The sequence below is a fragment of the Odontesthes bonariensis genome, chromosome 23 (assembly GCF_027942865.1).
Source record: "Odontesthes bonariensis isolate fOdoBon6 chromosome 23, fOdoBon6.hap1, whole genome shotgun sequence".
NCBI classification, from domain to species: Eukaryota; Metazoa; Chordata; class Actinopteri; order Atheriniformes; family Atherinopsidae; genus Odontesthes; species Odontesthes bonariensis.
Window position 1 is genome coordinate 17,430,112 of NC_134528.1, and position 141,072 is coordinate 17,571,183.

General features: G+C 40.7%; 9 protein-coding genes and 1 long non-coding RNA gene across 17 annotated transcripts; 7 read left to right on the plus strand and 3 right to left on the minus strand.

Annotated features, from left to right (window-relative positions):
* Positions 1-6,783: 6,783 nt before the first annotated feature.
* aldoab (aldolase a, fructose-bisphosphate, b) lies at positions 6,784-10,820 on the minus strand. The gene is made up of 7 exons (XM_075457121.1): positions 10,712-10,820; positions 9,414-9,530; positions 8,431-8,697; positions 8,174-8,334; positions 7,607-7,865; positions 7,328-7,527; positions 6,784-7,218 (listed from the first exon to the last, which is right to left on the minus strand). Exons 2-7 carry the CDS (start codon positions 9,523-9,525, stop codon positions 7,126-7,128), a joined length of 1,092 nt encoding a protein of 363 aa, XP_075313236.1. The 5' UTR covers positions 9,526-9,530; positions 10,712-10,820; the 3' UTR covers positions 6,784-7,125.
* A 1,912-nt stretch (positions 10,821-12,732) lies between these two features.
* Positions 12,733-27,267, plus strand: LOC142373843 (integrin alpha-D-like). 2 transcript variants are annotated; one of them, XM_075457283.1, is made up of 31 exons: positions 12,733-12,918; positions 13,988-14,090; positions 14,278-14,375; positions 14,610-14,680; positions 14,797-14,911; positions 16,287-16,414; positions 16,662-16,804; positions 18,507-18,657; positions 19,644-19,794; positions 20,064-20,137; positions 20,273-20,384; positions 20,605-20,741; positions 20,834-20,974; positions 21,077-21,289; positions 21,377-21,510; positions 21,671-21,813; positions 21,902-22,056; positions 22,162-22,287; positions 22,525-22,598; positions 22,808-22,949; positions 23,035-23,133; positions 23,223-23,302; positions 23,382-23,468; positions 23,576-23,645; positions 23,764-23,862; positions 23,972-24,052; positions 24,156-24,266; positions 24,373-24,486; positions 24,570-24,680; positions 24,875-24,981; positions 26,861-27,267. In XM_075457283.1, the coding sequence occupies exons 1-30, from the start codon at positions 12,882-12,884 to the stop codon at positions 24,971-24,973; spliced, it is 3,399 nt and encodes a 1,132-aa protein (XP_075313398.1). In that variant the 5' UTR covers positions 12,733-12,881; the 3' UTR covers positions 24,974-24,981; positions 26,861-27,267. The 2 variants fall into 2 exon arrangements, with proteins under 2 accessions (XP_075313398.1, XP_075313397.1); XM_075457282.1 differs by lacking the exon at positions 26,861-27,267 and having other exon boundaries at positions 24,875-25,607.
* Positions 27,268-28,164: 897 nt separating this feature from the next.
* On the plus strand, positions 28,165-41,896 carry LOC142373484 (integrin alpha-D-like). 2 transcript variants are annotated; one of them, XM_075456754.1, is made up of 31 exons: positions 28,165-28,453; positions 29,506-29,608; positions 29,796-29,893; positions 30,129-30,199; positions 30,316-30,430; positions 31,116-31,243; positions 31,488-31,630; positions 33,134-33,284; positions 34,274-34,424; positions 34,694-34,767; positions 34,903-35,014; positions 35,235-35,371; positions 35,464-35,604; positions 35,707-35,919; positions 36,007-36,140; positions 36,301-36,443; positions 36,532-36,686; positions 36,792-36,917; positions 37,155-37,228; positions 37,438-37,579; positions 37,665-37,763; positions 37,853-37,932; positions 38,012-38,098; positions 38,206-38,275; positions 38,394-38,492; positions 38,602-38,682; positions 38,786-38,896; positions 39,003-39,116; positions 39,200-39,310; positions 39,505-39,611; positions 41,490-41,896. In XM_075456754.1, the coding sequence occupies exons 1-30, from the start codon at positions 28,417-28,419 to the stop codon at positions 39,601-39,603; spliced, it is 3,399 nt and encodes a 1,132-aa protein (XP_075312869.1). In that variant the 5' UTR covers positions 28,165-28,416; the 3' UTR covers positions 39,604-39,611; positions 41,490-41,896. The 2 variants fall into 2 exon arrangements, with proteins under 2 accessions (XP_075312869.1, XP_075312868.1); XM_075456753.1 differs by having other exon boundaries at positions 39,505-41,896.
* An 897-nt stretch (positions 41,897-42,793) lies between these two features.
* Positions 42,794-54,683, plus strand: LOC142373485 (integrin alpha-M-like). Of its 2 annotated transcripts, XM_075456755.1 has the most exons (30): positions 42,794-43,082; positions 44,135-44,237; positions 44,425-44,522; positions 44,740-44,810; positions 44,927-45,041; positions 45,734-45,861; positions 46,106-46,248; positions 47,693-47,843; positions 48,572-48,722; positions 48,992-49,065; positions 49,201-49,312; positions 49,533-49,669; positions 49,762-49,902; positions 50,005-50,217; positions 50,305-50,438; positions 50,599-50,741; positions 50,830-50,984; positions 51,090-51,215; positions 51,453-51,526; positions 51,736-51,877; positions 51,963-52,061; positions 52,151-52,230; positions 52,310-52,396; positions 52,504-52,573; positions 52,692-52,790; positions 52,900-52,980; positions 53,084-53,194; positions 53,301-53,414; positions 53,499-53,609; positions 53,775-54,683. In XM_075456755.1, the coding sequence occupies exons 1-30, from the start codon at positions 43,046-43,048 to the stop codon at positions 53,871-53,873; spliced, it is 3,399 nt and encodes a 1,132-aa protein (XP_075312870.1). In that variant the 5' UTR covers positions 42,794-43,045; the 3' UTR covers positions 53,874-54,683. The 2 variants fall into 2 exon arrangements, with proteins under 2 accessions (XP_075312870.1, XP_075312871.1); XM_075456756.1 differs by lacking the exon at positions 44,425-44,522.
* On the minus strand, positions 54,240-75,679 carry LOC142374525 (transmembrane protease serine 9-like). Its single transcript, XM_075458245.1, has 17 exons — positions 75,330-75,679; positions 75,001-75,113; positions 74,735-74,811; positions 73,974-74,245; positions 73,438-73,598; positions 73,022-73,268; positions 70,463-70,628; positions 58,846-58,928; positions 58,328-58,348; positions 58,051-58,237; positions 56,886-57,151; positions 56,651-56,796; positions 56,287-56,563; positions 55,936-56,107; positions 55,588-55,853; positions 55,345-55,442; positions 54,240-55,243 (listed from the first exon to the last, which is right to left on the minus strand). Exons 1-17 carry the CDS (start codon positions 75,376-75,378, stop codon positions 55,073-55,075), a joined length of 2,772 nt encoding a protein of 923 aa, XP_075314360.1. The 5' UTR covers positions 75,379-75,679; the 3' UTR covers positions 54,240-55,072.
* vkorc1 (vitamin K epoxide reductase complex, subunit 1) lies at positions 62,589-65,559 on the minus strand. Its single transcript, XM_075456761.1, has 3 exons — positions 63,965-65,559; positions 63,394-63,503; positions 62,589-63,248 (listed from the first exon to the last, which is right to left on the minus strand). Exons 1-3 carry the CDS (start codon positions 64,144-64,146, stop codon positions 63,037-63,039), a joined length of 504 nt encoding a protein of 167 aa, XP_075312876.1. The 5' UTR covers positions 64,147-65,559; the 3' UTR covers positions 62,589-63,036.
* On the plus strand, positions 65,269-72,710 carry mapk7 (mitogen-activated protein kinase 7). 4 transcript variants are annotated; one of them, XM_075456757.1, is made up of 7 exons: positions 65,269-65,616; positions 67,065-67,342; positions 67,469-67,634; positions 68,168-69,717; positions 69,811-70,892; positions 71,001-71,131; positions 72,280-72,710. In XM_075456757.1, exons 2-7 carry the CDS (start codon positions 67,069-67,071, stop codon positions 72,425-72,427), a joined length of 3,351 nt encoding a protein of 1,116 aa, XP_075312872.1. In that variant the 5' UTR covers positions 65,269-65,616; positions 67,065-67,068; the 3' UTR covers positions 72,428-72,710. The 4 variants fall into 4 exon arrangements, with proteins under 4 accessions (XP_075312872.1, XP_075312874.1, XP_075312873.1 ...); XM_075456759.1 differs by having other exon boundaries at positions 65,269-65,534; XM_075456758.1 differs by having other exon boundaries at positions 65,269-65,495.
* Positions 75,680-84,517: 8,838 nt separating the features above from the next.
* Positions 84,518-90,441, plus strand: pax10 (paired box 10). The gene is made up of 8 exons (XM_075456988.1): positions 84,518-84,600; positions 85,346-85,554; positions 85,743-85,937; positions 87,629-87,711; positions 87,834-87,993; positions 88,406-88,479; positions 89,950-90,082; positions 90,223-90,441. Exons 2-8 carry the CDS (start codon positions 85,449-85,451, stop codon positions 90,321-90,323), a joined length of 852 nt encoding a protein of 283 aa, XP_075313103.1. The 5' UTR covers positions 84,518-84,600; positions 85,346-85,448; the 3' UTR covers positions 90,324-90,441.
* Positions 90,442-98,283: 7,842 nt separating this feature from the next.
* Positions 98,284-105,829, plus strand: mmp25b (matrix metallopeptidase 25b). Of its 2 annotated transcripts, XM_075456986.1 has the most exons (11): positions 98,284-98,448; positions 98,571-98,662; positions 100,035-100,167; positions 100,269-100,413; positions 100,788-101,092; positions 101,297-101,476; positions 102,209-102,293; positions 102,480-102,562; positions 102,794-102,946; positions 103,271-103,564; positions 104,932-105,829. In XM_075456986.1, the coding sequence occupies exons 2-11, from the start codon at positions 98,579-98,581 to the stop codon at positions 105,198-105,200; spliced, it is 1,731 nt and encodes a 576-aa protein (XP_075313101.1). In that variant the 5' UTR covers positions 98,284-98,448; positions 98,571-98,578; the 3' UTR covers positions 105,201-105,829. The 2 variants fall into 2 exon arrangements, with proteins under 2 accessions (XP_075313101.1, XP_075313102.1); XM_075456987.1 differs by lacking the exon at positions 98,284-98,448 and having other exon boundaries at positions 98,455-98,662.
* A 28,557-nt stretch (positions 105,830-134,386) lies between these two features.
* Positions 134,387-140,150, plus strand: LOC142374541 (uncharacterized). The gene is made up of 3 exons (XR_012768739.1): positions 134,387-134,492; positions 139,642-139,860; positions 139,990-140,150. It is a non-coding gene; the product is annotated as an uncharacterized LOC142374541 (long non-coding RNA).
* Positions 140,151-141,072: the final 922 nt, after the last annotated feature.

Consider the following 141,072-nt stretch of genomic DNA (forward strand, 5'->3'; position numbering starts at 1 on the left):
ACAGCAGGGGGGAGCGCTGTCAGACGCTGACCAATCAAAAAATGAGAAGGAGTTAGTGGGACAGGTTCTTCACTGCTTGTGTGAGTAAAAGTGATGGGACGAGAATTAACCACAGCTTCCACTTCAGTCAGAATGGTTTCAATTTCTTCATAATGCAATGATGCCTTACCAATCACTTTACGTAAGCAGGTTTTCACAGAGCGAACCAGTCTCTCCCACATTCCGCCCCACCAAGCGGCTCTTTCCATTATGAACTTCCAGGAGATGCGCTTTCCTGCAAAGAATTCCTGGACTTCTTTAGATGACAGAGAATCCCATAGCAGACTTAGTTCCACATTAGCTCTTTTAAAAGTCTTTGCATTGTCTGAATATATTGTTTTACAAAGTCCTCTTCGTGACACAAAACGTCTAAAAGCTAATAGGAATTTTTCTGTTGTCATATCAGACACTAACTCCAAATGAATAGCACGAGTTACTGCACAGGTGAAAAGAGCAATATAAACTTTGTCTTGTGACTTACAGTACAGGGGTCCGGCAAAATCCACACCTGTGTTCTCAAAGGGAGGAGCTTCTTTAATGCGAGACTCAGGTAAAGGAGCGTAAATCTGTTGGGCAGATTTCACTTTATGTTTAACTCTGTATTTCTCGAACTCGATTTTCCACAAAGGGTTTCCACTGTTTAGCAGAACTCTTGATCCAATGCAAAGTTATCATTGAGTCAGTCCACAGATTCACTTGGCTCTTGTCCATATCCAAGTGTGTGATGATATAGTTACTAAGTCTAGCTCCAATGAGAGCGCCAAGTAACTCAAGTCTGGGTAACGTAACTTTTTTAAGTGGTGATACTCTTGTTTTGGAAGTTATAAGGGTTACAATGCACTCACCATCTTCTGGAATGATGCGTAGATAGGCAGCTGCACAATAAGCACTTTCACTGGCATCACTGAAGACATGCACTTCTAGATTCACAGGTGCATCCTGCTTCAAAAGCGCTGCATGATAACATCTGACGATTTTAATATTTGAGATGTCGGGCAGCTCCTCGCACCATTTATGCCATAGCTTTTCCAGATCTTCAGGCAGCTCATTGTCCCATTCAAGTCCACGTTCCCACATTTTTTGAAAAAGACATTTCACTCGGATGGTAAAAGGGGAAAGAAATCCCACCGGATCAAATATGCGGGATGCTGCTTGTAACACTCCTCTTTTAGTATCACACTTATCCTTTAAAAAAATCAATCAGATTTCTTAAATCAAAGATGAAGTCGTCTTGTTCAGTTCTCCATGTTAATCCAAGAACTTTTAGCATAGTGTTTTTCACTTCAACATTTCCACTTACTGTGTCTTCCATTTTTTCCTTCCACAGGGTTTTCAGTTCTTCAGAGTTTGAGCTCCATTTGCAAAGATTCATGTGAGCATCTTTTAAGATAGCTTTGGCTTGCATTGACACACTGATTGCTTCCTCTTCGCTCGGTACACTGCAAATCAGGTCATCCACATACAGACACTTGTCGAGAATAGATATGACCTCAGGATATGCTTGTTGGTATTTTTTCACATGATGCCTTATGGTTGCAGCTAATAGAAAAGGACTGGGTGAAGCTCCAAATGGGACTCTGGTGATTCGCATAATACTGATGTTTAGTTTTTCATGTGTTTTAGGTAAGCTATCAGTCCAAAGAAATCTTAATACATCTCTATCTTGCTCTCTGATGGAGATCTGCAAAAAAGCTTTCGTAATGTCAGCCATAAATGCTACTCTATGGAGCCGGAACTTTAACAGGATACTCAGTAACTCAGGATTCAAATTAGGGCCAGATATTAAGCAGTTATTTAACGATAAACAGCCTGTGGCATGGGAGGATGCGTCAAAGACTACTCGCAGTTTAGTGGTTAAACGCTCCTCATTAATGACGGCCCTGTGTGGAAGATAATAGACAGGATTGTCAGAAACAATGTTCTCCACACATTCTACAATGCCTTGGTTTACATAATCTTGAATTACTCCTTGATATTTATCGAAAAGTGGCACATCATTTTGAAATTTCTTAATGAGCTGATCAAATCGTCTTTTGGCTACATCATAATTGGAAGGTAAGTTATCATTTCCATTTTTCCAAGGTAAGCTCACCTGGTATCTTCCTTCAGTGAACTGAACAGACTTTTCAAACCACTGCATCGTGTCCTCATCACATTTCTTTATTTCTCGTTCTGTTGCAATCCCGATGGATTCAGTTTCCCAGAAGGAGCGCAGTGTGTGATTGATTTGTTCTTCCAGCCCAACACTCACATGCAGTGTTTCAATGTCTGTGATGTTTTGATCAGAAGTTACGTTCAGCATGGATACTGTACCTTGGATAAGCCAGCCAAATTTGCTTTCTAATGCAACTAGTTGTTCAGAGAGGCGTTCTAATTTTCCAGAAACAACTTTCCAATAATGATCACCTCCAATCAACACTCCAAGTTCCTGTGTTTCCATTCCACTTACAGCTGTGTCAGCAAGTTGCATGCCTTTGCACTCCAGATCTCTGCGTAATTCTTCTGTCGCAACTTTCATGATAGAAGTGCACAAACGAGGTGTTTCTAGGACATCTATTTCTAAACGTTGGCCATTTCGTATGTTACTCAATGTTAGCTTTACTTTATTACAAGTTACATGCTTTGGTTCACTAGAGCCAAACGTGTGTAATCTAAGAGTCTCTTCACCTATTTTAGGAAGATTAAGTGCTCGAGAGATATCTTGGCGCACAAAGCTGCGCTGACTCCCTCCGTCCAAAAGGCAGCGGGTCAGTTGTCTTTTCACTAGGGTCTCTATCCAAACAGTTGCAGTTTGGAGTAAAACTGTCTCTCGCTTTGATTCAGAGGGTGAAACAGAAATCACAGTATCAGTTGTCTCAATTTTGTTTGTCATTTCATTTCCATAATAGGAGCAAAGAGCTTTGTGGTGACGTCTATGGCAATTTTCACAAGAAATACCTTTAGTGCGACAGTCCTTGGCAACATGTCGAGTTCCAAAACACACAAAGCATCTGCCTTGTTTCCTCAGCTTTTCTCTTTTTTCAGGCACAGACATTTCATTACAACGTTTAGACATATGATCCGACTTTTCACAAAAGAAACAAATTTGTCTGTCTTGACTTGAAGCATAAAGAGCAGAAGCTGTCATCATATTTGGCTTTTTGCGCATTTCCCAGGTACTGTAACTCTCCTTTTCTTGTTCCTTACCGGTTTGCTGTTTTGCACTCTGGGTCATGTTAGCTGTGCGCTCCCGGCTGTCCACTTCTTTTTGAATGAAATCCATCAGTTCCTCAACCTTCCAGACATCATCCTCATCTTTTTTTCGGCTAAACTCCAGCGTCATTTGCTCTGGTATCAGTTTCATCAGAATGGGGCACAGTAAACTGCCATAGGTGTCAGAAACAACTCCAATAGCAGCCAAACTACGTATCTGTATTTCACAGTTATCGTACAAATATCGAAGTGCTTTTATATCACTAGCATTTTTCACAGGATTAAGATTAAGAAGCTTTGTCATGTGTGCATTGATAACAAGATCTTTTCGGCCAAACCTTTTTTGTAGCAGTTGTATGGCGTTATCATAATTGGCTTCGGTCAGTGGCAGTCCTGCGACCACATTAGCAGCTGCTCCTGTAAGATATGACCGCAGGTAACTGAACTTGTCCATCTTTGTCAAACTGGGATTGTGATGCACAGCCGTCTCAAACTGTCCCCAAAAATACTGCCAGAGGCTACTATCCCCTGAATATTTTTCAATAACAAGTTTGGGCAGTTTTACGTTTTGCCGCATAACACCTGCTTCAGAAAAAGTCATAGATACTGCATCTCCTTGTACTCTCCTGAGCGCTCTCCTTAATTTTGTTTTCCTCCGAGTTATGTGTTCCTTATATTCCATGGCTTTTGTAACTTCATCCTCCAAGTCATCCGTCTTTGTTCCCTCTTCAATTTCTTCATCAAGTTTATCCAAACATTCCTCTTTCATCAACAACTTACTGAGTTCATCATCTACCTTGCTGATGATCTTGGTTGTGGACGCACGGACTGAAGTTCTTTTCTTCTTTAGACGGTCAGCCATTCTTCTTTACTTTTGTCTTTCTTGTCATACATCTCTTTGAGACTTTTCATCTCTTCATTCCCCTTTGTCCCGGGTTTCGGCACCAAAATGTTGCATGACATAAGTTGGATTTCAAGAAACACAAACAGGTTTTCTTTTTCCTGAGTTTTTACTTTGCTTTCACCGAGAGACATCAAAACACAACTGACAAACATTTGTAAAATTAGCCTCGCCCCCATCAGCAATCAGTTCATGCAGAACTGCTGGGGATGCTGGAGAGGTGCGCTTGGTTTAAACACCAAGAGCTGCAACAGCCTGTAGGCATGCTGTCAATTATTCAATCAGAGGAGTGGCAGTATAAAAGGAGCCCTCCCTCCTGCTTTCCCTGTCTGCTTCCATTGAATTGTCTGCTACCGGGTTAGGGGTCATTTTCTCGACAAGTTGTGGCCGTTATGCATCCCTGGCTCCAGTGGCTCTCGGGGTGCTGTCTCCCCTCGCGGTGTTAACAGGTGGACTGCCGCCTGGGTCGTCCTCCTCTCCTCCTCCGGAGCGTGTGTCGGTGCGTGTCATCATAAGATGCCGTTGTAATTCTGGTCGCACTGACCGGTAGGCTGGAGACACTGCTGCTCTGCACGGAGCTTTTATCCTGCTGCTCTGCACGGAGCTTTTGATCCTGCTTTACTGACTGACAGTTCGTCCAACCTGCTCGGGGTTTTTATCTATCGCCGATAAGTATTGCCTGAAAAAGGTCTTGCTTGGGATTCCCTGTTTTAATGTTGTAATCGCCTAGTGCTTCAGCCTTAACGGCTGCGCCCGGCGCCGACGGACGGCGGTCTGAGCGCTGTGCCTGACGCACAGAGGGTCTCTGGCAGTTTTAATTGATTTTGAGGTTACACTCCCTTAGTCTCTGTTTTGTTTTCTTTGTTAGTTTCCGTTAGCTACTTTAAGATAATTTGTATATTGTTTTCTTTTGGAGTACATTTGTATTTTGGTTTTGTTTATTTCTTTTTCAGTTACTAAATTGACCATTACTAAGATTTGTTTCTCCTTCTCAGTGCTGGCGTCTGGTGGCTGGGTGCTGGTGGTCCGGGTGGTGGTCTTCCCCCTTTCTTTTTGCTGTGTTCCTTTGGGATTTGAGTTCTCACATTTTGGTGCCTTTAAGTTGGTTTGTTGTTTCTTTATATATTTTAGTTAGGATTCTGCCCCCCTTCTCACTAGCCCCTGTTTCCCCAGTCACGCTCAGCACTGTTTAGGTCTTCTTTCATTTTTCTGTATGAATGTTTTTAAATCATATTATAAAAAGACAACGATTATAATAAAAACTATATCTTTTTGTATAAACATCGAACTACGTCTTCTCATTCATTGTATATTGAACCTGTGTGTCCTTGAACCTAAACTTAATAATTCTCTGGGTGAAATTCCTGGAGTGGCGTTGTTGGATCACACTGAAAACCATTTGAGCTTAACTTAGTCTGCTCGGCTGCCACAGTAACTCCAATCTTCAATAAAAGTAATAGTCGCGAAAACTCATCGAGCCGGTCGTTTTGATATATATATATTGTTGGGATGTGCGGGCCCGCATTAATGTGGACGGAAGAATAAATATAGCTTATAAATAAACTAGAAAATTTCTGAAGAAATTTAGAAGGGGCCTGCCAAAGTGTGCGTATCGCTCAACCAATCACGGCTGCTCAGGAATGGTTCGCAAGGCCTAGAGAAGAAGCATTCAAGCCTAAACGGCATCAAAGGATGACATGGATGCTTCTTCTTAAAGTGGCGAACTGTCTCTTTAAAGAGGCGAACTGTCCCTTTAAAGCGGCGAACTGTCCCTTTAAAGACACGAACTGTCCCTTTAAAGCGGCGAACTGTCCCTTTAAAGAGGCGAACTGTCCCTTTAAAGCGGCGAACTGTCCCTTTAAATCAGAAATGGACCGGCTGGGCCACTAATAGCCTTGTTTCTATGGTAATTAATCTCCCTCATTTAACTGACAGTTAAGGTGCCCCAGCTGGCTACACTAATTATATGAGACTCGGGCTTCTCAGAGCCAAAAAACCTCTACGAACAGATGCTTCCCATTTGGAAACTGTAAGAGCTACGGAAAAAATTCTCGCAGAATGAGCGAGGGACGCCTTTGGACTTCAATATTCCCGCGTTTCAGATCTGTAGCACATTCACAGTGAAAGCACGGATGAGAGAAAGAAGGGCTGCAGGAGCTGCTGAGATTCCGAGAATTGGATTAATTAAAATGGGGATTTGAGGTCTTTGAGCCCCGACATCACTTTGCTCTGAGGGGCTCTGAGAGCAAACGGTCAGCCCTAGATGAAATATGAAAACATTTTATGAATCCCAACATGCGTGCCTATATTATGACAGTACATAATGGCATTGGAGCGATATTTGTAGGCGTGAGGGCGATTCGAAAATGAATCTGAGGTCAGAACTCTTGGAGGTACACCAAAAAAACTTTAAAAAGTTACCACAACAGAAACCCTATATTTTGGATACTATCTATATCTTTAGCTTTCATATTAAGTCCTGTAACAATTAAATAATTTTGCCTTTAATAAAACTATGGAACTCCTATTGTTTCTTTTATTTATGTATTTACTGATAATGTTTCTATTTGAAAACCGTAGTTTCATGTGACCTTAAAATATGTAATAAGAACTAAAGTACAAAGTAACACCACAAAGGAAGTAAAACTGCATTTTTGGGTAAACACTTTATTCCATGGTACTAGTGTAGCTTTTATACTGCACTTGGTGGAAACAGACCAAGGAAAATAGTTTAAGTTGCGTAAAAACAGAGTGGGAATCTTCACCTTTAAAAAACAGTGTTTAAACATAAATGTCATGGGAATGGAGGCAGAACATTTTTCGGCAACCACTGGAAGCAAAGTTTTTCTTATCTTTCACTTTTGCTTTCTGCTAAGGTGTTGTAAAAGTTGTTAATGCTGTTTTTGTTACTTGTAGACACTGCCTTAGAGGACATGCTCTTTTCCATTGTGGTGCAGTAATGGTGAGTAGAAGGTGGGGAAGGGTATCCATACTTAATAAGCATGATTAGCCACAAACAGGGACTCTCCACCAGCACCGCTGCTTCCGGAAGAAACATATTTGCCCACGCAGGCCTGACTGTTGGCCTATAAGAGGAGAAAAGGATAACATTACTGAATGCACGATGGGGCACTGTTATTGAAAAGTTTAAAATTTCACTTCTAATAATGACATTTCATTAACATTCAAATGTACCAGAGCTCTCTTGATGAACTCTTCCTGGGCTGCCTTTCCATTCTCCTTCTTGCCGCCCCAGGCTTTCAGGGCGGAGGCCTGCAGGGCACGACCATATGAGAAGGTCACGGCCCAGGGCCTCTTCAGAGGGCACTGGTTCATGGCATTCAGGTTGATGGAGGCCTCCTCCTCACTCTGGCCACCAGACAGGAAGGTGATTCCTGCACAGGAAATAAGCTTAATGTAGACAATTCAGGAAAGATTTCAATGTGTATAGAGAAACGTGTACATTCAACTTACCAGGGACTGCGGGAGGCACAGTGCGGCGCAGGGCAGTAACAGTTGACATGGCAATCTCCTGGTTGCTGTATTTGTGTGAGCAGGAGTGTCCAGCAGTAACCATGTTGGGTTTGAGCAGGGTTCCCTCCAGGTATACATGGTGGTCAGACAGGGCCTTGTACATGGCAGCGAGGACCTTCTCAGTAACGTACTGAGTACGCTTCAGGTCGTGGTCACCATCAGGAAGAATCTCAGGCTCCACAATGGGGACGATGCCATGCTGAATAAGACGGGGACAAGAAAGGCAGGCTTATAACATGAACAAATTTGTAGGAGTGGCTGTGGAGATGTAAATATTATGTCTTAATTTCTTAGCATTTTAGTGGTGTAACTGAACACACTTACTTTGATAGTTTTGTATTTTTTAAGTCACAACAGAGACTTTATAGGTCTAAACATTATAATTATCTTAGTTTAGTCCTAATTGTAAGGCCAGTGTGTAACTTATATACATATGAATCTTTTAAAACTCTGGTAAAATCTGTAAAGATTGCAAATTGATTTCAGGATTTAACTGTTGTGTCTCACCATCTGGCAGATGCTGGCATAGCGAGCCAGGACATTGGCGTTCTCGATGATGGCCAGACGTGAGGGAGTGGTGGGGGTGATCTTCAGAACACAACGCCACTTGGCGAAATCAGCACCATCTTTCTTGTACTGGGCACAACGCTCATACAGTCCATCAAGACCTGTTATAGGAATGAGACATACTAGATTAGCCAACAAAGGCTGAAACAGTTGCTGGTGCTTTCATCCCAATGGGTCAAAATTTGTTCTTTGCTGACCCTGGGTAGTTGTCTCGCCATTGGTTCCGGCCAGGGGGACGACACCTTTGTCGACCTTGATGCCCACCACCATGCCTCTTTCTTTGAGGTACTGTGGGAAGGTCTTTCCATCATCAGTCTTCTGGTACATGGTCTCATGGAAGAGGATGACGCCACCAATACAAGGTGTTATGCGGTCGTCAGCGGTGAAGAGGAGCTGGCGGTACAGCCTCCTGTTCTCCTCAGTGTTCTCAGCATTGATGCTCTGGAAGCGCTTGGCCACACTGCCTGTGGGACATGAAAACATTGGACCAATGAAAACACTGCATCATGCCTTCAACAGTACTGGTGTTGCAGGGAGATTTCTGAAGAATGTACATTTAAAGATGGCATATCTTAATCTAAGTGTCTATGATTTTCTTTCCGCTAGAACAGGATTACATACTCAGACGTTTAAAAACAGAGAAAAATTTTTTTTTTCTTATACTGTATATTGTTGAAGCATCTGTTGTCATCTTCCTTCTGAAACACTGTTTTTGCTCCTGTTTCTATAGTGTCCTCCTTCTCAAAGGCCCAGTTTTCTGATACTGGTCAGCTGACTGGTCAAAAAGAGGTGGAGTGTAAGACAGCTGCTCAACCACCCTTTTCACACAGCAGTTGGACCATATCGCCACAAGAAGACATCATGATTAAGCTCAATACCACATTACAATGTGGTCAACAGCACAAACAGCAATACATTGTCATAGAATCACCTGAGTGACCACAGTGCCACTTTACTTCCTGGGCTGCCTCTGCTGCTAGATCAAAGGCCTATCAGCTGTGGATCAACTTTTACCCCCTATTCCATCTCTGTGGATGCCAATGAGTAACAAATACACATTGGTCCTGTCTTAGATATATATAATAGCCCTGTGTTATAAATGTTTTGTAGACAGTAGTACAAGTTTGACATTGAATTTTCCTTTCAGAAGGGCGTCGACTTTCCTGAATGACAAACTTACCAGTGGACTCATCTGCAGCAAGGATTCCCTTGCCGGGAGCAACAATCTTCAGAGCAATATCACTGAGCTCCTTCTTCTGCTCAGGAGTGAGGAAGGGGTATGCGTGAGGCATCCTGACTGGGAAGTACAAGACAACAGTTGCTCTCAGAAAACATGTAGGGCTCAACTTTCACAGAAGCAAAAGAAAAAAGTTCAGCTGAATTGCAAAGGTGCGGTGTTTAACTTATGAGGCTGTGGTTCTACTTGTGAATGTATGAGAAAGTTTTTGATGAAAGCATGACAGAACATTAGGTTGAATGTGTAACGGAAGTGGTGAAAAAGAGAGTAAGGCTCAATCGATTTCCTGCCTGTCTGCTGTCTGATAAAAAAAAATCGGACTTTCTGACATGCTGAACGTGAAACTGCAGCTGTTGCAGCTATAATTGCAGCAGTTCTTTATATGTTGGTGGTACATCTTAGCAACAATATGTTATGGCTCTCGTGTCTAGTGTCTGTGTTTTTTTGGCTCTCCTCTGCTCCACCCTCCGTGTATCTGACCACACATGAGAAGTCATGACAAGCATGTGGATGACCTATCCATTTTCTAGCCTCTTATCTGTGACATTTCCACTGCCAACTCACTGCCCCCTTCCTTCACACCCCACTCCCACTCTCTTCATGTCTGCGCCTACACTATCAATAGGTTGTACTAAATATACACTGTGTACATGTGCTTTGCATGAGGCCTCTCAACAAGAATGACTGAAAAGCACCCAACTGTTCAGGACCCATTACACTCTGCAGGGTGATTAACAAGCAGACAGCCCAGACAAGCTCAGACACTTTAGATTAGAGTTTAGTCAAACTACTGTTTCCTCATCAACCACACTGCTGCTAACCCTAGAAAATCTCTATGGTCCTGTGATGCACAGTGGCATCTCAATTAGTGAGTAGCATAAGAAAATGATGAACTCATGAAGCACAGAGGGAGCATTTCAATGAAATTGAAGCAATTCATTAATAATTAGTGGATGCATTTTGAAAACATTTAAATGTTGCTTCAGTATATGAGCACAGCAAGAACTCACAATCATCGATGAGCCTCTGGGTTACTTGTGGCATTCACATTTCGTGATAGTCTCACATACAACTAACCACACCTGTTAAAGCTATGCTAAAGCTATTTGTGAACTTTTACCTCTACTCAGTCATGCACCTCATGCCTTTCTATGAACAAAATGTTCAGCAAGCAGTCAAAAAGTCAATTTAAAGTGTTGCAGTTGTATCAAAGTTGTCCATTAAGATTGATGTTATTTTACCTTTTGAGGTTAAGAGGAGAGCTGAGAAGTGAGAGAGAGGGGGAGATGATCCAGCCTTCGTCTGCGACACCCCTCCAGCCTGCTGGCCCTTGTATTTATCCTCCCATTGTGACCCCTCACATTTCAGCTGCCCGGCTATAAAAAGAACAGGACGCAACCAGAGATGGCTTGTGACATTCAGCAGGGCTTGGGCTGGAGTAACATATTAGTGAGCAGCCAGTGAAAGGGCAAAGAGTTGTTCAGTGAATGGCAAAAAATGTGACACAGTGGGACAGTTGGGTTGGGATGTATATAGAGGGTAAAACAGGTAGAATTGGTGCATAAGTTATAGTTGAACCTAATGGATGGATGAGCTAAAGATGTTGTCTAGAATGAGTACAGAGACCCCTAAATTAACCTCACTTTGATGTCAGCGTCCCCCTTATTGACCTTAAACAAAATGAATGACCTTTTAAACGTGCACCTCTGAACCCTTACACACAAGTTTAAGGTATTTTGATGATGCTGTAATGAAATGTGAAGATTTCACAACTGCAACCAGTTTCAAATTTGCTCCATCAAACAAGAGCATCTTGTCACATAGAGCTAATTTTAAAGGCAATGTGTTGGAATAAAACTGTGTTATATGGAGTATGCACGAATAGCACACACACATACACTTGCACAGGGGCTTTGAGAGCATGTGACAACATTGCAAACCTGCCCGTAGAAATCCAAGCCAGATACAGCAACACAGTGCATTGATCCCTGACCTTTTCTTGACCTTTCTCGATCGTCGTTGCTTGGAAGGAAGGGGGTTAACCACCATGCTTGGCAAAGATTGCACTTGCACATAGCCAAGTTGTTCATTTTATATCTGTGTCATACTGTCACTCAGATAGGTCGCGACAGAGCATTAAACACACATTTGAGATGTGAAACTGCAGCAAAGACGTGACTATAGCATTTGGTGTAGTTTTGTGCTATCACTGGCGAACACACTATCACTGAGCAGCAGCAAGAGAGGAGCTTCACTTCCTGTGCAGACTGGGCGGAATTAGTCAGTAGGCATAGATGCTTCAAACAAAGCCGGTCTGTCATTTGCTATCATTTTACATGATCAAAGTACTGCTGCAGACAGGTTTTTTTCTGTCTTGCGTTGCAAGAGACCACTGATTACGTGTTAAGACTGAACACTCTTGCCGCTCTTGACACAGTCATATCACATATAGATCCAATCGGCTATTAGCACTGAAAAAGGAAGGCTAAACAACACACCATATTCATTAACTTCCACAGAGCAAGTGCAGTGTCTCTTATTCATCAAAATCATGTAAATACAGTCAATGTACCATGTTAACCACAATGAGCAAGAAGAGAAAAAGTATGCAGATATTGAATCCAGTGTTAATTTCTCAAATCATACTACCTTCTTCGAACAAAGGTTACGTTTTATCAAATTTTGTGAATCAGAGATGGGATGAGAGAGATTAGAAGTCAGTAATGCATAAAGGAGAAATGAGCCTTTGTATTTCAAGTTGTCCTTTCAGTAAGAAGTTGGATTGAGTCGTGTTTGGTCTTTGAGACAGATGGCCAATTCAGATATTTCCGCATGGTAAAATTTAGCTGTCTTTCTCCACCTCGTCTATGTGAAAGGAGGCAAAAGCTAACAACATAATTTTGGACAAAAAGGATCCGCATTGTAAGGCTTCATGAAAAAGCTATGTTTGTCTGATATTCTCATTATGTGTATAATGACGATAAGCCTCACTCCTGCAGTGGATCATATCTACCATTTAAAGTGTGAATTAAAATGTATGGTTCACAAAACTTTCTTATGATTACTTCCCTTCTCACAGCAAAACTTCAGCTGCGCAGCAAGAGCTGAGGTTAAATGAGGGCCTTTACTTTTCTATTTTAATTGTTATTGTTGCTCAATGAGCCCATCTCAGCAGCCCAGAAAACCAAAGTACTTTTTGTGTTGTAACTCCGCCTACACCAGAGTTCCTCTGAATGACTGCGTTACCTTTAAGCACCCCTCTTAGGATTTCTGCATTGTGCTTTCAATAGCTCTCTCTTGACACTTTAACCAGTAGATATTATCTGCCTCCCACAGTTTCTAGATACATTTGTTTGAGCTCAGAAAGTAGGCTACATCACACTTTCAGTTACGTTTCATGGGAGTAAAACAATGGACTGGACAGTTACAGCTATTCTTTTACTATCAGGTAAGACAAGCTTCTGCACAAATTTGATAGTTTCATTTCAACGAATACATGTTGTCAGATGTGAACTGCAAAAGAGAGTAGCAAACAATAATTAGTGATATAAGAGCTGTGTGAATCAATCTACTAGATATAATAGATCTAATAGATATGTCAATGACTAAATGAGGTTCCAACTTTTTTATTGTAGAAATGTTTTGAGTAGATATTTTAAATCATTAAATGCAACAGTAATGTGGAAACCAAACAAAATAATTAATCTCTGGTTTACAAAAAACGGCGGCATTGGATGAAAGTGTATTTAGTGACTCAATAAGACAAGACATGGAACTTACTAGAAATTAATTCATACATATTTTCTGACACTGCTGAAGTTAAAAATCTATCTTAACCTACTGTGGGTGTGTCTGTGACAAAACAAAGAACAGGGCGAGGGGATGTTTCACTATGATGAAATATTTTATTCTCATTCTTAATCATTTATTCACTGGAAACCATGACAAAACAGGATTTCACATGATGTCAAACACTTTGAAATACACAAGGAGACTAAATTCCTCAATATCCAGCTGATCTATAAGCAGACAAAAGCTAAACGTATGCAAGGTCAAATTAGCTGATGATGAGAAAATATTTCTAATCATTTTGAATATCTTTATATAACTTCATGCATGACATTTTATTTCTGCCCCCCCAAAAATCACTTATCATAAGGAAATAAAGGAAATTGCTCATATTTGTATTGTATGTGTGTCTTTAGAATACTATTTTTAAGGATAAATATTGCAGTTGATCAAAACCAAAGAACAACGGACGAGAGGAAATCTGACTTCAGCCTGCAGAATGTTTTTCAGGCGCCGTTCTCTGAATCACAAAAGTTCTGACTTTAGTGCTCTCTAGTGGTATTAAAAGTAATGACACACATCATTTCACCCCGAGACACCCAAAACAACATGTGCAGTAAACTTTTTACACTCATTTTACATCTGAGATTATTTCAGTTAAATTGTTTTGATCAAAATTTGGCTTTAGATGAGATTAATGCTGTGGATTTTACTTCTTCACTCCCCAGTGTTAAAAGCTGCACTTTGTTTCAATATTGAACCTCTGGCTTGGAAGTCCCTGAAGGATGCTGCTGCAGGTTTTGGCTACCAGGTGGTGCAAAGAAAATCAGAGTGAGTCAGATCATGCATTATAGAGCTTAATGTAGGTGACTGCTGTCATATAATTTGCTCCTGTGATAACTTTAATATGCATATCTCACAACAACAAGGCTATAATCACGTGTCTTAATTAAAAACACAAGAGTCTCAACTTACCAGCCTGCCCCTCTCAAATGTTTGTGTGGTTTTATTTCTTTAGCTTGCTCGTCAGTGCCCCTTTTAAACAGTATTCAGGAAATCAAAGGGGGCAAATATTTAAGTGCACCACTGATCAATGTCAAAGTCTGCAACTTCAAGGTTGGAAACATTTAATTTTCAAAATTTTAACAGAATCTTCTGAAATTTTGTGAAACTGAATTATGTTTTGCATTCCAGTCTTGATAAAATGTATTGTTTGTTACTATTTACATTCTTACGCAGGGAGTATTTAAACCTGTGGTAGCTGTAGTTTTAGTTGTCACTTTAGTGTTTTTTTCACTGTCACATAGTTTCTTGACTGTGTGCTTTAAGAATTGTTGAACGTTTCTACAGTTCCAAAGTCTGTAGTCAACATGTCCCTTGGTTTGGCAATGACAAGTAACCCCAACACAGAAACCACAGTGGTGAGTAGGTGACTTGCAGAAAAATGTTAACTTTTTCATGCTGCTTGAAATGTATTGCTTAAAGGACAGTAGAATCATCAACCTATTGAACAAACCTGACCCTGTGTCTTTTACAGGCGTGTGGTCCAACCATTCCGAAAGACTGCAAAAGTATCACCATGTACAACGGTCTTTGTATTGAGATAGACAAATATAACAGTCTTAAAAAAACTGTCCCGTCTGCAATTGAAGGTAAATGACTTTTAAATGCAGGATCACCACATTTACTCACCACACAGTAGAGCATGCATATCACCAGAAACACAACTAAACAACCTATACAACCTAAAAAATATGAAATCATTACTATTGAAGGTTTTGGGTTCAGTTTATTTTGCAGGACAATATAAAATAAATCTCAAATATGACACAAAAGTATTCATTTAGAAGAAGCAGAGGAAAGAATTATGGAATCACTTTTAAATTTGCTTTTCTAGAACAGATATGTGCACATGTAAAACAGGTAAAAGAGAGTTCTTCCTCACCTTAGTGTGCTGAGGCGCTGGCTGATTGGCAGGAAACATGGCAACGAGAGACACATCAGTGGAAACAATTGGAAGGATAAAACTTCTACAAGAAAGAAACTGTTGAGATTTAAATTGGATCAGGACTGGATCAGTGCTCTGTACAGTGTACTGAGTGAGCCCAGAGCATAAGATCTGGTAGTTATAGTGATTATGTAACTGCACTCTCTCAGATTGTGCAATAAGATGTTAATTATTCCCAGACAGCTCTGTCCAAAATTTGGAGGAAGTAAAAACTAAATGGATAGGTTGGGAAACATACAGGTCTACTAATAAAGACATCAAAGTGTCAACAGAAAATTTAAAGCAATATATAAATGAAAAACAAAGGGGCAGAAACAAGAGTCAGTTGTGTGGCCAAACTGCAAGGAATCAGCTGAAGAACATGGCATCTATGTCCAGAGAATCAAATGTAAACTTTCACTGAAACATGATTACAGTAGGCGAAGCAGTTATGGACTGTGGATGATTGGATTAAAGGGATTTCCAGTAATGAATCACCAATCTGGATTGGCCCAGAAGGTGATGCTGAAACATTTGTCTGGTGCAAGTCCAATGAAACATATAAAGATGACTGCCTGAAGAAAACAGTTTCAACAATCAATGGTATTATGTGGTTGATGTTAGGTAAAGGACCAGGGAAGTTGTTAGTGTTGCTGTGTTATGAACTGAATGTAACTCAGAAGTGAAAAAAAATTACATAAATTGGCCTAAACTCACAATACACAAAGAGCCATGGCTGACAACTCTGTGCATAGCTGTCTTGAAATCTATCATTACAGCTAGAAAAGGTGCAACAAAGTACTAAATGTGACTTCTTTGTTCATGATTCATTTCAAAGAATCACCGAATCATGATTCCATCATTTTGTCCTCATGATTCAGGGATTCTATAAATTCTTCCTTTACATGATCTGAGAAAAACTGCGTTTATTTCAACATTGCTGCAATTAACTCCAATGACTGAAAGTAATAACAAGCTCACTTGATGGGAAACTGTGCAGAGAACTGTTGAGACATGGATCCATCTCTTCTTTTTAACAGAGTGTCAAACCCAAGCTGACGTTGCATTTCTGTTGGATGGCTCAGGCAGTGTTGATTCTGCTGATTTTAACAGAATGAAGATTTTTGTGAGAAAACTGATTGCGTCTCTCTTAGGAAAAGATACACAAGTAAGACTGCTTTTGTGTTTTTCCATTAAAAATCAGCAAAAATAAAATGAGATGCTAAATCAACATATGTCAAATAAAAGCTAAACAGTTAAACGTCCTCTTCATACTCCCATGTCTTTTTTTAATCTATATTTGGCACATTCCCCTAATCGCCCCAACAGCCAAAATGCTTTATTTTTACTGGATATTTTATGCATAGCAAGTAAATATTTCCAGCTCATATTCATATGTTTTCTTTCTTTTTCAGTTTGCCATTGTCCAGTTCTCCACACACCCCAGGATCCATTATTATTTCAATACATTTAGAACCAACAATTGGGAAACACAAATTCAACAAATTCAGCAGTCTCGTGGATGGACTTTCACTGCGAGGGCCATTAAACACCTTGTGTAAGTGTCATTCTGACCCTATATGGTGATGTATGTGTGGCATGAGGGAAGGGGGGCGGGGGGTGGGAAGGCACTAATGACAAAGGGAATTTGATGTTCTCTTGAAGCTACAATGGTACTGTTAAAGATAGTCCGACAATGCCACCTGGAGGTTATGTTTCCACCCCCAAGAAATCTAAGATAGCAAAGCACCCAGGTTCGAAGCACACCCACAGATGTGATTCCAGTGTAAAGTCTTCATTTAAATAAAATCTTTTATTTTTACTGTTCTTTAAAAGTGGTAGTTCACTGTAATAAAATGCAAAAAGTAGTTACAAAATTTGATGCAAGGCCATCATCCAAAGCATAGGTCGCTACCCCTCCACCAACGCCAGCTAAATGAACATGTGGTCAGAAGCAGATAATTAAAACAGCACAAGTCCTGAATTGGGTTAAAACATAAATAAATCTAAACATGCAACAGATTCTCAGAATAAAATTAAACAAATAAACCCAAATACAAGTGAACACTGATTCAGATTGTCAGTACTGGGCAATCCAAGCAAAAGCTCCTCAAATCCTGTTCATAGCATTTGGTTAGGTGTTAGACATGGAGCAACTTGAATGGGTTGCCTGGACAAAAAAGCCATATTTCAAGTCGTAAAGAAACAACAGCAGCTGGGACCACCAGTGCCACAACACGCCTGGGAAGTGAGGCACAGCTTCCCCATGCAGGCGAAGAAGGTAAAGCAGTGAGCCACGTCCCTACCACTCAGAAGGTGAAGCTGCACAGAAACGCTCCGACCCAAGTGCCACAGTCAACACATTCTGGGATTCAAATGGAAAGAGGAGTCAACACAAAGCATGCACGAGCCACACTGCTGGAGCCCACCACACCAGCACCTGGAGATCAGGGTCTAGCCAGGGACAAAGGCACACTGACAAATTCCAACACCTGCTCATATATGTGCAGGGCCACAGCCTACAATCAGAGCTACACCTGGTGTGTGTTTATTAAGGAGGAGGAGATTCCATCCTGCCACATATGGCATAACCTCTTGCTTCCATTTGCCAGTTCGTCCGTGGTACCAACCAGGTTTTCCTCTGCCAGTTTTTCTTCAACCTATTCGCCTGCCTGTTTCTTTGTTCTTTTGGCTTTGGTAAACATCTCCCTGTTTGGTACCTTCTCTCCTCTCCACCATCCTATATGTGACCAGGGAATTGATTTAAGTGAAATATTTTGAGTTTTGAGTGAAACATGTCTTGGTTTCCTAAGAAGGAGAGAAGAGTGACTAGAGGAGAAGTTTGCAAGATGTGCGAGTGAGGAACAAGGAATATCCTTTGTGAATGTAATTTTCGACATCTGTCACTTATAAAATGGGTGTGACACATTATCCTGCTGTGTAAATTGAATTAAAAGTTAATATATAGATTGGCGGAACACTGATGCTCCGTCAGATAAAACGTTAGACTGTAACTTAACAATAGACAGATGAAGCAGTTATTCCTTGTCTCATGTCAAAAACACAATTCACGCAATTCTGTTAGTGTTGAAAACAATATCTTCACTTATCTTATCGGAACTATTGTATGGATAGTAAAATGACACGATGACATGATGATAATTGTTTTCTTATATTTGACATTGTTTTTTTTTTTATTTGGTGAATGTAGCACTGTACAAAAACATAAATTAAAAGTTAAAAATCTTTTTTTTTGCCAGGAACAATGTCTTCTCACCTGCAGGAGGTTCCAGGTCGGAGGTGAAGAAGATTTTGATCGTCATTACAGATGGAAAATCTAACGACCCCGGGGACTTAAATGGAGCAATACAACTAGCTGCAAATAAAAACATTGTTCGCTTTGCCATTGGAGTAAGTTCTATCTATTTATACCTTATGTAGCTACAAAAATGAGACGGTTGAGTCTGTTATGTGTGTGGAGGTACTTCATCTCTGTTTTTTCTGCACGCAGGACACGTTATGAATGTTGTTTACTTATGGAACTAAATCCAAGATGAAGACATAAGCTTTTTTGTTTTTACATATGATTTGTAACTCGTGTCAACGTATAAATTCTGAATGTGTGAAAACAAGTCAAAGTACAAATCAAATCTCCAAGTGCAATGATTAATTCTGCATGTACAAAGCCTTTTACAGACCCAGCTGAATACCTGATGGAGATGTTCAGTTCCACTCACCAAGCAGACTCGTCTCATCCCTAATCAATGACCCCTGTGTCTGCAACCAAAATTTAGACTATGTGAAAAATATTGCTACAGCTCAGGGTCAGACAGTGATTGGTTGGTGAAGTCAAACTGAACATCTCCATTGGGTATTCATTTTGGTTTGTGAAAGGTTTCTTCTTGCTAAGCTAATTTACATATTCAGACTTGCTTAATTGATCCATCCATCCATCCATGTTTTATAGCAGCTTAATCCAACTCAGGGTCGCGGGGGGAATGGAGCCTATCCCAGCTGTCAGTGGGCGAGAGTTGGGTACACCCTGGACAGGTCCACATAGAGACAAATGAGATACAAAAAAAGGCCGTACTCACTCCGAGGAACAATTGAGTGACATGCCCGATATGCATGTTTGTGGACGGTGGGAGTACCCAGAGAGAACCTTAAATGATCCTTACTTGTATATTTTGTTCTTGTTTTAAAACATAATGACACAAGCTCTAAAATATATGTACAAGTTACAAAACATATGTCTCAGCTGCAAATTTACTCCCTATGATTTGAAGCAGAATCTTTATTACATTTGATTTACATTTTATTTCAAATCATTGATTACCTTTTCTTTTACTGGAATCTATGAAGTACATGACAACAAATATATTTGATGTAATCCTCAGGTCGGGAGTGCATTTGGAGATTCTTCAGCAACAAATGAACTGAACACTATTGCTTCTCATCCTTCGGGGGACCATGTGTTTAAAGTGGATGGCTTTGAAGCGCTTGAGAGAATACGGCAGAATTTGCAAGATAAAATTTTCTCTATTGAAGGTACTGGTATTACCTTAACAAAACAGATTTGCAGCAGTGTCCTATTGTCAGATAAAATTGATCTTGATGTAAGGCGTCATCAGTAAATACTGTTCACATGTGTCTCATTTCAACAGTTATTCAGTTACTCCTCTGAGCCTTGATTCATAAACCTTTTAAGCCTAAATAAGCGCATTGCATAAAAGCCTTTATGAAACACTGAATTCAATTCATATGCAGACTATAGTTGCATTAAGAAACTTCGGCTCTTGTTTATTTTGCGATAACAGGATCTCAAACCAGTGGAGACACGCTGACTCTGGAAATGTCCCAAGAAGGGTTTAAAGCAGCTTATGTGCCAGAGGTAATGAAAATCACTTGATAATAATTAGATAGTATAATCTTATAAAGTTAAAAATAACCAGGATTTTGAATTAATGATGGATTTCGACATATTTAGATTTAGATCTTGCCAAATACATTTTCCTCTACATTGCAGGGAATTCAGATGTCCATTGTTGGTGCTAATCAGTGGAGAGGAGGCTACAAGAAACACACATCCAGGACAGTGTCATATGAGCCCAGGGACATAGACCCTGACAGTTATCTTGGTAAGAATATTACGATAGAGCAAGATAACACCTGGTTGTGGTGCACAACTCTACATCTATATTACTGAAGGAATATGTTGATCGGAATCCATCCACATGTAGTAATATGTAGAGGATGACCAACACATGAAAAACCTGCCAAGTATATCCACTTTGTTTCCACTGCCTAAACTAGAATATTTACACCGATGCCTTTGACTACTCGACTATTAAATTCTAGGTTATTCCATGGCAGTGGCTACAGTTTCAGCTGGCTCACTGACAATTATTGGTGCTCCAAGATATCAACACAAAGGAGTTGTGAGGACTGTCCAAAACGAGATAACAAAGCAAACTATTGTCCCAAATCAATGGCAGGTAGATATTTACCACTTATATAGATGGTCCTGAAATACCTGAAACATATCAATGTGTCTACTGAATGAAAACTGTATTTTTGTCTGTTTCAGAGTGGTGAATACTTTGGGGCGGAGGTTTGTGCCATGAACGTGGATGCTGACCACTACACTGATCTAATCCTCATATCTTCTCCAATGTACAAAGACTCTGATAGAGAAGGACGAGTTTATGTTTGCACACTAACCTCTTTGGTACCTGACAGCTGCATCAACTGCTTTTCAGTCGATTCTTTTGTTAAATTTTCACATTTTTAATAAGCATGAAACACTTTCTCATCTTTACATTTTCACCAGAATGTCGAGTGTCACTTCAATTCTCCATTAGTACTAAGAGGGGATGCATCCGACAAAGGAAGGTTTGGGTCTTCTCTTGCCGTTCTGCCCGATTTGAACAAAGACGGTTTCAATGATTTGGCAGTTGGAGCACCTTTGGAGAATGACGGTCAAGGCAGCCTCTACATGTTTCACAGTGAAGGAAGCAAAAGAATCAATCCTATTTACTCACAGGTGAACAAACTTAAAGAAAGCACAAGACAGCGGATAAAATCTTTTCTGTTTTCTGCTTGATTCATTCAAATATTTTCCATTCCACAGAGAATCGCTGCCTCTGAAGTCCAGTCAGGACTGAAGTTCTTTGGCATGTCAATCAGTCAGTCGTCTTTTGATCAGAGTGGGGACGGTCTGCCTGACTTAGCGGTGGGTTCAAAGGGCACAGTTGTCTTACTCAGGTAAGTCGTACGTAGTTTAGATACGCATAATTATGGTCATTTAAACTTTTTTTTACTAGTTTGTAGCCTGAATGTGTACATCGAACAGAAAAGTTTTTAGTAGGTCTAAACTTACATTCAATGGTTGTTGGCATGTGTCTTTCTATTGTATCTTTTCCAGATCAAAGCCTATAGCAATGGTTGAAGTAACTGTAACATTCAGCCCAAATGAAATCCCAACTCAAAATGTAACTTGTTCCAAACCATTGGAGAACACAGCTAAAATCTGCTTTACCATGCACAGTCAGTCTGCAGTGAACACAGGTTTCTCATTCTCTTCATTTTCATCCACTCAGTTACATACTTGTATGTGCGTACATTTTTGTATAAATGAAACTCTGGTCTGTTTCAGCTGAAGCACAGATTAATTACACTTTGACCCTGGATGCCACTCGGAAGATGCCGAACAACCGAGCTTACATCAGCGACAAACGACGAGATGAGACCGGAACATTTACTGTTGACTTAAGTGGTCAAAAGTGCAGCAGTGTGAATTTTTATATTGAGGTAGAATCCAATAACATTGAAATAACCCATAGGAGATTAAATATAATACAAAGACCTTTATTCTGAAACTTACCTTTTGATGAGGATTTCCTTGTTTTGTTGAAGGCTTGTCAAGAAGATATTCTCAATCCACTTAGGAATGAGCTCACATTCACTTTTGATGGTGTCCCTTCTATCACAAATCTTAAACCCAGCCTCTCCCAGCTGGCCCAGAAAACAACATTTCACTCAGTGAGTAACCTTTAAACACATTTCATTCACTGAGCACCATCTTTCTAAAAGCTCTACTGTCACCACGGCTTATTATGAATTCAGTTCATGCTAGCTGCATTGAAAATTGATCATTTAATGTGAAACATTTTAAGTACTCTGCATTGCTATGAGATGTCCCAAAACAATGACAAATCCTTAACAGTGGTGCCGTTCCCCTTTATAACCATGAGCCTTACATCTTATTGTCTTCTGCAGTTAGGGTTTGAGATCAACTGTGGTGCCGACAACAACTGTGTAGACAACCTGAAAGTGGATTTCAACTTCACCAAGTAAGGACAAGTAACAGAAGGAAAGTTTTATTTTAGTGAGTCTAATAGTTCCTCTTTAAGTAGAAAAAGCTAAAACATTCAACGGGCTCTTCTCTTGCTTTTATTTGTGGCTTTATTAAAGCTATCAGAAGTTCATATAAAAGAAATGCTGTGTTGACTGCAGTCTTGATCTACTCATTTCCTTCTTCTCGTTCCTCATTAACTGTCAGATCCTTAGAGGTTCGAGTCGGCATTGATGAGCTTTTGGATGTAACTGTGTCAGTGGAGAACAGAGAAGAAAACTCATACAACAGCCATGTTACTCTCACTTACCCAGTTGGGCTCTCCTACAGGAAGTTTACAGCCCTACAGGTAAGGCATCGGGATCTAGTCTGGTTGGGTTAATCTCTGATCAGCTGCTGCCCAAATCACAAAGATGTTGTGCCTTTTAATGCAGGGAAGGATTGAGTGCAATTCCTTGGACAGTGAAGATGGTGTAACTAGAGGAAAGACAGACTGCAGTATTGACAAACCTATTTTCAAAAGCAAATCCAAGGTCAGTTAGCTGCACTGCTGCTTCTCACTGCTGTACAGACTGTCCAGCCTAAAGAGGCCAAGTGACCTCTCTCATTCACCTCATTTTAGGCAGTCTTCATTGTCTCCTATGGAATCGGAACCAACAGTGGACTTGACAAGAGGATCTTTGTCACTGCAAATGCCACCAGGTCCTGGTCACCTGCTGCAGATAGAGCTCTAATACGCAATATTCCCATTTTTATTAATATTCCCATCTTTATCTTTTAGTGGGAATCAGCAGCACTCCCCCTCAAGTGAGCTCTCTATGAAGAGAGAGATCAATGTGAAGTCCAGCATCTTTGTTTCAGTCGAAAGGTCTGCGTTTTGCAATTTGAATTGAAAAATAAATATGTATATATTCAAATAGATAACAATGTTCTCCTTTATCTAATATTTATTGAATGTTTCCAATTTCTCTGCAGCTCCCTCAGCTACAGTAATTTCACTTTTGGGAAAAATAATTTGCAGAAACCAGTCCAACAATCAATCAAGGTGACAGATTGCTTCATCCATTAGTATTCCTACTGTTAACACATTCATTGCCTTGACACACAGCTTAATTTAATGTTTAGTTTTTCTCTAAAACCTTTGATTTCTCCCTTTCTCTCAGGTTACAAATCATATCAGGGTGCTGAATTTCACAGTGGTGATCAAGGTTCCTGTAAAGCTTGGCAACAAAGACATCTGGGTGGATTTCAACACTCTGCAGGTAAAATATGTCATCAGCTGCTTCCTTTTAAAAAGGCTAACATGTAACTGTAGAATAAAATGATTTAGGGAAAATAGTCAAAGTGACATAAATCACTCCTTTTTCTTAGATTGCAGACTGTCAAACACAAAAAGATCAAGAACCTGTCATCACTGATGTTGTTGCTCAGATAAAGGAAAATAAGTTAGTGGTGAGTATGCCTTTGCAGTCTAACTGTTGAATCACATATGTTAAGAGGTGCACATTATATCGTACTGCAGATTTCATACTTGATTTGCATTTGTCCACCACAGGACTGCTCTGTAGCCAGGTGCAGAGTCTTCAAGTGCACTAAGTTGATGGGAAGGTTGGAAAGTGTGACGTACACGATCTCTGCCAATCTTAGTTCAGGATGGATAGAGCAGGTAATTGATGTGAAGTTTATGTAGTTAATGCAGCTAGTCCATATTGTCAAATAAATTGAATATTTCTTCAGATGTAAATTTAACAACATTCAACACTTTCTCTCAGATTGGACTTCCATCTGCCAAATTCCTCTTGACCAGCACGGCCAGTCTGGAGTACGATAGAGACCAGTACGTCTTCTTCTCAACAGCGACTAATAACACCCCCCCTGTTCGCAAGGTTTGCAAGATTACACATTACTCTTAATTATTATTTCAGGGAGCTTGAATTTGAACTTGAAACAATTTCATGTTGCTGTTCAGATTGAAACAGAGGTAGAAGTGTATCCTGAACCAGATTTCACCAAAGAGATTGTCGGAGGATCTCTGGGAGCGTTAGCTTTTCTAGCTTTACTCACTGCTGTCCTGTATAAGGTGAGACACCAATTCTTTTCAGTAAATGACACAGATTTCCAAAGTGAGATAAATTGCTAAACGTGTTTAGTGATGACAGTGTTTTCTTTCCAAAGTTCATTCTTTCATCTGGTTTGATCATTTCAATATATCATGGAATGAAAATACAGACTTGCTGTGTTTTTTTCAACTTTTTTTTCTCATTTTACTCATAGGCTGGGTTTTTTAAGAGCAAATACAGTGAAATGGTGAATCCAAATGATGAAGGAGCAGCAGATGCAGGGGCTGATGGAGGTGCGCCCACAGAAGAATAAAAATACAAGTAATTCTACTTCCCAAAGACACCAGCTGTTTCACTCGTCCATTACCATACACTTGTATTATTAGCCTGCTTACTTAAGCAGCTTATTACAAAACCATCTCACAATTTTCAGGAAGTTACAATGACAGGAACTTCCACACTACCTCTTTTATTCAGTGACATGTGATCTCTAACGGCATGTATTTTCAAAGTAGCTTTCAAAACAGACTCTGCATGTCTTATCCCACATTCTAAGCTGAACAGCCTTTTGCTGGTCTCCACATGAATTATTCCTTTTTTCATGTAACGCCAAAAATTGTGTTGTAATTGTCGCAGATTAGTTTGTTGTTGTGAAAGCGCAATTCTCACCTTGTAATGTAACATTAGGAGATGTGCTTAAAGGTACTTACAACCATCAGTATTTGAAAATGTAAATTGCTTTGCTTCAGAGTAAATTATATATAACAGCTCTGTTCCGAATTGAAATAAAATGGACATTTAGTTTAAGCCTCATATTTGTTTTAAATGATGTCCCATTGTCTTAGCAATTTAAGATAAAGTAACAACTGCATGTCAAACAAAAGCCCATGGGGGGGGGGATCAGTTGAACACATTTTTGAAAATAAAGTTTAACATTTACGACGCAATTTTTGATAAATATTGACCAATAATGTGCATTGAATACTACACTGACTATGTATCTTCTTTTTGGAGCGGCAGAGACACCTTTAATACTGCTCTAAATCGTGACAACTATACCTTGTCCTCCTTTTTACTTAAACATGCCAGTAGTCCAGCTTACCTTCAGATCTATATCTTTCAACAAAGCATACAATATTACTTATCTGTTCCCAGATTTACACCTGTTGTCCCAAACACCCCATCTGTAGAAGATGTCATTCTGCAACCCTGTTTATTGTGCTTTGAGCCAGAAGACTATTGTAAAATATGAATTAATTGATTAAAATGTTAATCTAAATAAAACTTTTTCTGGTTAAAACCATATAAAATGACAAAAAAGGTGTGTGTTTGTGTTGAAAAAACAAACAGATTTCAACCAAACATTTTATTATTAAATGTCATCATGGAAAATGTAAAACAAGCCTTAATAAAGAAGTTCTTTTACTGCTCTTTATACTGTTTGGTAGTTTAATCTTCAACAATGAACTGTATTTGATCAAATTAAAGAGTTTGGACACTGTAGAAATGTGCTGACCTCCCTGACAACAACAACAGAGAAACAATTCAGTATCACAGCTGCAAAGTCATGCTGAAAAAATGGCAACATGTGTTGCTTTGAATGAATGCTGTGGAGAACACACACACTTCTGCTCTCTGCAATGTTGAAATGCTTGCTGACTGTGACTCAAGTGACAAAACTTTACATGCCATTTCTTTGTTAGAAGAGAAATTATCCTCTATACTGACAGGAACTTATGCTCACTTAGTATCTGAGGCTTACAAAGCTTTTCCCAACTTTCAGTTAATAGTTTTGGGAAAACAGGTTACTTTCATGGTAGATTCTGGTGCCACATCATCTGTTGTAAAAGTAGGGGGATTTTTAACTCCTCCTAACCTGTGGGAATCATGCCTACTATGTGTCTGCATCAGGTCAGGTGGTAAAGGAGAAAATTATCACCCCCATTGCATGTGTCACTCCCGATGGGTTCTCCTTCAAACATTCATTTTTGTTGTCAGAACTGTGTCCCATTAATCTCATGGGCTTTGACTTCATGTGTAAGTTAGGCATTATTCTCATTTCAACTACAGAAGGTGTTAGAGTCACGTCACAGTCTGAGTCATCAGCTCCCACAAATGCTTATGAGTGGAAACTCCATTCTCCATTTTCACAGCAGCTTGTTCAGAAGGCTAAACCTCACCCTCTTCTGATTTCATGCAGCCTGCTGGTTTGCACTGCACGTCTCACATTTCACTGGGGCCTGACAATAACTATGAGAGGAAATGGCTCTGCACTCCTTTTGAAAAGTTTTCTACATCCACTTTGTTTTGGAACTCACAAAGTGCTTCATTGGCTGTGTCCCTCACCCCTATGCAGCTGCAACCTTTTGCTGTTCCTGGTTCTTGTCCCCACATCTCACTGGCCAAAGCTAAACATTGCCACTGGAGGATGTGGGTTGGTTTGTTTCTACATGCTATTCTTATTAATTCTTATTAATTGTGGTTAGATTGTTATGTTAGATATTTTTGATTTAGTCAGGATAATATAGTTATAGATAGTTGTTAGATACTTCCTCATTCTACAGGTGTTCAGTGATGATGGTGTATTTGGCTGTGTAATGCCAATAAAAAAGCATGTCTCCAAAGAAAGCAGTTTCATGATTTTCTTTGTTGCAAGTCTCCACCTGAGCTCGCCACAATATTATGCACATATGTTTGAAATATTATAGAGAGAAATAACTTATGATGTAACTATGGGTCACTGAAGTGGAGACTTGTGGCTCACAGAATGAGAAACTAGTTGTCACCTTGAGGTTGAATGCCTTTTGTTGATATTTATATCCATAATTGTTCAGAATTATATAATACAGCTTTTATATACAGTAAAAGCTTTGACTAGTTTCCCTATTTAACATCTGACCAAATGTAAAACATGCTCTCAATCTCCCGGTCTGTTTCAAATGTTTAAATAAGTGTATTTTCTTTTCAATGGAAAATGTCATCAAATCAAGAAGAAGGCAGAAAATATATTACAGGATGGTGTGTTGACTTCACATTTTTCAGTACAATAAGATAATAACATTCTAATATGTCTCCCTGCTCGGTTTAAAAATTCATATTTGGAGAGAAAAAAAAACAGGAAATGACAAATGAGGGGCATGGTTTAGTTTTTGGGTGCCTGTGTATTTTTGCATGTATATCATATAAAGCATTCATCAATATGACAATGTGAGCTATTATTAATTCTGATGAAACACATTTGTCTAACATGTGTTTGCGAGACAACATCAGTTTTTATCAGTGATGACCTATAACATGCAGATGATGTTTAGATGATGACTCCTCCCTGTGAATTGGGCACGCTTTGCCCTGCGTCCCGGGGGTGGGGGGCGACTTTTTGCATTTACAGCATAGTTCCTCAAATAGACTTCCACTTCAAGCACTTCTCTCAAAGTTTTGCTTTCAACATCTTCCTCTTGGCACTTTGACCAGTATAAATTAGCTGCCTCCCACAATTTCCAGGTACATTTGTTTGAGCTCAGACGGTATACCAAAGTACTTTTTGTGTTGTAACTCCGCCCACACCAGAGTTCCTCTGAATGACTGCGTTACCTTTAAGCACCCCTCTTAGGATTTCTGCATTGTGCTTTCAACATCTCTCTCTTGGCACTTTAACCAGTAGATATTAGCTGCCTCCCACAGTTTCTAGATACATTTGTTTGAGCTCAGAAAGTAGGCTACATCACACTTTCAGTTACGTTTCATGGGAGTAAAACAATGGACTGGACAGTTACAGCTATTCTTTTACTATCAGGTAAGACAAGCTTCTGCACAAATTTGATAGTTTCATTTCAACGAATACATGTTGTCAGATGTAAGCTGCAAAAGAGAGTAGCAAACAATAATTTGTGATATAAGAGCCAAAAAATAGTTTGAAATGATGGCTTACATATGCCATTCATATCTCATTCTGTGTGAATCAATCTACTAGATATAATAGATCTAATAGATATTTGAATGAGGTCCTGAATGTTTTTTTTCTTTTATTGTAGAAAAACTTAGAGTGAAAAGATATTTCCCATCATAATTTTCTGTCACTGCTGAAGTTAAAAATCTATCTTAACCTACTGTGGGTGTGTCTGTGACAAAACAAAGAACAGGGCGAGGGGATGTTTCACTATGATGAAATATTTTATTCTCATTCTTAATCATTTATTCACTGGAAACCATGACAAAACAGGATTTCACATGATGTCAAACACTTTGAAATACACAAGGAGACAAAATTCCTCGATATCCAGCTGATCTATAAGCAGACAAAAGCTAAACGTATGCAAGCCTAAATTAGCAGATGATGAGAAAATATTTCTAATCATTTTGAGTATCTTTATATAACTTCACGTCTAAAATTTTATTCCTGCCCCCCAAAAAAAATTACTTTTAAGGATATAAAGGAAATTGTTCATATTTGTATTGTATGTGTGTCTTTAGAATACTATTATTTTTAAATGTACATTTTAATGTACAAAAACTTATTTTCTATTTTGATAATTTGAAGAAATATCACAGTTGATCAAAACCAAAGAACAACGGACGAGAGGAAATCTGACTTCAGTCTGAATGTTTTTCACATTATAATGGTTTTAAGGCGCCGTTCTCTGAATCACAAAAGTTCTGACTTTAGTGCTCTCTAGTGGTATTAAAAGTAATGACACACATCATTTCACCCTGAGACACCCAAAACAACATGTGCAGTAAACTTTTTACACTCATTTTACATCTGAGATTATTTCAGTTAAATTGTTTCGATCAAAATTTGGCTTTAGATGAGATTAATGCTGTGGATTTTACTTCTTCACTCCCCAGTGTTAAAAGCTGCACTTTGTTTCAATATTGAACCTCTGGCTTGGAAGTCCCTGAAGGATGCTGCTGCAGGTTTTGGCTACCAGGTGGTGCAAAGAAAATCAGAGTGAGTCAGATCATGCATTATAGAGCTTAATGTAGGTGACTGCTGTCATATAATTTGCTCCTGTGATAACTTTAATATGCATATCTCACAACAACAAGGCTATAATCACGTGTCTTAATTAAAAACACAAGGGTCTCAACTTACCAGCCTGCCCCTCTCAAATGTTTGTGTGGTTTTATTTCTTTAGCTTGCTCGTCAGTGCCCCTTTTAAACAGTATTCAGAAAATCAAAGGGGGCAAATATTTAAGTGCACCACTGATCAATGTCAAAGTCTGCAACTTCAAGGTAGGAAACATTTCATTTTCAAAATTTTAACAGAATCTTCTGAAATTTTGTGAAACTGAATTATGTTTTGCATTCCAGTCTTTGATAAAATTTATTGTTTGCTACTATTTACATTCTTACACAGGGAGTATTTAAACCTGTGGTAGCTGTAGTTTTAGTTGTCACTTTAGTGTTTTTTTCACTGTCACATAGTTTCTTGACTGTGTGCTTTAAGAATTGTTGAACGTTTCTACAGTTCCAAAGTCTGTAGTCAACATGTCCCTTGGTTTGGCAATGACAAGTAACCCCAACACAGAAACCACAGTGGTGAGTAGGTGACTTGCAGAAAAATGTTAACTTTTTCATGCTGCTTGAAATGTATTGCTTAAAGGACAGTAGAATCATCAACCTATTGAACAAACCTGACCCTGTGTCTTTTACAGGCGTGTGGTCCAACCATTCCGAAAGACTGCAAAAGTATCACCATGTACAACGGTCTTTGTATTGAGATAGACAAATATGACAGTCTTAAAAAAACTGTCCCGTCTGCAATTGAAGGTAAATATGACTTTTAAATGCAGGATCACCACATTTACTCACCACACAGTCGAGCATGCATATCACAAGAAACACAACTAAACAACCTATACAACCTAAAAAATATGAAATCATTACTATTGAGGGTTTTTTTTTCGTTCAGCTGGTTTATTTTGTAGGAAAATATTAAACAAATCTCAAATATGACACAAAAGTATTCATTTAGAAGAAGCAGAGGAAAGAATTATGGAATCACTTTTAAATTTGCATTTCTAGAACAGATATGTGCACATGAGTCTGCAGGTAAAAGTGAGCTCTTCCTCACCTTAGTGTGCTGAGGCGCTGGCTGATTGGCAGGAAACATGGCAACGAGAGACACATCAGTGGAAACAATGGAAAGGATAAAACTTCTGTTGGGATTTAAATTGGATCAGGACTGGATATTACCTTATGAACGCTGTCATTAAAGCCAGAGGAGGTGCAACAAAGTACTAAATGTGACTTCTTTGTTCATTTTTCCATTTTTTCCTCATTATTCAGTGATTCTGACAAATTTTCCTGATCTGAGATAATGTTCCTTTTTTTTCAACATTGCTATAAATAGCCCAGAAGTTTGAATGAAAGAACATGTTGACAAACAAGCTCACTTGATGGGAAACTGTGCAGAGAACTGTTGAGACATGGATCCATCTCTTCTTTTTAACAGAGTGTCAAACCCAAGCTGACGTTGCATTTCTGTTGGATGGCTCAGGCAGTGTACATTTTGAAGATTTTAACAGAATGAAGACTTTTGTTACAAAACTGATTGCATCTCTCTTGGGAAAAGATACACAAGTAAGACTGCTTTTGTGTTTTTCCATTAAAAATCAGCAAAAATAAAATGAGATGCTAAATCAACATATGTCAAATTAAAGTTAAACAGTTAAACGTCCTCTTCATACTCCCATGTCTTTTTTTAATCTATATTTGGCACATTCCCCTAATCGCCCCAACAGCCAACATGCTTTTTTTACTGGACATTTTTGCATGTCTAATACATATTTCCAGCTTATATTCATATGTTTTCTTTCTTTTGCAGTTTGCCATTGTCCAGTTCTCCACACAACCCACAATCCATTATTACTTCAATACATTTAGAACCAACAATTGGGAAACACAAATTCAACAAATCAGGCAGTCTGGTGGATGGACTTTCACTGCGAGGGCCATTAAACACCTTGTGTAAGTGTCATTATGACCCTATATGGTGATGTATGGCATAACCTCTTGCTTCCATTTGCCAGTTTGTCCATGGTACCAACCAGGTTTTCCTCTGCCAGTCCTCTACTTCAACCCATTCACCTGCCTGTTTCTTTGTTCTTTTGGTTTTGGTAGACTTCTGTCTTTTTGGCACCTTCTCTCCTCCCCACCATCCTATATGTGACCTTGGAACTGATTTAAGTCAAACTTCTTGAAGGATGTCTTGGATTCCTAAGAAGGAGAGATGAGTGACTAAAGAGAAACGTTTGCAAGATGTGCTTTGTGAGGGTGCAAGGAATGTCTTTTGCTCAAGTTGTTTTCACTTATAAAATGGGTGACACATTATCCCACAGATTAAATTGATTTAAAAGTAAATATTTGGATTGGTGGAAACACAGACGCTCTGACAGAGACCCTGAAATACAACATTAGATTGTAACAACAATACACAAATGAAGCACTCATACCACCTCACTGAGCTCATGATATACGTAATAATGACACACAGATTGCTGTCATTACGACGCATTTTCTATTTTTCTTTGTGACTTCCTTTAAAGGCTTAACACCTTACCCTGTACTTTTTCCCTAGCTGTGCCCCTCATCTAAATGATGTAAAAACAAATATGAAAAGCTTAAAATGTGTATAAATGACACTTAAAACGTGACAGGAATGACATGCCAGCCATGCATTGGTGAACATGTTGGAGCCCCACATCTTTTTTTATCGACAATGATTTAAGATGTCAGCACAGAAGCAGTGAGTTCCCATTTTTTGATAATCTTTAGTTGTATTGTTTCTTGTGTCTTTTGCTCACCGCCTTTGCTTGAATCCCAGATAGGAGGGACAAAGACTTGAGAGGAGTGTACAAACTGAGAATGGAGAGGAAAAGCATGTTTGAATGTTCTCTGTTTATTCTGGATTTTGACTTTAATTTTCTGCCCTCTTCCTGGAGTTTTTTTGCCCTGTCTGCTCTCCAAAAACAGTAATACGATTCTGGTAGTGTTGAGAAAGACATTTCTGTCAATGAATATTGCCAAACTTTTACAAGTGAAGTATCTGCAGTTTATCTCACAGTTCTAATTTTTATGTTGTGTTTCTCTGCAAATTTTTATTCTGGGAAACATTCAAGCTAAGTCTGGGCCTTCATATCTTACACTGGCAGCAAGACCAGCCTTTTAGCAGCATCAATAGAAATTAGCCAGAGAAATTTTTAATAATTGGCCTAGATTAAAGTGAATTTTAGTTTCATGTTTTCACTGTAGTGAAAAGCATTATTTCAACATATTTCCATGTTACTCAGGAATCTTTGAGAATCATAAAATTCTAACTATTCAAAATGACATTTAATTTTAGGATTCAAACAAACCAGCCCTTTAGTTTGTTTTCTTATATTTGACAATTGGTTTATATATTTTTTTATATAGTGAATGTAGCACTGTACAAAAACATTAATCAAAAGTTAAAAATCTTTCTTTTACCAGGAACGATGTCTTTTCACCTGAAAGAGGTTCTAGATCAAAGGTGAAGAAGATTTTGATCGTCATTACAGACGGAAAATCTAACGACCCCGGGGACTTAAATGGAGCAATACAACTAGCTGCAAATAAAAACATTGTTCGCTTTGCCATTGGAGTAAGTTCTATCTATTTATACCTTATGTAGCTACAAAAATGAGACGGTTGAGTCTGTTATGTGTGTAGAGGTACTTCATCTCTGTTTTTTCTGCACGCAGGACACGTTATGAATGTTGTTTACTTATGGAACTAAATCCAAGATGGAGACATAAGCTTTTTTGTTTTTACATATGTTTTGTAATTCGTGTCAACGTATAAACCCTGAATGTGTGAAAACAAGTCAAAGTACAAATCAAATCTTCAAGTGCAATGATTAATTCTGCATGTACAAAGCCTTTTACAGACCCAGCTGAATACCTGATGGAGATGTTCAGTTCCACTCACCAAGCAGACTCGTCTCATCCCTAATCAATGTCAGAGGGGAAAAATATTGAAAAATATTGCTACAGCCCAGGGTCAGACAGTGATTGGTTGGTGAAGTCAAACTGAACATCTCCATTGGGTATTCATTTAGGTTTGTGAAAGGTTTCTTCTTGCTAAGCTAATTTACATATTCAGACTTGCTTAATTGATCCATCCATCCATCCATGTTTTATAGCAGCTTAATCCAACTCAGGGTCGCGGGGGGAATGGAGCCTATCCCAGCTGTCAGTGGGCGAGAGTTAGGTACACCCTGGACAGGTCGCCAGTCCATCACAGGTCCACATAGAGAATAATGAGATACAAAAAAACGTCCATACTCACTCCGAGGAACAATTGAGTGACATGCCCGATATGCATGTTTGTGGACGGTGGGAGTACCCAGAGAGAACCTTAAATGATCCTTACTTGTATATTTTGTTCTTGTTTTAAAACATAATGACACAAGCTCTAAAATATATGTACAAGTTACAAAACACATGTCTCAGCTGCAAATTTACTCCCTATGATTTGAAGCAGAATCTTTATTACATTTGATTTACATTTTATTTCAAATCATTGATTACCTTTGCTTTTACTGGAATCTATGAAGTACATGACAACAAAAATATTTGATGTAATCCTCAGGTCGGGAGTGCATTTGGAGATTCTTCAGCAACAAATGAACTGAACACTATTGCTTCTCATCCTTCGGGGGACCATGTGTTTAAAGTGGATGGCTTTGAAGCGCTTGAGAGAATACGGCAGAATTTACAAGATAAAATTTTCTCTATTGAAGGTACTGGTATTACCTTAACAAAACAGATTTGCAGCAGTGTCCTATTGTCAGATAAAATTGATCTTGATGTAAGGCGTCATCAGTAAATACTGTTCACATGTGTCTCATTTCAACAGTTATTCAGTTACTCCTCTGAGCCTTGATTCATAAACCTTTTAAGCATAAATAAGCGCATTGCATAAAAGCCTTTATGAAACACTGAATTCAATTCATATGCAGACTATAGTTGCATTAAGAAACTTCGGCTCTTGTTTATTTTGCGATCACAGGATCTCAAACCAGTGGAGACACGCTGACTCTGGAAATGTCCCAAGAAGGGTTTAAAGCAGCTTATGTGCCAGAGGTAATGAAAATCACTTGATAATAATTAGATAGTATAATCTTATAAAGTTAAAAATAACCAGGATTTTGAATTAATGATGGATTTCGACATATTTAGATTTAGATCTTGCCAAATACATTTTCCTCTACATTGCAGGGAATTCAGATGTCCATTGTTGGTGCTAATCAGTGGAGAGGAGGCTACAAGAAACACACATCCAGGACAGTGTCATATGAGCCCAGGGACATAGACCCTGACAGTTATCTTGGTAAGAATATTACGATAGAGCAAGATAACACCTGGTTGTGGTGCACAACTCTACATCTATATTACTGAAGGAATATGTTGACCAGAATCCATCCACATGTAGTAATATGTATAGGATGACCAACACATGAAAAACCTGCCAAGTATATCCACTTTGTTTCCACTGCCTAAACTAGAATATTTACACCGATGCCTTTGACTACTCGACTATTAAATTCTAGGTTATTCCATGGCAGTGGCTACAGTTTCAGCTGGCTCACTGACAATTATTGGTGCTCCAAGATATCAACACAAAGGAGTTGTGAGGACTGTCCAAAACGAGATAACAAAGCAAACTATTGTCCCAAATCAATGGCAGGTAGATATTTACCACTTATACAGATGGTCCTGAAATACCTGAAACATATCAATGTATCTACTGAATGAAAACTGTATTTTTGTCTGTTTCAGAGTGGTGAATACTTTGGGGCGGAAGTTTGTGCCATGAACGTGGATGCTGACCACTACACTGATCTAATCCTCATATCTTCTCCAATGTACAAAGACTCTGATAGAGAAGGACGAGTTTATGTTTGCACACTAACCTCTTTGGTACCTGACAGCTGCATCAACTGCTTTTCAGTCGATTCTTTTGTTAAATTTTCACATTTTTAATAAGCATGAAACACTTTCTCATCTTTACATTTTCACCAGAATGTCGAGTGTCACTTCAATTCTCCATTAGTACTAAGAGGGGATGCATCCGACAAAGGAAGGTTTGGGTCTTCTCTTGCCGTTCTGCCCGATTTGAACAAAGACGGTTTCAATGATTTGGCAGTTGGAGCACCTTTGGAGAATGACGGTCAAGGCAGCCTCTACATGTTTCACAGTGAAGGAAGCAAAAGAATCAATCCTATTTACTCACAGGTGAACAAACTTAAAGAAAGCACAAGACAGCGGATAAAATCTTTTCTGTTTTCTGCTTGATTCATTCAAATATTTTCCATTCCACAGAGAATCGCTGCCTCTGAAGTCCAGTCAGGACTGAAGTTCTTTGGCATGTCAATCAGTCAGTCGTCTTTTGATCAGAGTGGGGACGGTCTGCCTGACTTAGCGGTGGGTTCAAAGGGCACAGTTGTCTTACTCAGGTAAGTCGTACGTAGTTTAGATACGCATAATTATGGTCATTTAAACTTTTTTTTACTAGTTTGTAGCCTGAATGTGTACATCGAACAGAAAAGTTTTTAGTAGGTCTAAACTTACATTCAATGGTTGTTGGCATGTGTCTTTCTATTGTATCTTTTCCAGATCAAAGCCTATAGTAATGGTTGAAGTAACTGTAACATTCAGCCCAAACGAAATCCCAACTCAAAATGTAACTTGTTCCAAACCATTGGAGAGCACAGCTAAAATCTGCTTTACCATGCACAGTCAGTCAGCAGTGAACACAGGTTTCTCATTCTCTTCATTTTCATCCACTCAGTTACATACTTGTATGTGCGTACATTTTTGTATAAATGAAACTCTGGTCTGTTTCAGCTGAAGCACAGATTAATTACACTTTGACCCTGGATGCCACTCGGAAGATGCCGAACAACCGAGCTTACATCAGCGACAAACGACGAGATGAGACCGGAACATTTACTGTTGACTTAAGTGGTCAAAAGTGCAGCAGTGTGAATTTTTATATTGAGGTAGAATCCAATAACATTGAAATAACCCATAGGAGATTAAATATAACACAAAGACCTTTATTCTGAAACTTACCTTTTGATGTGGATTTCCTTGTTTTGTTGAAGGCTTGTCAAGAAGATATTCTCAATCCACTTAGGAATGAGCTCACATTCACTTTTGATGGTGTCCCTTCTATCACAAATCTTAAACCCAGCCTCTCCCAGCTGGCCCAGAAAACAACATTTCACTCAGTGAGTAACCTTTAAACACATTTCATTCACTGAGCACCATCTTTCTAAAAGCTCTACTGTCACCACGGCTTATTATGAATTCAGTTCATGCTAGCTGCATTGAAAATTGATCATTTAATGTGAAACATTTTAAGTACTCTGCATTGCTATGAGATGTCCCAAAACAATGACAAATCCTTAACAGTGGTGCCGTTCCCCTTTATAACCATGAGCCTTACATCTTATTGTCTTCTGCAGTTAGGGTTTGAGATCAACTGTGGTGCCGACAACAACTGTGTAGACAACCTGAAAGTGGATTTCAACTTCACCAAGTAAGGACAAGTAACAGAAGGAAAGTTTTATTTTAGTGAGTCTAATAGTTCCTCTTTAAGTAGAAAAAGCTAAAACATTCAACGGGCTCTTCTCTTGCTTTTATTTGTGGCTTTATTAAAGCTATCAGAAGTTCATATAAAAGAAATGCTGTGTTGACTGCAGTCTTGATCTACTCATTTCCTTCTTCTCGTTCCTCATTAACTGTCAGATCCTTAGAGGTTCAAGTCGGCATTGATGAGCTTTTGGATGTAACTGTGTCAGTGGAGAACAGAGAAGAAAACTCATACAACAGCCATGTTACTCTCACTTACCCAGTTGGGCTCTCCTACAGGAAGTTTACAGCCCTACAGGTAAGGCATCGGGATCTAGTCTGGTTGGGTTAATCTCTGATCAGCTGCTGCCCAAATCACAAAGATGTTGTGCCTTTTAATGCAGGGAAGGATTGAGTGCAACTCCTTGGACAGTGAAGATGGTGTAACTAGAGGAAAGACAGACTGCAGTATTGACAAACCTATTTTCAAAAGCAAATCCAAGGTCAGTTAGCTGCACTGCTGCTTCTCACTGCTGTACAGACTGTCCAGCCTAAAGAGGCCAAGTGACCTCTCTCATTCACCTCATTTTAGGCAGTCTTCATTGTCTCCTATGGAATCGGAACCAACAGTGGACTTGACAAGAGGATCTTTGTCACTGCAAATGCCACCAGGTCCTGGTCACCTGCTGCAGATAGAGCTCTAATACGCAATATTCCCATTTTTATTAATATTCCCATCTTTATCTTTTAGTGGGAATCAGCAGCACTCCCCTTCAAGTGAGCTCTCTATGAAGAGAGAGATCAATGTGAAGTCCAGCATCTTTGTTTCAGTCGAAAGGTCTGCGTTTTGCAACTTGAATTGAAAAATAAATATGTATATATTCAAATAGATAACAATGTTCTCCTTTATCTAATATTTATTGAATGTTTCCCATTTCTCTGCAGCTCCCTCAGCTACAGTAATTTCACTTTTGGGAAAAATAATTTGCAGAAACCAGTCCAACAATCAATCAAGGTGACAGATTGCTTCATCCATTAGTATTCCTACTGTTAACACATTCATTGCCTTGACACACAGCTTAATTTAATGTTTAGTTTTTCTCTAAAACCTTCGATTTCTCTCTTTCTCTCAGGTTACAAATCATATCAGGGTGCTGAATTTCACGGTGGTGATCAAGGTTCCTGTAAAGCTTGGCAACAAAGACATCTGGGTGGATTTCAACACTCTGCAGGTAAAATATGTCATCAGCTGCTTACTTTTAAAAAGGCTAACATGTAACTGTAGAATAAAATGATTTACGGAAAATAGTCAAAGTGACATAAATCACTCCTTTTTCTTAGATTGCAGACTGTCAAACACAAAAAGATCAAGAACCTGTCATCACTGATTTTGTTGCTCAGATAAAGGAAAATAAGTTAGTGGTGAGTATGCCTTTGCAGTCTAACTGTTGAATCACATATGTTAAGAGGTGCACATTATATCGTACTGCAGATTTCATACTTGATTTGCATTTGTCCACCACAGGACTGCTCTGTAGCCAGGTGCAGAGTCTTCAAGTGCACTAAGTTGATGGGAAGGTTGGAAAGTGTGACGTACACGATCTCTGCCAATCTTAGTTCAGGATGGATAGAGCAGGTAATTGATGTGAAGTTTATGTAGTTAATGCAGCTAGTCCATACTGTCAAATAAATTGAATATTTCTTCAGATGTAAATTTAACAACATTCAACACTTTCTCTCAGATTGGACTTCCATCTGCCAAATTCCTCTTGACCAGCACGGCCAGTCTGGAGTACAATAGAGACCAGTACGTCTTCTTCTCAACAGCGACTAATAACACCCCCCCTGTTCGCAAGGTTTGCAAGATTACACATTACTCTTAATTATTATTTCAGGGAGCTTGAATTTGAACTTGAATCAATTTCTTGTTGCTGTTCAGATTGAAACAGAGGTAGAAGTGTATCCTGAACTAGATTTCACCAAAGAGATTGTCGGAGGATCTCTGGGAGCGTTAGCTTTTCTAGCTTTACTCACTGCTGTCCTGTATAAGGTGAGACACCAATTCTTTTCAGTAAATGACACAGATTTCCAAAGTGAGATAAATTGCTAAACGTGTTTAGTGATGACAGTGTTTTCTTTCCAAAGTTCATTCTTTCATCTGGTTTGATCATTTCAATATATCATGGAATGAAAATACAGACTTGCTGTGTTTTTTTCAACATTTTTTTCTCATTTTACTCATAGGCTGGGTTTTTTAAGAGCAAATACAGTGAAATGGTGAATCCAAATGATGAAGGAGCAGCAGATGCAGGGGCTGATGGAGGTGCGCCCACAGAAGAATAAAAATACAAGTAATTCTACTTCCCAAAGACACCAGCTGTTTCACTCTCCATTACCATACACTTGTATTATTAGCCTGCTTACTTAAGCAGCTTATTACAAAACCATCTCACAATTTTCAGGAAGTTACAATGACAGGAACTTCCACACTACTGCTTTTATGCAGTGACATGTGATCTCTAACGGCATGTATTTTCAAAGTAGCTTTCAAAACAGACTCTGTATGTCTTATCCCACATTCTAAGCTGAACAGCCTTTTGCTGGTCTCCACATGAATTATTCCTTTTTTCATGTAACGCCAAAAATTGTGTTGTAATTGTCGCAGATTAGTTTGTTGTTGTGAAAGCGCAATTCTCACCTTGTAATGTAACATTAGGAGATGTGCTTAAAGGTGCTTACAACCATCAGTATTTGAAAATGTAAATTGCTTTGTTTCAGAGTAAATGATATATAACAGCTCTGTTCCGAATTGAAATAAAATGGACATTTAGTTTAAGCCTCATATTTGTTTTAAACGATGTCCCATTGTCTTAGCAATTTAAGATAAAGAAACAACTGCATGTCAAACAAAAGCCCATGGGGGGGGGGATCAGTTGAACACATTTTTGAAAACAAAGTTTAACATTTACGACGCAATTTTTGATAAATATTGACCAATAATGTGCATTGAATACTACAATGACTATGTATCTTCTTTTTGGAGCGGCAGAGACACCTTTAATACTGCTCTAAATCGTGACAACTATACCTTGTCCTCCTTTTTACTTAAACATGCCAGTAGTCCAGCTTACCTTCAGATCTATATCTTTCAACAAAGCATACGATATTACTTATCTGTTCCCAGATTTACTCCTATTGTCCCAAACACCCCATCTGTAGAAGATGTCATTCTGCAACCCTGTTTATTGTGCTTTGAGCCAGAAGACTATTGTAAAATATGAATTAATTGATTAAAATGTTAATCTAAATAAAACTTTTTCTGGTTAAAACCATATAAAATGACAAAAAAGGTGTGTGTTTGTGTTGAAAAAACAAACAGATTTCAACCAAACATTTTATTATTAAATGTCATCATGGAAAATGTAAAACAAGCCTTAATAAAGAAGTTCTTTTACTGCTCTTTATACTGTTTGGTAGTTTAATCTTCAACAATGAACTGTATTTGATCAAATTAAAGAGTTTGGACACTGTAGAAATGTGCTGACCTCCCTGACAACAACAACAGAGAAACAATTCAGTATCACAGCTGCAAAGTCATGCTGAAAAAATGGCAACATGTGTTGCTTTGAATGAATGCTGTGGAGAACACACACACTTCTGCTCTCTGCAATGTTGAAATGCTTGCTGACTGTGACTCAAGTGACAAAACTTTACATGCCATTTCTTTGTTAGAAGAGAAATTATCCTCTATACTGACAGGAACTTATGCTCACTTAGTATCTGAGGCTTACAAAGCTTTTCCCAACTTTCAGTTAATAGTTTTGGGAAAACAGGTTACTTTCATGGTAGATTCTGGTGCCACATCATCTGTTGTAAAAGTAGGGGGATTTTTAACTCCTCCTAACCTGTGGGAATCATGCCTACTATGTGTCTGCATCAGGTCAGGTGGTAAAGGAGAAAATTATCACCCCCATTGCATGTGTCACTCCCGATGGGTTCTCCTTCAAACATTCATTTTTGTTGTCAGAACTGTGTCCCATTAATCTCATGGGCTTTGACTTCATGTGTAAGTTAGGCATTATTCTCATTTCAACTACAGAAGGTGTTAGAGTCACGTCACAGTCTGAGTCATCAGCTCCCACAAATGCTTATGAGTGGAAACTCCATTCTCCATTTTCACAGCAGCTAGTTCAGAAGGCTAAACCTCACCCTCTTCTGATTTCATGCAGCCTGCTGATTTGCACTGCACGTCTCACATTTCACTGGGGCCTGACAATAACTATGAGAGGAAATGGCTCTGCACTCCTTTTGAAAAGTTTTCTACATCCACTTTGTTTTGGAACTCACAAAGTGCTTCATTGGCTGTGTCCCTCACCCCCATGCAGCTGCAACCTTTTGCTGTTCCTGGTTCTTGTCCCCACATCTCACTGGCCAAAGCTAAACATTGCCACTGGAGGATGTGGGTTGGTTTGTTTCTACATGCTATTCTTATTAATTCTTATTAATTGTGGTTAGATTGTTATGTTAGATATTTTTGATTTAGTCAGGATAATATAGTTATAGATAGTTGTTAGATACTTCCTCATTCTACAGGTGTTCAGTGATGATGGTGTATTTGGCTGTGTAATGCCAATAAAAAAGCATGTCTCCAAAGAAAGCAGTTTCATGATTTTCTTTGTTGCAAGTCTCCACCTGAGCTCGCCACAATATTATGCACATATGTTTGAAATATTATAGAGAGAAATAACTTATGATGTAACTATGGGTCACTGAAGTGGAGACTTGTGGCTCACAGAATGAGAAACTAGTTGTCACCTTGAGGTTGAATGCCTTTTGTTGATATTTATATCCATAATTGTTCAGAATTATATAATACAGCTTTTATATACAGTAAAAGCTTTGACTGGTTTCCCTATTTAACATCTGACCAAATGTAAAACATGCTCTCAATCTCCCGGTCTGTTTCAAATGTTTAAATAAGTGTATTTTCTTTTCAATGGAAAATGTCATCAAATCAAGAAGAAGGCAGAAAATATATTACAGGATGGTGTGTTGACTTCACATTTTTCAGTACAATAAGATAATAACATTCTAAAATGTCTCCCTGCTCGGTTTAAAAATTCATATTTGGAGAGAAAAAAAAACAGGAAATGACAAATGAGGGGCATGGTTTAGTTTTTGGGTGCCTGTGTATTTTTGCATGTATATCATATAAAGCATTCATCAATATGACAATGTGAGCTATTATTAATTCTGATGAAACACATTTGTCTAACATGTGTTTGCGAGACAACATCAGTTTTTATCAGTGATGACCTATAACATGCAGATGATGTTTAGATGATGACTCCTCCCTGTGAATTGGGCACGCTTTGCCCTGCGTCCCGGGGGTGGGGGGCGACTTTTTGCATTTACAGCATAGTTCCTCAAATAGACTTCCACTTCAAGCACTTCTCTCAAAGTTTTGCTTTCAACATCTTCCTCTTGGCACTTTGACCAGTATAAATTAGCTGCCTCCCACAATTTCCAGGTACATTTGTTTGAGCTCAGACGGTATACCAAAGTACTTTTTGTGTTGTAACTCCGCCCACACCAGAGTTCCTCTGAATGACTGCGTTACCTTTAAGCACCCCTCTTAGGATTTCTGCATTGTGCTTTCAACATCTCTCTCTTGGCACTTTAACCAGTAGATATTAGCTGCCTCCCACAGTTTCTAGATACATTTGTTTGAGCTCAGAAAGTAGGCTACATCACACTTTCAGTTACGTTTCATGGGAGTAAAACAATGGACTGGACAGTTACAGCTATTCTTTTACTATCAGGTAAGACAAGCTTCTGCACAAATTTGATAGTTTCATTTCAACAAATACATGTTGTCAGATGTAAGCTGCAAAAGAGAGTAGCAAACAATAATTTGTGATATAAGAGCCAAAAAATAGTTTGAAATGATGGCTTACATATGCCATTCATATCTCATTCTGTGTGAATCAATCTACTAGATATAATAGATCTAATAGATATTTGAATGAGGTCCTGAATGTTTTTTTTCTTTTATTGTAGAAAAACTTAGAGTGAAAAGATATTTCCCATCATAATTTTCTGTCACTGCTGAAGTTAAAAATCTATCTTAACCTACTGTGGGTGTGTCTGTGACAAAACAAAGAACAGGGCGAGGGGATGTTTCACTATGATGAAATATTTTATTCTCATTCTTAATCATTTATTCACTGGAAACCATGACAAAACAGGATTTCACATGATGTCAAACACTTTGAAATACACAAGGAGACAAAATTCCTCGATATCCAGCTGATCTATAAGCAGACAAAAGCTAAACGTATGCAAGCCTAAATTAGCAGATGATGAGAAAATATTTCTAATCATTTTGAGTATCTTTATATAACTTCACGTCTAAAATTTTATTCCTGCCCCCCAAAAAAAATTACTTTTAAGGATATAAAGGAAATTGTTCATATTTGTATTGTATGTGTGTCTTTAGAATACTATTATATTTAAATGTACATTTTAATGTACAAAAACTTATTTTCTATTTTGATAATTTGAAGAAATATCACAGTTGATCAAAACCAAAGAACAACGGACGAGAGGAAATCTGACTTCAGTCTGAATGTTTTTCACATTATAATGGTTTTAAGGCGCCGTTCTCTGAATCACAAAAGTTCTGACTTTAGTGCTCTCTAGTGGTATTAAAAGTAATGACACACATCATTTCACCCTGAGACACCCAAAACAACATGTGCAGTAAACTTTTTACACTCATTTTACATCTGAGATTATTTCAGTTAAATTGTTTCGATCAAAATTTGGCTTTAGATGAGATTAATGCTGTGGATTTTACTTCTTCACTCCCCAGTGTTAAAAGCTGCACTTTGTTTCAATATTGAGCCTCTGGCTTGGAAGTCCCTGAAGGATGCTGCTGCAGGTTTTGGCTACCAGGTGGTGCAAAGAAAATCAGAGTGAGTCAGATCATGCATTATAGAGCTTAATGTAGGTGACTGCTGTCATATAATTTGCTCCTGTGATAACTTTAATATGCATATCTCACAACAACAAGGCTATAATCACGTGTCTTAATTAAAAACACAAGGGTCTCAACTTACCAGCCTGCCCCTCTCAAATGTTTGTGTGGTTTTATTTCTTTAGCTTGCTCGTCAGTGCCCCTTTTAAACAGTATTCAGGAAATCAAAGGGGGCAAATATTTAAGTGCACCAATGATCAATGTCAAAGTCTGCAACTTCAAGGTAGGAAACATTTAATTTTCAAAATTTTAACAGAATCCTCTGAAATTTTGTGAAACTGAATTATGTTTTGCATTCCAGTCTTTGATAAAATTTATTTTTCATTGCTATTTACATTCTTACGCAGGGAGTATTTAAACCTGTGGTAGCTGTAGTTTTAGTTTCACTGTCACATAGTTTCTTGACTGTGTGCTTTAAGAATTGTTGAACGTTTCTACAGTTCCAAAGTCTGTAGTCAACATGTCCCTTGGTTTGGCAATGACAAGTAACCCCAACACAGAAACCACAGTGGTGAGTAGGTGACTTGCAGAAAAATGTTAACTTTTTCATGCTGCTTGAAATGTATTGCTTAAAGGACAGTAGAATCATCAACCTATTGAACAAACCTGACCCTGTGTCTTTTACAGGCGTGTGGTCCAACCATTCCGAAAGACTGCAAAAGTATCACCATGTACAACGGTCTTTGTATTGAGATAGACAAATATAACAGTCTTAAAAAAACTGTCCCGTCTGCAATTGAAGGTAAATATGACTTTTAAATGCAGGATCACCACATTTACTCACCACACAGTCGAGCATGCATATCACAAGAAACACAACTACACAACCTAACTAACACAAAAAATATGAAATCATTACTCTTGAATGTTTTTTTTTTTCCGTTCAGCTGGTTTATTTTGTAGGAAAATATTAAACAAATCTCAAATATAACACAAAAGTATTCATTTAGAAGAAGCAGAGGAAAGAATTATGGAATCACTTTTAAATTTGCATTTCTAGAACAGATATGTGCACATGAGTCTGCAGGTAAAAGAGAGTTCTTCCACACCTTAGTGTGCTGAGGCGCTGGCTGATTGGCAGGAAACATGGCAACGACAGACACATCAGTGGAAACAATGGAAAGGATAAAACTTCTGTTGGGATTTAAATTGGATCAGGACTGGATATTACCTTATGAACGCTGTCATTAAAGCCAGAGGAGGTGCAACAAAGTACTAAATGTGTCTTCTTTGTTCATGATTCCATCATTTTTTCCTCATTATTCAGTGATTCTGACAAATTTTCCTGATCTGAGATAATGTTCCTTTTTTTTCCAACATTGCTATAAATAGCCCAGAAGTTTGAATTAAAGAACATGTTGACAAACAAGCTCACTTGATGGGAAACTGTGCAGAGAACTGTTGAGACATGGATCCATCTCTTCTTTTTAACAGAGTGTCAAACCCAAGCTGACGTTGCATTTCTGTTGGATGGCTCAAGCAGTGTAGCTTCTGCTGATTTTGACAGAATGAAGACTTTTGTGACAAAATTGATTGCGTCTCTCTTGGGAAAAGATACACAAGTAAGACTGCTTTTGTGTTTTTCCATTAAAAATCAGCAAAAATAAAATGAGATGCTAAATCAACATATGTCAAATAAAAGCTAAACAGTTAAACGTCCTCTTCATACTCCCATGTCTTTTTTTAATCTATATTTGGCACATTCCCCTAATCGCCCCAACAGCCAAAATGCTTTATTTTTACTGGATATTTTTGCATGTCTAATACATATTTCCAGTTTATATTCATGTTTTCTTTCTTTTGCAGTTTGCCATTGTCCAGTTTGCCTCACAACCCACAATCCATTATTACTTCAATACATTTAGAACCAACAATTGGGAAACACAAATTCAACAAATCAGGCAGTCTGGTGGAGGGACTTACACTGCGAGGGCCATTAAACACCTTGTGTAAGTGTCATTATGACCCTATATGGTGATGTATGGCATAACCTCTTGCTTCCATTTGCCAGTTTGTCCATGGTACCAACCAGGTTTTCCTCTGCCAGTCCTCTACTTCAACCCATTCTACTGCCTGTTTCTTTGTTCTTTTGGTTTTGGTAGACTTCTGTCTTTTTGGCACCTTCTCTCCTCCCCACCATCCTATATGTGACCTTGGAACTGATTTAAGTAAAACTTCTTGAAAGATGTCTTGGATTCCTAAGAAGGAGAGATGAGTGACTAGAGAGAAACGTTTGCAAGATGTGCTTTGTGAGGGTGCAAGGAATATCTTTTGCTCAAGTTTTTTTCACTTATAAAATGGGTGACACATTATCCCACAGATTAAATTGATTTAAAAGTAAATATTTGGATTGGTGGAAACACAGACGCTCTGACAGAGACCCTGAAATACAACATTAGACTGTAATACACAAATGAAGCACTCATACCACCTCACTGAGCTCATGATATACGTAATAATGACACACAGATTGCTGTCATTACGATGCATTTTATATTTTTCTTTGTGACTTCCTTTAAAGGCTTAACACCTTACCCTGTACTTTTACCCTAGCTGTGTACCCCTCATTTTAATGATGTAAAAGCAAATACGAAAAGCTTAAAATGTGTATAAATGACACAGAAAACGTGACAGGAATGACATGCCAGCCATGCATTGGGAACACGTTGTCAGCACAGAAGCAGTGATTTCCCATTTTTTGATAATCTTTAGTTGTATTGTTTCTTGTGTCTTTTGCTCACCGCCTTTGCTTGAATCCCAGATAGGAGGGACAAAGACTTGAGAGGAAGCTAAGAGTGTACAAACTGAGAAAGGAGAGGAAGAGCATGTTTGAATGTTCTCTGTTTATTCTGGACTTTGATTTTCTGCCCTCTTCCTGGAGTTTTTTTGCCTTGCCTGCTCGCCAAAAACAGTAATACGATTCTGGTAGTGTTAAGAAAAACATTTCTGTCAATGAATATTGCCAAACTTTTACAAGTGGAGTATCTGCAGTTTATCTCACAGTTCTAGTTTTTATGTTGTGTTTCTCTGCAAATTTTTATTCTGGGAAACATTCAAATTAAGTCTGGGCCTTCATGTCTTACACTGGCAGCAAGACCAGCCTTTTAGCAGCATCAATAGAAATTAGCCAGAGAAATTTTTAGTATTTTGCTTAGATTAAAGTGAAATTTAGTTTCATGTTTTTTTGAAAAAAAATATTTCAACATATTTCCATGTTACTCAGGAATCTTTGAGAATCATAAAATTCTAACTATTTTATGGATAGTAAAAAGACATTTCATTTTAGGATTCAATCAAACCAGCCCTTTAGTTTGTTTTCTTAATTTTTTTATATAGTGAATGTAGCACTGTACAAAAACAATAATCAAAAGTTAAAAATCTTTCTTTTACCAGGAACAATGTCTTTTCACCTACAAGAGGTTCTAGATCAAAGGTGAAGAAGATTTTGATCGTCATTACAGACGGAGAATCTAACGACTCCAAATACTTAAATGGAGCAATACAACTAGCTGCAAATGAAAACATTGTTCGCTTTGCCATTGGAGTAAGTTCTATCTATTTATACCTTATGTAGCTACAAAAATTAGATGTTTGAGTCTGTTATGTGTGTGGAGGTATTTCATCTCTGTTTTAATCCCTAATAAATGTCAGAAAGAGGGGGGGTTGATACTTGGGTCTGCAACCAAAATTTAGATTAGGTGAAAAATTCCATAGGGTATTCATTTAGGTTTGTGGAAGGTTTCTTCTTGCTAAGCTAACTGACATATTCAGACTTAATTCATTGATCCATCCATCCATTCATCCATCTTCTATAGCGACTTAATCCAACTCAGGGTCCGCCGGGGGGCTGGAGCCTATCCCAGCTGTCAGTGGGCGGGAGTTGGGTACACCCTGGACAGGTCGCCAGTCCATCACAGGTCCACATAGAGAAATTTAAACAAACAGGCATTCATACTCACATTCACTCCTAGGGACTATTTAGTCATCAGTTAACCTGATATGCATGTTTGTGGACGGTGGGAGTACCCGGAGAGAACCTTAAATGATCCTTACTTGTATATTTTGTTCTTGTTTTAAAACATAATGACACAAGCTCTAAAATATATGTATAAGTTACAAAACACATGTCTCAGCTGCAAATTTACTCCCTATGATTTGAAGCAGAATCTTTATTACATTGGATTTACATTTTGTTTCAAATCATTGATTACCTTTGCTTTTACTGGAATCTATGAAGTACATGACAACAAAAATATTTGATGTAATCCTCAGGTCGGGAGAGCATTTGGAAAATCTTCAGCAACAAATGAACTGAACACCATTGCTTCTCATCCTTCGGGGGACCATGTGTTTAAAGTGGATGGCTTTGAAGCGCTTGAGAGAATACGGCAGAATTTACAAGATAAAATTTTCTCTATTGAAGGTACTGGTATTACCTTAACAAAACAGATTTGCAGCAGTGTCCTATTGTCAGATAAAATTGATCTTGATGTAAGGCGTCATCAGTAAATACTGTTCACATGTGTCTCATTTCAACAGTTATTCAGTTACTCCTCTGAGCCTTGACTCATAAACCTTTTAAGCCTAAATAAGCTCATTGCATAAAAGCCTTTATGAAACACTGAATTCAATTCATATGCAGACTATAGTTGCATTAAGAAACTTCGGCTCTTGTTTATTTTGCGATCACAGGATCTCAAACCAGTGGAGACACTCTGACTCTGGAAATGTCCCAAGAAGGGTTTAAAGCAGCTTATGTGCCAGAGGTAATGAAAATCACTTGATAATAATTAGATAGTATAATCTTATAAAGTTAAAAATAACCAAGATTTTGAATTAATGATGGATTTTGACATATTTAGATTTAGATCTTGCCAAATACATTTTCCTCTACATTGCAGGGAATTCAGATGTCCATTGTTGGTGCTAATCAGTGGAGAGGAGGCTACAAGAAACACACATCCAGGACAGTGTCATATGAGCCCAGGGACATAGACCCTGACAGTTATCTTGGTAAGAATATTACGATAGAGCAAGATAACACCTGGTTGTGGTGCACAACTCTACATCTATATTACTGAAGGAATATGTTGACCAGAATCCATCCACATGTAGTAATATGTAGAGGATGACCAACACATAAAAAACTTGCCAAGTATATCCACTTTGTTTCCACTGCCTAACCTAGAATATTTACACCGATGCCTTTGACTACTCCACTATTAAATTCTAGGTTATTCCATGGCAGTGGCTACAGTTTCAGCTGGCTCACTGACAATTATTGGTGCTCCAAGATATCAACACAAAGGAGTTGTGAGGACTGTCCAAAATGAGATAACAAAGCAAACTATTGTCCCAAATCAATGGCAGGTAGATATTTACCATTTATATAGATGGTCCTGAAATACCTGAAACATATCAATGTATCTACTGAATGAAAACTGTATTTTTGTCTGTTTCAGAGTGGTGAATACTTTGGGGCGGAGGTTTGTGCCATGAACGTGGATGCTGACCGCTACACTGATCTAATCCTCATATCTTCTCCAATGTACAAAGACTCTGATAGAGAAGGACGAGTTTATGTTTGCACACTAACCTCTTTGGTACCTGACAGCTGCATCAACTGCTTTTCAGTCGATTCTTTTGTTAAATTTTCACATTTTTAATAAGCATGAAACACTTTCTCATCTTCACATTTTCACCAGAATGTCGAGTGTCACTTCAATTCTCCATTAGTACTAAGAGGGGATGCATCGGACAAAGGAAGGTTTGGGTCTTCTCTTGCCGTTCTGCCCGATTTGAACAAAGACGGTTTCAATGATTTGGCAGTTGGAGCACCTTTGGAGAATGACGGTCAAGGCAGCCTCTACATGTTTCACAGTGAAGGAAGCAAAAGAATCAATCCTATTTACTCACAGGTGAACAAACTTAAAGAAAGCACAAAACAGCGGATAAAATCTTTTCTGTTTTCTGCTTGATTCATTCAAATATTTTCCATTCCACAGAGAATCGCTGCCTCTGAAGTCCAGTCAGGACTGAAGTTCTTTGGCATGTCAATCAGTCAGTCGTCTTTTGATCAGAGTGGGGACGGTCTGCCTGACTTAGCGGTGGGTTCAAAGGGCACAGTTGTCTTACTCAGGTAAGTCGTACGTAGTTTAGATATGCATAATTATGGTCATTTAAACTTTTTTTTACTAGTTTGTAGCCTGAATGTGTACATCGAACAGAAAAGTTTTTAGTAGGTCTAAACTTACATTCAATGGTTGTTGGCATGTGTCTTTCTATTGTATCTTTTCCAGATCAAAGCCTATAGTAATGGTTGAAGTAACTGTAACATTCAGCCCAAACGAAATCCCAACTCAAAATGTAACTTGTTCCAAACCATTGGAGAACACAGCTAAAATCTGCTTTACCATGCACAGTCAGTCTGCAGTGAACACAGGTTTCTCATTCTCTTCATTTTCATCCACTCAGTTACATACTTGTATGTGCGTACATTTTTGTATAAATGAAACTCTGGTCTGTTTCAGCTGAAGCACAGATTAATTACACTTTGACCCTGGATGCCACTCGGAAGACGCCGAACAACCGAGCTTACATCAGCGACAAACGACGAGATGAGACCGGAACATTTACTGTTGACTTAAGTGGTCAAAAGTGCAGCAGTGTGAATTTTTATATTGAGGTAGAATCCAATAACATTGAAATAACCCATAGGAGATTAAATATAACACAAAGACCTTTATTCTGAAACTTACCTTTTGATGTGGATTTCCTTGTTTTGTTGAAGGCTTGTCAAGAAGATATTCTCAATCCACTTAGGAATGAGCTCACATTCACTTTTGATGGTGTCCCTTCTATCACAAATCTTAAACCCAGCCTCTCCCAGCTGGCCCAGAAAACAACATTTCACTCAGTGAGTAACCTTTAAACACATTTCATTCACTGAGCACCATCTTTCTAAAAGCTCTACTGTCACCACGGCTTATTATGAATTCAGTTCATGCTAGCTGCATTGAAAATTGATCATTTAATGTGAAACATTTTAAGTACTCTGCATTGCTATGAGATGTCCCAAAACAATGACAAATCCTTAACAGTGGTGCCGTTCCCCTTTATAACCATGAGCCTAACATCTTATTGTCTTCTGCAGTTAGGGTTTGAGATCAACTGTGGTGCCGACAACAACTGTGTAGACAACCTGAAAGTGGATTTCAACTTCTCCAAGTAAGGACAAGTAACAGAAGGAAAGTTTTATTTTAGTGAGTCTAATAGTTCCTCTTTAAGTAGAAAAAGCTAAAACATTCAACGGGCTCTTCTCTTGCTTTTATTTGTGGCTTTATTAAAGCTATCAGAAGTTCATATAAAAGAAATGCTGTGTTGACTGCAGTCTTGATCTACTCATTTCCTTCTTCTCGTTCCTCATTAACTGTCAGATCCTTAGAGGTTCAAGTCGGCATTGATGAGCTTTTGGATGTAACTGTGTCAGTGGAGAACAGAGAAGAAAACTCATACAACAGCCATGTTACTCTCACTTACCCAGTTGGGCTCTCCTACAGGAAGTTTACAGCCCTACAGGTAAGGCATCGGGATCTAGTCTGGTTGGGTTAATCTCTGATCAGCTGCTGCCCAAATCACAAAGATGTTGTGCCTTTTAATGCAGGGAAGGATTGAGTGCAACTCCTTGGACAGTGAAGATGGTGTAACTAGAGGAAAGACAGACTGCAGTATTGACAAACCTATTTTCAAAAGCAAATCCAAGGTCAGTTAGCTGCACTGCTGCTTCTCACTGCTGTACAGACTGTCCAGCCTAAAGAGGCCAAGTGACCTCTCTCATTCACCTCATTTTAGGCAGTCTTCATTGTCTCCTATGGAATCGGAACCAACAGTGGACTTGACAAGAGGATCTTTGTCACTGCAAATGCCACCAGGTCCTGGTCACCTGCTGCAGATAGAGCTCTAATACGCAATATTCCAATTTTTATTAATATTCCCATCTTTATCTTTTAGTGGGAATCAGCAGCACTCCCCCTCAAGTGAGCTCTCTATGAAGAGAGAGATCAATGTGAAATCCAGCATCTTTGTTTCAGTCGAAAGGTCTGCATTTTGCAACTTGAATTGAAAAATAAATATGTATATATTCAAATAGATAACAATGTTCTCCTTTATCTAATATTTATTGAATGTTTCCAATTTCTCTGCAGCTCCCTCAGCTACAGTAATTTCACTTTTGGGAAAAATAATTTGCAGGAACCAGTCCAACAATCAATGAAGGTGACAGATTGCTTCATCCATTAGTATTCCTACTGTTAACACATTCATTGCCTTGACACACAGCTTAATTTAATGTTTAGTTTTTCTCTAAAACCTTTGATTTCTCTCTTTCTCTCAGGTTACAAATCATATCAGGGTGCTGAATTTCACGGTGGTGATCAAGGTTCCTGTAAAGCTTGGCGGCAAAGACATCTGGGTGGATTTCAACACTCTGCAGGTAAAATATGTCATCAGCTGCTTCCTTTTAAAAAGGCTAACATGTAACTGTAGAATAAAATGATTTAGGGAAAATAGTCAAAGTGACATAAATCACTCCTTTTTCTTAGATTGCAGACTGTCAAACACAAAAAGATCAAGAACCTGTCATCACTGATTTTGTTGCTCAGATAAAGGAAAATAAGTTAGTGGTGAGTATGCCTTTGCAGTCTAACTGTTGAATCACATATGTTAAGAGGTGCACATTATATCGTACTGCAGATTTCATACTTGATTTGCATTTGTCCACCACAGGACTGCTCTGTAGCCAGGTGCAGAGTCTTCAAGTGCACTAAGTTGATGGGAAGGTTGGAAAGTGTGACGTACACAATCTCTGCCAATCTTAGTTCAGGATGGATAGAGCAGGTAATTGATGTGAAGTTTATGTAGTTAATGCAGCTAGTCCATATTGTCAAATAAATTGAATATTTCTTCAGATGTAAATTTAACAACATTCAACACTTTCTCTCAGATTGGACTTCCATCTGCCAAATTCCTCTTGACCAGCACGGCCAGTTTGGAGTACGATAGAGACCAGTACGTCTTCTTCTCAACAGCGACTAATAACACCCCCCCTGTTCGCAAGGTTTGCAAGATTACACATTACTCTTAATTATTATTTCAGGGAGCTTGAATTTGAACTTGAATCAAATGTCATGTTGCTGTTCAGATTGAAACAGAGGTAGAAGTGTATCCTGAACCAGATTTCACCAAAGAGATTGTCGGAGGATCTCTGGGAGCGTTAGCTTTTCTAGCTTTACTCACTGCTGTCCTGTATAAGGTGAGACACCAATTCTTTTCAGTAAATGACACTGATTTCCAAAGTGAGATAAATTGATTTCATTCCACAGTTCATTCTTTCATCTGGTTGATATTTTCTATATATCATGGCATGAAAATACAGGCTTGCTGTCTTTTTTTTACAACTTTCTCATTTTACTCATAGGCTGGGTTTTTTAAGAGCAAATACAGTGAAATGGTGAATCCAAATGATGAAGGAGCAGCAGATGCAGGGGCTGATGGAGGTGCGCCCCCAGAAGAATAAAAGTACAAGTAATTCTACTTCCCACACCTGTTTCACATGTCCAGTTCTATACATTCATATTATTAGCCTGCTTATTTCAGCTGATTACAAAAATCTTACAACTTTCAGGAAGTTACAATGACAGGAACGTCCAAACCACCGCTTTTATTCAGTGAAACGAACAAACAGACTGTGTTTAAGAAATTGCTCCCTGACAGCAAACAACTGCTAACATGGCTACATAAAGTATTGCTAGCATTATTGTGAGTTTCCAATTTCGTGTACTTCAGGAGTACTTCAGTGAGTACTTGTAGTACAGAGTAAATACTATTAATACCTTTTCAGGAGACGAAAAAAACATTTTTTAATTGAAGAGTCTGAGCAGTCATGTTAAAACAGTCAACAGTAATTTCAGATATTACATCGATCGTTATATTTACACTGAAAGTTTGGATGGTCAAATAAAAATATTACTGGATACAAATGTCGTGTACTATCAAGCACACATGGAGCGTTTGAGAGACATGATCTGTAATGGAATTTTGTTTTAAAGTAGCTTATCCCACATTCTAAGCTGAACAGCCTTTTGCTGGTCTACACATGAATTATTCCTGTTTTCATAGAACGCCAAACATTGTGTTTTAATTTTCGCAGATTATTTTGTCGTTGTAAAAACGCGACACTGTATCATGAGTAATTTTGAGATGTGCTTAAGACTGCTTACATGCTTACAATCTGTATCTGAAAATATGAATTGATTTGTTTCAGAGTACATTATGAAATGTAACTGAGCTCTGTTCTGAATTGAAATAAAATGGACATTTAGTTCAAGCCTCACTAGTATTCATTAGTTTTGGGTAAAAATGTCCACATGTGGCACAAAATCCAGTTATTTTGCAGTTTGTCTTTTATTTATGGTGATCGGTAAAACACATTTTTAAGAATACAATTTACTGGATGATAAATTCACAGAAAGGTATGCGATAAAATACAATTTCTTGTCACAAAAATTATAAACGTCTTAGGAGTGATTCTTGCAAAGATTACCCCCAGTTTCACATGGTGGGTCTTGTTAAGAATGTCAGAATCATTTTTCAGTGCAGTAATGAGCAGCTTAAGCTGCCCCATTAATGGATTACAACAACAGGAACACTGACGTTAATGGGGAGAGTGAAAGACATGAAAACGAAAGATGAGAAACTTGGTGAGTTTCCTGTTCTTTAAGGAAATGGTATATTGGTAACTGTCTCCTTTAAAAATGACCCAAATCTTGAAAGTTTGACAAAGACCTGAACATCTGCAGGAACAGATGTGCTGTCATTCATCGTCATGATAGCTACCTGGAACCACGAAGAGTCTGATTTGCACATCAGAGGTCCACCTTGGTCCACCTGTGGATGTCAAAACAAGATTCATCATCAAGATCCTGAAGCAAATGGTTTGAAAACTACTACCACAAACATTTTTATAAAGCTGGTAGATTTTTTTTCACCTGTTTATGGTCCATGGAGTAAGTGCAAATGTTGTCCAAATCTCCAACATGTCCACATTTTAACACCTGAGTTTCAAGGCTCCGAAGACCTAAGCCAGCTTTAATGCCCACAATAATCATATTTATTCACATGAATTCAGGTTTTGTGAATTATCTGTCTAAGATGAAGCAAATAGTGAGCATCTATTATGCAGTCACTTGAGAAAATTTAGCAAAGAATACAGAGTCTTGATAAACCCTTACCTGTGCCTTTGATTTCGTTTTCCCAGCTTGCCACCCAACATTGACTACCAACAGGGAGGGATCTTTCATTGTTTATGTCCACACACACAGGCTGGATGTATTCTCTGTAGGTATCTGGATCAGCCAGGTGCAAAAGGGCAATATTGGAGCCATTCGTGTTGCTAACTGTAATGTTTGCAACTCCGAGAGATATCTCAAACTTTTCCATTCCTTTCACAAGATGCTGGCGTGGAAACACAGTCCATTCACTAGCATTTGGAAAAGATCTGTCAGCGGGATGTAAGGAGTGTTTAGAGATACATCTCCTATTTAATTAAAGAAATTCAATCAAACTGCTTGTATACTTACGTAGAGAAGCATTTAGCAGAAGTTAGAACAAAATTGTCGGAGATTAAGGTCCCTCCGCATGTATGGACCCCATTCTTGTGGAGGCTTACCATCCAAGGCAACGTTCCTCCAGGAACAATACTGCTGTCACTCAGAGAACCATTGTTCATTGGCGCTTTGCCACAAACCGGTACTAAATGACAGAAAGGTTTTTAAAACACAAAAACAAAGGCATCCATGAGCTAAAATAGGAAAGACAGACTCTGAAGGAGTTTTTCTTAGTTTCTCTCATCCAGGTCATGCTAATCCTAAGTGAAAAGAAGACAGCTGGACTTCATATGATGGCTCTTAGGCACTCGTGATTGCACATACTTGAAGGTGTAGTGACACTTGTAGTTCTCAGTCTCGTTTGTAAAGATGGAAGATTTGGACAGGTGTAGCTGCTATCAGGATCTGCTCCACTGGAAGTGAACTGGACAAAGCCAAGCTTATCAGAGCTGATGTGGGAGTTGATCCAGGACTGGTAACAGGACACTCTGGAGTAGACTCCTGGCAGATTGGGCCGCGCACAGCCAAAACCAAAACTAACAATTCCAGACTGGACCCAGATGGAGCCCTGCTTACTCACCATTGGTCCCCCAGAGTCCCCCTGAAAAGATAAAGAGGACAGCCTGTAAATTCAGAAAGTCCCAACCACGTTTACCATCAAAGTGACGAATGAAATTAAGCAGACGACCTGGCATGAGTCTTTGCCTCCAGTGAGAACACCGGCACAGATCATGTTGTATGTGATTCTTCTAACTCCATTCAGACAGCTACACTGTCGGTTTCCAATAACTGGCACCTCCACCTCTTGAAGAGTTTGAGGGAATGGTAAGGGCACTTTGAGGAAAAAAAATATACTGGAGACAGTTCCCTCATAAACATACAGAAAACAGGACACTAGAACACTGAACTCAACCAATACTAACCAAACTCTCTGACCGAACCCCAGCCAGTGACCCAGCTGTCAGTGCCATTGATGAACACGCTGCCACTCGCTGCCAGACACACAGGTCTGATGTAGTCTGTGAACTCGACTGGTGAGGAGAGTCTGAGCAAAGCGATGTCATTGTTGTAGGCAACTTTATAGTCTGGGTGCATAACGATTGTGGCAACAGTCCTGGACACTTCATTGGGGTTTTCACCCTGCTGGTTCTGACGACCAAGAGAAACCTGCCATTCAACTGTGCTGGCTCTGAAAATAAGATAGAAGTCATAAACCTTACGAACACACCATTTCCTTCTGCAACCCATCTGGATGATTCACATAATTTAATCTGGCTATATTCACGTTAATTTAGTTATAAATTATAATGCCAATTCACAACTGAAGTCATTTCAGGGCACATTGAGGAGGATGTAAACAAGTTTACTTCAAGTCCAATTAGAAACTGTGACGGCCTGAGGGTTGGCCTTCGGTATATTCTGCCTTCCTCTTTGCTGTTTCTGTTTTCTTGTTGCAGGTAGCTGTGGGTGGAGCTTTACCTGAGTGAGCTTGTCAGGCTGGGCTCAGGAGGTGTTAAAAGCTGAGCTGCACTCTCTCCCCTGACCTGCAGACAGGCTTAATCTTTGTTTATTTGATTAAATTATATTGTAAATTATTGCAGACTATGTGTGGTCTCCCTCTTTTGTCACACACTTTTGAGCCAGGTTGTGGCAAAACTAATATAATCCAGTTCAGTCCAGTTCATTACTATGGTAATGCTATATTACCAATTTATAAGAAAAAGTAGCCTGAGAAAAGTAAACCAACTGATTGCTCCGAATCTTCAGTTTGATTAAATTCCTTCTCCTCAGCATGAAGACGGCAAACATGGAGATTAAAACTCCTTCTCCACAAAAGGCATTTACTTTTGTTCAGTTCACATGGCAATACAAACCCTTTGGGTCTCACCTGAAAGTTAAATATGATATGAAACGGTTATAGGCCGGAGCCAGTATATCTATATTTGTGTGTGAAGCATCTCAGAAATGTCAGCAATTTCAGTGTTAAGCACAGCATCTAATATTTGCCATCTTAGACAAACATTTGTCAAACTCCAGTCCTGACTCACTCGCTCACAGTAAAAACTGTACTGAGTTCTGTTTTCTCACCCATAGAGGCAGTGGGCAGCAGTCAACACCCACTCTTTGTTGATTAGGGAACCACCACAAAAATGCCTGCCATTTCTCTGTAGGCTGGCCTGCCAGGGCCAACTTCCAGGTACAGCATCTTCACCTCCAACTATCCTGGGCTTTAGTGGAGCGGTGCCGCAAAGTGAAGCAGAAATCAGTTTGGTCACTGGAGAGAGGAATAGGTTTGACAAATCATTTCATTAAACAGCAGCAATGGAATCCCCTCAGACAAAAGTAATGATTTAATCAGACCTACCATCAACCTTTACTTGATATTCTAGGAGAGAGACAAATCAGTTTGATCAATTTTGGTAAGACATTTCTGGAGAAAAAAAACTCCACAAAATCAGGAGAGTAGCGTGCAGGCCTCAGATTTTCTGAATATATGATATGATACACTTTTGGTTTGTTTGCCAACATGTTCAATAATGATGAGTTTTCAAACTGTAAAAGAACTGAATTGACAGTACTTCTATTATGGATAAGTCATTAGGCTGTTTAAGGTGGCGATGTTGTGAAATAATAACATTTCTCATATTGCAGTAAGCCACCGACAGTAACAGTTATATTAGTTAGCAATAATTGATGATAACAAGGATTAAAAAGGAATCCTTAATCAGAACAGTCCCAATTGTAAATTGATTGACACAAATGCATGCTAGTGCTGATATACTGTGTTCCGTGTGGTCCTCCAAACAAAGCTATGCACTAGATTCAGTTGAAAACAACAAGTAAAATATTCTATCTGCATTTGCATAACCTGAAGACACATACCTGCAAGCAGAAGGTTCACAAGAGTCAGTACGAGCATCAGTTTCATCAAAGCCATCGTGTGACTGCCCAATCCGTGTGTCAGTCTTTATATACTTGATTTTACCAGTCACCTGCCCCCATATGCCCCTCCCATACGATCCTTCACAGGCAAGCTGCTCAACAAGTTCCTCATTCCAAGATGTAAGCTTAAATATCCATAGCCTAGCGATGTTGATGATTTTTGATATAGATTCAAACAGACTTTGTGTATAGCTCAGTAACCAAGATTAAAGCGTGACACCAGACCCATGCGTGCACTTCTTCCTGGAGTGTGGTCAAACGTTCTGAGAAGAGCGATTCATTTATCATCATGGGTAGTCATTGCTGTATGTTTGGCAGACGATGTGCAGCAGAAAAATGAGAAATGGACTAACCGACACACTTCTTGCTTAAGATAGCTACTGAGCTTTTCATACTGTCGCATCTTTGTTTGTCAAATGGAAAAAGAGTCTGACAATTAATCAGATATTGTCTATGTTTTCTAATAATTTTCAATCACACAATATTACTTTAAAGCCAAATTAGGGACAGCGAGTTCATGTGTCTCATCTGTGCTGCCTGGTTTCAAAAGAGATGGTTCAAAGACTGAAATTGAAAAATGCTCAGAGTTCAATTTGATCAATTTGAGATCAGCTGCGTGTTACCAAAAAGTTGTGACAGAGGCGACAGAAGACTGGAAGAGTTGTGTAATGCTACAAAAAAAGACCTATTGGAACATCTCAGAGCTGACTGGGTCAGTTACATGTTTAGGTTGGAAAAGAGCAGAGGTGGAAGAATTGAGCTTCCTGTGAAACACTGTAAACTGACATAAGCAAATATTCAAACAACACCCAGCATTAGATTTGAAAAGATTTAGGGAATTCGTCGTCTCAATGATACAAAGTAAAATCAAAAGATTTAGAGAACCTGTGAAATCTCTGTGCAAAAGATCCAGCATCCATGACTGATGATTGAAATTAGTTTGCATGGGATGTATAACTCACATCTGTGCAAGCACCATCAATGCTGAACAATATATGAGGGTTTTTGAGCAACTTATACCGCCATCAAGAAGATGTATTTTTAAAGGGAAGGTCCTTTTTCAACAAAACAATATCAAACCTTATTCTGCACTTTCCACAGTTGGTGTGCAGAAATGTTTAGGTGGGTGACAAGTTTCAGAGTAACATTCGTGTCCAGGCTGGGATGCAGGTTTTTCCCTGCCTGTTTACAACCCTGCGTTATAACAACACGAGCTCAGTTTACCTCTCAGCGGTAGCATGGGTCTGTAGGTACCTGCTGCGCCCACTGGTAGGTTTATCAGGGTGTTGTCACCAATTAATATCGTCATCAGTGTTTTAACTCAAACTGTAATAGTTTCTGTACTCCAACTAAGTTTCCTTTCCAAAGCCAAGCAGTTTAAGTGCATAAAGCTAACCAGGAAACTCTAACTAAGGAGCTATAATGATGTAAACAGCGAATGAACCAGAAAGAGTTCAGTTAAAAAAGGGAAAGTGAAAATTAGTTGCTGTGGTATCAGACTGGATTCTCTCAAATGAAACAGCTAGCACCCCCTTTCTCTTGCCAAAGACAACTGTTTGTTGTGGTTTGTTCAAGTGCAGACTTTTGGATTACTTGAAATGATAGAACTACGTGTAAAGGCAATCAGATGAATTTGCAGTAATAACTCAAATTAAGAACAACACTAAGTCCATCATCAAATGCATGAGATAGTGTGTAATAGTAAGATTTTTTTCCTGCTTACAGAGCTTTCCTACAGCATTTCTTTGTGCCATCTTTGAAAAAATACAGGGTTTTATCTATTTTTTACTTCATCACATTTGGTTTTGTTTACATTTTACGCATAGTGGAAACAATGTTGCTTCACTGCTTGAATATGCAAGCTGCAACCTTCATAGTTTCCCCCTCCATCGTGATAGGCAGACATATGACACAGTAGAGTCAATTGCAGCTTTCTTTAGTCATCTACATCCTTTTTACAGGAAAAACAGCTTTGTCATAGTGACTAGTATCAAGAATCCAGAGCATTAAATAGGAAACTTTAACATAGTTAAAGTACGAAGTAAAATGTTGGTGGTTGATGAGAGAATAAAGTAAGGATGAGGATATGAAATCTTCAACTTACAATTCTTTTAGCATAAAGTGGGATGAAGTTGGACATTGTATGTGACTTTTGACCTGTAGGTCTTCCTACTGCAGTTGAATTTTTTGTTGAGTTTTGCACCTAAATTTAATTGTTGGCACATTTTTGGTTCTTCACGTTTGTCTTTTGCAACTTGATTGTATGACATCTTTGATCTCTTGTAAACTTTTTAAAAATCATCATTTTTCATCATTGGGCTTGGTGAAAATTCTTTAAATACTAAGTATTCAAAGAATAAAAAGACCCACGAGTCACTGGTGTTAATGTCCACGTCGAGCTGCAGAGGTTCAAAATAAGACTAGGTGTTGTCTTTTATGTTAATTTAGATAGATAAATTCTCTGCATCTTTGTCACTTACAAAACAACGAATTATGACATGTGTGTCATAAGTGTTTTGTTGAGTCACACGAAAGTGCTCTTAATAAATTCAGATAAAACAGTTTTATGGACAATGGACCTTAAAACAATGCGATCACCAGAAGCTTTGATGAAGTCAGACATTTCGATCTCCTGATCAGCTGAATCGAATTCAACAAGCATCCAAAGTACCCAACATGATGCAAAACTACAGGCCCACCATTGTACACAGGAAATGTTGTCCCCACTCAACCAACACCACTAATAGATACCAAGACCACCAGCGGAAATGGCTAAGACACGTCAGTGGGCAACGTCACCACATCTGCAAATGTGACACCATTTATAAATAGTGTAACAAGTACAGCAGATGTGTTAGGCTTAAGAGTGTCAACATCTCTGTACTTTTTTTTTAGCTCTGGTGTAAACCTGCAAGAAGAGGTGTTAAAAGAAGCGTTGTTCTATCTGTACTTCTCTATGTTAGTATAAGCTATGCACTTTGTCCTGCAAGACTGTTGCTCTGTAGTTACTTTAAAAGTGCGTATGAAGCTGCAGTCGATCATTTTCCCACTGTCACGGCTTCACTTCTTGCTTTTGAAATTAGATATGGCAGGAGTCTCTTTTTCCCCACAGAGAAGCATCTGTTACACTGAACAACATACTGATGAGCAGTTTCCATGTTAGGAGAAATTATTTTGAATTTCCTCCAAAAGTAAAGGAAGAGCCTAATTATTCTGTGAAGGTTATACAGAGAGATCTAAGTTTGTTATGCATAATGTAAATACTGCCATCTATAAATGTTCTTAAAATAGAAAACTAAACTAAACAGTGAGTATCATATTTGATACAGACATTTCTGAGACCTATTGCATCACCATATGTTAAAAACTTTGCTCAAAACCCAGTTGTATACAATCTGACGCTCGTCTTCTGCCCCCTGGTGGATGCCTTCTGCGCAACAATAATTCCGTTATATCACACCGCACGTTCCAAAATGGCTGAATCCCATTAGCCCCCATCTGGTTTTGTCCAGTAGAGACATTGTTGAAGCAACTTAAATTAACTTTGTTTTTTGCATTTTAGATTAAGGTAAAAAGGTGCAGAAAATATTTGTATCAAATTTGATACAAACCAAAAAAAAACAAAACATATGCAAGTTATTTTTGTTCACATTTTGTTAAAGGGCCAAATAAAGAAAGAAACATTGACATTTTCTGTCCATTATTTCTTGGATCAGGCATTATAGGGTTTTAACTTGTGTCCACTGTCAGTAGGAAATACATGCAAAAAATAATAAACTCACTGGGAAGTGAAACTGAGTATTTGCATGACTCAGCTGCGTGACTGCACTGTCCTCACTTAAAAGATTTTTGATAACAAGACAGAATTAAATCACATCAAACAAGAGGTAGTGTTCAGAGATATGTAATCAAGATCACAAATGCACAATGTTTTACAAAAATATCTGCCGTCTTTATCTCTAATTTCTGTACTGAAATAATCTAATTGATCTTTTGACATGAATCTCCAGTTGCTTTTCTCTGACGAATGTTAAAGATAACTGAGGGAGAGAGTCTGCTTTTTCAGATCCAGTGTAGCCGCAGGCTAGCTTTGGAAAAAAGAACGTGTTGAATTTTACAGGTAGCATTTTTCTACCCAGTCTTTTCCTTCAGTCCTTCAATTGCCGTCTTCCGTTTCAGGTTGGTAAAGAGCAGTACAAAATTGACAATGTATGTTGACACACAAACCATGCAGAAATCTCCCAGAACAAAGGCCAGAATGGATGCAAGATAAAGTGAGCCAGCCACGGACACCCAGGAGGAGAGGACCAAGGCCAAGGCTGCCTTTTTAGACAAAGAGAGTCCTGCAATAATGACAAACACATGATCTCAGTCCCTCTGTATGTTTAAACACAACAATATATAATTTTAAATAACTGAAATGCAGTCAAACTATGTCAAACTGAGCAGTTTTAGCCTGAGCACTGTAATTTTCAATCACAGACTAACCAAGGCCCATTTGCAGAGTGTAAAATAAGATGCCAAGCACACTGTTGGGCTGGTTCAGAAGACTATCTTTGGCCACGAAGAACTGGACCAAACCAAATCCCCGTCCCCATCTGCCAAAGAGGGATAAAAGAAGTAGTAACAGTCAGGTCAACACATTCTTGAAAATACACACACACACACACACATATATATATGTGTGTGTGTGTGTGTATTTTTACTGTAATTTCCCCATGAGAATAATAAAGTATATCTGAATCTATTATATATATATAATAATATATAATATAAGTGTGTATAAATGATCAGGTTGGCAGATTCTTGGAACAAGAAATATAATAGGCCAACCCATATGAAATATCAGAGAATTTCTGTGTTCTCACCGTGTACAGAAGCCCTTGAAGTGAGGTATTTCCAGAGGAATTTGTTTACACGTGGCAATGAATGAGGCTTGGAAATACCATAAAATATGCCAAAGCTTCAGCTTGCAAGAAAATGTTTGGGTCAGACATGCATCAGTTGTCGCTTGAGGTCGTGAATTGAGCAGTACACAAAATGAGGAATGAAATCATACCTGGATATAAAAACTTTGGAGCAGCTCACAGACTCCCCCAGGTCGCACATCGCCCTGTAATCTGGGTCTCTCTCTCTGGACAGCTCGACATGGAGGGCATAAACAGACAAAACCAAACCGAAAAGGCACAAAACAATGCGCATTTTTCTCTCCCATCCCGGCACACCCTGAGCCGCAGCCATTTGGACACTTCCGGGTGGACTTGTAGCACGTTATAGGCACCGAAATGAATGCTTAATCGCCAATATGTGATTAGTCTTTCAAATTTCACTCAAGTGTCCCCTGCTCAAAGCGACGTGTTACGCCATAGATTCTCACTTCTGATTGGTCCGCACAAGTTTTGTACGTCCCTGTCATTGGGCGGTCGGCTCCAGATGTTGGGTCAGCCAGGTGGGCGTTTTTTGTTTGTTTGTTTGTTTTCTGCATATTTACTGTGAACTTCAGTCTGTTTCGTCCTTTGGGGAAAATGTAAATAACCTCCCACACGGTTCATGGACGCCATAGCAGCGATCTACTGCTGGAATCCCTTAAATATACCCTCAAAAATAGCAATGCCATAAGTACAAATCCAGCATCCAAAATGACAGCGAAGCATTGCTGTTTTCTAAAGAAAAGTGCATAAAGCAAAAAAGAAAATGTCCAAAGTCAACATTTCTGGAATAATTTGTGGCATTTCAATGGTGTTTGATACGATAATACTCTCAGGGTCGGGTTCGCCATAGTTTATTGTTTAATTATCAGTGCTTATGTTTCAAGAATGTGCACCAAAACAATAAAATATCCGGTGTTATAATAAAATATGAGACTTTTTGAAGATAGCGTCTGTATTATTTTCTTTTTAATGCCCAAATGACCGTTTTCCAAATGAAAATACACAATAGATAATCTTAAATACAATTCTAATTTGATTGTCTTCAAATATTTTTAAATGAACGAATTGTGATGTAGGTAAAATAATCCCAGGTGTCCAACTTTATATCTCTTTTCGGGTTTTTTTTTTGTTTCTTTCTTTTTAGCCATTCTATTAGCCTATAGCTTACTATCGCAGTATCGCCACCATTCAAAGTGGTCACAGTAGTCTCGGGATTGTTTGGCACAAATATAGCAGCCAATATATGGGGGCAGGTAATTTTGCCCTAATGTGGCCCCTTCCAGAAATCAACTACGCTGCCTAAAACGACGTCACCACTCAAAAATAAATAAATAAAATCACAGAGACCTTTACTCTTTACCGTAAAGCTCCGCCTCTCACCTACGAAATCCTATTGGACGGTCGCTCCAAAGCACCCCTCTTCCAATTGGTCTGCGACCTGGCACTCAAATCCATACACGGAACTGTATGAGGAAGCGGCAGACAAAACAACAAAAAGTCGTGCTAGTTCGGGATTAAAAACATCAAGACAGATGCTGTGGTTGGCTCTCACGTTTAAAGTATATTACGCTGTTTGCAAACACGTACTTGTGTAGTGCAGGTTCGTTAAAAAACCAAGGAAGACATGGCATAACGGCTTGTAGAGAGCCAGAGCTTCAGGTAACGTTAGATAGCCTACGCCCCTGCGTCAAGAAGTGGGTAAGGCTTTACGTTTATCATGTACTTAGCTCTTTGTCACCACGTTGAGGGAACGCCAACATGACTTTTTCGCCACCTTCTTGTAAGTTTGTCTCTAGCTATTCTCTTGAAGACGTCTGAATGAGAGCTACAGGTTATGTCCACTTCAGGCCTAGCGGTGTGAAGTTACTTAACAGACCTCTGGTCTCGCCTCATCTTCTTTAGTAGTTCACTCTCACGATGCAACTATGCCAGTATTCCAGAGGGAAAATACATAGTTTTCAATCTAGAGACCTGAAAAGTTGCATCCTTATTATTGTTATTTCAAATCTGTAACAACTTTGCCTGTTATATCTTAATTACTGACTGAGTCTCAGGGAAAGGTGTGAATTGGCACCTTGGGGCTGCAGGAAATGATCATTGAACTGAGGCTACGGCTACACGGAAACGAAACAAGGTTTTTTTTAAAAACGGGTACGAAAATTCTTGCAACCACACGGCAACGCTGCTGTATGAGGTAACAGGTCCAGACGAAAACGATGAAACGATGCAGTACACACACCACTGTGTCACGCCACGCTGTGAGACAATAGAGAAGTCTCACAGCGTCAACGTGTGACTGACGCAAAAACGTTTTAGCTGTAACAATGGAAACGAAACGAGGCCGTTTTCAAACTTTCCCACTCTGGAACCCGTTTTCAAAAACTATCGTTTTGGGGTAGTGGGAACGCCGGCTCCGTGTGGCCGCGACAGCGAAACGATAAGAAAAAGTATCGTTCACAGTGAAAAACGTTTTCGTGTAGCCGCAGCCTAATACTGAAATAACCAATTCAAGGGATAATTTTAGCCATCTTAATTGCTACTCGTGTAATAGACTAGATCAATAAACGTCATGATATATATGATTTAAATTAACGCTGCTTCTACTTAGGCAGCATTTCAGGCTGTCCTGATTTCCTATAAACATTATCATTAAAACCATTGATACAACAGAGTCAAATGCATAACACTCAACATGCCTTCAATAGTATTACATATCTGCCATATACAGGTTTTACTTTTAAAATTTTAAACCATTTTAAAGCATTTTTCAGAACCCAGCTGAAATGTTAATGTATATTCGCAGAATATCACTTTCCATCTGTTTTAACTTAACTTGGCTCTCCACTAACTGAACGTCCTTTTGTCTGAAAAGGGAGGAGAGCTGTGCAACAGTCCGTTTACATTTTGACTGACTTGGATTTAGGCTCATGCTCGTCTGCACCTCTTTGTGTGCCTCAAAGCATGGCCCTGTTCAGACTCAGGGGTCCTCGGATCGTGCACATAAGCCAAACCCTCAAATGGAGTAAGCGTGAGCCATAGAGACAACATGAAACAGATTAAGGCTTTTATATAGGATTTGTGAGACCAGTATTCATGGTGTGCTGATAGGCCACACACTGAACAAGCACTACGGTAATATAATCACATGCAGTGCATTGAAGAACTTGTCAGAAGATAGCACTGAATGCCTGTCTCTTAGCTTTTTTTTTTTGTTTGTATTCTTTGCAGAAAAATGTCAACTAAAGAAGTTGGGGATGGGAAAAATGGTCAAGTTGTGGCTTCTTCTGACAGAATGGCCACTGATAAAAGCAGAATAAACCAGAATCAGCGTGGGATTGAGCCAACAGGCAGCACCACAGACACCAGCACAGCAGCAAAAAACTTGGCTTTGCTTAAAGCACACTCTCTCGATGTGAAGTTCGACGTTGGAGAGGAATACGATGTCATAGAGACCATTGGCACTGGGGCTTATGGCGTTGTTTCATCTGCCAGAAGAAGGGACAATGGTAAAGAGAAAACAGAAAGTATACCCTCTGTTTACTATAAGTCGTAATTAATATGGAAGTTCATTATCAGCAGAGGCTACCCCTCCAACACTGTTTCAATCTCTGTTCTGCATTGGCTTTTCACAGGCCAGCAGGTGGCAATAAAGAAGATCTCCAATGCTTTTGAAGTGGTGACAAATGCCAAACGCACACTAAGAGAACTAAAGATTCTCAAGCACTTCAAACATGACAATATTATCGCCATCAAGGACATCCTGCAGCCAAACCTTCCTCACTCTGCCTTCAAGTCTGTGTATGTACCTTTTATTTTTACTGTAACGTGGACAGCAGATAACATATGCAACACCTCAGGCCAGAAAAGCCATTAAACTCCTTAGATATAAAAAAAGTAACTGAAATTTTTCTCACACATTGACAAAAATGTATACTATTCCATTATGTCACTTTTTAACTAGTTGAAGTTGTAAGTAAAATATCATAGCAAGCAGTCTTTGTTTGGATCATACTGTCACTAGTTATCACTTAAGAATAAATCAAATATATTTACCTGAAAAGATTATGAATTACTGTATGAGATTGTGCTCAGAAGTCCTGATTATGACTTCACTGATTAAACCATTGTTTAATACATGAAGGATGTTCGTTCAAAGGACTCATAACTACAAAACGAATTGGCTTCTTTCAACTTCTGTGCATCACAACCACAACCTTTCTTTCCTATGGCCACTCGTTTTATGTCAATAAATTGAAATAACTCCCGTCATATTATTATCAAGTAAGCGGCAAGTGTTGCTCATCTCATCTCTCCACTTCCTGTGTGTGCAGGTATGTAGTTTTGGACCTCATGGAGAGTGACCTGCACCAGATCATACACTCCGCCCAGACACTAACCCCAGAGCACACACGCTACTTTCTGTACCAGCTGCTCCGAGGCCTCAAGTATGTGCACTCTGCCAACGTCATCCACCGTGACCTCAAACCCTCTAACCTGCTGGTGAATGAAAACTGTGAGCTAAAAATTGGTGACTTTGGCATGGCAAGGGGTCTGAGTTCACGCCCCGAGGAGTCTTATTCATTCATGACTGAGTATGTGGCGACTCGGTGGTACCGTGCTCCTGAACTCCTGCTGTCTTTGAATCATTACAGTTTGGCCATTGACTTGTGGTCTGTAGGCTGCATCTTTGCTGAAATGTTGGGGCGTAAGCAGCTATTTCCTGGGAAGCACTACGTACACCAGCTCCAGCTCATTTTGAGTGTGTTAGGCACACCCCCTGAGGGTTTAATCGGTGCTATTAGGGCTGACAGGGTGCGCTCCTATGTTCAGAGCCTTCCGTCAAGGACAGCTGTGCCTTTGGCCAAACTGTATCCACAAGCTGAACCACAAGCTTTAGACCTGCTGGGGGCCATGTTGCGCTTTGATCCACGAGAACGAATCAGTGTCACGGAGGCGCTGGAGCATCCTTACCTGGGCAAGTACCACGACCCAGATGATGAGCCAATTTGTGTGCCAGCTTTTGACTTTGAGTTCGACAAACTTCCAATGAATAAGGAGCAAATTAAAGAGGCGATTTTGATGGAAATCCAGGACTTTCATAGAAAAAAACAGGTTTGTCGTCAAAGGCTGCAGTTCAGGCCTTTGCCGAGGGTGAACTGTGGAGCTGCTGCACAAGGCGGCAACCAGTACAATGCTCGGCCTGTAACTGTCAAGCTGACTAAATCAACGTTGGTTCCAATGGCACAACACCCACAAACACAACAGATACGGCAACAGCAAATGAGAGATGCAAAGTCTCAGCAGCAACAAGACCTCGCACCAGCAGAAGTGAACCATGCATTTACAAATCAAATGAAAACCTTTGATAAGCCAGCAGCCCTTTTAGAGGTTGTCCCGCCTCGTGTGACCCATAATTTGCCTCTCCTCAGTAAGAATGAAAGTGGTCCAGTTGATGTGGACATGCCCAGTGCCAACTCTGACAGCGGTCAGCCAGAGACCATAGACTTAACGACACCAGTGTCTAGTCAGGATGCTCCATCAGAAACAATGAGAGACAGTGAGGCACAGGAACAGCTAACAAGCAGTCAGGCTCCTCAGGCTCAAAGTACCCAGAGCCAGTCCATGGCCCAGCCTGCCACCTCCATCACTGCAGCACCAGCACAGACCATGACACCCCTACCCACCACTGTACCTTCCCTTTCTCTTTCGGTGGCACAGGCCCAGTCACTTTCTCAGTCTCTTTCACAATCCCTATCCAAGAATGCGAGGCCTCCTACTTGTGCAGCAGAGGGAACTAAAAAAGAAGGTGCCATTTCAGAGATAACTAAAACTGCACTAAAAGTTTTATTGAAATCGGCAATCAGACATAGAGCCAGGAGTGGTAAGTTCGTGTTTTTTTCCCCACATCTCCTTCTCTTACTGACGTCTCGTCTTTGAAACCTCCTTTAAAAAGAGTTTGATATCTTCATTGCAGATGGAAGTGGCTCGGCCCTGGGAATTGACACTGGCTCCGGAGGAGGTGTATCGTCCTCCCTGTCTTCTGTTCCAGAGTCGCGTCGGCCTGTCACAGCCCAGGAGCGTCAACGAGAAAGGGAGGAGAAAAGAAGGAAGAGGCAGGAACGAGCACGAGAGAGGGAGAGAAAAATGAAGGAAAAGGAAAAAAGAGAGGGAAAACAAGGGGACTCGCTGCGTGGGGTTCTGCTGAGTGACAATGACAAAAGCCTGTTGCAGCGCTGGACAAAGATGATAGATAGCTGCAATGAAAAATCTCAAACTGCTAATAATGATGGATTAAAGAATAAGGATTGTAATGTAAACTCGCAACGAGGTCTAGTTACCTGTGATAACACTCAAGGAGCTTTGAACAATAAAACACACAAAGAGCTGAGGAAGATTCACTCTCATGAGCAGTTAATCTCTCAAGTAAAACCTAACCAGCCAGCAATGTTTCAGCCTTCCAGCACCCAGCAACCACCATTACCTTTCTCCATGAGCCAAAGGAAGCCTCCAGCGGATATAGTTGTTGCTGTAAGTGGAGAGATGGATATAATGGCTGTCACAAGTGGATTTGTTAAAAATAACACGCTCCGATCTCACTCTGAGAGCAATGGGCAAAGTGGATTCACCTGTCTAGGGAACTGGAGCGGCCAGCATTTGGAGACAAGGCCGCCACAACAACCAAACAGGACATCACAGCCGCCGTCAAGCTTTCTTCAGCCCCAGAGTCAAACCCAACCTGACCCTCAGCCTCAGCTGCTCCCGCTGGAGAGGTTTTTGCCCAAAACTCCAACACTGAGCAACAGCGAGACGAACGGGAATGTGGATATCAGAAGTCAGAATAACCTCAACTCCTTGCCTGCGAGTTCAGGATCGATGGAGAAGCTTTGTCCCACCGGAGGAGAGAAAACTGCAGCACAGAGCACAAACCCTCTCTGTGGGAGGTTAGGAGTCCCCTCTCAGCCTCACCCCAGCCTAGGATTTACAGATACTGGGCAACAAGGACCCTCCATTGCCCCTGACATCCATACAGTGACACTGCAGCTCTCAAAGTCCCAGGTCTGCATTGTGATTTATTGTTGTTTTAATCAGGCAGTACTTGCTTGAACCAACCTAAAGGATTCAAAGTTCAGCTGACCCAATGTTTTTTCACCTTTCCTCTGTCAGGTAGAGGACGTCTTGCCTCCTGTGTTCTCAGTCACCCCTAAGGGCAGCGGAGCAGGGTACGGTGTGGGCTTTGATCTGGATGACCTTCTCAACCAGTCTCTGACAGACCTGCAACACTGTGACAGGGACAGGTGAGGTCTGATACGGCTGGTTTGGTTTTTTTTTTTAAAGAAAGGCTTTCTGCCAGAGTTTTACCTATTCACCTCAGACTGTTAGTGGTCTCCAACAGCCACTGTCATTTATATTTCTTTAACCAGCTCAGAATTGCATTAAAACTTGCAGATTTGGTCTTACGTTAATATCTAATTTAGGATTTTTACAAAAAGCTTTTTGCTACTGTTTTACTGTTGTTGACTATGTAAGCTATAACATAATCCAATGTGCTGTTGTGTTTAAGCAAATGGCTTAATTTATTTACATAATCTCTACAATCTTGTCAAAGTATCTTCTAATTAATGAGATCCAATAATATCTGAGCATTAGTAACATCTGCTTAAGGGCCAAAGTAGTCCTGTAGTAAAACTGATGAATATTCATCTCTTTATGTAGAAACTACGAACAGATGAGAAACTGAAGAGACTGAAAACTTGGTTTTTGGTGGTAGTGGAGATGTTAGGACCCCATTAGGTCACCATTTTTCCAAACGGTACATGTTGAGTTGGGTTGAGATCTGATGACTGTTGCAGGACACAGCACGATTTACATCATTTTCCTACACAAATTATTAAGCAACTCTATTTGAGGCTTATGGGCAGAGACCCCATCATTCTAGAGGTGACCACTCATCAGGATGAAATGTTCACTTTGAACAACTTTGACCTCATGTGCAGCAACCATTCCCTCTTTGAGGAAACAGTCCATGGCAGCAAAATGCACCCACAGCGAAACACGGCTGCTGGATCCCTTCACTGTGGTCAAAGGCTAAGGCGTTTCCTTTATTTTCACTCATCTGTGCCTTAGAAAGAGCAGAGCCGGGGAGTTGAGGGTGGATGATACGGTCAAACAACAGACCTCCCCGTCATTTCAAGGGAATATTTTAGCCTACTTGTAGTTTGGTAAATGATTTGGCTAATGTCTTCTGTGTCTTCCTTATAAGCACAAAGTAAAATTGCTATGGGAGGAAGTTTGAAACCATTTTTCATGAACTTTGACCAGCCGAGTTAAATTTGAACCCGTTTTTTGCATTGCAGGACAGATAACTACCGTTATCCAGGACAGTTTTAACTCTGAGGGTTAGTACTTTCTTTCAATGTTTCTGCATGTCTGTCATCTCCATCAGTTACGACTCGGCCCCTCTCTCCGCCTCCCTCTTATCCGACTGGAGTGAGGTTCATCGTATGACTCCAGCTGATCTGGAATCGCTGCAGCAGGAGTTACAGCTCGGCTCTCCCATGATTCTCTCGGATAGCATTCCCCCTGACGCCTGACATACAACTCCTCAAAGACAACACTTGGATGTGTGTATGTTGTTGTTTTTTTTAACCATGCTATGCTTGCTTTATAATAAAACAAAATAATTGTCATCAACCCTCTCTGATCCTGGATATTTAATAAACTTGGAAGAAGCCCATATTTGGTCATTTTATGTTGATTTTATTTAAGCAGAACAACTAGAATGGGAACATTTGGGTTGTGCACTAAAAAAAAAAAAAAATCTCCCCTAACAAGTTTGAAGAGCTTTGGAAAAAGCAAATGTAGATTAAATGCAAATCTAACATTACAGAAACCTGGTAGTCAGAGGCTGAACAGAGCAGAGAGCTGACTTTAAGAATCAAATTAACAATTTATTTCAAATCCAAAATACATAATTTATCTCAATTCAGATTTAATGTACAAAACTATCAAAACTACTTTAAATCAAAGCTCATTATACAGTCATAAGTCTAAAAATGTAAGATGCATTCAAAGTTCAGTATGGCTTTGTGTGCATTTCAAATAAAAGTAGCCATCTTGACTACTTGGGGCCACTCAGTGAGACTTTTATTGATCACTTCCTTTATATTCTGCCCCAGTTCATCCCTAAAGCAGCATCAGTGCTGTGAACAGACAGACGACCAACACAACATTTCTCCCATACCAGCTCCGATGAGCTCGGCCGTACAGTCGGATGTCTGGTATTGTATTGACGATGAAGTCTGAGTAGCTGGTCAGCCTGGCATACACACCTGGCTTGTTTCGGTTAGCACAGCCCAGTCCAAAACTCACCACCCCAGCCTGCACCCAGGTCCCATTTATCATGCGGCAGACTAGAGGCCCTCCTGAATCACCCTTGGGAGACAGCACAAACATACACGCTTATTCAGATTATTCCCCCCGGGAGGTATCCAGGTTCTCAAACAGAAGATGTAACAAACTAGTGGATGACTGCAGCAAAATAAGGGGTCAAAGTTCTGAGAAAGTAAAGACAGCAGCACACAAACAGCTGATTCAACAGTACCTGGCAGGAGTCTTTGCCACCCTCCTGGTATCCAGCACAGATCATGTCATACAGGATGTCCACCTGCTCCGTCGGGTCCGTTTGATACATCTCCTGACATGAACTCTGGGAGATGATTGGCACCTGCACTTCCTGCAGAGTCCCGAGTCCTAACAGAGGGACTGACGGGGATACGGACAAATGATGTCGAAGAACATTTTTTTTTCTTTCTTTTTTTACAGTTAGTAAAAGGAAAGTAGTACGCATTTGTGCCCGCTTGATAACAATCGCAAAGTAACCGTAACTCTTTCAAACTTTACTAATTTCTGCAGTATACTTTCAGAGGCTCGGATTACACATGTAATCACAGTTTATGCGCAAAAGTAACACAAAGTGTAAAATAAAGCGCTATTTTCTTTAACAATTAGTCTTTAATGTAAATGGAGAAATGTTATTTGTTCACATCTACTTCATCAAAGCTGCTTTTTGGCATTTGGTAAAAAAAAAAAAATAATAATCAAACGCGCACATAATTGAATGAAATTGTCAAGCTTTACCGTTTTCCCGGATGTTCCCCCAGCCAGTGACGTAGCACGTCATGTCAGCTGGGAATAGGGTGCCAGAGGCCGGCAAGCACACAGGCAGGACGTGATCAGACCAGGTTATCGGACTGGACAGCTGCAGTAGAGCCAGATCTTTGCCAGTGTGAGGCTCGTCGTAACCGGATGGGATCACCACTCGGCTCACATAATGAGTTGACTGGTATGGGTTAAAGCCATTCAGCTGGTGCCGACCAACGTAGATAACGTAAGAACTCAGGTCATACGGACTGAAAGGGGACAGATGGACACCGATTTAAACCTGCTAAACTGGAAATTCAAAGGGAGCTGAAATGTGAAACCTGTACAATTTAGAGTGACTAAGGGCCAGGTATAAGATGTTTTATGTTGTGCAGGTGTTCTCTGAAAGGGACGCGGTTATATTCTGAGTATAACTGTTACCCAAGAAATACAATGAACCGCATGAATGAGCAGCTGTTTGTCTGCTGTATTCTTTAAACATATTGTGTAAAATTAAAAAGTGTTACCAAAAATGTATACAGCGTTTATCAGCTGGACAGAGCAAACATTGAATACTGTCTTTTTAACATTTCAGCTTGAAAAAAAGCTTCTTCTTTTTTTTTTTTTTAAATGACCTAAACAAGTAATACTGTTTGCCGAAAATGATGTCGAAGAAGAGAGCCAGAAGGCAGGAGCTCAGCCTCGAGTTTTACCTGCTGATTTTTTATTTTTTTTTAATCTCAGGAGAGCTTTCTTACTTGGGAAAACAATGTGCAGCTGACAGGACCCAGTTTTTGTTGATGATGGAGCCTCCGCAGATATGACCATCAGACGTCTTGAGGCCGAGGGGAGAAAAACAATGAGTCACGTCAGCATCAGACGCATAATCCCTTTCTCAGCAGGTCAGTTTGATCATCAAAACACAGACTAAACCACACACAAAGCTGCAGGCTAAGCCTACACAAAATGAGCTTATACCCAGTGGATGAAAGTGTGAAAAGAAAGTGGTGTCAGGGTGATCTACCTGTATGTCCACCTGCCACGGCCAAGACCCATCTGGTGCGTTCATCCCACCCACAATCCTGTTCTCCATTAACGGTGGACGGCCACATTCTTCGGCGGAACGGCCCCTAATACCTAAATAAACACATTAACAGTATTTTCTATCCACCCAGAATAAGGCACGTGAGTTTTTGTTGTTAACTGTCCAACACAAATTCAGACTGATATAAGCTAAGACTAGCCTACAAAGCATTTGTTTTTCAGGCGAACAACAACAATAAAAAAAAAAAACCAGTTATGGCGAGAGAGGAGGAGGGGGAGGGGAAGGGGGGCACGGAGCTCGATACTCACCTGATAAGCACCAAAAAATGGCAGGGAACAAATATAGCTTTCTCGACATCTTGAGACGTTTCACGGTGCAATTGCAAATTAAACCGTCTTCTGATGTGGCTGAAGCCCAATAACTCTTTCATGAAAATCTGATTTATTTGCCCCCCCTACCTCTATCTAATGGTCCAAACTCAAGCAGAACCTTGACTTCAGAAAGTTGAATTTCCTTTGTTGAATTAATTTCTTGACGTGTATTTCCACCGAGAAAAAAATCATTAAGAATCCCTTTATGGTTCGAGGTTTTAGGTAGTAACCCGCGTTGTCGACTGAATGCTAAGTTAATGCCTCGATTCAGTGACTGATCACCTGTGTGCTGCAGCCAATCAAAAGTCTTCTCCCGCCTCAGTTTTCCACCTGAGCCAATGAAACTCAAGGACTGACAATTCACGTACACCTCTCTCTGAGCTTACAGGTTGCCTCTTCAAGATAAAAATGTCCTTCTCCCTCACTTTAAGAAACGAATTTTTGTGTGTGAACCAACTGGTTGGACCATCAATCGGCTGGATTGAACACTTTAATTGAACTGCTACCATACGAAATCGAGCTTCTCGGGACCAAGACAACACACCCAGATGATGCATTTGGGTGCCAAGTCACTCATGTTGGTGCTTATCTATTCTCAGATCTCCAAAAGTTCTGTCATTTTGCATTTTTTTGTAAAATGAGTGTCTGTCAAAATTCCCAATAAAGCTCTAAATCCCATGTTTTTCGGTTTCTTTTGTCAGACGGTTAAACATATCAGAAATTGTGATTGAAAGTCAGCACACTGAGACAACGTGTCAACACAAAGTTGATGACAGCACTTCCAAACTGCCACTCTGCTATGACAAAATCCTGTTCCTATAATCAAAGCTTCATCTGATAAAGTCACCACTTAAGTAATTTAAAGACATGTGGGCAGTGAATTCGGCAATGCGTACATGATTTCCCACAAAGAAAGAAGTGTCAAAATGTCTTGAGCATTTCCTCACATCGTCCACAGTGGAACTCAGTTTTAGTCTTGAGCATGTAGACTTGGACAAGAACTGTGGTCCAGTTAAAAGGCAAAGTTGAAGTGTAGCTCGACTCAACTGTGCATGTAATTGTGCTTTAAAGAAAAATGTTTTAAGAGACAGAAGTCACGAACATAATTTAAAAGACAGGAAAAGTCATACGGGCAATATATAGGGATATTTTTGTACGTTAGTGAGTTTACATATAACAACACGTGTATTTTGTGCATTCATAAATTCTTATTCCTCGAAGCACTTTGCAAGGTAGTGTCAATCCAGTTAAAAGGGTGATGAGGAAGAAAAAGCATGGTAACGTCAAAGAATTGGACCTTCTCAAAGCACAATCTTTTCACTTTCCCATTTCACTGCTGCAGGTTGGTGGGTAGATAAAATGCAGTTAAAGATTAACTGCATGTTAGCTTAATCTGCCCATTTACTTCATTAACGTTAAATGCAGCTTTTTGAATATTTATCATGCAAACATTTTGCTATTTGAGCCATAAAACCTGATTTCCAGAAAGGTTGTGTTTTTAAGTTCTCTAATTTGTACGAAAGGAGCATCCACCAAAGAATTTGTCTTCACAAACCAAACTTGTCAACTCTGTGCAGAAGTGCCACAGAGTTCTATGAGCACAAGCTCATCTGAGATGGACAGAAGGGCCGTAAACATGGGTTCTGCAGTCAGATGTGTCCGCATTTTGGCGGCTTTCTGGAAAAAAAGTGACTTCTTGCTCTACATGCCACAGGTGAAAAAGAACATCCAGGCTGTGTATCAACAAAAAGTGCAAAAGTCTGTGTCTGTAATAGTGTTGGGATGCATCATTTGCACATGTGTGAAGGTATCACTGATGCCGACAATCACATTCATATTTCTGAAGAGACACATGCTACTATTAAGGTGACATCTTTTCTGTGAAGTCTGTAGTTATTCCAGCAGGACAATGCATCATTTTGTCGATCTTACAACAGAGTGACTTCACAGACACAGATTGTGTGCTTGAGTGGCCCGTCTGCAGTTCATATCTGTCTCCCCCTGATTGTGTGTGAAGGATCTGAGAGAAAAGAACCAGACAACAACGACCCCAAACTGTAGAGCTGCTAAAATCTTCTTTTCACATCTTCTATGGACACAGATTTCTTTGCATTTCTCAGACAATTAGCATCCTCGGTTCCCAAATGTGTTAAAAGTGTAGTTAATAAGAAGGATGACATGAAGGATGATGTAACACAATGGTAACCGTGGACCTGACTATTTATATTTTTATTTTTTTGTATTTTGCTGGCATTAATTCATACTTTTCTTTATATTTTTTAAATTCAGAGAAGTTGGTTAGTGGGTACACTGGAAACCATTCCACTTTTGTGTCTGTTAAGTCAAGTTTACCAAATAATGTAGCCTATTTAAGATTTTCTTGCTTTTTACCAAGTCACTTACCAACTTTTCTGGAAGTGGAGTTTGTACTTTTGATATCAAATTAAGTCATACTGTTACGCTGGAAAGCTAGAATAAAAACAGAAGAATCAGATACAAACGCAAAAAAATAGAAATTAAACTAATTTGGATTTCTAAATCTCTGCTCCTGCTTTAAGTTGCATTGTTTTTACTCCAATCCATTCTATTTTTTTCTTTTTAAACAAATTTACAGATGGATGTGGTGGGCAGGTAAAAGATTTGTTAAACCTTTTCTTTAAGGTATTTGCAAGAGGATCAGAGACTCTTTGCCTGTTGACTCGTTTATTTTCATTGCTATAAGAGCAAGCTGAAAAGCACACCCTGAATACAACAGGCCAACATGTAAAATAAGAGCATACACAGTTACTGCATACATGGAAAATAAATCAACTGATAAGTAAAGCTTATCAGCATGAAAAAAAACACCCACATGCATTCATGCCGCTTCATGTCACCTTTATCCATTTTTAAAAACTTTCTCTCGTCTTTCCATCTGTGTGGAGTTCAGTATTTCTAAACCAGTCTCTCAATCTTCATACTTACACAGTAATTTTGAATTACTAAATAGTCATGCAGGCAAGGTCAGTTCAACTTAACCATAGCTCACAACTCATTTATCATATCCAGGAACTTTTTAGTCCAGCTGTAAGAGGCCCCGTGTTAGTTTGTGGCGCTGAATACCTTTAGCTCTGAGATTGCATCGGTGCTCAGTGTTAAGAGGGGAAAAGAGGAGATGTGGATACCTGTTTAACAGGTGTCTGAATGCGAGGAGCCAACAAACACAGCACAAGATAAACAGCATCCTAATGTGATACACTGACTGACAGACAGACAACCAGGTCAAGGGTCAAACACTGCTCTAAATAGGCTGAATGTGTATTTCTGTTGTTTTAAGATGCATTATTAGAGTGTTACATTAGACTGTAAACACTGATGTGATTGGATTTCAAAGGGTGCCACACATCTGGGCAATGGCGATCCTCTTTCTCTTACATGTCACCAAATGCTTTTTCCTTCTGTCTGTCTATGAAGCTGTCTGTCTCTCTTTTTTTTTCCACTCTTCCCTCCCTGCATCTCTCCTTCCCTGCCTCCCCCCCGTCCCCCCACCCTCCTGCCCCAGGCAGTGTGTCTAGTTTCACAGAGCAATTGAAGGTGACAGGGACAGAGAGCGAGGGAGAGGGAGGGAGGGAGGGAGGGAGGGAGGGAGGGAGGGAGGGAGGGAGGGAGGGACAGAGGGAGGACACATCACAGTATCGCCTGAGGCCACACAACAGTACAGGAAGAGCGAGAGATGGAGGGACAAAGAGAAAAGAGACGAGAGACTCACGAAAGTACTCACAGGAAATTCCACAAGCAGGTAACGGGAAAATAAAGTTACCCAAAAAGAGCTGAAATGTGCCTTAATATGTGTGTGTGTAACACATGTGTTCATCTGGAGGTCAACAGATATTTGCTTTTTATCACCAGCAGCATTTCTGTGAGTGTGGGCCCAACCACTTGGCTCCTCTCACTCATAATATATGAACATATTATTGGATCCAGTCAGAAAGAGCAATTATAATGCACTCCAGTTTGTTTTTATTTTAACGACTTGATGAATATTTGTCGTGGCATTGTAACCATGGTGACTGCCTCCACCGCCACCGCCTCCCCCATCGCCTCCCCTCCCAGTCCTCGTCCACCTCCCCTTCCCCATCCCCCCTTCAGCGCTGAAAAAGCAAGGGATGGCGGGAGGAGAGGGAGAGAGAGGTGACAGGAATGAACTAACAAGATGCACTAAAAAAAATGCATGTCCTGGAGCTACATGAATCTTTGCAGTGAAGCACACGCCGTCCCACACACACACGCATGCTCACACACACAATATTCACATTGGGATCACATGGGTTAAACCACATTCCAACAACTGGAACACAATAAGATGCAACCGTGATTTCTAAAAAAAACAAAAGGTTAGCGGCTTGAAAACAATAGGTTGGGGGCTGTGTGCTGGGTTTAAACAATATTTTTTAAGTCTTAGTTGTGCATTATTCAAACAATTTTGGTACCCAACCTTCCCATATTTAACCCCCAACTTTAAATTAAAAGTACATTTGCTCAGGTACTTAACATTTGGGTTGTTGAGCATGAGTGTTTGCTATTTTTGCCACTTTATTCTTCTACTACAAACAGTTCAGACATGAATGTAAGTATGTCTGTTTGCATGAGCAAGAAAGGGGCATTCACCAAGGAGGTGTCTCACTATGGCTAAAATGGATGCAGCCTTGTATTTTTGACTTGCAATTTAGAATTTTTAGAAAATGCTCCCTAACATCAGCCAACAGCATCACGGGTCTGTAATTTACACTTTCGGTAAGGAGAGAGCAAAAACATGTCTTTATTTCCGGAGCTTTAAAAAATAAATAAATCGCACTCTTGTACTTTTTAGCAGAATTCTTTCAGGTGTCTTTTATCACAGAGCCCAAAGCTTTTACATTTGGACTCAAAGTTGTGGAACAGTTGCCAGCTTTTTTCCATTTCAGTTTTAGAGAACAGCCGCAGGGTGAAGAGGATGACCTACCCAACAGCACGGAAAGTAGCTTGACTGTGTTTGCGTTCAACCAGTTGTAACATCAAAGCACTACTAATATGTTTATGTGTCAGTATTGATCATGATAATGTAACACATTAAAATTAGAGCATGGTGTTAGTTCGCTCATCACAAATCTAACACTTTTACAAGCTGCTGAATGTAGGACTTCTACTTTTAATCATGTCTTGCCATTCCTTTTCTTAAGTGAGGTGTCTACATGCATCTTCCACCACTGTTCTTACTAGTTTTTACCTTTGAACTTGTCAAGTCCTTTCCTTTCTCCAAGGCGCGTCTTGGAGGGAAGTAACATAGAAAGGGAGGGGGAGTGGTTTGGGGGGTGCAATGGGGGCAGCAGAGAAAGAATAGCAGAGTATGAAAGAGAGAGGGAGCGACAGAGAGAAAGGGAGCGCAAAGTCTTGTCAACCGGAAATAAAACAAGCTGGCACCCTCCCCATCCCCAAGCCCCTACACCCACCCCAAAGTCACATACTTCCTCCTCACTCTCTCTTTCTCTCCCTTCTGCCTCCCCGCTTCCATCTCCCATCTCTCCCTTCCACTGCAAAGAGATATATTTAAACCCTAATTCTACGCTGCAGTTGCTCTTTGACTCTACCATACATACCGTCATACCTGCGTCAGTACTTACACCTCACATCAGACCTCATGTGCTCATCGCCAAGGGTTTCTGTGTGGGTTTCCTGTAACCTGCTCAGGGCCTAACAATGCCTTTGTTTATTGTCTCATTGCTTTAGGCATAAGTGTGTTACAGTGGGAGAACAATGCCTCCATAGTCATAGCATAATACCTGTTCGGTCTCAGAAAGGCTGCATCTGCATCTTTACAGGTCTAAAACACTGGTGCAAGAATCTTACAGTTCAATTCACAAAAGCACAATATCACATAGTTGCTGAAGGTAAGCAGCTCATCTCAATGCAAAGGTGAGCCAACTAATTAGATGATCAACTGAGAACCAAACCAGCAACATTTCGAGAACAGATCAATTATTTCTCAAATGTTAAGTAACAAACATTGTTCCTCAAATCTGAAATCTCAATTTTTTTGTTGTCCTAAAATGTTTCTGAATCAAGTGTCTTTAGGTTTTGGACCTTTCGGATCGTCATTTATCACAATTTTCTGGCACTTTTATGAACCACATGATCAGTTGATCAAACAAAAATGTCCAACAATTTCTAACTGTTAGTGACATTTTTCAGAATGATATGTAGCTTAGAAACACATGCATGCAGGTTTTGATGAAAAAGCACATTCAGTCAACACAGCCCATAACACTTATTTATTATGATTTATAAATAAATAAGTATAATTTATTTATTGCCATTTTTTTTCAAACCTATGCAAAATGTATCATAATTATTGTCATTATTATCATTATCTGTATGATGATGGTGCCAAGTGACAGACCCTATTCCATTTTAGAGAGTAGAATTATTGTCTAAAATACTGATGTGCTGAAGTTTCAGGATTTTCAACCAACAACTTATTGATAAATAGTTGAAAATTATTTTAAAAAATGTTTTAATGTCCTTTCAATCCATCATGATTAATGATAAAATTATTTGTATTCTTTCTTCAATCTAATGTCTAAAATAGATTGCAATCAGTATATTCTCTGATGTTTTTTTGTCCCAATATCAAATTTTTGATGAAACTGTCTCTTGGCAAATCATTTACAGTGATTTACAAGTTGAAGGATGCGGGGAGAAAGTTTGTAACTATCACTATAAAACAATGGAAGTTACAAGGCAACCAGACGAACTGATGAACAAAAGATCCACGAGGCCAAACATCTCCCAAATCAAACAACACAGGATTGTCACATATGTATTATATAGCATAATAGTTATATTCCTTGTCTGATCACACAAGATGTCTCACTGAATTTGAGCATATGACAGAGTGGGTGAAAAGAAACTAAAGAGATGTGGGCTAAGGAGACAGAGCAGCTCATCCACTAACTGGAAGGCTGATGGTTCGATCACACATATGGTTTGTGTGAGACTTTTGATTAAAAAAAAAAGAAAAATGCTATGTTAGTATAGTCCACCTAAAATCACTAATGTTATCATCAGTATCGGAATATCATGACACCCCCTTACTAATGCTTATTATCATCTAGAAGTCCCAAAAAACACCTGCTTTATTTAGCCATTGTTTACAGGGACTTTTTCTTATGCCACGTTTTAAATCAATTTTCAATGTATTACCAGTTCAATTCTAAAGTACCCAAGACCTTCGTCTTAAACCTTGGTTTCCAAGTCTAGGTAGCACATATTGCTCTAAAAGGTCTTGATAATCTTCTGATTTTCATCATTCATTGATGTGTTCAATATATCAAGAGCCAGAGGCAGCAGTGCAGCCCTGAAGGCGATAGGAGCTTCACTCTTTTATTGTAGGTTCTCCTTTCACAATCCATAGAACCATATCCCAGAAATAAAATGGCTTAGATGCTGCAAACATTTATAGCAACAGCTTTTTTTTTTTATGCTTTGACATTGTGAAAACAAACATGTAACAAAAAACAAAACAAAAATGTAAACTGGCAAAATTCAGCTATTTCATGCACTAAGATGCAAAACTTATATATAAGCTAGATATACACATAGTACCTCTTCCCCAATAGGGTCTAGTTTGAAACATGAAATACAGCCTTTCAAACAAACATACAGAGAGACACACACTGTTTAAATCAAAGAAATATCCAGACGTAAACAATATTCCAATAAAAAATTGGTACATATGATTGCACATTATACTACATGGAGGAACATCAGTGTATAAGACAGGGTAAATTATTAAGGGGTGTGCATGGAAAGGACAGGACAAACAGTTCTGCTTTAAGCCATGCTGGCGTTAAAAAGTCTGACAGCAGTCGGGATGAAGTACATACAATCGTGTTCCTTCTTGCATTGTGGGTGCAGCATTCTGCAGCCCAAAGAGCTGATGAAGGCAGTGTAAGGGATGAGAGGTGTTGACCATGATGGATTTTAGCTTTGCTAACATTCTACTCTCCTCCACTTCCTGTATGAAGTCCACAGGACAATCCAGGACCAAGCTGGCCCTTCCTGACCAGTTTGATTGACTGAGTCTTTTCCTGTCCCTACAGTAAATTCAGGTCCTCAGAGCACTTTATTTTATTTTGCTTGAAGAGCTGATTACAAATTGATTTAACAGCTGTGTCAATTGTGTCTGCGGCACTTTATTTGTTTTTATTTTGTTTATTGAAATTAAAAGTCCTGTTTAATTTGTACTGCTGTTGCTCCATAAATGTAGGCATTTCTTTTTAGAAGATTCTGAATAAACAAAATTGGCTGATTTGCATTTAAGATTTTGAAAAATGATGTCCCGATACGCACCAATAATTCTGATCAAGACTGTAAAATCCAAATGCCAATCTTTAACTCTCATTTATGTATTTATACGATTATGAATCTTCTTTTTTTTTCCACTGTGACATGTATGACATATGTTTTAAAAAGATAAGAGAAATCAATACAACCCAGGTTAATGCTTCTAAAATTTTTCTAAGCTTGCAGCTTTATACAGTAGACACAGTAGAAGTACAAGTAGAAGAGCAGGTGTGTGGATATGTCAAAGCTTTGTCAAACTTTTAAAGATGAGATCTTTTAAACATACATGAAAGTATAATTCAAAACTAGCCCTTACCCGCGTGAGCCAATTTATTCATGTGTGGTTGTAAGACACTCGTCCACCAATTTGACTCAATATTTATGTGTAATTTATGGCTAAAACTGAACTCCATCATCTATTTATCATCCACTATCTTTCCATTATCTGTGCTTTATGCTCCACTCTGTTGGCCTCCCCTCCTCCTCTCGCTGGCATTAAGTTCAAACTTGACACTGATGTTGACTCGCTTTGTCACCCCTCCGTGGCTGCCTCTCCCTTCCTCTCTTTCTCTCTCTCCCTCTCTCCCCATCGCTCGGAGGACACGAGTGCCCACAGACGCATTTCTCTCCAGAGCCCCCCACCACCACCACCGCACACCTCCCCACCGCCTTCCTCTTTCACTCTATCTCACCCTGTCTAACTCTCTTCATTTCTTTCCTTCTCTCTACTTTACACTCACACAGTATTGTCAACAAAGCTAGAGAACGAGGGACGTTGGGGGAATAAAGGTCCACAGAGGAGGAGAGTAACACACAGGACCCCCGCATCATTTCACCTGCACATGTGGTAAGTTTGCAAAAATGTATCTTTGGAGTGCATTCATGTGTCTTATTTCAGCGCAGATATTTAAGACGGACTTCGGTGTAAGGCTTTTTGGATCAATCTTGCCAACTACGGTGTTCACATTTTTTTGGAATTTATTAGAAAAACTGATTAATCGTTCAGTCTGCCTCGTCCAAATCAGTACAGTTTGACCTTTGACATTGTGCCGCTATCATTATTTCTATACATTTCCTCACTTTAGTGTCTCACAGAGTAATTTATATCCAAAATTACGTTTGATAGACAAGACTTAGGAAAAATTTTATTTTGGCAAATAATAATGATCAAGTGTTTGTTTTGCACTTTATGCTGAAGCTTATACAGCATATTTCTATGCAAAATTTTGCATGCAGCCACTTTGAGTGTGTGAGCGTGAGTAACGCCAGTTTGTGGCTACATATAAATTTTTTGGTTTTTGTGCATATGTGTGTGTGCATGCACGCTTGGGTTTACCAGCAAGAACTGAGCTAAAAGCAAATCAAATGTCACGGCTTTCAGAGTGGGTTCTAATGTATCTTTTCTCCCCATGGTCTACTAGCATAGCAATGTATAACACACACACATTACGACAGCGAGCATGTAACTAACTCCATTTATGTCTGTCATCATGAGGCTAATTCACCCCAATGCCAACCATGTGTGAACTCATGCGACATGAACCCCCTCCTTCTTCTTTTTCCTTTTGCTCCTGCCTCTAAACGGATTGGAGGTTTCAAGGAGGCAGAGAGGAGTCGAAGTGACAGTAAACAGGGGCAAACACACACAGGACTGGACTTATTTTTTCTCTTCATGGTGGTTTGGACACTCATAGTATGTATGAGAAGTTAACCATGCTGAACCTGCAGAGTGGCTCAAACTGGAGCGGGCCTAACAACTGGTACCATGACCCCACTGGCGTTCAGACACAACACAGCACAGGTGAGATGGCATTTTTAACACAATGGAAACAGATGAGCAGGTAAATGTCACCAAATTTAAACCGCAAACAAATTAAAAGCAGCGTGACACAGCGTAAATCTCGCATTCTGTTCTTGAAATTTGCTGCTCGATTGTGGGAATTTTCTTGACACTCATTCATCTTTTTTTGTCACCTTCCTTGCTGCCAGTGTCTGAGGGCTGTCTGCTGGACACAGAGGGCAGCATGGGGGGTGAGGCAGGGGGAGGAGGTTCAGGCAGGGGAGGAGGAGTTCCCGTGGAGCGGGACGAGGGCGAGGAGTCTCAGCTGAGGCTGCAGCTCAAGAGGAAGCTGCAGAGGAACAGGACCAGCTTCACACAGGAGCAGATCGAGGCTCTGGAGAAAGGTCAGGCCATACGAGCACGCACAGCTCCCTCCTTTGCTTTTCAGCCAATCACTGCCCTCCGTGGGCACAATCCAACCAGCAGTGTGTCATGACGCAGCTTGTCCTGCTGCTTTTTCCCCCTGCCAACACCTTTATTCACATATTTTAGTCCTTACACCTTGTTTACAGCTATTTTTAAAACACAAACAAAAGATGACGCTAAAAACAAAATCAGGCCTAGCATATTTTGGCCGCACGGGATCTTTATCAGTCCCTTCAGGAGAAACTAAGCATTGCCACGATCACTTCCAGATGCAGATTATCCACCATCTTAACTCCACAAATATTCCTGATGTGCTCCAAAAAGCCTCTGGCAACATGCACAGCAGTGTTTTGATAATGCATCATTACTGTGGTTGTATTATGCAGTGGAATCTAACTCTCGTAACCTCGTATCCACCGAGAGGGATCAGAGAGCCACCCTTGACTGGATGTGGCTGCAGAGGGCCCTTGAGCTAAATAAGAACGCAATGTCCACTGTGCAGCCAAGTGGAAACGTATCAGTGTGGTCACTCTGTGCAAATGACATTAATGAGGTACACTGACCTCAGTGCACGGCCAAGGCACAATAACAATCATGTGTTGACACAGACGCCAATTATAACCAAGCCAATTATAATAATTTGCGAGACAGGCTTTATTTACAGAGCCATCTTTATCTTTTTTTTAACCACGTGTTCCCAATGTAGACCTTTGACTTAGTTACTTACAGAAATGGCAAACTTTTACAACCATATTTACACAAGTTACCTTGTTGCCTTTTTATATGTAACCAATTTCAATTTGACCAATTAACTAACACAAGAGTTTTGGTTGGGATTAAAGTTAATAATCACAAGAGCAGACCGTTCAGTGTGTAAAGGAGCTTCTAATACAAGACCTGAAACCTCAGAGTTCATGAGGATGACTCAGAGTGCCACTTACAAGATGAGGCATGTTCACATTTCAACTTGTCAACAACAAAAATGTCAGCGGTTTGTCAACTTTAAATTAACTGCCATCATGAGAAATGATTATCTGAAAGAGAAAGTCTCGTTGATGTGAACACTCTGCAGCTCAGCCAATGTCAGGGTGAGAAGTGTGTTTATATTGAGCCACTGATTCTGTAATTCAGTAGGCAAGTGGGCAATAATCATACTCGAGGCAAAACCTTTTTGCTCTTAAGTGAGACAAAAAAAAACATGTTTTGTTTAAAAAGAGATTAAAAGAATAACCTTTAACCTGTGAGGAGTCCTTTTCAATTCAGTTTTTGCCAACCCTCTTTGAAGCAAAGTGCTTAGGCAGCTTCTCAACTTGAATCCTTTCAATTTAACTTTCTGCGTGTTCCATAATGATAAATAATTTATACAAAGTGCAACAAATAAATATTTCAAAAAGGGTTGTGAGGATACAGCTCAGCTTCCTGGATTTATATGTTCCAAGGAAAGATAATTAGTCATGCTGACATTAACCAGTAATAAACCAATATACAGGTTAATGTCTGCCATGATTTGTCAGTAGAAATCCATTTTTTATTAATTCTATGCAGAAATTAATCCAAAATATGTAAGCACATGCTGCGAGTTCTGTCGGGCAATATGCTGTCTAGTAGTCCTGTCATCTTCAATTAGAAATGACATTGTGAGTTTGACATGAGGTAATGTGTTTCACAGAGTTTGAAAGGACACATTACCCAGATGTTTTTGCAAGAGAGAGATTGGCAAACAAGATTGATTTACCTGAGGCCAGGATACAGGTAAGGAGGCTCACATTTATTTTGGTTTCGGCCTGATACGTAACCTTTGATAATATGAAAAGGGTTGGATCTCTGAATTACAATATGATGAAATGAGGGCCTGACAGGACTCTGATTGACAGGTGTGGTTTTCGAACCGAAGAGCTAAGTGGAGGAGGGAGGAGAAGCTGCGCAATCAAAGAAGGTCAGGTGGCGTGACTTCCTGTTCACAGAGCCAAGCCCCTCTGAGCACTTCCTTTAACACGTCTGTCTATCATCATCAGCAGCATGGCAGCAGTTCAGGTAAACACAGTCCCTACAAGCTGTTCACACCGAGTCATAATCACCCTCTGTAATTACAGTATATGCGCTCATTAGCCTGCTCAACCAGCACATCAGAGATACTAGAAGCAAGAGTTTACATTTGATCTCTATGATTTATACATTTGATGACAGGAATATTTTAGTAGTTTATAATTACAAACCTAAGAGCATGCCTGCTTGACTTTTGCAGGAAGGCAAACCATTAGAGTTTCTCCATTAGAGCGCATCTATATTAAACATTTCCACCTTGAGATGCTCTCAACACAGGTTGGCATGTGTGTGTGTGTGTGTGTGTGTGTGTGTGTGTGTGTGTGTGTGTGTGTGTGTGTGTGTGTGTGTGTGTGTGTGTGTGTGTGCTCATCGTCTTGCTGCACTGTGTATCTCTCTCCAGGGTCCATGTTGAGTCAGGCAGAGTCATCCCTGCCCAGCTACAGCTCGCTGTCTGTTTTCTCATCCGGAGTCCAGGTTGGACATTCATCATTCATCCTCACCTTTCAAACTATACCAAAGCCAGTCATCACTACCGAGCAGAATCTGTGTGTGATCACACAGGTTCTACTTCTAATTTCACAAATAAAACTGTTAAAAGTAATGCATTATTTATTGATATCATCGCTGTCTAATTCAAATTACTACAAACTTACAACTACAACCTATTATGCATCATACTTGTTATGGTTATCGCCATAATGATCATTTTGATCATAACTAAAGTAGTGCCTGCTATCCAGAGTATCAGCAAAGGTAGATGCGTTTTCCTTTGTGAGTCATTGTGTGACGTCTTTATGAGATCATGACATCTCTCGAAATCGAGCATAAGTGCCCACCATATTACCTGAACTTAGGCTTAGCCAAAGGCCTGCTGAGGATAATCATGTGAAAGCACAAAGTTGACTCTACACTTGTTGAGAAGTACAGAAAAGAGACTGAAAAACAGAGGTTTAACGTATAGATGAAACCTCTATTCCTTTATTTTCTATTTGATATAATACTTTGATTTTGATATATTGAACCCTTTGAGTCTTTTTTTGCAAAAACACAACACTAGACAATCCCATGTGCCTAAATTTGAGAATTTGCTGCTTTTTATTTATAACATGTGAGTGCTAAACCTTTTCTTTAAATTGATGCTTTTGACAGCTATTTCAAGATCTACCAATTTATGCAAAATGATCTTTAGTTACCTTAAAAATATTCAAGGATTTTTGAGATCTTGTCTGTGAAAGGACTTTAAACTGGACATTTGAACTGTGACATAGACTCACCTTTTGCTATGACACATCGCCGGTTAAAGGGTTTCGTATTGATAGTAAAACAGCTCATCACAGTCAGGCTGTGCATTCCAGCTCGTTGCGTTTTGAGGTTATTTGTATGAATTAGTCAAAGTAAAGCACCCAGAACAAGACACCGGAGATGCATGCTGGTTCTAACAACCATATCTTTATCAGTTGTTTTTTTTACAATAAATTCTGAGTATCAAAACTGCTCTAAAATTTCTCTTTAATGTTCTGGAAAACCTGTTTTTCTTTTTTTTTAAAGAAAGCAACATGTTTGACAGGTATTTTTTCTTACTTTTGTGAAATGTCATGTATAAGTGTTTTAACCTATAACCAGAACAATGGAAAAGCTAGACACTGAGACGGTAAATATGACTGAATGGAATATTTCGGTCTGGAGAAACACTCAGTAATACAGTTTGATGGATAAGTTCCATATGTTAAAGATTCTGGGCTGCTGCTGTGCTATACTCTCATATTACAATACTTTAGCACCTCCATGTGGTTACACAGAAATTTGCTGATGCTTAATTAACTGCCTCCACAGTACATGGTGGAGTACACACCCACAGCTATACGTTTAATCTTGGATGATGGTGTGGTCCTTTTTTTGTATACATCTAACCACTGTCTTTCCACTCCTGTGTCTACACTCCAGTCAATTCCGCCCCAGTCGGCCTCTTCTTACTCCTGCATGTTACCTCCATCTCCCTCTGCACCGCGCAGTTTTGACTCATCGGCGTACTCCTCCCCACATCTGCAGACTCCATCCTCAGCCAACTCCAACACAGGTGGGTGTACTTTTAACAGAGATAGACACACCTTCTTGCTTTGTGCCTGTCTGTTATCTCTGACTGCTTTCTGAGTGGTGGCAGAAATTAGGCTGACCCCAAAATAACTCCTCTGTTTTCCCCCCTTCTCTTCCATTCAGGGCTCATATCTCCAGGGGTTTCAGTGCCGGTCCAGGTCCCAGGGACTGAGCCACAGAGCATGAGTCAGAACCTGGGTCAGTACTGGGCCAGATTACAGTGAGCTCCAGACAATCGCTGACTAGTAAAAGAAGAAGGGGATGGAGTGGGGGGTGGATGAAGAGTATTGTCAGGAAAACAATATTTGGACATACGATTAAAGGAAGCATGGGGCTGAGCTGTAGAGGAGCCTCAATGGGTTGCAGACCCTAAAAAGCATTAAATGTTTACAATTTCAGCCAAGAGCAGCTTTGGTTGCACTTAACAGTACTCTGGTCATACTGGTATTGTCTTAGTATTATCAGGTTGCACATGTTTTTGGATACTGTGTTCATGTTAGAGCTGAGATTAGGATAAAAACAGACTCAGATTGGAAACGTGCAAAAGTCTGGGTTTTCCGTCTGGTGGGACACAGAGAGTTATGCTTTTATGACTTCATAGTTAAAAATTAGCATGGAACTTTCAAAAGTTTCACCATTATTAATTCTGTTGCACCATTTTGCTTTTATTTCTGTATGTTACACCCCAACCGCCCCCACTCCTTTTCCCAAAAGGGGAAAAAAACAAGCAGGGAAAAGACACATAAATGCACCATGACTTGTTGTTGAGCGCTCCAAAAAGTCAGTAAGTCAGAAAGAGCACCTTTTTGTTTTGAATATTTTGTCCCGCAGATTTTAAGAGATGACAGAAGACAACTTTTAGGTAAAAACAATCAAGGATTCAGGAAGTAAATCTGACATTACTGACAACTCTTGGCTTTGAGATATGTGTCTCCCAAGTTTATCTGGAAAAAAAAAAGAAAAACTACCCCATGGACTTTGGCTCTGAAGCTTTCAAAAATCCATGTAAAAAATGTTTTTGCTCACACTCAGAGCACATGGCACCAAAAAAACGTGATTCAGTAGTACTAAGTAAATGCCAGCAGATGTCAGGCGTATTGTGAAGTGTAACCACAGTTTCTTGTTACTTGAGCAGCTCAATGATATTGTGATAGCCAGCTGGTTCCCTGAGCATAAGCTGTGTGAGGCCACTGTGAAGATTTTAGACTCTCTTACTAAAACTTTAAAGTTACTATAAAAAGTGTTCATCCTGCCTATCCTGCCAGCACTGGGTCCACATATTTTTGTACAGACATTTGTGTATGATGAAGATATCTGTGGATTATTGTCAGATGTTATTAGAGGGAAGAATGTAGCATGCTGTGGACCCCAATCAAAGCACATGTTAAACAAGTCAGAATAAACGTCAGCTTTGATAGCTTATAATGTCCAACACTTGGCTAAACATGAAAAACAAATGCTGATCTAATGTTACAGATTTACACAGGTTACAGATTTTTAAAATAGAATTGTTTATTTCCTCTATATTATGTATACAAAAAGAACAAAATGAGCAATGACACATACTTGAATGACACTTTTCCATAAGCCAGTGACAATCAATCATCTTTGCACACCAAACAAAAACCATCAAATCCAAGCACTCTCGAGACAGACAATCAAAGCTGGATCAAAACTGTGAAATTACTGCAACACTGTCCATACAACAGCAATGACTTTGACTGCTGTGCATGACCAAAAGAAGGCGCTACAGACAATCAGTTACTTACAGAAATGAGACAAATGTTGTACAGACGCCGTTAATATTCTTTCACTTTCCCCGGACTATCGGTTCTGTTGATGCATCTCAAATGAAATGTCTTTCAGCTCTTATTTATTTGTCTTTTCACCTGTTCACATCAGTCATTTGTGTTGTTTTTGTTGTTGTCGCGTGCTGTGTTAGTACTGTATAGCTACCAAGAGTCAACCCTTTTGTGAAGGCCTTGGATCCCTTTAATGAAAATAAAATCGTGTGCATTGAATTCCGTTCTATGGTCTTCCTTTGTGATATATTACATTTGTTTACCCTCAGTGGGATCAAGAAAAAGACTACAAATAGTTACTTGAAGTTGATCTAATGAACATTCCTATATAATAAATGGGACGTTAAAAGGTGTCTTTAGAAAAAGCTCCGAAAACTCTGGTGAACACCAACACAGCGCTGAAAAACAAAGTTGATGCATTAATGTTGAATTTGATTATTCCTTTAGGAGCTTATCTAGCGCAATAAAAAATATTGGACTTGTTTTTTTAAGGTGGCAGACACACAAATCCAAGTGAATATTACTACTGAATGTATGTATGTATGTAACGAATGTGTAAATGTCCTTGTAAAAGAACCCTGTACTGGGCAGGAACAAGTTTCACGGGTTTTAGCGTAACTGATTTGAAAGTTGGATGACATCATGCAGTATTACAGTTCTTCTTCACTGAATTTAAAGCCAATCACACATTCAGCAAATGTGATGTAAGCATCCAATTTGTTTGGCGTAAACTCAGTTTCCTGGAGTGCACTGATTAAAATTGTTGGACACACCTTCAGAAGAGCAACAGTATGACTGGGACTATATGGTAGAATGTTCACGCTGAGCAGGGAAAAGACCATTTATTTTCCTCAGGGCAGCAACATGAAGTGGACATGACGGAAACTAGCCAGCTATTAGCCGCACTGCATTTTGTACTAATGGCATGACTCACTTGGACCCAGGAGGATGGACAGAAATTAAAGATGAGAGGAGAGGAAGAGGGGGAAGGGGAGTGAGAGTGAGGGAGACAGAAAGATAATACCAGTGATGCTTTGCAGTGAGATTGAAAATGCAGACCGGCAACCATAATGGGACTATGAGATGCCAGAGCACTCCAGCTTAATGTAGCACCATCACTTACCCTTAAATGTCCTGTTTCATTTGAAAAGCACGGGCCAAGCTGGCTCTCATTGAGAATTATAATCACAATTCGAAACTAACATTCATTTTTTTTCAAATGGATCTTACAGTGAATTTCTTTTCATTTTGATGGTTAAGTAAGTAAATCCAGGGATCTGATCAGTTTGAGATTTTATGTTAACTCAGTTTAAAATGCACTCTAAACACGACATTGTCCTCTCTGTTTTCATATTTGAAAATACAAGATTATTGTCAAATAAGATGCAAAAAATTATTCGTATTGTACTTTGAAGCATAAACGGAGTAATGATTATATAAAAAATCTGAATCAGATTTAAATATGCCAAACCTGCTTTAAGCACGTTTGGACCCAGAGAAGTGTCTTAAGATTAAATGCACATGTGTCTGATGGTTCCAAATCTGATATACTGGCAGCCCTGAGCTTTTAAGCCACAAAGACAGCATACAATCACACAAAGTGCATCTACTGCTTTTTTCAGAGGAGTACGAAAAACTGCATGCCAACATTTTTCTCAGACATTGGAAAAACAGTGAAACACAAAGGAAACTGTCAGCACTTTGTGGTTGAATGCCCCACCAACCAGTTAAACTAGAGGTTATATCCATGTTTGTCAAAACTCATGTAATATCTACAATAAAGTCTTGTAACCACTGAAAAAAAGTTATCAAGTGTTGTTATATTTGGCCAGTAAAGCCTGAAAAGTTTTCTTCATGCACCTGCAACCCGGGATCCCAGCTCTAAAGAGGGACATATCCACACAGATGATCAACCAGTAGCAGAGTTCCTCTGTTCCTGAGTTAAAGAGTTGAAAAATGTCCAAAAAAGTTATTCTAGTCGAAATTTATGAAGTCACAGTGAAACTGACCCGTGTCCTTTGGGATACAAAATGGTATCACTTTGTCTATTAGACATTTGTTTGATCATTGTCACAATGAGGAAGTGACTCCTTGAGTTATGGCCAAAAAAACTGGTTTTGTGAGGTCACTGTGACCGAAACCTTTCACCTTTGACCTCTTAGATTTAATCAGGTCTTCCTTCAGTACAAGTGAATTTCTGTGCCAAACTCAAGCCTCCTCAAAGCATTCCTGAGGAATCACTCATGAGAACTGGAGAGATGGAGAGGCACGGAGAGGCAGAGTGGGCAGCGCTGGTCTGTAAAGACACAACTCAAGAGGACACGAAAGGACTCTGTGGGAACAAATACCCAAAAATGAATCTTTGCTTAAGAAGTTTTTCCTGACCTCGATGGAATACGTCACGATGGCAAGGAAATGTGGTAGTTCTTAGAAGACTGCTGCAGTGCAATAGAAGTCCAACCACACTTAAAACAAACTGAGGCTGATCTATTAAAGTGAAACTATAATCGTTCAAAAATGGTTAAAAAAATCTGGGCTGATGATAAGAAAAAGGAAAAGAAAAAGCCTCAAAAGTCTCACAGGCTGCTCATATGTATTCACATGAATCCCATTTGTACAGGACAAAAAAAATTGACCGCCACTTTGACTACTGCGCCCGCAAATAATTATGGGATGAAATTGTCTCCTTTCTGCTCGTAAAGGTTAGTTCTGTGTTTCCTGTGCTAAAGGAAATCATAAAATAAGCACTGAAGCTCCTTTCCTTTGGACTTCACTCACAAAGGAATATCTTTCCAAGTCTATCCCAAGTTTGAATCTCTGACAGGAGAGACAAAGTTGCATTCTTCCTATATATGAATTGCAACGTTTAGAACATAAAAAAGAGATGGAGAAGATAAAAGCACACCTTCATCTCAAGATGGACATTTTCTATGGACACATAAACAATCTATGCTATCTCAGAACTATCTCAGAACCGTCCAAGTGTGATGTAGAAGAATGTCAGAAACAATCCAATGACTGAGTGTTTGCCAAACTGTGATTTCTTTGATTGTTCAGTTTATACATTACATGAAAAACTTAGTTATTATAGATTTAAGTTGTTGGTATTCTAGAAATGTATTGCTTCCTAACCCATGTTGTGATATGAGCGCATCGAATGAAATTTAATTTCCATTTTGGACAACATGTTCCAGATGTTTTATTCCTATGTTCTTCCATAGAGTAAAGTTTAGCATTTTTTTGTTTTGCAGGATGTCAGGATTGTTCCAGATGGGTGTAAGTTTACACGGGAGAAGTGAGGACTTTGTAATTTTAAGAAATTCCCACCAGGCTGTCAGAGAGATGCTGATGTTAATGCTTTTGAAGCATTTGTGATGTTTTACATTCGGACTAATAAGTGGCAGGTCCGAGATTTCCATATTATCACATAAAGCTTGTTCTATATTTATCCATGGTTCATCTAGTGGGCTAGATTTAAACCATTTTGATATATATTGTAACCTATTGGCTAAGAAATAGTGCTGAAAATTAGGTAAATCTAATCCACCACTGTCCTTGGTCTTCTGTTTTTAAACTAATACGTGGTGGTTTGTTTTTCCACAAAAATTTGGAGATGCATGAATCTAGTGACTTAAACCAAGTGGCGGATGGTTTTATAGGGATCATTGAAAACAAATAGTTAACTTTTGGTAATACCATCATTTTAATGGTAGCGACTCTCCCCATAAGTGATATGGGTAATGACTTCCAACGAGTGAGATCATCCTCTATTGTCTTTAAGAGTTTAACATAATTTAGCTTTGTTAGCTCTGACAGCCTGGAGGAAATGTTTATGCCAGTATCTAATATTTCCTGACTGTAAAGTGATAGCAGGTATATTCTTGAAACTACTGTTGATGGGCAGAACTGTGGTCTTAGACCAGTTGATAGAGTAGTCAGAAAGTGCTGAGAATTTATTTATGAGTGTGATCGTGTGAGTGAGAGATGTCTCTGAGTTCTGAAGGAAAAGTAATACATCATCAGCATAAAGACTTATTTTATGTTCAATATTTTTGGGATGGATGCCTTTAATATTTCCATCTTGTCTGATAGCAGCTGCTAAAGGTTCGATGAAGATTGCAAAAAGTGAGGGTGAAAGTGGGCAACCCTGTCTGGTACCTCTCTGCAGACTGAAGCTTGGAGAAATTTGATCATTTGTCCTGACACATGCATTTGGGGAGCTATATAGTATCCTTATCCAGTTAACGAAGTACGACCCAAACCCGAATTTGTTAAATGCTGCAAATAAAAATTTCCAGTTAACTTTATCAAATGCTTTTTCAGCATCTAGAGAGACAATTGTGGTTTCCAAGTTGTTGATGGTAGAATAATCTATGAGATTAATTAGTCTGCGTGTGTTAGTGGATGAGTGTCTACCCTTTAAAAAACCTGTCTGGTCAGGATGTATTATAAGGGGAGTTATTTTTTCTATTCTTTTGGCGAGAGCTTTGCAGATTATTTTGAGGTCTACATTTATAAGTGATATTGGGCGGTAGCTGGATGGAAGTACAGGGTCTTTTCCTGGTTTCTGTAGAAGGATAATGTTAACAGAGTTCATGTTAGGGGATAATCTGCCATTTTCCTTGACTTGTAAAACCGTTTTGTGAAATGTAGGTTCCAAAACAGTCCAAAATTCTTTGTAGAACTCAGCTGGAAAACCATCTGGTCCTGGGGCATTGTTACTAGGCATACAGTATGTTGAATGGCTTCATGGAGTTCTCCTGTTGAGAGGGGTGAATCCAGAGCCGTGGCCTGTTCGAGTTGTAATTTTGGGAGGTTGATGTTACTAAGAAACCGATCTATGTTTCTGTCTGGTGGATCATTTTGTGATGAACATAAGGCTTTATAGAAGTCCCTAAAAGCATTGTTGATTACATCAGGGTCATGGGTAATATTTCCTTCCGAATCCCTAACCGAAGAGATTGTTGTTTTCTCTTTATTAATCTTTAATTGATTTGCTAGGAACCTTCCAGATTTATTGCCATACTCAAAATTCTCCAAGCGAAGTCTTTGTATCAGGAACTGTGTTTGTTTATCAATAATTTCATTTAGTTCAAGTTTAGCTTTCCTTAATTCATTCAGTATGTGTTCCTCTTTGGAGGCACTGTAGACAACTTCTAATGATTTAATCCTGAGTTCTAAATCTGATATTCTTGAACTTTCCCTCTTTTTCTTATTTGATGAAAAAGAGATTATTTTGCCTCTCATAACTGCTTCCCGCTTCCCAGAGAACACAAGCTGACATTCCTGGCAGGTCATTATTTTCCAGATATATAGACCATTCCCTTTTGAAATAATCAATAAAATCAGGGTCTTTAAGTAATGATGTATTAAATCTCCAATTTCTAACTGGTGGTGTAACTCTGTTATTCTTCAGTGTGATAGAAACTGGAGCGTGATCACTGATGGTGATGGGGTGGATTTTGGTGTCTGAAATATTACTCATCAGAGAACTGCTAACTAAGAAATAATCTATTCTTGAAAATGAGTGGTGTACTGCTAAGAAGAAGGTGTACTCTCTGAGACTGGGGTGGTGGGAGCGCCAAGCATCACAAAGACCAAAATCATCCATATATTGTTTAACAACATTTGTGGACTGCCAGTTCCGCTGACTTCCTGTAGTACTGCACCTGTCCACTCCTGAGTCAGATATCATGTTAAAGTCCCCTCCTATGATGAGTGTGTTATCTGAGTGATCAGAGAGTGAAGTGAAAAAGGAGTGAAAAAATGAGGGATCATCAACATTTGGGCCATATATATTAGCAATGCATAAACTCATATTTTGGATCAATAAGTTAACAATTATAAATCTGCCTTCTGGATCAATAACTGTGTTGTTTACCGTGAAATTTACTCTTCTACTTATCAAAATGGCTACACCTCTTTGTCTGGAGTTGTAACAGGCTGAGTACACATGAGGAAACTCTGCTGTGGTGAACATCAGCTGCAGTCTTTGATAAATGAATCTCCTGTAGTAAGACAATGTCTGCCTGTAGATCCAATCTATTGGAGATTTTTAGTCTCTTCTCCCATGATTCATGAAGTCATGATTCTTGTTTGAGATGCCTCTGCTCATGATTTAAAACGAAGCTGATCGACTGTGTAAAGTTTGTGGTCCTACTTTCTAAATCCGTTTTTGTTCTGCTGTAGAGCAATGCACTCCCGCGTGCATCTTCATATTCAGGGTTTTCTAATACTTGAGAACTTTATATAAAAACGCTTAAGATAGAATACAGTTTCTATGAGCGAAACTCTAATAGGACTACTTAAATAAATTAAATACACAACAAACTAGAGTCTCTTCCGCCTCTTCACCTTTGAGAAGATTTCCCCGAATAAGTTGTTAGCTGCGTTTTGACGCGTGCAAGGTGCCCAATTCTATATATGGACGCAAACCGGGTGATAATTAAAAAAAAAACGCAAACCCTATAAGCACAGACTGGGAGTTGACTATTGATTAGCCCAGCCTAGTCCCAAGAGACAGCGGAGCTTCGGAGGAGAAACAACGGTGAGCTTTGTGTCGGTTCTTTAGGGTTTGGGATGGTTCGGAGAAAGCTGCAGCAATTCGAAATGTGTGTGTTTCCTCCAGATGATGCAGATTCTGTAAATAACAGAGCACTTTATCTACAGTGACTGAGATGGAGTTGGGTCTTGTGCTGTGGATCGTTTGGAACGTAATGGGGAGCACGTCAGCGGTGCCCAACCAATACAGCAGTGCAGTGGTGAGTGGAATATGTTTCACACATAATGCCATACTATAGCGATAGGAAGTTTTAAATGTGTTTTTTTTTTTTTTTCTGGCTAATACGATGAATGTGAAGTTTAGTCAGCATCTCGTTCATTTTTCCGATTCACTTGTTGGGAAAAAAAAGTACAGGTTTTGTTTTGCCTCCGGGAATCGGAGCTATGTGGGTTGATTGGTTGATAAGCATTTTTTTTATGTTTGCCAGTGAAGCATTTTTTTTTTACATTCTACCTATGGTAATCACACGGTTTATATTTCCAGCGAGGTTTTTAATTGAAAACACACAGTTTAGTTGCAATTGTCTTAATATTACAAATGTGAGCATTTGTTGGCCTGTACATCAGGCACACGGTGGCTTTGCTTTGACTGACCTGATGGGTTTGAGTCATGTAGCGGAAACATATGGTGATGAGGGGGCTTACGGATATGGGGTTCATTAGGTTCGTTTGGTTTGGCTTGTGAACCGTTTTTAAATAGTCTTTATTAAAAAAAAAACCTGCCTTTGGGCATGATGCATGTAAACCTATAATCATATAGGCTACCTTTGGAAAAACTATTTACTACAATTGACTGGAGGCTGCAAAAAAAAAAAAGCCGAGAGCTTCTTACTTCACCCGCGCAGTTCCTAAAAAACGGCATCATTGCCGGTTTTTGAGGAACTTCACATTTATTGGCATCTTTCATTCAGGGGAAAGGAGTTGTTTCACTTCTGTAAAGGAATCAGTCATTTCAGAGGAATAATAATATATATAATACATAGCCTATATACATACAAATATGTATGTATCAACAAAAACATCAAATTAATATAAAGTAAATACAACAAAGTGACCTGCTTTTGTCTCTTCACAACTCATGTGAACATCTGCTGCTTGTAAAACCCACAAAAAGACTGTTGATGGAGAGGGCGGACACCTTTTCCTCTCAGTTGTAGCATCAAAGTGTTGAAACAGGGTGGAGGCAGGAAAGGAGCAGGTTTCAAAATCACTTTAAAGAAACAGATTTTCTTTCATTTGATAACCCAGCAAATGTATGTCAACTACTGTCTGTTCTCTCTGCAGTTATCTTGAACAGATAACTTACTCAACAAGGACAAGATGTTGCAATATATAACGAAACAACTTGCTGACAGGGTGCCTTGTGAGCAATGAGCTGACAGAGAGCTGATGGTCTATTGTCAGGAGCGGAGCAGTGTTAGCTTCCATTCATGCTAGTGATGAATTTCAGCAACAATGTCGATTGCCTAAGCTGGGTTATTTTCTCTTTCTTTGCTTCTTTTTTTTGGCCCATGTTGCAATTCTTTAAAAGTAACTGCCAAATTTCTTCTGACTTCCTTGTTTTGTGTCCAGGACTGGTTGAGCAGGTATGGCTACCTTCCTCCTCCTGACCCACGCACCAGCAAACTGCAGACCAAAGAGGGGATTGAGAACGCCATCCGTGTCATGCAGAGATTCGGAGGGGTCCAGGAAACTGGGTTGCTGGGTAACAACCTCTTAACTTAACCCCTCCCATGCCAACATATCCACTACATCCCTGTGAACTACCCTGTGTAACATACAGAATCTATTCAACGTCTCCTCCAGACAGTGAAACAATCAAACTCATGTCGACGCCGCGTTGCTCTCTTCCCGATATTGTTGGAGGTGAAGACATGAGGAAGAGGAGGAGGCGCAGGAAAAGATACGCTCTGTCAGGCCTTAAGTGGCATAAGACAGACCTCACATGGAGGTGTGTTTCCTGTCATGTTACATTGTGGCTTTATGGCTCCCATGTATGAATCATCACTTTAGGGTTTTTCCATAATTACTGCATGTCAAACAAAGAAACAGATCTCGATGTATCACAAGGGTTGTTGATTTTAAAGTTTTACATGTTTGCATAGTGATTTTCCGGAAGTTTTTTTTTTACTCCTTATAAAGCCGTCAAAAGTCTGAAAAGAAAAGACTTTTAAGAAGAAGAAATCTAATCCATCTGCATAGCTAATGTTTGATTAACTGTGATCCTTCTGAACATATATAAACGATAGAGTTTTACAAGAAGGACAATAAACACAAGCAAAGGATTCATATTTGTTGTCGTGAAATAATTATCCCCTCCTGCAGCATCCACAGCTACCCAACACCCTCCAACTCACCGGGCCTCTCAAACGATTTGGTGGACAACATCTTGACTCATGCTTTCAAAGCCTGGAGTGACGTGGCCCCCTTACGTTTCCATCAGTTGCTGCGTGACAGCAGAGGGGCCACAGCTGAAGGGGACATCAGAGTGTCTTTTGCTCGCTTGCTCCATGATGACGGCTACCCTTTTGACGGGCAGGGTGGCACCTTGGCCCACGCCTTCTTTCCCGGCAGGGATGAAGTGGCCGGTGACACACACTTTGATGATCATGAGATCTGGAGCTATGGAGGTATTTATCGACGGATGGTGCAAGATTACCTGTGCCACATTAGACGCACAAAGCATAGTCAGATACAGTAATCACAAAAAGGATTTTTTTTAGACCAGAAACATTTCTTCATTCAGTGACACAAAATTCACAATGCAAGTTTTTTATCTATTCATTTTTTTCTTTTTGTTGATCCAGTCTCGTTTTTTCCTCACGCGTCCGCAGGTGACAGCAGCAGCACAGACTTGTTCACAGTAGCAGTGCACGAGTTTGGCCATGCGCTGGGCCTGTCTCATTCTTCATCCGATCCATCCATCATGAGGCCATACTACCAAGGTTCCATTGGAGACATTTCCAAGTTCAAACTAGCCCTGGACGACAGCCTGGCCATTCAACAGCTATACGGTGCGAGACTGTCATGTATTCAGTGCAGACAACATCCGAAGTGTGTTGACGTTTCTTGCTTTTCTGTTTCTTTTGCTTCGCCTGATAAGAAGTCTTCATCTCTGTAACAAAATCTCAGGAAATTACCGGGTAAACCTCGATGAGGCCTAGAATAATGTAAAAGATTGGTTCAAATGCAGACAAACACACATTTTGCTTTGTGTGAAACAGTTCGTTTCACACAATGTTTGCATGAAAGGAGCTTCAATGCCAAATGGCTCCTTTCACAGTCTGTAAAGATAGTAACATTAGAAACATTAGAAACATTCACAACCATGCTAGGGTACAGGCTTCTCCAAATAGAGAAGACAAGGCTCTGCACTTGTTAAAAAATGTCTCTACTAATTACTTGTTGTTCATGTAATAACGTCATAAGTTGGTTAAAGTTCATAAAATCTTTAAGTGCTTGTTTTTCATCATCAGTTTCTGGAATAATATTTATAGATTATCAAAAGACCTAGTAAAATGTCAGATTTTCCCACTGATGATATCAGGCATTAATCAGTAACTCGTGTGTAATGGTGCATGCATGCATAAAGAGTATTAAAATATTTCTTTGACGTCTTAAAAAAGAAACAGATTGCATCCTGTTGGTTACAGAGAAGAATGCATATTGTTCCGTCAGTTTTTCTTATGCTGTCATCAGCTTTCGTTTCCTCTTCATTGTTTTCTGTGGTTATTTTTCTGTTGCAGGCATGAGAGACAGTTGGCAACCAGGTGGTGTTGATCCTGAGCCCCCACACCTTCCGAGTCCACCTCCCCCAAGACCAACACAGCAGTGAGTCGAATGCTCGACCACTCCACTTATGGTCAAATGAATGATGATGAGTGATAAGAGCCCTTTGAAGAAGCCTCACAGTGGCAGTGTTGGGTCTTGCTGCGCCCTCTAGTGTTTTCTTTATCAAACTACATTCAATTAAATTACAGTTTGACTTAGGTTTTGACTAAACTCTCCTTGTCCCAGTTCTGATCCTTCATTCCACGAGCGTTGTCAGGGGGGCTTTGATGCAATAGCCAATATTCGGGGAGAAGTCTTCTTTTTTAGAGGTAAGAAGAAAACATCCAAATTTCTCAATAAAGAAAAAAAGAGAAAACGTGCTTAAAATGCTTTTTTTATTCAATATCTTAAAAATAATCCCTTTAATTGTAGCAAAAGATAGTCTGAAATGGTTCCTATTTCAGTTTTTTTAGTATTCTTGGTGATCCTCTTTAAGAGTTGCAGAGTTTCTGAATCAACGCTTCACAATGGTGACATGTTTGCTCTCTTTTCTTGGAAAGGTGCACAGTTCTGGAGAACTAAGAGGGACGGATCTTTAGTGTCTCTAAAGCCGGCGCTGATCAAGAACTTCTGGATGGGACTTCCGCCAAACACGAAAAAGATTGATGCTGTCTATGAGAGGAAGAGTGACAGCAGAATAATTTTCTTTATTGGTGGGAACTAAATCTTGCCAGTGTGTTACATTGGTTGACCTTATTTTGTTATTAGTCAGAGCTGAAGATGTGAATACATTTTACGCAGTCTTTTGAAGTTTTGGGGAAGCATGTAGAATTAATGTTGAAAAACAGCTTAAAACTATGATATCAGCAGTAAAAAGGGATGACAATTCAAACTAAAACAAAAAATCTGCAAAAGTTAGATTAATAAGGAATAAAATAAAACTCAACATCCACAATAAAGCAGCATTCAGTGAATATGTTAAACCAGAGAGCCATTTTGACATAGACATTTTCTCATGCTGTCCTCCATCTATCCAGGATCTCAGTACTGGGTCTTCAAAGACACAGTGGCCATGAGCGGGTACCCTCAACCCCTCTCTGATTGGGGCATGAAGACAAAGAGTGGGGTGCTGGTGGACAGGGTGGATGCAGCCTTCATCTGGGCCCATAACGGCAAGACGTACCTGTTCAGCGGGGGTCAGTTTTGGAGGTTTGATGAGAGCCAAAAGAGTGGGCAAGTTACCAGACAGCCAGAGCCGGGCTACCCACGAGACAACAGCGTCTGGGGAGGAATGCCTACACATATGGATGACATCATCAGTTGGGGAGAAGGTAACATTGAGTTCAGATGCATAGATATTGAAGAGATTGTCTGACAGAAACTCTGGACAGATAAACCACAGAAGGGTTATTTCTTGGGTGATGTCATTTCTCAGCTGGTGCCGAAGATGATGAAAGGCATGAAACGTGGTCAGCGCAGTGGAAGATCAGTCGTGATAAGAAGCTCTAAATGATGTGTACCACATATGAGGCTAGGGGATTTTTGTCACAAACCAAGGCACTTGGGGAAACCATCTGGGAACAGAAAGATTAATCGAAACTGTTCAATTTTATCTTGAAGAGAACATGATTGTGTGAAGGGAAAGAAAGATTTATATCACACTACTCAACATATGTCAGATGCTGGAGTAAAGTAAGGGAGTAAAGTAAGTGATTAAAGTAAAAATAGAAGAGCCGCACATTCCAGCTCCACATGCATACCACTCTATTCAACAACATTTCAGCCCTCGGGCCTGTCTTCAAGACAAAGACACTGGTACGTTATATATACCACACCCTCGCTTCCATACAGCCAACAACAATCTTTACAGAGAAACCATAGTCATTTTGTCAAGAAAACGAAAAGCCCACAGTGTCAAGAATTCTAATTTTTCCATACGATGCCATGACCAAACATCCTCCAACAAGTCAAAAATGCTCACAAAAAGTAAAAAAAATATCCAGAAAAAGTTCATTTATCCAGTTTAAATTAACATGATGAGCAAGCAACGTTTTCTTTAATATCTAATAATTAGGGGTACATTATGAGAAAGATTCATCTCAATGTTCTATGATCAGACCACGTTGTGACAGAGTTTTCTGATTATGTGTCCAGGAGGGTTCTGTACTGTAGAACATTAAAATGACCTCCCAATCATGATATTAATCCCAATAAAAATATCCTTATCCTTAGAGTGGAAATAGGATGATTGAATTCAGCAAAATGGCCTGCAGCTGGGTCATTCATATTTAGGTATTATAATAGTACTTCTATGTCCAGCAATTTGAGTGTTAAGTAGTTTACTTATTTTTCCCACGTATGGTTTGTCACAAGTACAAGTGATAAGATAAATGAATTCCTTAGCGTGACACATCAGACCTTCTATTGGGATCTCTTGACCAGTAAGAGGAAGTTTAAAACTATTCCATTTATCTGTTTCCAGCCCCTACAAATCTTGGTGTCTTTTGGCAGCATGAAGGTGGCGCTAATGGGGCCGTCAGTTTATAAAATGTTTAGTCTCATGATTTCCCACAGTAAACTCGTAATTAATTGCAAATTAATCACACTTTTGTCATATGTTTTTTTTAAATATTTATTTCTGCAACAATCCAAAACAAATTGTCCTGACAATGTTGCTGTTGCTGTGGTTTCTCTTCAGGAGATGCCTATTTCTTCAAGGACAGCTTCTACTGGGTCAGTCAGAGCGGAGGACTGACTCAAGACATTGTCACTCCCAAATCCACTGCAGTGGACTGGCTCAGATGTCCTGCTCCTCCCTCCACCTCCACTCCGCCAAATCCTCGAAACCCAAAGGGATGCAGCTGTGACTTGACCGGATCATCTCAGTCTCTGAGGAGCAGCTGGCTCATCCTGATCTCTATTGTTTTGGTGATCAATGAGTTGATCAGAGGCCGGAAATTTGCTTGATGTGTGAGCAGCTGTTTTTCATGCTACTTCCCTCATTCCACCGAAGGATGAATAGAGACTCAGTAAATCGCCATATACTCAGAGGGTTTTAACTCACATGCTGGTGTCAATTACATGCTATAAAAATTTGACTTTTAATACATTGATAGCAGACAATGTTGCTGTAAATACTAGCCCTTATCAGAATATGTTGTCAACCCACTAAAGCAGTTGCTTTTGCATTCTCTTTCGATCCTGCTATAGAGTTTCACATGTTCCCGTTTGTCAAATAAGTGTTACATTACACGAAGCCTCTATAGGATAAATGGAAAACTAACACCATGATGCAGCACATATGATACACCCTCCTAATTATAATGTCTTATATAACCACCTTAGGTTTGTACGGCAAACAGGCCACACAAACATACTAGGACTTGATTTCTTTAGAAGAATTGTTTTAGAATCAGATATTTGTGCTTGTGCTTAGATATGTAAGCTATTTTCATGAGCCCTGGATAGAGGGATGTTTGAGCATGTTTGTAACATCCGGTATTAATGTGAAGCGCTTTTATTTTGTACACAAGACAGAAAGTGGTGTTAACCTGTAACTCAAGGTGTGTGAATAAAGGGCTGCTGCCGTTCTATGGAGTAAAGTAGCTGTCAAAATGTTCGTGTGCATAAACTAGAAATGCATGCATAAATGAGTCCAAAAGTTTTGACATCAAGAATTACGAGTTACGAATTACGAGTTACGCATGCAAGTTATCTTTTTTTTTTTTTTTTTTTAACTTTATTAGTAATTCAACAAAATAACAGTTTACAAATGTGAGCATAACGCCAAAAAGAAGAAAGCCAGGGGGAGCATAGGAATAATAATAATAAAAAGAAGAAGATGACCTTCATGATGCACTTACAACAAGAGAGCTAATGAACACAAAGACATGTGTGCCAAGAAATCTCTTGTAATAAAAAAGCAAAAACAACTATATGGGCCTGTTCCCAACTTGGGATTTTGGACGAACTGTTGTCATAATTCCTAATTTTTTTTTATGTTTTATTTTATTTTTTATTTTTTTATTACAAGAGATTCCTTGGATCAGCTCGTTTTGTATCAGAGGGCTTAAGTACTTGATCGAGTGAGCAGGACGGCTAATCAGTTCTTGTAGCACTGGGTCATATTTTGCCAAGAGCTCGATGATGGAAAGGAAGTTGCCATTATTGGCTTCACCAATGTTTTCCCTATGCCCTCTAAAGGGGATGTTGTTCATGGCTAATGTGAGGGTAACATTAATCACTCGGTCTATTACCTGTCTCCAAAAGCTTGCTTCCTGAAGTATATTCCTCTCCGTTTCCTTATCCATGACTTTGTTCTGACGCCAATTGTCATAGATCACACATGCAGCTGTATGTGCAGTAGAAGTCTCGTGTTGTTGAATTTTCCTCGACAAATTGCGCCAGGTATTTGTTTTCCAAGTGTGCTTTGCAAAAAGCCAGCAGGGCTCACAGTACGCTACGTCTAGCATCTGAGAGTAGCATAGCCATTTTCTCTGTATCTCCAATCCAGACTTGGTTTTGCTAATGTAGAACGATGCAGCAAAGCAGCGGTTCTCCTGTTCAGGGTCCCGTGGGAAAGGACCAGTTGGCTTACATGACCCCATAGACACTATAAAACGTTTCACGTCTGCATCAAGACTGTCGTAGAAATGCCCCATGTCAGTTGGGTATTCCCTCGATGTTGAAACGCCCAGGTTTTCAACTTCTGTAAGCGCACTGTCAGAGTCAGACCCCCTACTGTTAGCACAACAAGCCACCGAACTAGCTAGAAGTTCACTGCCCCCCTCCTCACCCACATCGCAATCTTTACTCGCTGGGCTGGTAGCAGCAACCTCCTCATCTCCCTCTCTGGTCCTCTGAAAGAACGTGCTTATTTTCGGAAGTTTTTTCCGCTCTTCCAGCTGCTCTTCTTTCCTTTTTCTTTTCTGGAATCCACTTAAGTGTTTCTTCTTGGTCTCCATCGCTAACACAATGAAAGTAACGGTTTGTCTAACGTGACGTCTCACGTCTTGCTTCTTTCCCACATTTCTTCTGTGGGATAGCTTACCAGCAGGAGTGCAGGCTGACTATGCGGCTGTGAAGGAGAAGCTACAAGAAGCCTTTGGACAGAGACATTTCCTGGACTGTTTTAGAGCAAATCTCTCTGCTCGTCCCCGTGCCCCAGGTGAGAGTCTGGAAGTGTATGCAGCAGAGATTAGCAAGCTGGTTCAGGATGCTTTCCCTGGTTACGGGGGAATAGCTCACAAAGAAGAAAAGTTCAGACGGTTCCTCGCGGGGGTTGACCCGGCTCTAAGGGCTAAGTGTCATGAGCAAGGGGCTACTGACTTAAAGGAGGCTTTGGTGAATGCTGGACGGTGTGAGATGGCTCGAGAGACTTTAAAGTTGGACTATGTTAACAGCCAGTCCCACCCACCTCTGGTTGGTGGAAGTGCAGCAGCAATGGTGCAGTCTGTATCTGATGGCGGCGGGCTGTATCGTGCTGTGGACAGACTTACTGAGGACATAAGAGAGTTGAGAACGGACATGAGACGTATGGTGGAGGACAACAACCGGCTGAAGTCAAATCACGCCACTGATGGATGGAAAGACATTCTCCACCACATGGAGGTCAGTGCCAGTGTACCTGTGGGGAGCTGGGCTGCCAGTCACGCCGAGCACCAGTGGGCTGGAGAGGTCGTTCGCCTGATCGTGGTTGGTCGGACAGACGTGGCGAGGAGAGCCACAGAGAAAGAGACGGGACATCTTCTGAGCAGCACGCCCACTCTCCACGTTGGCGGAGCCCCAGCCCTGCCAGGAACACCTTTGTTGGAGAGACACGGCGGCGGACGGGAGTGCGCTTTCTTTCTCTAAGACGGGAGAGCCCTGCTCACCAGTCGGGAAACGAGATATAGCTGGTGTTGTGGCCCAAACGTCAGCTGAAGAACGCAAGGGCCCCCAAGAAAGAGAAATATGCGCCCTTCTACCAGATACTGTTCAAATTCAAGACACTTTGAAGCCCAGATGCACTTCTTATGTGAGGGGCAGCCTGGAAGGTATGGAGATAAATATATTGGTGGACTCAGGATCGACAGAATCATTTATCAGCTCTGATTTTCGCATGGCTGTTCCTGCTCTACGCACATGACCTCTGAATGCTGAGCTGATTGATGCACGTGCTGTGAACGGTCAGATGCTCGACACATTGGGCACTATCACTGCCACCCTTCATCTGGGCAACAAATTCTGGCAGCATGTGTTTTATGTGATGAGAGGTTCTACACAAAAAGCACTATTGGGACCGGACTTTTTGAGATCAAATCATGCCCTTTTGGACTTTGAACAAGGTCGATTGCAGTTGAGAGACACAGCTGTCCCACTGTTAAGGACCAAGGATTTTATTCCAGAATGCTGCAATGTTTCCATCACAACAGCAGTCACACTACCACCCCTCAGTGAGATGATGGTGCCTGTTAGCCTGAAGCCAGCTGGGCTATCTGATCCACTACCAGACTTTATGGGTTATCTGGCGCCCAATCTTCCAAGAGACAGTGAGTGTGTGGTGGCTCACACAGTGACCTCGGTAAAACAGCGGGCCACAACCGCTCGTCTGCTTAATCCTACAGACCAGGACATTCCACTGAGAGAAGGCATGCATCTTGGTTAGTGCAGGAATCTGAGCTAGTGACACTCCCACAGCCTTCAGCTCAACTCTGCTCTGCCATTGCAGTCGGTGATGTACCCTCTGTGTCTCTCGACGATTCTCCACTTAACGAACAGCAAAAAGAACAGCTGATTGCACTGCTGAGGGAACACACAGACATCTTTAACAACACAAAGGGGCCAGCAGGGAAATGCACCCTCATCCAACATCGTATCAAGACAGGGGATCATCCTCCTTTCTGTCAGCGCGCCTACCACACTTCACCAGAGAAGAGGGGGGAGATTGACCGCCAAGTGGATGCCCTGTTAACACAGGGGATGATTGAGGAGAGCTGCAGCCCCTGGGCCTCGCCTGTCATCTTGGTCAAGAAAAAGAATGGTGAGTGGAGGTTCTGTGTGGACTATCGACGTCGAAACAGTGTGACAGTTAAAGACTCACATCCACTCCCGAGAGTTGATGACACCTTGGATGCGCTGGCAGGTGCTGTCTGGTTTAGCACATTGGACTTTTCTAACGGATATTGGCAAGTGGAAGTTGCCGAGGACGACAGAGAGAAGACTGCCTTCACTACAGGCAGGGGCCTCTACCAGTGGCGTGCAATGCCAATGGGCCTCACAAACTCTCCTGCAACATTTCAGCGCATGATGGAACTGGTGCTTAGGGGCCTGCCCTGGCAGGTGTGCATGGTCTACCTGGATGATGTGTTGATATTCAGTCCCACATTTGAAGAGCACCTTTAGACAGCAGGACTCAGACTGAATCCTGCAAAGTGCCATCTGGCACGTGATCATGTGGTGTTTCTGGGCCATGTGGTTTCCAGTCATGGACTACAGCCGGACCCCAGGAATACAGAGACAGTGAAAACCTGGCCCGCACCCCAAAATCCAACAGAGGTAAGAGCATTTGTGGGCCTGTGCTCTTATTATAGACGTTTTGTGAAGGACTTTGCCCGGCGTGCGGCCCCGCTGCACCGGCTGACTTGTAAAGACATTTCATTTGACTGGACACCTGAATGTAATGAAGCTTTTGAGTCTTTGAATCAGTGTTGTCAACTGCTCCTGTTGTCTCAACACAGATGGTCAGCCTACGGAGACAAATAATGAGGCAGATGTGCTCTCATTCCTTCAGGCTCTGTCAAGTGAAGAACAGGAGAAGAGGGAGCTTCAACAGGCTGACTTGGATACAAAGCCAGTCATGAACTGGATTGAGGGGGATGGATCTCGTCCACCTCGGGCGAGGATGAGAGGCAGCTCTCGGTGGCTTCGCAAATTATGGACCGAATATCCCCACCTTTCAGTAGTGAATGGACTGCTTTGTCGAAAGGTGAGCTCATCTCTCACTGGAGATGCTCTGTGTCAGGTGGTGGTGCCTCGTTCCCTTGTCTCAGATGTGCTGCAGCACCTGTACGGGAGCCCGGTATCTGCACATTTCTCTGCGGAAAAAGTGTTTGAGCAAGCAAGGCAGGTGTGTTACTGGCCCTCTTATGTTTAAAGACATCAAGCTGTGGTGTGACTTATGTGTGCCTTGTCAGACCCGCAGAGCACCCGTGCCAAGACATCGGGCACCTATGGGTGGGTCCCCAGCCACACGACCATTTCAAAGAGTGGCTGCTGACATTCTTGAGCTGCCTGTGACATCAAAGGGAAACAGATATGTGTTGGTGGTGGAAGACTACTTCACCAAATTTGTGAATTTATATGCTCTTCCCAACCAAACAGCCCAATCAGTTGCAGGTTGCCTATTTGAGGACTATGTTCTTGTGCATGGAGTTCCAGAGACTGTTCACAGTGATCAGGGTCGGCAGTTTGAAGCTGAGATTGTTCAAAGACTCTGTGAGCTTTTGGGAATAAAAAAAACACGCACCACTCCCTATAATCCGAAGTCAGATGGGATGGTGGAACGCTTTAACAGAACACTGATAGACCAGCTGGCCAAGTTATTGCAGACTTTTGGAGGGGAGTGGGATGGATATGTTAAGCATGTGGCTTTTGCCTACAATACATCTGTTCATGCCTGCACCAATTATTCCCCATATTTTCTGACACATGGACGTGAGGCCCGTATTCCTGTGGATGTTTTATTGTTGTCTCAGAGGGCCAACTCCTACTCTTCTTGTGGCTATGATGACTTTGTGACATCACTCAGGGGCAGATTGGATGCTGCTTTTAGTGGAGCCAGGCTGGGTTCTGCAAATGCTCATGAGAGACAAAAACTTTACCATGATGGCGTGGCTCGTCATCGGCCATACACTGTGGGGGATTTTGTTTGGCTGCATGATCCTACAGAGGATCGATTGAAACTGGCTCCTCATTGGAAGGGCCCTTACAGGGTCATGGCAGTGTTAGACACACAGGGGGAGCGAGGACTCACCTATCGCATTGGGGATCCTTCCAGCTGTACGGGAAGTGGGAAAGTAGTACACTATAACAGACTGAAACCTTACACACTACCGATGCCTTCTGCTCTTTCCACTACGTTGCCTGAGTTCAATGGAGAGCCACAAGAGTCACTTGCTACAGTGGGTTTGGATGTGGGTCACCCTGACTCAGGGGACACCCTGACTCAGGGGACGCACAACATAAAGTTTCCCTGTCAGGAAGGCTCCTGAGACAACCTGCTCATTTTAGGGATTATGTCTCATACAGTTAGATTATATTTGTTCTTTAAGTCATGCTGTTGCAGTTAAGAGAGGGAATGTTAAGAAAGTCAGCAAATGCTCTGTTTTGCCAGGTTAAATGTGCTGTAATGATACTTTGTCTTTGTGTGTGGTTTTGCATGTCCAAACGCTATAGTGTATCAGCTGTTGCTAGTGTGCATGATAATGTGGTGGGGCGTGCTTTACTGTGACTGCACTAGTCAGTTTGCATTGTGTCGGGATTGCGTTGTGTTTGTTTTCATTGCATTACTTTAAGTGTATGGATAAAGCTAATGTGGTCTTTACAGATTTTTTGTTGAAACGAGGACGTTTCTTTTTAAGGGGCCGTAGGTATGTAAGCTATTTTTATGAGCCCTGGATAGAGGGATGTTTGAGCATGTTTGTAACATCCGGTATTAATGTGAAGAGCTTTTATTTTGTACACAAGACAGGAAGTGGTTCCGGTGTTAACCTGTAACTCAAGGTGTGTGAATAAAGGGCTGCTGCCGTTCAAGCCAGCGAATGTGAGAACGCTACATGTGGTTCTTTTATATACCTCAATATAATAATAAGAAGACCCTCGGTTACAGATACATAGAGTAAAGGCAGAAAATGATTTGGTGATATGAAACGTGTGAACAGTGTGATGCGAAAAGCAAAGCTGGACTTGTTATTTGTTGTTGCACTATTTTGGTTATGTTTTTCAGTGTGATAAATGGAGCAACGCGATAGTTCTGGCAGACCACGTAGTCAACGCGCCCTTTGCCTATTGGCTGACGCCGACCCAACCCTTATGGCTGTCCACGAACCAACTGCGCTTATGGGTAATCAGCTGCTGCTCGCAATTGGATGCTGGCATTTGGGGCGCTTCATTTAAACTTGGTTGCTGTCACTGCTCTTTTTGCTTTCTGCTTGCAAGACGTAGCTCCGATCAGCATACGCGCTGATGCTAGTATTATTATTGCTGCTGCTGCTTACCCTGTCGTCCGGCGTGGATCCCCGCTGCCGGCGGAGTCGGAGAGTCTGCCGGAGGACTCGGAAGATTCGGCTGAGATGGACGCCATGGAGGACACCGAACCTTCCCAAGTCCAGCGAGCCAAGACGCGACACCGGGCGGGCTAGTGATGGCAAAACGAGGCTTTTTGAAGCATTGAATCATTTTGAACCATTGTGTCATAAAGTCACTACTCGAAGCTTCATTCAATTCCCTTGGGTGACATCTACTGGCGTAACGATTGTTGCACCATAAGAAGCCCTGTGAATGTGATGCATATCATAACACGTATGTGTTGTATATGGGTTTGTAGTACCTCATTAAAGATTGATTAATTTACCCATGAAATAATAATTTGCCCTCTCCGGGTCAGGAATGAGATCCTTCCCCAAGTTGAGGAGTTCAAGTATCTCGGGGTCTTGTTCACGAGTGAGGGACAAATGGAGCGGGAGGTTGACAGGCGGATCGGTGCGCCATCAGCTGAGCCAGAAGGCGAAGCTCTCGATTTACCGGTCAATCTATGTTCCTACCCTCACCTATGGTCAGGGGTGCAAACAGAGGTATGGTCAAAAAGGAGTGAGATTATCGAAGCCCACGCCCCCGCAGGAATTATCATATAATTACATTTTGCCACCACCTCTGCCATCCAGGGCTCACCCTATTCACACAAAAATGTTCTTTTTATGAAAATACACTGTCCCAGTTCCTTGGAAATTCTTAAAAGTAAAGAATACTGAGACAACGCTGGAAACATTTGGCATGTCCCCTTTTTTTCAATTTTTTTGAAAAAGTCTGACATTTTGAATATGACTCAATACACACAAGTTCCAAAATATCACACCATTAACAACCTCAGTTCACTCTCATAGACTTTTATATCACCACAACTTTCTTTAGCACAGCGAGAAACAACAGAAAAATAGCCTCAGAGCAGCTAAAAAGACAAGTTTCTCACCGTTGCTCTCTGTATTTCAAATTACGCCGATATTGGAGCTTGCAGCGGCTCTACAGGTGACAGGTGAGTGTTAGCCTGTTAGACACAGAGCTAGCATTAGCATGGACGACGGTAAGCGTTAACAAGCCTTTATTTTGATAACTGACTCGTCTTACCGACGTACTTGTCTCCGGACTTCCAATCGGTATGTACTCTGACTTTCTTTCAGTGTAACTCGGGATTTTTCTCCTTTTTCTGTCCTTTTCACAAGTAGCTGCGCTTTACTTCTCTGGTTAAGGTCAGAAAATAACGTAAAAATCGTGCGCCTGTAGTTCACCTGGGTGTTGAGGCACTCCCCACGTGGGGTCATACGAACTGTGCGGTGCATTCAAATGCAAACTTTAAACTTTACCGATGCAAACATAAAATAAATACTCTCCCGCTTCTTTTATTGGTCTCTATGTCAGTCCAGAGAGATTGGGGGCTGAACTTTGATGAAATTATAATCAGACATTACAACAACATCCCCCCCCCCCCCCCCCTAAAAAAAAAACTCATTGGATCTGCACGATTCACACAAGTCCCCCAGACAGCTGTGAAAAAGGCGGCATCCGCCAAAAGGCGCGCCGTTTGCACCCCTGTATGGTCACGAGCTGTGTGGGTAGTGACCGAAAGAACGAGATCGCCAATACAAGCGGTCGAAATGAGTTTCCTCCGCTCTCCCTTAAGGCTGAGTTATACCTCTTTTAACTGCCCTTGCGCTTGTGTTAATGGCTCGAGACGTTTAGGCCGATTTCAGACTAGAGCGTGGCGTGGCGGCAGCGAGACGACGGCAGTCTTAACGCCAGTTATCAGGCGGTGTGTTCTACTTGGCTTTTCACACCGGACAGTCCGCGGCCGCGGTAGTTCCGCTCCAGCCCTGTCTGCATTCCCCATTCATTTCAACGGGACACCGCTGGCCACTGCCGTCCAAATTCCGCTCGAGTTCTATTTTCCAAAAGCAGCGCGGGACGGAGGCGTCTCCCGCGCCGCTACCGCCCGACTACCGCCGCGTCGGTGTGCAAGGACAGATCTGTTCTCATGTATTTTCGCCTCCGCCGGTGAAAATCGCTTCCGTTCCGCCACGCTTTGCCGCCCTGGTCTGAAATGGCCCTTATGCTTCATTTTGCTTTGCCGGCGGTTGCGTGTGCTGCGTGGCGATTCACCGCCAGGACAGTAGGTGGGTAGGGTGAGAAGCTCGGTCATCCGGGAGGGCCTCGGAGTAGAACCACTGCTCCTCCGCATCCAGACGAGTCAGATGAGGTGGCTCGGGCATCTGGTTAGGATGCCTCCTGGACTCCTGGTGAGACACGTCCCACTGGGAGGAGACCCCGGGGAAGACCCCGGACACGTTGGATCTCTGACAGGGAAACGCTTCGGGGTCCCCCCAGAAGAGCTGGAGGAAGTGGCCGGGGACAGGGACGTCTGGGTTTCTCTGCTTAAAGCTGCAGTCTGCAACTCTTTTTCAAGCATAATGCCTGGAACTGTCCGGGGATTCTGAAAGTAGTACATTAAATACCCCAATACAAAAAAAAATGAGTTCTCTAGGTCCCCTATATGTCCCGCTAGGTCCCTCCAAAGCCAGCAGGTTTGTTTACAAAATTGCAGACCGGACCGGTAAAAGGTAACCAATCAGGTTTACGAGCTGGGCTCTGCTGCCTGTCAATCACCGATTGTGCACGCGCGATACAAGGTAGGCTCGTCCCCACGCTTATTTATCTGGACTATTGAACTTCATTACAGGCTAGTCTACTTACTGTGTCTTCCATGATCGCAAATGACAGGTGAGTTGATGAATGAGGAGTCGTGTAGGCGCATCTGGTGTGCACGTCTACGTGCACGAGTTCTCATGTGTTTTGAAGGGGCGGGACAGGAAGTTGAATAACTTTTTATTTTTCGGTTAAAAAATAAGCATTTCTTGCATTTTGCGACTACGGAGGTCACCGTTTTCAACTTCAAGCGTTCTGATAGATCATGTAAACTCTTAAAATGCCAAAAAGTAGGACTTTACGTATGACAACAACAAATCTTGCAGACTGCAGCTTTAAGCTGCTGCCCCGCGACCCGACCCCGGAGAAGCGGAAGATAATGGATGGATCATGGATGGAATAATACTTTAAAAACAATGTGAAAATTTTTGGTTTGTCATTCATATTTTCTTTGGGAGTGTGCTTGGTGTAATAAAGAAGGTGCTTGTGTTACTTCAGGTGTTTTAATTCAAGAAAAGTAGTTTTTGCACAGTAGGACTCAAACGGTTTCTTTTTTTCTTTTTTTTTGTCAATTTCTCCAGCTTTGGAAAATACTCTGTCACAGGGAACAGAGGAGGCTGGTGTGCTGAAGGAACTGTTTGGGTCGAAATATTCCCACACTTGGGAACGCTTCCTCGATGGTTGCTCCATGAGAGAATAATCCAAAACTCCGAATATCAAAAAACGTGAGCTGTTCGTAAGTATAATACGTGTAGAACCGGGACATGAACCGGGGCTTCAGCCATCTTGAATACACTGAATCGCGGCAAATGTTCAAAGCTCCGCTATCAACTCGAAGCAGTCAGCTGACTCGGTCTGAATGAAGCAGTGAAGTGGTTCAAACGTCATCAGTGACGTCACATGAAGCAAGCTCCGGCCCACTGCTTCACTATAACCAGAGAGTCTCTATTATGAGGAGAGGGAAAGCTGGCGGCTTTTTCCGGGTGGTACTGCACTCTAGGGGCGCCAACGAAGCAGTGCAGAGCAGGCAGAACTCTCTGGTGGTACTATGAGATCCACCTTAGATGCAGCCATTGCTTTGGATAGAATTTTTTATATTTTTTCATTAAACACGTGGCCGGCCGGCAGAAACATTGAAAGTCTCTATTTCACTTCTCATCAGATGTAATAGGAAGGTAAGCAAAATCTTAATAGGGAGTTCAGACAAAATTTCCACGACACTCGTCAGCGCAAATATCCCACAATGCACTGCGCTCCTACCCGAGCCGAAATCAACAGGCTGAAGCTGATTTCATTTTAGCTCTAAACTCTTTAAATATATCACTTTATCCACGTTTAAAACATTTTGAGGCGAGAAAGTAGCCCTTTAGATCCCGATTTTATCGTTAATTTGTCTTAATACCAGCTATTTACAATTTTAGCATACATGTACAACGAACGGGGGCTGTTGCTGCTTTATTTAAACACGTGTATATTTATTTATCTAAGTAAATTAATTTATTTTATGTATGTTCATTTATGTATGTATTTTATTTATGTATGTTTACACACACACACACACATTAGGGCGAGAGAGAGCACTTGGATGAAAAAGCCCAGCTGTTTAATCAGAGCAGGCTGCCTCGGGCACGACGAACGCATCGTCTCAAAACTGAAAACGGAGCATGTGTACTTGTGATCTCCCGAGTTCATTCTTCCGAGGTTGACTAGCAAGAACATTCTCCTCAAGAACACAAGTCTGTTCTTTGCATTCTTGGTATTGAGAAACGGCCATACTCTCTGACTAGCCTCTGGTTTAGCTTTGGTTGTTGTTAGCGGCACCAGGTTAGAACTCTGGCACAGTGGACGAGTGCCGTAAAGCAGCCGGTCGTAATCAGCCGTGCGTTCTTCAGATTCCGTTAGCTAGATGCTAGCGGAGACTGACTCGCAAATGCCAGACCTGTAAGAAAACAGAAATATATAACTCCCAGGTTATTGTACTTTCAATATAAATCCACATCCCTCTGTCAGAAATCACAGTAATATTTTCAGGTTTCAGCCGCTAGAGGGGACATTTTTTGAGTTATTAGCGCCAGCCCTATGGCCAATGGTCATTCTGCACTCGCTCGCCAGCGCCCCCAGACAAAATCAATCCTAATTGGTCCGTTTGGGTCCTCGCGGTGATGCTTCTAAGGTGGAGCGCGCGCATCACCTCCCCAACAGGTGCAACACGCTGCTGATTGGTATGTCTGTATTACAGCCTGATGGGTGCGGCGCCACCTGTCGTGCCGGGGTGTGGAGTGCTTGTGCCTGTGGTTCGGTTCATTCGCCGCCGTGTGTCCGGGGATGGTTATTGCCCTTGCTCATATAGGGAGCATAACCCAACTATAGCTATAATCGAATTAATCTCATCATGTAGATCCACTCCCAGATAGCAAATAGTCATTGAAACGATGTTAAATCAACATCCCGCTGTCAACGATAAAGCCATTGAATCAACGTCGAACTCTGATGTTGATTCAACAACATTTTGCACCCTCCATTATCATTGAAACAACGTTGAAATCATACCTAGAGATCAACAAGATTTCAATGATATTTCGATTACAATGGATATTGAAACAATTTTGAAATCATCAACGAAACTTCAATGGTATTTTAGTAACCTATGCCTATACCACAGGTTTAATCTAAAAAGGTCTAAATTAATATATTAAAAACATTATTATTAGACTATTAACATTAATATCTTGTAAAGCGACCTAGAGTACCATGAAAGGCGCTATATAAAACAAATTTATTATTATTATTATTAATCCTGCTATATACAGCCAGGATGGGCTATGAGCAAAATATAGAAACTATAGCAGGCTAAGCCTGTAGGCCAGGGGTCGCCAACACGTCGCTCGCGAGCTACCAGTAGCTCGCCGCCCCTTTCCAAGTAGCTCGCCAAAGGGCCAATGAATCATACATTAATTTGAAAACTTAATTGGTCTTTCGGCAAATCTTGATGAGTCAGTGCGACTGGTCACTGACCAGCGACCGCAAATTGAATTTGCTCCCGGGCTAGTCTAGTCAGTTGTGGTCGTTTTGCGAGGCTGAAAATTGAAACTTAATCAGGCCAATCAAATCGTGAGGAGTGGGGTCGGAGGCCGGGCTACCTAGTGACGACAGAGGTGCTACGTTTCAGTGTGTAGTTCCCGAGAGAGATAAACAATGGCTGCGCCCAGCGAACAGTCTTTCGAGTTGGCTTTGGCAGCGACTCTACAAGATTTAAATATAAATTTTTCTTTGCGAGACGAACAGATAACTGCACTTAAGTTTTTCTTGAAAAAAAGGACGTTTTCGGAGTTTTGCTCACCGGGTACGGTAAAAGTTTAATTTACCAGCTTGCTCTGTTGGTGGGACGACGCTCTGATTGGTTGTTTCGCCATCCTATTGCGTGGCGTTGAGTGCAGAGGCAACTTGACAGACAACCGTTAATCCCGCCCACACTGCTATCCAGCGTCAATAAAAGCTGTACAGGTCTGGCTTGCTAGGCTAGTGAGAAGGAGTTTACGATGGCGACAACATGATCAGTGCTGTCAAGGCGTTCAGTGCAAAACTGTCATTGTGCATTCAGCAAGTGAAAAGCAGAAGATTTCAGCACTCCCCCTCTATCTCAAAGATGTTGGACAGTCACACAGGTGCAGCCAGCGTTTTAAATGTGTCCAATTATTGTGACCTCTTATCAAGGCTTGGACAGGAGTTTGCAGACAGATTCAGTGACTTTGAGAAACTTGAGCCCTGTGTGACATTTATGGCCAACCCTTTCATGAATGTGGACATAAGTGAGATTTCAGGACAGATGGCTGAACTTTTCTGTGTCGATCCTGTGGAAATGGAAATGGAGGTTATAAACCTTCAAAACAATGTGCAGTTAAAGTCTCAGCAGCATTCACAGCATTTCTGGAGCTTGGTAGAGTCAGATAATTATGAAAATCTTCACCAAGCAGCTCTGAAAATGTCTGCTTTGTTTGGGTCTACATACCTCCAGTGGTGTAGTCTGCGTTGAACGCAGGTATACGGCGTATACCCACCTCTTTTTTAGGGGGATTTCCGTATACCCACCTGAAATGTTCAGTATACCCACCTAAAATTTGTTTTTCAATATTTAGAATAGCACAGCCACGTTTCATCAACTACCACTTCTCATGGAAGCCTTGTTATAATTTAACAATACAACGACAAAACTTCAAGCGATAGTTCGGAGTAGATTCAACCTAGGGTCATTTGAACCGTGATATCCAGCCAAGTAGCCCACCCGAAGTTTTTTCGATCTTGGCTGAACATCAGCTGAGTTACTGAGTTATCCCGAATAGCTTCGTCCAAGCGTTAATGGGGCCTGGTCCGTATCTCCAAAATTACCACACTAAAATCACATGCCATGACACCAAACTTCTACAGTAGTACAAATATGGTCTGTACTCACAAAACGATGCATTTGGAAGTTTGAAAATAGTCCAGGAGTTTATTATAATCAACACAAGCCTAATAGCTTTTCTGCTGCTAAAGCTGCGTCGACGTCACTTCTGGAGCTGGGAGCTTCAAAGTAAGATGAGGGTTGATCTACTACTGTAGACAATTAAGTATATGCTATATTCTACATGGTTTTTTATGAATTTTTATGTTGTAGAGTTGTGAATTTATTATATCAATGGAGAAATTGAGCAGCCTTGCTTTGTTGTCTACAGTAGTAGATCAACCGTCATCTTACTTTGAAGCTCCCAGCTCCAGAAGTGACGTCGACGCAGCTTTAGCAGCAGAAAAGCTATTAGGCTTGTGTTGATAATAAGTATACTCAGTAACTCAGCTGATGTTCAGCCAATATCGAAAAAACTTCGGGTGGGCTACTTGGCTGGATATCACGGTTCAAATGACCCCAGGTTGAATCTACTCCGAACTATCGCTTTCAGAATAGCATTCATTCGGAAATTGCGGCAGTCAGTCAATCTCCCAGGGATTCACTATCAGTTGTTTGACCACAGATTCTGGTTTGACAATAACGTCCCATAGAAACTCTTCTTCTTTGTATTAGTTGAAAGCGGTGATTCTCTAACGCACAACAGCGCCCCCTATAGGAGTGGAAGGTGGAAAACTAAAATGGATGTGTGTGTATATATATATATTTTTTATGTATATTACATATATAAACGAATGTAATACACATATATATATATATATTACAATTAATTAATTCTGACAGCCCTTGTGTATATATATATATAAAACAACCTGTCTCAAGATGTGATGGTGATCACTCTGTTAGGCCTCGCTCTATGAGGGATGAGTACAAAGATTAAGTGCCACAGGGAGTCCCATTGCCACTGAGATACACAGCATACAGTCCACACAATCAAAGTGAGTTTATGCTGTCCCTCATGCATGCAAGGGGCAGGTAAGTGCAAAGCTGCGACCCCACAAACATGTTTGTCCCTTAACACGTTAAGACAGCATTATAAATGTGCTGTTACAGAATGGCAATGACCAAGTCGTTGTGCATTATTAAAAGGCCTGTGTTATGTCATAGTATTGTAGTACTATGGTACTTAACTTTTCATTGACTATTACAGCGCCCCACTGGAGGTACAGCGTGCATTAAGGGGCTACTATTGGTCCCAAGGGGTCCCGAGTCCCGACCCCTAGTTTGGTACCACGGGCCTATGACTGGCCAACTATACAGTATACCCACCTCAAAAAGGTAGACTACACCACTGCATACCTCTATGAGTCAGCTTTTTCTGACATGAATGTCCTGAAATCAAAGCTCAGAACAAGACTGTCTGATGAACATTTAAATGACTCCATAAGAGTGAACTTAAGTGGATATACTCCAGCATACACCTCTCTTGTTGACTCCTTGCACTGTCAGTCATCTCACTAGCTAAAAAGGCTGAACTTCTGAACACATTCACACTCACACCTTCACCAATATTGAACTGAACTAAATGGTTTTTATTGTGAATGCAATTTTTTTTCTTTATTTTTGTGATGTTTTAATACAGAATGTGAGATGTGGACAGTTGCATATTGTAAATGCTCAGGAAAAGAAGGCTTATTGAGTTTGTTTGTTCAAAATGAGCGATGATAATAAGTGTTACAAAACACAAGTAGCTCTCGGCCATTTTTACTTTCAAATCAAATCAAATCAAATCAAATTTATTTGTATAGCACATTTCATGTACAAACAGTTCAAAGTGCTTTACATAAAATAAAAGCATTGCAGCAGGGAGTGCAAGAAGCATTAAAAATACATAAAAGAATATAAAGAGAAACAAATAAAATCATTTAAATGAATTTAAAAACATATTTTGTTAAAGTAGCTCTCAGAGGGAAAAAGGTTGGAGACCCCTGCTGTAGGCTATATCGCCTAGCACAAATAACACCCCATGCATTTCTTTTTTTAAATCAAACAATCGTTTTTATTGCATTTTTCTTTTTTTTTTCTTTTAATGCTTCAGTAGCCGAGGATCAGACCGCCAAGGTCCCCGCCTTCGGCTGTGCCCGACCGAGCCCCACGGGCACAGACCCGGCCACCAGGCGCTCGCCGGCGGGCCCCACCCCTGGGCCTGGCTCCAGGGGGAGGCCCCGGTGACCCGCGTCCGGGCAAGGGAACACGGTGTCCAAACATAGTGTTCATCATAGGGGTTTTGTGAGCTGTTCTTTGTCTGGTCCCTCATCTAGGGTCTGTTTGCCATGGGTGACCCTACCAGGGGCTTAAAGCCCCAGACAACATAGCTCCCAGACTCATTGGGGCACGCAAACCCCCCCACCACGGTAAGGTGACAGCTCACGGGGAGGAAGTGGAGGAGTGGAGGAGTTCAAGTATCTCGGGGTCTTGTTCACGAGTGAGGGACGAATGGAGCAGGAGATTGACAGACGGATCGGTGCGGCGTCTGCAGTGATAAGGGCTCTGCACCGGCCCGTCATGGTGAAGAAGGAGCTGAGCCAGAAGGCGAAGCTCTCGATTTACCAGTCAATCTATGTTCCTATCCTCACCTATGGTCACGAGCTGTGGGTAGTGACCGAAAGAACGAGATCGCGAATACAAGCGGCCGAAATGAGTTTCCTCCACAGGGTGTCTGGGCTCTCCCTCAGAGATAGGGTGAGAAGCTCGGTCATCCGGGAGGGGCTCGGAGTAGAACCGCTGCTCCTCCGCATCGAGAGGAGTCAGATGAGGTGGCTCGGGCATCTAGTGAGAATGCCTCCTGGACGCCTCCCCGGTGAGGTGTTCCGGGCCCGTCCCACTGGGAGGAGGCCCCGGGGAAGACCCAGGACACGTTGGAGAGACTATGTTTCTCGGCTGGCCTGGGAACGCCTCGGGGTCCCCCAAGAAGAGCTGGAGGAAGTGCCCGGGGACAGGGACGTCTGGGTCTCTTTGCTCAAGCTGCTGCCCCCGCGACCCGATCCCCGGACCAGCGGAAGATGATGGATGGATGGATGGATGGATTCTTTTAATGCGCAAAGCTATCTCCTGCAGTGGCCGTCGTCCAGATCCCCCCGCCCGGTCTGGAGTGTAGCGCAGCCACTTCTGCACAGCTTGTGCGAATTCATGTATTTGCAGTACTCAGTCGTTGAGTCAGGGCATCTAAAATAAAAAAAAACAAGCAAAAAATACATTTGAGTTTAGCATAGCAGACTTCTGCCAGTGAAGGATATAAGCATATAGGCCATGTAGACAGAAACACTATGTGTGTGTGTGTGTGTGGGGGGGGGGGGGTAGCTATCTTTCCCTCTCAAACATAGACATAGAATATCCTATCCATATTTTAAGATGAAGCTTATTAAACTGAGGACTTGCTTATTTGACGATGTGGATTAATGATCTGAAAAAAGAGAAAAAGTAAATCACAATGTCAGTAAACAGCAATTTAATTCTGAATCAATAAACCACTAATTAGAAAAAAACGACGAGAAGATAGTGACAGCCACTATCCAGGCATCACGCAAGCTGACGTGTTGCTAGCGCATGCTAACTTATTCATCCAGACAACATTGAATTCACGTCAATCTTCTGATAGTTGTGTAGCTTATTCAATCGTTTTATTAGACACCTTGCCTCTTTGATCGCTGATCATAGCTAAAGGTAGAGCAAGGATATGCAGATATACTGTAACACCCCTTGCTGGGAAATAAACCGATGAATAAAGCATTGCTAGCTAACTGACTATTTCGTCAGGGTGTTTGAAGCCTGCAGTTAACTTGCTTTTGACAACTTGCAGTGTTGTTGATCGGAGGAATTCTGCTTGATTTATAACAGAATGCTATGACAGTATCTGCCAATGCACCATGCAAACTATACATTTAACTGTGTAGTGCAGTTCAGCATTCAAAAGATTAAATCAAAGTGCTTTCTTACCTGAAATTGATTCCGAAATTAATGGGATGGGGTGCAGAACTGCCGGTCTACCACATGATGGTCTCCCGGTCAACTATAAATCCATGACCAGTGTTGCCAGATTGAGCGATTTCCGCCCAATCACGTTCCAAAACCCGCCCACTTCAGCAAAAAAACCGCTCAACAACATTTTTCACATGAAAACATTTAATATTTGAATAATACTTAAATTCTGAAACATATTACTCATTAACCACATGACAAGCATCATTCACAGTGTTACAAAGTTTTTTTTTGTTTGTTTGTTTTTCATATCAATATAATGCAGGAGGACGTCCTAAAGTATGGATTGCACCTGTCCCGCAAGATCCGTCCAAGGCACGGTGCAAATATTGCAAAAGCGAGATCCGGACTGTATTTGGCCTTCAATCAGTTTTTGGCAGGTGAAAACTGATTGTAACTGCCACATTTCTATTTCTACATGTTTTCTGTATTTTTATATTCATTTTGCGAAGCGCCACTAGAGGGCGCTATGATGTCAGATTGTGCTTGTGCTGAGTAGCAATAAGTCAAGAAGAAGCGATCTCGAAAGGTAAAAGAAAAGGAAAAGTTTAAGAAACGAAGTAAGCCAAGCAAAATAAGAAGAAAGCCTAATTCCTTATGTGGTACTCAGCCAACGAGGTATTTTGTCGGTTTTATGTTGTAGAAGTAGTTTTATTTGCCAACTGTCTTTTATTTCAAGCAAGCTAATTGTTGTCCTCTCTGTGTTTTTAGTTTTCACGGTGTGTTTATGATTCTATAACAAGATGGATACAATAAATTGCATCAGTTGGGAAACCACTTGTGTCTGTCGGTACCTGGAGGAATTACTGTGAAAACTCGACTGATCTGCGCTGGTTGAGAGCATGTGGGGCGTCATGATCCAAGGAGCAGTAGCCTCATCAGAGCGTGATCAGCGCGTGCACAGTGTGGAGTCGTGAAGGTACACTTGAGTCAGGAGCGCATGGGACGAAAAGCATGCGGTTTGAGGAGCAACATTTAAAGACATGGTTGGTAATCCTGTTCAGAAACACATTTTGTAATACTGGGTGAAATGGTCCGTCTATCCTGAGAGAAATCTATACAAGATGTATTTAGAAAAAGGGACGAAAATAATCAGACCTCTGTGGCAGCTGCAGGACTGAGAAAAAGCTGACCAATCCAAGATCAGCGTCCCGCTGATCTCGGATTGGTCGCCTACAAAAAACCAATCAGATGCCTCTGCTTTCTGCCTACACCCCCTCTGCCGGCTCCCTGCTCCATGTGCGCACGCGGTTCTACCGGCTTTGGATGAAGCACTGATGGAATGGGGAGGGGGGGGTGGAGCTTAGAGGAGGGGACACTTTCGAATCTTGCTAGCTCTCTTGCTAGCTCTCTAGGATTACCTACCATAGCTTTAAGATAACTTGGACATTCAAAAGTTAAGAGTTGGTTCAAGTAAAAGGTACAAGTTTAAAAGTTGACTAATTAAAGCTGCGGTCGGCAACTTTTTTTTTGTCATATTAGCTTGAACTGTCATGGGATTCTGGAAGTAGAATATTAAATAGGCCGTTTAGGAAAAATCCCGAATTCTGTAGCTCCCTCTGAAGCCTGTAATCATGCTTGCAAAAACCGAGCGCTCCCGGCTGTTTTTAACCAATCAAGTTAGGCCCATTTCAGACCAGGGCGGCAAAGCGTGGCGGAACGGAAGCGATTTTCACCGGCGGAGGTGAAAATACATGGAAACAGATCTGTCTTTGCACACCGACGCGGCGGTAGTCGGGCGGTAGCGGCGCGGAGACGCCTCCGTCCCGCGCTGCTTTTGGAAAATAGAACTCGAGCGGAATTTGGACGGCAGCGGCCGGCGGTGTCTCGTTGAAATGAATGGGGAAATTAAACCAGCTATGTATTCATGTCTTCGAACTTTTTATTGAAACGGTGATGACCACCCACCGGTTTTAAGGAGCGCTGCTGCTCTTCTTCTGTCGAAGTAAACACGCTGAAATGAAGTTATCAACAATAATAAACCAATAATGTAAAACTTCACTGCGGAGTTATAAAATAGTCAACTCGGAGAGGCAAAGACAAAACTTATCCATTTTACTGAACAAGTCTCTGGTGATAACTGTCGGCGTTTTCAACAGTGGCCAGATAGCTTCTGTCTCAGAGACACCTCCCCCAACCCCCTCTTAGAAAACAACAACGAGCAACTTGTAGGCCTAAAGCTACTATTATTATTATTATTATTATTATTTTATTATTATTATTGTTATTGTTATTGCATCTATATGCGCAGTTAAATACATAGTCTGTGGGATTTGGAGACAGGGCTGGAGCGGAACTACCGCGGCCGCGGACTGTCCGGTGTGAAAAGCCAAGTTGAACACACCGCCTGATAACCGGCGTAAGACTGCCGTCGTTTCGCTGCCGCCACGCCACGCTCTGGTCTGAAATCGGCCTTAGGGTGGAGGAATCCTACCTGTCAATCACAGCTTGTGCACACGCTGCTGAGTGTGAGTCTGCCCCAGCTTGTGTGCGCTCACACTGGTGTGAACTCACGTGCACAACCTCGTCCACAGAGGGGGAGTGGTTTGGGGGGCGATTCGGAGCTTGTTAGAGGTTGGGGGAGGGACCTGAAAGTTGTATCAGTTCGAATTTTCCGACTTTAGACTCGGAATTTTGAAAACCTGCCGACTGCAGCTTTAAACTGTGAGTAAAATAAGGTCCCTAGTTTTCTGTTTCCAAGCTAATCCCAAGTTTTAAGTTTAAAGGAACATACTGTAAGTGTAGGCAATAATATTTTTGTTTCATATTTAGACTTTGGTAACAGTTGAATTAATGCTGTATACTGTTTGAACAGTTTGGAATGTGATTAAGTAACATTTTGAAATTATTTTGGGAATAGTTAAGTTGACATAACAACTCTTTAAGTTACATTTATTCTTTATTAAGCTGGTTTTAGTTGAAGATAACTGTCAGTTTACTTTGGATGTAATTCACTTTAGTGACGAGTTAAGTTACAAGCCACAACTATGACTGAGCCAAGTGACTTCTCAGTTGACCCTGACGTTAGTACAGACCCTCAGTTGCAGTCTGAAGAAGAACAAGCTACTGTTCCTAAGGAACAGCAAGAGCAAACACAACTAAGAAGAGGTCAGAGAGTGAAAACGCTCACAGAAAAAGGAAAAGAAATGCAGGAAGAGAGGATTCAAGGACTCCAGCAAAGATTTAACTATAATTTTGAAAAGTGGAGAACACATGCCAAATCATCCAAGCAACCCCTCTCTCAATCAGACACATTAAGTGAAGACTTACTTAAAGACATTATTGGTGATGTTACAGGTCTTTGTGCAGATGTTACAAAGGTGTATGAAGAGTTCCGCAAGCTTACCCCTCCAGATCAAGCAACACGCCGCAAAGTAGATCTATGTGTGGAGATCTCAAACTTCATTGTCAAGAAAGCGACTGATCGATTGGATGGGAATGAAGAAGAGGAGCAAGATTGGCCAGATGCAGGCTCCCTCTTTCAGACAACAAACAGCAAGTTGAGCTTCTTTAACACAAGTAGAAAAACATCTGAGCATTCAAGCAGATCCTCTGGTAAACATCGGGAAGCAGCAGCAGAAGCAGCTGCAAGTGAAGCTGTTCTCATAGTGTTACAAGAACAAGAAAGGGAGCAGCAAGAAATTACAATGCTTGAAGCAAAAGTCAGGAAAAAAGCCGTAGAACTAGATGCATTGGTCAGACAAAGGCGCTTAGAGAGGGAAGCAGAGGAAATCAAGCTTAGGATGCAACGAGAAGCCGATGAAGTTAAGTTGAAAGCTTAGCAAGAGGAAGAGTATGCAGAGCTACAGAGAGCTCTAGAAGAAAAGAAAAGAAAGATTCGGCACCTGGAAATGGTTAAAGATCTTAAAGCAGCACAAGCGAGAATGCAGGTGTATGACCAGACAAGTGTTAAAGAGGAGGACAAAGTAGGTGTAACAAAGATCAACACAGAAGTTAAAGGAGATACACATGTACGTTTCTCATCTCTACTTGAACAAGCAGCACCACAAGCTATTGCCACACCTCCAATTGATGGTACATCAGAGCTTGTTAAAGTGCTAGCAAGTGCACTAAGTGCAAGCCGCATTCCTGTTGCTGAACCTGCAATGTTTAATGGGGATCCCATAAGATACAGCGACTGGAAACATTTATTTGTAACAGGCTGCGGCTACACGAAAACGTTTTTCACTGTAAACGATACTTTTTCTTATCGTTTCGCTGTCGCGGCCACACGGAGCCGGCGTTCCCACTACCCCAAAACGATAGTTTTTGAAAACGGGTTCCAGAGTGGGAAAGTTTGAAAACGGCCTCGTTTCGTTTCCATTGTTACAGCTAAAACGTTTTTGCGTCAGTCACACGTTGACGCTGGGTGCCAATTTTAACACTTCTCTATTGTCTCACAGCGTGGCGTGACACAGTGGCGTGTGTACTGCATCGTTTCATCGTTTTCGTCTGGACAGCAGCGCGTTTCCGTGTGGTCGCAAGAATTTTCGAACCCGTTTTCAAAAAAAACCTCGTTTCGTTTTCGTGTAGCCGTAGCCTTATTGATCAAAAGAACATCCCGGATAAGGAGAAAATATTCTACCTTAGGAGATATGTGAGTGGACAAGCTAGGAGTGCACTTGAAGGATACTTCCTGCTCGGAACAGAATCTGCATACGCTGCTGCGTGGAAGATTTTAGATGAAAGATACGGAAACTCATTCACAATTGCAAAAGCTTACAGAGATAAGTTACAAGCATGGCCAAAGTTGACCTCAAAGGATAGTTTTGAGCTCAGAGACTTTGCAGATTTTTTGCATAGTTGTGAAGCGGCAATGATTCATCTCAAGTCCTTAGAGATTCTTAACGACTGCAATGAGAACAGAAAGATTCTTTCCAAGCTTCCAGATTGGCTCGCTGCTAGCTGGAACTGCAAGGTATGGAAATAGAAGAACAAACGAGTCAGTTTCCCACTTTTAGCCAATTTGTTGCATTTCTAACAAGAGAAGCTAAGATTGCATGTAATCCGGTTACGTCACTGCAATCACTGAAGCAAGGTGAGTCTGATAAAGCAGAAAAGCCGAAGCCCACAAGACAATGGCAAATTGGAGCTAAAACACTGATGACAACGTCCCAAGAAAAAACACAGCTAACACGTATATATTGTGTAAAAAACCCAAGCATAGTCTACACAAATGCAGAAGTTTTCTGGAGAAAGCTGTGGCTGTGGCATGTTCATTCAGTCAGAAAGGTTGTGTTTTGGTTGTCTTAAATCAAGTCACTATTCAAAGAACTGTACCAACCGCAACATTTCTGAGAAGTGCAGCAAGAGGCATCCTACTTGTCTTCATGAAGATAGAGTCAAAATTAAGAATGGAAATAAACATCCTGATAAGTCTAACACAAATACTGAACCAAGTCAGAACAATGAAGCTCAAGAACAAGTTACAGTCTCAGCTACAACAAACAGAGTTGTAAGCAAAGAAAACAATACACAAACAGCTGCGATCATTCCTGTGTGGCTGTCATCTTCAGCAAACCCCAAAGAAGTCCTTGTATAGGCCTTACTGGACTTGCAAAGTGACACTACCTTTGTACTCAGTGAAGTTGCTGACTCATTTGAAACAACCCAAGAACCTGTCAGACTAGAGTTATCTACTATGTCTTCTCAGACCACAGTTGTTCAGTCTTGCAGACTTCAAAATCTCCAAGTTCGTGGCTTTAACTTAAGTAAGAGGATAACTCTACCTCCAACTTATACAAGAGAGTTTATTCCAGCCAACAAAGCTCACATCCCAACTAACGAAACGGCTAAAGACTGGTCACATTTGGAACACCTACAATCGGAAATCGCACCTTTGCAAGATTGTGAAGTAGGACTGTTGATTGGATACAACTGCTCACAAGCTCTACTTCCAAGAGAGATTGTCTCAGGCAAAGAAGACGAACCGTATGCTCAGCGCACAGATCTCGGTTGGAGCATCGTCGGGCAAAGTAATCCCTGTTTGAACTACGGAGATGCAATTGGAATCAGTCACCACATTATTGTCAAGAGTGTCATTCCAGAACTCAAGCCTTTCGTAATGCTTCAGAAAAGTGTTCATTATGTAAACAGAACAAAGGTGAGAGATGTCACTCCTTCAGATATTGTCAAGGCGCTTGAAGCAGACTTCTCTGAAAAGGCCGTAGATGACAATCCTGTTTCACAAGAAGATTTGAAGTTTCTCACCAAACTTAGAGAGAACATCAAGAGAAATGAAAGGGGTCACTATGAGATGCCATTACCATTTCGAGATGGCAGACCGAAGCTACCTGACAACAAAATATGTGCAATACATCGTTTGAAGTGTCTGGAAAAGAGGCTTAAGAAAGACAAAACATATTACAGTGACTACACAAACTTTCGCAAGAGGTGACGCAGAAAAGATCCCTGATGAAGAAATAGACAATAATCCTGCATGGTACATTCCACACCATGGGGTTTATCACCCACATAAACCAGGAAAGATCAGAGTTGTATTTGATGCCTCCGCCAAGTACCAAGACACCTCTCTCAATGACCATCTGTTAACCGGTCCTGACCTGACGAACACGTTGGTGGGTGTTCTTTGTCGTTTTCGCAAAAGTTCTGTCGCATTCATGTGTGATATAGAGCGAATGTTTCACCAATTCCACGTCACAAAAGCAGATCAGGATTATTTAAGGTTGCTTTGGTGGGAGAAGGGAGATTTGGAAGTGACACCATCAGTCTATCGGATGAAAGTTCATCTTTTTGGTGCAGCGTCTTCTCCGGGCTGTGCCAACTTCGGTTTGAAACACCTTGCGGCCCAAGGTGAAGATAGATTTCCAGAGAACGCAATACGCTTCATACAGAGAAACTTTTATGTTGACGATGGCTTGGCAAGCGTTTCTACTGAGAGCGAAGCTATTCAACTTATCAAAGACTCAAGAGAGCTGTGCTCTACAGGGAAGTTAAGACTTCACAAGTTTGTGTCCAATAGTGAGAGTGTTATGTCCACTATTCCAGTTGAAGAGCTTGCCACAGTTAAAGATCTGGATATGTCTCTTAGTTCGCCACGCATTGAAAGAGCCCTTGGAGTAGAATGGTGCGTCACATCAGACACATTCAAATTCAGAGTTCAAGTCAAGTCAAACCCATTGACAAGAAGGGGAGTACTTTCCACCGTAGCCTCTATTTATGATCCTTTTGGCTTTATTGCACCGTTTGTTCTCGTAGGCAAGCAGATTCTTCAGCAAATGTGCCGGGATAAGGTAGGCTGGGATCAAGAGCTTCCAGAGCACTTAAGACCCCAGTGGGAGTCATGGATCAAAGATCTTTCCAATTTAGCTGACTTACAGATTCAAAGATGTTTTGTTCCGTGTGATTTTGGAGAAGTCAAAAGCTATGAGTTACATCACTTTGCAGACGCCAGCGTCAATGGATATGGTGCATGTACTTACATGCGAGTCATTAGCCAAAAAGATCAGGTTCATTGTTGTTTAGTAATGGCCAAGTCAAGAATCACACCTTCTAGTGTCACAACTATCCCTCGACTCGAGCTCTCAGCAGCAGTTGTTGCCGTTAGAGTCAGTGATCTACTCAAAACAGAGCTTGAAATCTCAGACATACAAGAGTTCTTCTGGACAGACTCAACTGTCGTTCTCGGCTACATTAATAATGATGCCAGAAGATTTCAAGTGTTTATTGCTAACCGCATTCAAAGAATCAAATCAAGCACACAACCAGAGCAATGGGCGCATGTTACATCAGAGCACAACCCTGCAGACCACACTTCTAGAGGTTTAACAGCAGAACGACTAAAGTCATCTGATTGGTTCACAGGACCAGCCTTTCTCCGGGAAAGGAACCTACCCGATAGAGATATCAAGGTGGGAGAGACCAAGGAAAATGACCCAGAACTTCGCAAAGTTTTTGTGTGTACAACCAATGCCAAAGAAGAGCTAACTATTCTTGACAGATTTGAGAAGTTCTCAGAATGGTCAAGACTGATAAGAGCACTTGCAATCTTGAGAAAAAGGGTCAAGGAATTTAAGGGTGAAATGCAGAAGAGTAAAGAAAGTACACGTTTAGAAGAGAGAAAAGAAACAGAACTGTTTGTCATTAAACTTGTTCAACAGAAAGCTTTTGCTGAAGTAATAAAGAGTCTGAAATCAAAGAAAACTGTTTCCAAGACCAACGACCATAAACTGTACAAGCTAAGTCCTTTTCTGGACGAAGAAGGAGTACTCAGAGTTGGCGGACGTTTGAGTCAAGCAGTGTTACATCCACACGTGAAGCATCCAGCAATACTCCCCAAGGACAGTCATATTTCAACTTTATTGATAAGACATTTTCACTCTAAGGTTAAGCACCAAGGTCGTGGAATGACTATGAATGAACTGCGAGCTAACGGTTGGTGGATCCTTGGAAGGAGCCGTGCAGTTTCATCATACATCTTCAAGTGTGTCAAGTGTCGCAAGTACAGACGGAAAACAGAGTCTCAAAGCATGGGAGATTTACCAGTAGATCGGACAGAGCCTACACCACCCTTCACCTATGTAGGCATGGATTGTTTTGGTCCGATTTTCATCAAAAATGGACGGAAAGAGCTCAAAAGGTATGGACTCATACTTACATGTCTATGTTCATGAGCCATACATATTGAAGTAGTAGACGACTTAAGCACAGACGCATTCCTCAATGCTTTGCGAGCGTTTATTGCAATCAGAGGTAATGTTCGGCAACTAAGATGTGACAGGGGAACCAATTTTGTTGGTGCCCAGAGAGAGTTTGCTAATCTATTGAAGGATATGGATCAGAAAAAGGTGAAATTACTTGGATGTGAATTTCTCATGAATACTCCATCAGCAAGCCACATGGGCGGAGTCTGGGAAAGGCAGATAAGGACCATCCGTAGTATTCTTTCAGCTGTTCTTGACCATTCAGTGAAGAAACTCGACACTACATCTTTGAGAACCTTGTTGTACGAAGTCATGGCGATTATCAATAGTAGGCCACTTTCTGTGGAATATTTGAATGATCCAACAGGCCCTGAACCATTGACACCGAACCACATCCTAACCATGAAGTCAACCATTGTTCAACCTCCACCAGGAGAGTTCACAAAAGAAGATTTGTATCTTCAAAAAAGATGAGAAGAGTGCAATATTTGGCCAACGAGTTTTGGATCCGTTGGAGGAAAGAATATTTGCTCAACTTGCAACCAAGACAGAAGTGGAATGCGCACAGAAGAGATCTGCAGATAAATGATATAGTGCTTCTACAAGAAGATCTTGCACCACGCAACGAATGAAAGCTAGCTAAGATCACAGCTGTCTATCCTGGACCAGACAATAAAGTGAGAAAGGTCAGACTTTTAGTTGGTGACAGGACATATGACAAAACTGACAAACCAGTGAAAACGGTTTCATTGGAACGACCTATACATAAAGTTATTGTTTTGATAGAAGCAGAGTAAATTTATTTTATTCATTTTTACTGTTCAGACTATGTGTCAGTTTGAGTTTGTGTTATGGAAATCCCACTGTGAAGAGTGTTTGATTTGGTGGGAGTGTAACTGCCACATTTCTATTTCTACATGTTTTCTGTATTTTTATATTCATTTTGCGAAGCGCCACTAGAGGGCGCTGTGATGTCAGATTGTGCTTGTGCTGAGTAGCAATAAGTAAAGAAGAAGCGATCTCGAAAGGTAAAAGAAAAGGAAAAGTTTAAGAAACGAAGTAAGCCAAGCAAAATAAGAAGAAAGCCTAATTCCTTATGTGGTACTCAGCCAACGAGGTATTTTGTCGGTTTTATGTTGTAGAAGTAGTTTTATTTGCCAACTGTCTTTTATTTCAAGCAAGCTAATTGTTGTCCTCTCTGTGTTTTTAGTTTTCACGGTGTGTTTATGATTCTATAACAAGATGGATACAATAAATTGCATCAGTTGGGAAACCACTTGTGTCTGTCGGTACCTACACTGATTGATAACTGCAAAACGCATCATGGGAAGCAAATACTATGAAGAGCCCAGATCAGATAAAAAACAATGTAGTCACGAGGATCGTTGCAAAAGTTATCATATCTTTATTGAAAATCCACCAATAGCCTAAATCATATTCATTACAGTCTAATTTCCAAAGACAGGGCTCTACAAAGTCATCAGATATACCGAGCACAGATACATGTTTATCACGTAATTGTCTTTACGTGATAAACGTCAATCTTTCGAAGCTATAATTAGGTCTACATTACAATGCAGTTGTATGTATCTGCATAGCCTATGATCGCTTAATCCAGAGAAAAGCAGACGGTTTTGCGCTACCGCTCAACGGGCTGGTGTGCGCGCTCCCGCGGCGGCAAATCAGATTCTGGCAGACAATCATTTTTTGGCACAACACCTGTCCTCAACCACTATATGACTGTTCAACCAGCTACGGCATATCTGCCGCCAGGCATGGGGTGATAATCGGGCGTACCGGGCATTTGCCCGGTGGGCCGACGTGCTATTTGGGCCGGCAGATCCGACATGTATATTAATAATATGTATTATTATTTTTATTATTAGGCTGTTATATATCTTCATCGTCATATCTGCATAATGCATGAAGAAAAATAAAATCAGCAGCGAGTCTGTTCCGATCAACCGGCCCTTACGACAGGCAACTGCAGGCCATTGGTTATCATCACTGACAGTCTAAAAAAGAGCCAATCATGAAATAGAGAAACACCTTCACTCTCCGTGTGGAACTTTGTGCAGCGGTGTTCACTTAGTGATGGATTGGAAACGCAAGGGAGGCGCAGAGAAACTGCGCGACAAAAAAAAGCGCAAACTTCAAACGGAAGCTGCAAAATGTGTCAAACTTATTGACATGTTCGGAACAGCAGGCCCTTCATCTGCTCCGGTGAGTGATGTCAAATATGTTGGTGGTGGTGGTTGTAGTGGAGGCGACGGCGAATCGAGCAGTGAACATGTCAATGCAGCTGCTGCTGTATTAGAACCTGCGGTAAGCTGGACAGTTTTTAGAGCCCCAAACTATGTAATGATAGGTGTGGGGATATAGCCATCTCTAGGCTACGCAGCAGCACTTGCGTTTTACTAGACACACAGTGAAGAACTTAACCGGCTAGCGTATGGCGTGATAATTGTGCCACCAGGTTGAGCGCGCAGTGACACTGATTTGAGGGCACAGATCTATCTGAAGGAACAATAATTTTAAGCGTGTGTGTATGAATCTCACACAAGCTCGCTCATAGGTGCTCGGACACGCGCTCAACTCTGACAAACTGCTCGCTCGAACGGCTCACTCTGCTCGCGCTCGGCTCTATCTCTCTGCTGCTCGCGGCTCTGTCTCTGCGCTCGCAACTCTGTTAGTTGTATGTAAATGAGCCACGCCACCAGCCAATCAGTGCAGAGTCTGCAGTGCAGACTCAATTGAACTTCTACCATCACCCTAAAGGAATTAAACTAGATGTTATATTTTTTTGTCAAACCAGTAACCATTACAGATTAAACCAATAACACAATTGATCAGTTTAAAGTTTAAAAGTTTAAAAAAACCCACTGTGGGTCAGCTGCTATAGTTCATAACTTACTAGGTAAAAACAACCTCTTCAATACTTCAAACATTTAATTTTCTAAGCTGGTGTAGTTTTATTTTTCTACCGTTTTAGATTTTGATCAAATCAAAATCAAATCAAGTTTATTTGTAGCACATTTCATGTACAAAACAATTCAAAGTGCTTTACATAAAATAAAAGCATTGCAGCAGGGAGTGGAAGAAGCATTAAAAATACATAAAAGAATATAAAGAGAAACAAATAAAAAAGTTGATGTTAGGTTTCTTTCTCTAAAATATTTGTGACACCCTACAACAGTAATCAGAAGGCTAACTAGCTAGCACCCAACTACACCAGTTTTAACATGATTATTACAATTCTTCCTCTTTATTTTTTTATTATTTATCACACAAATACCAGTCTGTGAAAACTACCAGTCTGTGATTGGCTGGTGGCGTGGCTCATTTACATACAACTAACAGAGTTGCGAGCGCAGAGACAGAGCCGCGAGCGAGCAGAGAGATAGAGCAGAGCGCGAGCAGAGTGAGCCGTTCGAGCGAGCAGTTTGTCAGAGTTGAGCGCGTGTCCGAGCACCTATGAGCAAGCGTGTGTGGGATTCATACGCACACGCTTAAAATTATTGTTCCTTCAGATAGATCTGTGCCCTCAAATCAGTGTCACTGCGCGCTCAACCTGGTGGCACAAAGATCACGCCATACTAGCGTTACTAGTAGAAATACACGGAGACCGTCTCTCTTTGGCTGAACACACTCACGCTCACTGCTGAGTCAGCCGTTTATTCAACATAATATACATGGTGGTGGCGCTGACGTCACTACGTCATATATACCTTAAAGCCTGATTCTTACTCGGCGCAACCTCGCTTTGACCCATTCTTACTAGCTGGTCGCAAATGGCGCAAACGGTCACGTGACCCAAAATTCCGCCACGCCCCCAGTCGCAAGCTAAAAAATCCTCGCGCGTCGCAAGGTCGCGCACACAACTTTTTTTCTGACTTCGCGCGAGCTCAACCGGAAACAGCTGACCAAGAGAAAGGAAACATGAACACTGCAGAGACCGCGGTGACCGAGAGGGTGCGCCTCTACAAACATCTGTACGACACGTCTATGAAGTTACACTGGGACAACGTTGTCCCAAAGGACAACGTTTGACAAAGTTCGTCTTGTTGCAAAGGACGAACATTCCACCTTCTCTTCTGTTTTTGCCGCAGCCGCTTAGCTCTGAGATACATATACAGTTCTACACCCAGAGTAAATTCATTCCGCATCAGATGTGCCAGCCTCTGCTGACGTGACACCACAGGTGGCATTGTGTATGCTTTCTTCGAATGCTTTTCTTCGTCCGGTTCTTCAGCTTGTTTCCTCAACAGTGACGCCCGCTGGTCTGGAGAGAACTGCAAATGTGACGCATACTCGGCGCAAACTGCGCTTATGAGCTGAAGGAACTGTGAAGGGGCTGGCGCTTTCGATGACGTCATTAATGGTTCTCGAGCCAGAACAGTTGCGCGGTTGCGCCGAGTAAGAATCAGGCTTAACACTCCCACTCAGACATGTTTATAGCTCTCTCTACTGTATAGTGGAAACCAAAAACAAAATTACAAAACTAATTTGTACTGTGCTCAGTTACAGTATAACTCGTAAAACAAAACCATTTCACATACTGGCAGTTCTGAAAACCTAAATTAAAGAAAAATACATTCTTTACTTCATTTCTTCTGCCAGCTATCATTACTCTCCAAACAAATAACCCATGAATTTCTCAAATTTGACCTTTGACATTGTAATTACATCAGCTACCATGTCTGCAGAAGGACAGTAAACAACATTAATTTTTCCCTCTGTGTGTGCAGACGGTACAAAATGATATTTTATATCCACATGCTTGCTTCTCTGTCTGCATACTGGGTTCTTGGATAACGCTATCGCCCCCTGGTTGTCTTCAAAGAGTTTGACTGGTAAATGCTGATTACTACCATCTATTCCTTTCAGTAGTTGAACAAGGTACATGCTCTCCAGAGTAGCTGCTGCTAGAGCCATGTACTCTGCTTCACAGCTAGATAGCGCCACTGTTGGCTGCTTCCTGCTCTTCCATGAGATTACTGCACCAGTTAAGCTGAAACAATATCCAGTGGTGCTTCTCCTGTCATTTTTGTCATTTGCCCAATCAGCGTCACTAAAACCTTCAAGCTGTAAGCTTTTCTCACATTTCCTGTAGTGTAATTCCTGATCCATAGTACCCTTTAAATACCTCAGTAAGTGTTTTGCAGCAGTCCAATGCTGTTGCTTTGGTTCTGCCAGGTGTTGTGATAGTTTACTAACTATCCAAGGCCCAATCCCATTTCACCCCTTACCCCTTCCCCTCCGTTTTGCGCGTTCACGTGTAGGGGTAGGGGTGTCCCAATTCACCTTAAGACCGAGGGGTAGGGCTAGGGGAAGGGCTTTGTAGCCCTTCAAACGGAGGGGTTCGACCAGGCAGACTCCGTTCGAAGGGGTATGATATATTTCCCAGAGTAAATGCGATTACCGTGAGAACGCGAGTCTTTTTAAAAATGGCGGAAGCAAAGAAAGCACCACACAAATGTAAGTAGCTCTATTTGTTTGCCATAATTTAACTGTTTTAATCGTTTTAGGTTGTGATAACTGGTGTATTGTGTGAGTTTAACATGGTGGCAATGTGTAGTTGTTTTCCAGAGATGGGGACTCGAGTCACTGTGACTTGGACTCGAGTCGACTCGAGTCTCTGTTTTGATGACTTGTGACTTGACTTGACATAAAATAAAAGACTTGAGACTTGACTCGGACTTGGAAGTTAAAGATTCGGGACTTGACTTGACTTGAGACACGATGACTTGAATTATTTGAGTGTTATTCCGTTCATGTTTTCAGTTTGAATATAAAATTTAGAAATTAATTTAAAAAACAATATCGATTACCCAGTAGGAGCGCAGGCTGAGAATGGCGTCTTGATTGGATCGCTACCCTGTCAATCAGTCATGCCCTCTCGTACCTTGTACGCATCAACATGTCAGCGGGAGGGGGACCAAGAGTCATCGTCTTCGGCTTTCATAATTTCAACATTGACAGCAAAAGACGGAAGTGTACAGCGCGGCTACTTTTTCCGGCTCCATGCCGAAAATGTCCAGCACCGCAGCACGCTGTACACTCCTCGCCTCATCCCAGATGTGTAATGTGTTCACAGCCCAAGTCTCGAGAACCTGCTTTCTCAAAAAAAAATCCAAGAGTTCATTAGACACCTTGACCAAGAGCTGCTGTCCCGTGCCGAACAGCTCCAAAGTTTACCGGCCAGCTCCCAGAATGCCTCGAAGTCCGCCGCGTCCGTGTTTGGTCAGATGAAAACACTTTCTTCGGCATGAAGACGTGGCGTGAATGTGCAAGGATCTGACCCCGTGCATGGGGAAATCTGGAAACTAAATACTGTGGAGGGTGATTGGTGAGTGCAGCTGATGCGGAAAACACAGGTGAAGGAAGTGAAGCTGATGGCAGGGCAGGAGAAAGACTGAGGTGGCATAGCATGGCAAAAACTAAAAACAAGACCTAATGCTAAAACTTAACGAAACTAAGACATGAACCACTAAAACATGTTAAAACTAAGAACTTAAACAGACACTAAAAATGTGGCAAAAACCCACAGACATGACATTTTTCTAAGAACAATAAGCTAATAATCAGTTTTTTGTTGTGTGTTTAGAGCTCTGGTGTCTCAAGATGATACAGATCAAACATACAGATGTTTCTGATGCTCTATACTGTAGTATGTTTTTTCTTTCAGATGATTTTTATGTTTGGCTTTTTTCTTGTTAGGCAACTAAAATACTAAACTAGTGGCAGAAGTGAGGCAGAAGTGACCCTGTTTAGATTGAAAGCCATCAATAAATAATTTTATGAAGTCATTTCTGTTTTGTTTGATTCCATTATGTATTTTTACTGATGACCAGTAATTACAATGCAAATCCAAATTATTGTCATATTTTTTAAACAGGTTGGACACATTGGACAATGATGTTTACTGACAGTTACTTATATCTTGTCTTTTCACTTTATTAAGATCAGATTCTGCGGGTAAAATTGCAATAATAAGGTGACTTGACTTGGACTTGACTTGACCTGTTACAGGACTTGACTTGACTTGACTTGCCCAAGAAAAAATGACTTGGGACTTACTTGAGACTTGAAAGCTAAGACTTGAGACTTACTTGAGACTTGCACATGTGTGACTTGGTCCCATCTCTGTTGTTTTCTGCTATAAACATACATGGGAAAAGTCGCTATTTTACATGGAGTAATCGGTCAATGCATGTGAAGGTGCTGCGAAAGAGTTGTCGTTTTTAATATTGTAATATGAGTATTTACAAGCAATGTAGTTGGTTAACCATAGAGAAGTTCCTTTTGAGTGACATGAGCGTCATTTCGCTACCTATTATCACAAGTATTTATATACGTGACTGATTCACAGGGACTCAAGCACAAACAAAGAGCCTGATCAGGTTTAGCGCCGAAAACGAAGATCGGTTTCTAAAGTCGTCCCCATCCCCAAAAAGAAGTAGGAAGTCCAATCCCATAATGGATTACCTGATACAGGAGAGCCTGAAGGAGCAGAAGCGCCACGAGGAGATGGAGCAGAAAACGGAGCGCTTTTTAATTCTGTTTGAGCGCATGATAGACAAACTTTACGGTGAGTTGATGTGCCATGCACCTATTGTACACACAGCTACCACTACCGCATTCTGAAACACCTTTTTTTCATTTTTTACAATGGATGAAAGTGCATGCTATAATGTCATGTCGTGTCTTGTTCCCCCAGAACATCACTGAGCCCAGCACCTCCGATGTGCCATGCACCTTCGCTGTTCCTGCTCCGGTCACCCCACCATCTCGTTCTCGATGATTGCACTGTTGCCCGTTTATGTTCATATTGTTTATATTCATACTGTTTATTGTCCATATTTGCACCACACACTTTACAGCAGACACTTTAAGCTGTTATTTCTGAAAATAACCTGCCTTACCAGTCTGTAATGTGAGCCTAATAAAAGAAATTAAGGACAAAAGGTTTGTGAGCATGATTATCACATCAACATCATATGAACGACTGGAACGGATATTGGTATGAAGAGATTTATTATACAAGGGATAACAAAAAAATTGGGGTACATGTTGTGGTCCAATCGGCAATAGTTTGTAGGATGACCCGTCTGCTGGAAAGAAAAACATGGAAAGATCAGGCTTTCATCCTCCCAAACCAACACATTGATAGCACACACAATGCAGTGCATTTATTTATGTCATCAAATCTGAACCTGGTACAAAGACAACCGCTTCAAAAACACATGAGCTGCATGTTTATCCCAAACGGAACGAGGCGAGTAACAAAGGCTAAACGTTAGCTTATGCTTTCAGCTAGGTTAGCCAGGTTAGGATACTACTCAAATCTGCAAATCCAACGAGACAAGCAAATTGTTTCTATATTACACGATATCACAAATGTACAGTTAGAAGCACTTTCAAACACACACACACATTATCATATTCACACGCCGGCTCTGGAAGCTACCAGCTGCTCACTCACACGCGTTATTTGCATTAATTTCTCATTCTACATACCGTAACAAGATCCAGCAATGCTCCCAGATGTCGAAGACGCCTTCGCCTGATGGCACTCCGTCGATTCGACGCAGATATTTCTAAAAATATCCGAATAGCCCAGGACAGCGCGAACACCATAGCAGCATACATGTTTGTTTACGTCTGGCTAAAGCTGCTGCTTTTGGTTACGTAACAACTGACTGCGCGGACTTATTACGTTCGTGAGTGTGAAGGGCTGTCCCAATTCGAAGGGGTGACATTTCTACGCCTACCCCTCGCCCCTTCAATCGAAGGCCCAAGG

Bases quoted from the DNA above. Each gene is read 5' to 3' on its own strand.
- aldoab (XM_075457121.1), bottom strand. From the start codon at position 9,525: ATGCCTCACGCATACCCCTTCCTCACTCCTGAGCAGAAGAAGGAGCTC. The intron at 7,866-8,173 runs GTGAGACACAAC...CGTCTTATTCAG, and splicing joins ATGCCAGCATCTGCCAGATG to CATGGCATCGTCCCCATTGT. The intron at 7,528-7,606 runs GTAAGTTGAATG...TTTCCTGTGCAG, and splicing joins TGTGCCTCCCGCAGTCCCTG to GAATCACCTTCCTGTCTGGT.
- LOC142373843 (XM_075457283.1), top strand. From the start codon at position 12,882: ATGGACTGGACAGTTACAGCTATTCTTTTACTATCAG. The intron at 22,950-23,034 runs GTAAGGCATCGG...CTTTTAATGCAG, and splicing joins GGAAGTTTACAGCCCTACAG to GGAAGGATTGAGTGCAATTC. The intron at 23,303-23,381 runs GTCCTGGTCACC...TTTATCTTTTAG, and splicing joins GTCACTGCAAATGCCACCAG to TGGGAATCAGCAGCACTCCC.
- LOC142373484 (XM_075456753.1), top strand. From the start codon at position 28,417: ATGGACTGGACAGTTACAGCTATTCTTTTACTATCAG. The intron at 29,894-30,128 runs GTAGGAAACATT...ACGTTTCTACAG, and splicing joins TCAAAGTCTGCAACTTCAAG to TTCCAAAGTCTGTAGTCAAC. The intron at 39,311-39,504 runs GTGAGACACCAA...TTTTACTCATAG, and splicing joins TCACTGCTGTCCTGTATAAG to GCTGGGTTTTTTAAGAGCAA.
- LOC142373485 (XM_075456755.1), top strand. From the start codon at position 43,046: ATGGACTGGACAGTTACAGCTATTCTTTTACTATCAG. The intron at 49,313-49,532 runs GTAAGAATATTA...ATTAAATTCTAG, and splicing joins AGACCCTGACAGTTATCTTG to GTTATTCCATGGCAGTGGCT. The intron at 51,878-51,962 runs GTAAGGCATCGG...CTTTTAATGCAG, and splicing joins GGAAGTTTACAGCCCTACAG to GGAAGGATTGAGTGCAACTC.
- vkorc1 (XM_075456761.1), bottom strand. From the start codon at position 64,146: ATGGCTGCGGCTCAGGGTGTGCCGGGATGGGAGAGAAAAATGCGCATT. The intron at 63,504-63,964 runs GTATGATTTCAT...CCTCTTTGGCAG, and splicing joins TCCAAAGTTTTTATATCCAG to ATGGGGACGGGGATTTGGTT. The intron at 63,249-63,393 runs GTTAGTCTGTGA...TCATTATTGCAG, and splicing joins CACTCTGCAAATGGGCCTTG to GACTCTCTTTGTCTAAAAAG.
- mapk7 (XM_075456757.1), top strand. From the start codon at position 67,069: ATGTCAACTAAAGAAGTTGGGGATGGGAAAAATGGTCAAGTTGTGGCT. The intron at 69,718-69,810 runs GTAAGTTCGTGT...TCTTCATTGCAG, and splicing joins CAGACATAGAGCCAGGAGTG to ATGGAAGTGGCTCGGCCCTG. The intron at 70,893-71,000 runs GTCTGCATTGTG...TTCCTCTGTCAG, and splicing joins TGCAGCTCTCAAAGTCCCAG to GTAGAGGACGTCTTGCCTCC.
- LOC142374525 (XM_075458245.1), bottom strand. From the start codon at position 75,378: ATGTCGAGAAAGCTATATTTGTTCCCTGCCATTTTTTGGTGCTTATCA. The intron at 74,246-74,734 runs GTAAGAAAGCTC...GTCCCCTTTCAG, and splicing joins GCTGCACATTGTTTTCCCAA to TCCGTATGACCTGAGTTCTT. The intron at 70,629-73,021 runs AGGGATGAACTG...GCTGTTGCTCAG, and splicing joins CACAGCACTGATGCTGCTTT to TGTTGGAGTTTTGGGCAAAA.
- pax10 (XM_075456988.1), top strand. From the start codon at position 85,449: ATGTATGAGAAGTTAACCATGCTGAACCTGCAGAGTGGCTCAAACTGG. The intron at 85,555-85,742 runs GTGAGATGGCAT...CCTTGCTGCCAG, and splicing joins TCAGACACAACACAGCACAG to TGTCTGAGGGCTGTCTGCTG. The intron at 88,480-89,949 runs GTTGGACATTCA...TCTACACTCCAG, and splicing joins TTTTCTCATCCGGAGTCCAG to TCAATTCCGCCCCAGTCGGC.
- mmp25b (XM_075456986.1), top strand. From the start codon at position 98,579: ATGGAGTTGGGTCTTGTGCTGTGGATCGTTTGGAACGTAATGGGGAGC. The intron at 102,563-102,793 runs GTAAGAAGAAAA...TTTCTTGGAAAG, and splicing joins AGAAGTCTTCTTTTTTAGAG to GTGCACAGTTCTGGAGAACT. The intron at 102,947-103,270 runs GTGGGAACTAAA...CCATCTATCCAG, and splicing joins CAGAATAATTTTCTTTATTG to GATCTCAGTACTGGGTCTTC.